Genomic DNA, 139,795 nt, shown 5'->3' with positions numbered 1-139,795 from the left:
TTAACAAGTTAAAGACAAAAAATAACATGCCTGTACTAGTTTTTCTTTAGATAATGAAAAGGAAAGCGGACAAAACGCAAAATTAAAACAACTAAACAAAACAGAAACTAAAACTAAATAAATATATACATATACTAAGAATCACTAGCTGTAAAATTATAGTTTCTGTCTCGAAAATATTTTCCTTAATGTTTTATCCACTGTTACTATCGCGAAACTAATCAACTAATGATACTACGTTGTAGATGTGGGCTAAAAGGGCATAAATAATAATATATATTTCTTAAAAGTTTCCTTTTTGTCACCAAAGGATTTAGATGGATTATTTGGAATTAAGCACAAAGCTACACAATGGGCTATCTATGCTCTGCTCACCACGGGTATCGAAGCCTGGTTTCTAGCAGTGTGAGTCCGCAGGCATACCGCTGTGCCACTGGGGATTTCGCCAAAGGTAAAAATGAAAAGAGAATCTGTCATGTAGAGGCTCAGTAAGGGGCTGAATAAGGCTTAATTGGTCTCCAGGTCCAGGTAATATATTTGGGAAGAATAATAACTCTCGTGCTTCTATCCTGCTAGTTTTACGAATCTTTTTTTTTTTTTACCACAATTTTTGATAATTTCTCTTTTCATGATTTTATATGTATTTCACGATATTCTTTGACGTCAGATGATATAATACGGGAAAGTGTTTTCAATAATTTTATCGTACAACGTCATGAACTAATGACTGACTTAAAGCTTTCACAAATTATTTTAAAATCCAACTCTAGATATGCGAGAAATAAAGAAAACAACAGTGATCTTCGATCAGATTTAATTAAGTTTCGTTCTAAACTTTCTCAATTAAATTTAAAGTTCTATTATACCTGTCTATCTATCTCAGTGGTTCCCTTGAGGGTGCGAGATAGCGTTCCAGGGGGTGTGAGATCCATACTCCTTCAATTTGGATAATATATCGGATGATGAAGAACTGAAGGAAGATCTTATTGAACTGCGCAGAAATCGAGTTCTTGAAATGCAGTTTGAAAGCAAAACTTTGGAACAATATTGGTGTTCGGCAATGGACATGTTTCCGAAACTTTGTGAAAAAACACTAAATGTGCTCATCCCATTCGCGACGACATACTTATGCGAGTTTGGATTTAGTGTCAATCAAGACAAAATCTACAAATCGTTTTGGTGCACAGGCAGACTTGCGGATTGCTATCAGCAACAAAGTGCCACGCTTTGAAAAACTCGTAAGAAATAAACAGGAACAAAAGAGTCATTAAATTTAAATTGGCTTATGAACATTTGAACATTTAAAATTCAGAGAAATTTCATTTCATGCATGGATGAAAATTTATTTTTTTGTAAGCCATGTAGGGTTTATGCAACTTTTAGTTTGTTTTAATATTTTTTTCTTTTCCAAATGTTTCGTTTTTGTTTATATATCATTAAAAACTAATTACAAATATTTGTTTTGGCCACCTTCACCTTTATTCTTAAATAAATAATTACTGTGAGGGATGCGAGAACATATTAAAATGTTTTAGGGTTGCGGGGCATAAAAAATATTGGTAACCACTGATCTATCTGATAATCTAATACCAGGGATGCGTATTGGGAAATTAGTCGTTATTAACAAAACATAATTAATGTTGAAATATATTTTACATGAAGTAGTTTATAAATGGGTTTTCACGTGATTATTTTAAACCAAACAAATTAAAGTTTTTATTAATTTGAATGAGAGAGAATGATGAAAGAAAGACCAGAAAAACTCAAGTTTCAGATACCTAAGACAATATAACCAACTCCTTCAGTGTTGGGTCAAGCGCGGCGCGTTGGTTTACGTGCTGGACTGCGGAACCGAAATTCTGTGTTCACGAACTATTATCACCGACAAACTAAAAAGATAAATAGATCGCGTTTACGTTATGGAGCTAGTTGTAGTAGAGTTATAAAAGTGATGGCCAAATTCCTCTATGGAATTAGTCTATCATTTTGTAAATAGGGATGGCACGCGAAATTCAACAACCAACTTTAGTGACATCTCTAACTTGACTGCATCGCGATTTGTATTTGGTGCGTTCAGAGAGAAGAAACAAAACAACATTATTACACTTTAGAAATTATATCCTCTTACAAAAAGAGGAGTGAAGTGAGGGCATTTTCAAGTTATTTGTTTTTTGTTTTTTTTCACGCAAAGCTAAGGGCTATCTGCGCAAGTCGTCCTTAATTTAACAGTGTAAGACTAGAGGGAGGGCAGCTAGTCATCACCACCCACCGCCAACCCTTGGGCTACTCTTTTACCAACGAATAGTGGGATTGACTGTCACATTTTAACGTCCCCACGGCTGATAGGACGAGCATGTTTGGTGCGACGGGGATTCGAACCCGCCACCCTCAGATTACGGGTCGAATGCCTTAACCACCTGGCCATGCTGGGCCTTTCAAGTTATAAGTAGATAACTACAATTTGAACATTTTATAAAGGTGTTTTTTTTTCTTCCTGTTGTAGAACTTGTTTTTAAACCACTTTCTACTTGGAAATTTCAAGAGCTTTCCTCTTAATGACTAAAATCGCATATTTGATATTGGAATCACAATAAAAAAAACGACATGAAACGCTGGAACCTCGATGAAGTTGAAATTAGTCATAAACTGCAATATAAAGGTAGAGACATCATAGAAATGACACCAGTATACTTAAATAATTATTTATTTGCACGAAACTAGAAAAAAAAAGGCAGGTGTTTAAAATGAAAAGTCAGACTAGACGAGGTTTTACCACTGAGACCTTAGGCATTCCTGGTGTAAAAATAAGAAAAGTAGTGTAGTGGTGAAGCTAGTGACGTTAAAGAAAGAAACTGGGAGAAAAAAGAAAGAGTCATACATATCTTCTTATAAACAAACAGACTGCATTGAAAGACTAACGAGAAGTATGTGTTTGGTGTTCTTGTAATGGTGGATAATTAAACAAAATACTAAGTTTGTAATATGAATACATGTAGGCTTACACAAGGCAACGTTAATCCATACCAGGACCAATTGATAGCTGCTGTTTGTAGCAATGTCAACTCTCATCAATCGATGTAGACCAGTAACAGAGATCGTCACATCGTGGAGTTTTATATGGTTTTAGATGTAAATGATTTGTTATTGTTTTTAGATATGTAAGTGCAAATACGTTTTTTTTTGTTTTTTTTTTAGTAAGACAAAACGTTTGAGGATATTAAGTTTCCTGTCTGATTCAACCCTGTATTAATTGTGATAGTTAAGCCTAAACGTTATCATATCACAATTCCTGTATCGATATAACTGAGTGCAGTATTTATCTTGAAGACTGATTAGCTTTCGTTTCGTTTGGAATGAAAGCTTAATTGTGTTTACAGGCCTAAAACCTACATCGTTATTAAGGTTACGTAACCAAAGAGCTTTGCGCCTAAATTAAACTTCTCTGGTTGCTTTGCGTCATAAAATTAACATAAATAGTGTCTGTGTGCGTGCTAACACTTGGAAGTATGAGAAATGTGAAACTTGCTTAGGTTGCGCCAAAGCACAGCATATATGTGTGTATAAATATGAAAAGCATCATTCATAGCTTCAACTACTAACAGTTTATGTATGAACAATTAAATTTCACGAGTCCGAAAAGTGAAACCTTGTTAAAAAAAAGGACATTACAACAAAACTATTTAATACACACTCATATATATATATATATAAATAGACAAGAATCATATCCAGATTAGGTAAATACGTCTGGCGGTGGTAACTATATTTACGTGTTAAGATTGATAAATGTGCGTTCCCTTGATATGTTGCACGCATACGTTATTTTTGGTTGAGGAAATTAATATTTTATATATGTGAAAACGGCGCGTTTGGGTTGAAAAAAATTTTTACGTAGAGGAGTGAACAACGTTTCGACTTTCTTCGGTCATCGTCAGGTTCACAAAATTAATATTTTATAAAAACTAAAAGGTTTGCTTAATTACAATTCTTATGTTTTAGTTTGCATTTAGAAAACAGTACAAATCAATCACGTTATTAAATATTCAGTGACTTATGCGTTAAACTAAACTTTAATCATTGGAATATATAATACCAACATTAATCGATATATACGACCAGTTCTAACTCGACTGATGCTTTAAATAAAATATACCTTGAAAACGAACTCGATGTATGAAGAACCTTACGCCCTAGTATTATGTGGGAGTAAATCTGAACTTGGTATTGTTTTATATCTTACAAGTAAGGAAGTTGTTTTTTTTATTACTGACATATTTTTTCAGGAAATCTGATAAAAACAAAGAATAACACGAGTTAGTTCATCGAGCTGTTTCTGTTTATCTTTTTTTTTCAGACGTATTGACTGAGCGAGTATATATATGGGTATAACTGATAACACTATGTAACACAAATTTTGTTCCTGAATAGTATGTGCTATTTCTTAATTGCTTATGTTGTAAAAGTATAGAAAATGACTATTATTCCCTTCAAACCTTGCTTTTGGGATCTGGATAATAAAATTTAGAAATTATCTTATTTTCTATGTAAAAACGGGCACATTTGCACATTTTCATTTGCATAAGGGCTGAATAAAACAACATATGAATCAAGATTTACATGTATTTATACTAACGTTATACAAAAATGTTTAGAAGTGAATAGTTTTTCGAGATTTGCGACTGTAATATAAATCATTTTCACGTATCAGCCCCCAAGTATAGTCTCCCATCATGTTTTTATTATACGCTCCAATGTCACAAAAGCAGAATTTGAAGAGAAAAGTAGGTCTTTTCCATTTACTTCAGGCATATACAATTGAGAAATAACACTTTCTGTCCAGGAACAAGAAAAAGTAAAAATTTTGTTACATAGTGTAATCAGAGCTGTAATTACGTGATTACTTCTCCACTTACGCATCAGTGCTAATAAAACCTTATCATAAGTTCACACGTTTTATGATTGGTGTGTTGACGCTAATATTGGACGGGCTCTTTTGGATTTGTTGCTGAAAAGAAGGATGCAAAATCCAGCTCATCAAATGATAACGCAAGTATTTTATTTAATCAACTGCAAGTTCGACGTAAAGAGCCTAATGTTCACCAAACGATTGGCCTAAATTGACAAGCCCACTACTTGATACTTTTCTGGTATGTACTTCTCGTATTTCTTATTTCACCGATAGCAATATAGAAACTGACTAAATCTTATCAATTAACTGCTTAAAAGAATCAGTTCATCCAATATAGCCTAACTCGTTTGTTAGATATGGCTCAACTTTCTTTCTGAACGTTCAAGAAGGGTCTAGTAATTGAGACCACCCACATCTAACTACGTTAAACCTCCTACCGGTTATACAACAACAGAAATACCCAGAAACATCTAGATTATACATCTCGCCACAACAGCACAAAACATTTATGCTTTTATTATATATATATACATAATGTCGTGTACATAAAACAAAACCATAATATCAAGAGCGAAATTCAAAACTAAGACTATCGACAAAATAGGTGTTTAATTATCACTGAACCATCAAAGTAAGGGTTAGTAGTTCTTGTCATCTTGTAATAACCGTCTACAGGTAAAGGCTGAGAGTTTGACAAGTGTAGAGGTTAAGGATGGTTTACAGTAACGGATTTTTACCGTGATGCTGTCTTTAACACATATTTACTGGTTTAGGGGTGACTACGATACTCACAATCTACTGCGGGAAAAAAATGGCAGTTGGTTTAAGGACGTTGTTAGGTCAAGCATCTGGTATCTGAATCAAATTTATTAGATCTTCCATTGTAGCTATCATGCTGCAGGAGATAAATGGCAGTAGGTTTAAGAACGTTGTTATGTCAAGCATTTAGTATATAAATCAAATCTATTTGATCTTCCGTTGTAGCTATCGTGATATTCGTCTAAGTTTTTGGATTTTGTCTGATGGACAGGATATCTCCAACATTACGCATTTTAGAAGTTATTTAAAAATATATATACCTTTTGTATCCAGGTCCAGTTCTTGAAAAAAGACATATTTTGTGTGAAAGGCGGATAAACCCATTCCCAATCTCAGATCTTCCAATATGTAATGCCAATTATTCATTCCGAAATCCATTTCTTGGTAAAATATGGATATTTTTATCGCAGAATCCTATATACGCAGTCTCTAGTACGTCCATTTACCCATTTTATTCTGTATAGGGGACAGTTTGTAAAACCCTAACTTCAAATAAAACGATAAGATCAGAAGTATAAAGATTCGTACTAACCGTTATAACAGAATTAATAGGCATAGCGTGTTAATGATATATGAGGACTGTTTTATACACAAGAGAAAGTCAGGGCCACATTAAGGGGTGTAGTGCCGCTCGCGCTGACAAAGTATGCATTAGTTTGGGACATTTTTTTTAGGCCTTAAGAGTTAATCGAATGATATATTAACTGACATCATCTTGTTATAGAAGATTGCATTGAGCTCTTAACACACATAATCAACAAAGTTTAGTTAATATTTGTTATACTATAATGATAACCAGTATACGTGTACTATTTTGTGATTCCGTTCAACAAGTTTAGGTACATTTCATTGTTTACTTATAAGATAAAACACCATTATTAGTCACTACGGAACATTGGAAGTAGTTCATACAGAAGATAAAAAAATATTCCTGACAATATATGTTTAATTCAAATACAAAAAAAACTTCCAAAAATGACCCTAATTCTGTAAGATACACATTACTGAACAACCTTTAGGTTTGTGTATATATTTGCAAACTAAGATCAACATGGCTGCCATCTGAAAACAGGTGAGGTACAGATGTCTTTAAAACTAATCTACTCTCCAAATACGTAACATTTTTCTTTCAGTAATGAAACATTTTTTCTTCTCTACCTAATAAGTCCATTGTAAACGCTTTATACAAATGTTTTGAAACCCACGATCGTGATTTCAGATGAATCAGCTTTGAATTTGAGATCTTATAACGCTGCAAATAAGGTTTCGATACGAGCAGGGGGCACACAAGAACCCACAGTGTGTAGCTTTGCGCTTACCAATAAATAAACAAGCAAAATTGTGTGACATATCCGGTTAATTCAGAGAAGCCCCAAGAACACCGATAAGATGTTCGAAACTCTAGGTGAATAAACACGAAGAATTAACGAGATCAGGCAGTTGGTTTATGAATCCCTACGAATTTGTTGTAATCTGTTTTCTTTGTAGTTATATTTTTCTGTGATATGTGATAACGAAACTCGAGTAGGAGGCCTTTACATACCTCCATTTTTACTATGTAATAGTTTTTATTTATGAATAATGTGATATATTATTTTAACAAACCTCAGTCTTTGTTTAGTTAAACTTATATTTATTGTATTAATAATGTTTCCTTTTTCTTCAACAGGTTTTCGTGTGATTTTTCTAACTGTATATTAGTAATCGCTCTGATTTTCATATAGAAATTTTGGTATACTATATAAGATTAGAGGCAATCTACTTAAAAATTCACCACTTTTCTTTGCTTAATCTGTAATTATCTGGCAAGAAATAATTTGTGTATCACCCCGGATAATAGACGTTACTTTGTTCGCACCTTACAGGAAGAAGTTTTGAATATAAGCGATGTCGTTTTTGCCATGACGACCAGTCAAGGCTACGCTTTCAAAGGTGAGTTGTTTAGTGTCAACGTATGTATGTGGGCAGGTGTTGGGGTTGCGTAGGCCGCTTAACTACAAAAATATGTAGAAAGTACAACGTATAAACATGGGTGTGAGAAAGCGTATCGCGGAATTTTCAACCGTCAAGTGTAAACAGGTAGTAAAGTTGCTGATTATGTAAGTGGAAATAGGTGTGTTATTTTTATGAATGAAACATAACTCTTTAAAAGCATTATATACATATGGTTTTTATTACATGTTGTGTGTGAATCTATTTTAAGGTTATTTTTGCGACATATTAAAGATATTGTGCTGTATGCAATAATGTTATAGAAGCAAATAATCAAAGTGAGATTTACCAACAGGCTTTAGTCAGAGGATATCTATTGATGCATTAAAATGACAAAAAATAGAAATAAAAGGATATTATATAAAGTTGGGTAAAAATTGCTTAACGTAACAATAAGTAGTTTGTATTCACGGTTGGATTCCAATTTAGTATTAGCTGAGAGATGGCACAAAATAAATATTGCATTAATTATCAAATAATCCTCCAAAAATGGCAACAATTATGACATAAACACGAACAAAGACAATGAGCAAACTCGGTTATTCGCCCATTCTAAAAATTGAAAGAGTGGAACGTGTCTCTTTGCGTTAGGAAACTTAGAGTAATGGCGATACACTATTCATCAGCACAGAAGCTTTTGTACTGCTAAATGCACCAGGAACAACAAATCACACAGAAAAATTGTGGTTTTTATTTACCAACTAATTCCCATGTCTCAAACTTTATCACCTCCTATTACCAGTAGTCAGTATTGGATGTCACCACTGATCCCATTAACACTGTTTAGTCATAAACACGTATAGTATATGTTTATCACAATAATTGGTACTAAAGCAGCAGTATGTGTGTATTAAGATACGAAACGAGTACGTCTGGTTGATTACTGCCATATTGTATTTGGGGGCAGGGGTTGGCCACCCTCCTAAATACACCACTGTATTTGGAACGATATGAACCATCTTCTTTCTACAAAGGCAACCTTGAGAAAAAGAATGGAATTACAGATAACTCCAAATACCTTTTCAACGAATACTTTGATTCCATAACGAAGTTAATCAAATTGTGGAAATATACACGATAGTTTTGGTTTTCCGAAGCATGTAATCCAAGACTAAGTACCACAAATCAACAAACAAATTAGGAAACAGTCTGATGTATATAGTAGCTACAGGTGGGAAATTCCTCACATGTTTTGATGTAGTTTCAGGTGATATATTGAAACTATATATTTTAAGTATTCTCCATAAATTAAAAGGTAAGTTGGACCTTGGATACCACAATAGAGTGTTATGCAAAAATATATTTAATCATTCTCTCAAACACATAAATACGTAATCTGTTTAATTAAATTTTGAGTTCTATACAAGTTGTATTAATATGTATATATACTGAACATATACATATTTTTATTGTTGTGAACATATTAATTTTCAGAAATCCTCTGGTGTACCTTTAAACTTAAGTTATAAAGGTTTACATTCAAGAAGGTCTAGTTATGATTAGAAATTAGTAAAAAATTAGGGCTGAAAAGGCACATGCAGAATATTTTATGTTACACAGCATCCAAGTACGATTAACCTTTTAATATTGGATTTTGTTGTTGGAATGCTGTTATTACATGGAAGTGCACAAAATTATTGAATTGTAACCAGTTCGATTAAACTTGCACAAAATTATATGTATGTTAAGTTGGATGTGTATTTTTTTACTTCTACAATTGCACACACACAGAGACACATATATAACGTATTTATCTGTTTTTCTGAATGTCGTGGTTAAAAAGTTTTAAATTCCCAATCAAGGCATTTCTTAGAAAACAGGATACTTTTAAAGATCGGATGAATTTCAGTAGACGGTCGTTATCTTAATTGAATGTCATATATTTTTTAGTAAAGGATATATTTTAGTATTTCAGTACTGTCCTTCATTAAGAATGTTATCTTTGTAACTAAGTCTACCTTTTATCAGTAGAATTATATTCAAATTTTATAAATTTAGTAGAAATTGTCAGTGATTTAGTAGACTTAGTTACAAAGATATTTATCGTAATTGAAGATAACATTCTTAATGAAGGATATTTTTTACATACAACACTGAGGAAATAAGGGTTTTATATTTGCATATTCGACAAAAGCGCCTTCAGTAGCTCTGGTTATACTACTAAAGTTGAGTGGAAAAAGCATAGATAGCCCATTGTGTTGCTTTGTGCTTAACAACAGACACAGAAGCGACAGAAGTAGGTGTCAGTATCACACAGTTCAGTATACGAAAAGGACATCATAACAACTGAATGTCATATAACTGTGTATTAACTAGTATTAAAAGGCAGTTCTTAAAATGTGGGAAAGACAACGGTCGCCTTCCCTCCAAATGTGATTACCTCTATTAACTGTTGATATTTGACATATTTCAACAGTATGTCAAATGATTTGATCGATTTAAGAGTTCGAACTATTTTTTTATCTAAACTTCAAACATAATTGTGTTCCAACGTTTGAGAGTTTCACGTCTAGTAGTTTTTTTTTTTTTTTTTTTCAGATGACGATTATTCGTGCGATGGACACTGAAACTCTGAATATTTTCAGTTACCTTAGGCAACCTAAATCTTCCTTTCTGTATGTTGCTTGAGGCATGTTGTGCCTAACTGATCAAGACCGTTCTCGAACCGATAGGGAAATAACGGTCGTTTTTTATTACTTTTTTTTTTCAATGTAATAGCTTTCGTAGTTAATTTAAGATATTCTCCATGCATGACGAGGGGAAATTTAACTGAAGGCATGCCTTTCCGTTTCTCACGCGGCATTTAAAAGGATCGACTGTGTAAGGACCCATGTGCATGTTAAAGCTTGCAGTGTAAATCGGAATGTTGTAAAGGTACGCAAGCTTGATCATTTCAAGCTTTAAGAAAGTCTTACTTCGATTAATAAATGCTTTATGTCAATAAACAGAACCACTTTCACCCTGAGGAAGAAAGGCCTACCTTTCGAAAGCGCTTGCGTTATAGGGTTTATTAATTTTGTCTTTTGATCTTTTTCGTTCTTCGTGTGTTCCCAACACTATGAAAGAAAGAGAACTGCTCTATGAATGATTATAAGAATATATTAGCTTTGTTAAATAAACTACAAAATTAAACGGTATATTTAAATTTGTATTCATAAAAAAAGTATCTCTAATCATTATATTATAAATGATAAACTAACGAATACTTTTTTATAATAACGTTAATTTCTGATATTTCTCAACGAAGAATAACTTATGCAGGCACCTGGAGGGGAACACTCAGCAGGAAGTACAGGAACGAAGTCAAGGGTGTTATGTAGTACGTAATATTTACATTGAAGAAGTAAAGATCAGTGAAAATGGAACAAATATTCAGAATTCATTTTAAAATTAGTGTGTGTGATTTATCTTTTTATTTTCTGTGGTTTCTAGAAGGGATAAAACTTCTTCAAGGAATTAATGTAGTGTCAGTTATGTTTGCAAATTTGGATGAATCGAGCAGTTTGAAGGCTAACCAGAAGTATATATATAGTACATATTACATTAGGGCCGACATGGTCAAGCGTGTTGAGGCGTGCGACTTGTAATCTGAGGGTCGCGGGTTCGCATCCCCGTCGAGCCAAACATGCTCGCCCTCCCAGCCGTGGGGACGTTATAGTGTGTCGGTCAATCCTACTATTCGTTAGTAAAAGAGTAGCCCAAGAGTTGACGGTGGGTGGTGATGACTAGCTGCCTTCCCTCTAGTCTTACACTACTAAATTAGGGACGACTAGCACAGATAGCCCTCGAGGAGCTTTGTGCGAAATTCAAAATAAAAAACATATTATATTTCTAAATAACTGTTTTACAATCGACAGAGCTATCCTTAGGTGCACCACACAACTTGTACATTTGAGCAAAAAAAAACCGTTAACTTCCCATCTACTTGCAGGTGGTAGTGAACATCTATTGTGTACTTAGAAACGACTCCTAGTATCTGAGTTCATAGGAGACAGTTGGTAAAATCCCAAATTCAAAGGAAACGATCAGACCAAAAGTATAAAGACTGATACCAACCGTTATAACAGAATTAATGGGCAGAGCGTGTTAATGATTTATGAGGACTGTTTTATATACAAGAGAAAGTCAGGGCCACATTAAGGGGTGTAGTGCCGCTCGTGCTGACAAAGTATACATTACATTTTTGTACTACAGTTATTTATTTCCCCTTCCCTTTTCTTTAGTTCTTTCGCTTTTACACGAAGAAAGAAAAAAAAAGTTTTATTTACAAAGACAGAAGATCTCAACATATTCTAATATGATGAATCTTAATTGGAACTAATGGACATCAGGACCAATGATGTTTCGGACTACAGAAGAGTCTTTCCCCACGATGGCCTGGAATGGCCAGGTGGTTAAGGCAATAGACTCGTAATCCGAGGGTCGCGGGTTTGAATCTCCGTCCCATCAAACATGCTCGCCCTTTCAGCCGTGGGGGGCGTTATAAATGACAGTCAAACCCACTATTCGTTTGTAAAAGAGTAGCCCAAGAGTTGGCGGTGGGTGGTGATGACTAGCTATCTTCCCTCTAGTCTTACACTGCTAAATTAGGGACGGCTAATGCAGATATCCCTCGTGTAGCTAGCTTTGCGCGAAACTCAAACCAAACCAAATTATTGTTCCCCACTATATTTTGGTAGGTGGATGTTTTTCTTTCCCTTAAACCCTCTTCTATTGTATATAAAGACACATCAGTGCCAATCTCGCAAATAGGCAATTGTACAAACAGTTTTATAAAATTTGTTATAAAAATTCCCCAACGGATTTGTGTTCGATTTTAATATTTAATACACATTTTAATGTTTTGATGCTGAAAATGCAAAAAGGGTTAATATCAAGTAAAAGAAAACGTTTAAGTAAAACGGCCTACATTGACCAAGAAAGTTGATCTTTTTCATTTACTTATACTGGTATTAAACATGCTGTATTTTAAAACTTAGCCACTGTGTTGTTTTATTTATGTGTTGGTGCTTAGACCGATGTTTAGCACGGCGGTCTGTGGATCTGCAGTTCCATTGTTCTTGTATCCATTATAGAAGGAGGTTGCGTGTGCGTAATAAGAGTGACAGTCAAATAGGATTAATAAAAAGTTTGCATTATCCTTGAATTATTTGATATACTTCTGTGGATATAACTATTATTTTTAAATTTTCACAAGTTTTTCGGCTATCATAGTTTCATTCAAACGTGCTAGAAGAATTCCAGTCGAGCATTTCGGCGCATTCTCGAGAAGAATTCTAGTAAAGCACCATAACGAAACGATTATAATAATAAATAATATCACAGTGTTTTCAAAATTTGTATAAATAAACAGTTATAAATGTAGGAAAAAATACACGTTACTATGGTCATACATAACACTGCCTTCCTTTGAATTGTGAAGTCTCATTAATAATTTTGAGATATTTTATATTAAAATGTTGTATAAATTGTATAGGAATCAAACCTCTCGGGGGTTCTTCCATTCCATTGTTCTTGAAGTTAGGGGAAGGGGTCTTTTTGTGCTGGACCATTGACATATTTCAAACTATACCGAACTGAGACAGTTTTGTTCGAAAACTTTTGATAGTTTGTCTGGAAAAATCATCAAATAACCAAAAGAATGCTTCTTACCGTGGTATGTTCATCTGAGGACACTTTGAAGTTCGTACCCTATTGTTCATCGATCTGCTTTACCACAGTACAAGAATGGGGGTGGAAAGTATGTGGTTATTTGTTCTTGCTTTTGTAACCTAATATCTTATCATTCTGAAGCCTTGAAATGCCACAAAATCTCTTTTCTTATTGTGACTTCAGTTTCTTTTGACAACGATTATACAGTTTTAGTGGTATCCTTTATATTATGAGGATTAAGAAATTGTTGAAAGTTATCTTGGATGAATCTACAGGGAAGAGTTCTAGTGGTAATACACATTCAGAACTCTACCAAACATGATATATGCAGGACTTTATACCTAATACTTTGATGCATTATAGTTCTTTAGTCAGTCCTCAGGTGAAAGTGACAGTTGGTGGTACCATATCCAGTTGGTCTCATTTTCTAATGTACTATTATATCACTGTATCGTTCTTTATGAAGAAGTGTTGTTACTGTGTTATTGTTATTATTACTTGGCACAAAGTTTTGTTCCTTTTGACGAACAGAATCAATAAAAACTTCGTTCTTGACATGGCATTAAAGTTCCAAGCTGTACTCCGTTAACTAGCTTTCGTTTCAATGGTTCAATTTTTTGGTTTCTTTGGCCAGATAAGTGCCTGCGTTTTTTGTTTTCTTTTAGAGTTCTGTCATTACAGTTATATATTTTTTGTTCGTTTGTTGACTGAGTTAAAGATTAAACTACACTGATAAGCAATAATTTTTCTTCTTTTAATTCTACTGTAACAGTACTTCTTTCGGTTTACAGTTTTGGCAATACACTTTCACAAGTAGGTGTCATTGATTTGAAAATAAACATATATGAACTCTTCAAGTTGTCTGTCCGTACGAACATTCTACCGTATACCTTCTTTATAATTTCTGCATAATTTATTTGAATATTTATTGTAATATCAACAGGCGTATTTGTTTCACTGCTCTACATTTTGCCTATTTCACAATAAATCCGATATTTGTATCCTTAACTGAAACATCCTGAACTTACCTCTAAGGTACTTCAGGTCAACACCATACCTCAAAGAATTTTAATCGTGAATCATGTAAAGCTGATCGTGAGTCATGTAAAGCTGTTTTTGTTGCTTTTTCTTGCACATTCATAACTATGTGAAATATATTTTTACATAACTTATTTGGATTTCTTCTTAAGGTCATAAAATATTTTGAGAAAACTCACTTTGGTCACATGCTTCGGGGAAATATATTTCCTAAGATGCTCTCTCGTTGTATGCGTATTACGTCTGATGTAATGTGACACTTTTATTAATAAGAGTGATCTTCGTTTTTCACTTGTATGAAATATCATGATCATTTTTAAGTTTGTGTAAGTTTACTTTTAAACTTTGTCTTCACAGATAGTGTCGTATGTTTACGTATTATATTTGGCTGAACAACAGTGACTGTTAATTGGATCCTTAACTAATAATCTTATAACACAGTGTTCTTCTGTGAACCTTTATCTTGGGACAGATCTTTTTGTTATAAAGAATAGGACAAATACATTAATTTCAGATTGATTTTGACCACTAATATGAGCTAATTCTTGCTTTTAAATCGAATTTATTAGCATCATGCATGTTTCTTCTGTTTCATTCGTGTGTTATACGAAGGTTATTTTCTTTTCCCCTTTGTTCTGCGGTGGTTTAGCGATAAGTTCGCGGACTTAAGATATTTGATTCCCCATGGTGAAAAAGAGACACATAACCAACTGTGTAGCTTTGCGCTAAAAACCAGTAAACGTTTTATTTTATTTTTTTGACATTGGCTGCATTATCTCGTTTACAGTTTCGAATAAAGAATCTTCGTAAGTTACAAGAATTAAAACCTTATTTTTACTGTCTTTGAAATTGCTTGTATTTTCTACTTTTTCAGTTTCCGTTCTTAGATATTGGTATCTAGTAGACTTGTGTGTTTTGGGTTTTTTTTTCAGCATTTCAAATTTTACCTTGAGAATGACTCTCTTTGGGAGACTACACTGCTCGTTTGCTTAATTAGCTATTCAAGGTTATTTAGGCGTTTATCTGTTTCAAAATCGAAACACCTTTTCAGATGATTAAAGTAGGAGTTCTGTTCTATCAGCATTCTTTATGGATTTCAGTTGAACAGCTTAAATGATATAGAAATGATTGGTGGGTTGGTGTTGAATACATTGTCTGTTGTTGGTGCTATTTGTGGTCGAGTTATTGATCAAACTTTATAATATTTGTAACACGTTCAGCGGGTGTTTCTTTTTACTTGATCACTGATTTGGATGACCCCGTCCCACCAAGCATGTTCCCCTTTTCAGCTGTAGGGACGTCATAATGTGACGATCAATCCCACTATTCGTTGGTAAAAGATTAGCCTAAGAGATGGCGAGGGGTGATGCTGACTAACTACCTTTTTTTTTAGTCTTAAACTGCTAAGTTAGAGACGGCTAGCGCAGATATCCCTCGTGTAGCTTTGCATGAAATTCAAAAACAAACAAACTGATTTGGAACTGGTCTTGATAGGCTCCATTAAAATAATGTTATGTTTTCTATGTAGATCAGGAAGGTGTAAAGGCCTTCATAAATCCCATGTCATATTAAGTGGTCACAGTTGTATAGGGTACTGCTAAATATGGTAATATGATGCTTTCGATCTTGGGAAGACCGATTTTGATGTCGGTAATGTTCTTGTCGATCTCAGTTTTATAGGCGGTGGAGTGCATGGCATGACCTGCTGGTTATGGCACCTGACTCATAACGTGCAGATCGTGATTTCGAATCCCATGACAGAATATGCTCGTCCTTCATAATTTGATGGTGAATTCCATTATTCGATTAGAGTGGCCCAATAGTTGGCGGTTGGTGGTGTTGACTACCTACCTTCGTCGTTGATTGTCTTACAGATCAGGGACAAATACCGTAGATAGCCTTCGAGCAGTTCTGCGTAAAGTTCAACAATATAAACAAATGAACAAACCAAGCGCTTAAGATAAAAACAAGAGCGCAAAGCGAGACAGGGAACTTGCTAGAGGTTGAAAGACAATAGGAAAAAAGAAAAATATAGAGAAATAAAAGAAGGTATGAAACAAAAGAGAGAAAAGTTCAAAGTTCAAAACACTGTTTGTTTGTTTTTTGAATTTCGCGCAAAGCTACTCGAGGGTTATCTGCGCTAGCCGTCCCTAATTTAGCAGTGTAAAACAAGAGGAAGGCAGCTAGTCATCACCACCAACCTCCAACTCTTGGACTACTCTTTTACCAACGGATAGTGGGATTCACCGTCACATTATAACGCCCCAACAGTTGAAAGGGCGAACATATTTGGTGCGACAGGGATTCGAACCAGCAACCCTCAGATTACGAGTCGAAATTCAAAGCAAACCACAGAAAGAAATTTATAGAACTTCAAAAGAAGAACAAGAAAAAGATAACATAAAAAGTTACAGTAACTAGACGGGAAATTAAGAGAGGAGTTTGAAACAGAAATAGTAAGAAATATTTAAAGAAAATATAAGAAGAAAAAATAAATTAATCGATGATTAGATCGATAAAAAAATAAGAGATGCACTGAAGGATTACAACGATAAGATTAAACAAACATATTAACGAAGTACTGAAAGGTTTTAAAGACAAAATAATAAAAATACTGAAAAAGAAGTTATTGAGACAGAATAAATAATTTGGAAAACAAATTACAGAAATCAAAATATTAAACCATCTACACCTCTTTCTGCATCTGCCCAAGAAATTCAACCTAAAACGCAAAGTATGGAAAATCTGTTTTGTCTACATCAATTACCACAGGACTTTCCTGGAATACTACAACCAGTCACAAATAAATGCAGCTCTCTAGAATTCAACTGAATATTTTTTTCAAAAACATCATTCGATTGAAAAAACAATGAACTATGATGGATAGGTACTATGGGTACATCAGGGTCAGTTCAAAATTATTTCCAAAATAAAAGAATGGAATAGTGAAGAATAAGACATTCATCTTGCTCATTTGAAAAAGACCAGGTTTAACGACACTAAGTAACCTTCCAGTTGAAAACCATGGAAACAATCATCACAGCACTGGTAGCTGTATTATTTATTATAGGCTCGGAATTATAGATCAGAAGAAGTCATCCAGAGCAAAGTTCAGGAATAAGGTACAGAGAAAAGAAGAGACATCAGCTGAATTTGCAGAACATTTAGAAAAGCTTGCTCAGTTACATTACCTGTATGCTCCGAGTGAAATGATAGATTCGTTGGCACGTGACCAGTTTATAGATGTCATCACAAACTATTATGTAAAAATTAAGAAAGAAAATTATGTTATTGAGTAATTCATTAAATTAATTAAGTTAGGCTTTTATATTGGGCCGGCATGGCCTAGCGCGTAAGGCGTGCGACTCGTAATCCGAGGATAGCGGGTTCGCGCTCGCGTCGCGCTAAACATGCTCGCCCTCCCAGCCGTGGGGTGTATAATGTGACAGTCAATCCCACTATTTGTTGGTAAAAGTGTAGACCAAGAGTTGGTGGTGGGTGGTGTTGACTAGCTGCCTTCCCTCTAGTCTTACACTGCTAAATTAGGGACGGCTAGCACAGATAGCCCTCGAGTAGCTTTGTGCGAAATTCCCAAACAAACAAAGCTTTTATATTGAAATGTACACAAGAACACAGTACACTTAGTTGAGGAGTTTATTTTGAAAACTGTTGTGAATTTTCGCCTACAATGATGTAGAAAAAGACAATTAAAAGTGATAATTTAAAAAGAAGAACGGATATCATCAAAATTTACATAAACAGTTTGGATAAAAATGCAGATGTTACATTTTTAAGCATACAACTAAACACTAAAAAATAAATAATCTAAAGTGGAAATAGCGTCTTCCAAATTTCTTCAGTCTACAAATCCCTATTTTGACTTCATGTTAACAATACATATTCTCCTTTTAAAATTAACAATTTTCAATTATCTTGTTGTTTGATTTTTTTATGTCCATTTGTGGTGAACAAATTTTAAGCTACATACGTGCATATGCATTCAATTGAAGATTTTTCAGCATTTTTAAGTTGTATTAATGCTTTTTTACCCAACCATTATTTACTGAGGCAGGTGGTTTTGCGCCTGAGGTTTCGTGTGAAGACGCGTTTAAGAAGCGTCGAGCGTAAAGAAAGCTGCTCACAACAACATTGCATATGTTATGTATTTATAGCTACGTAAGTGAACTTTCAATGAAAATAATCAACTTTTAATATAGGTCAAGGACATTCGTAGCGTTTTACAGTATATCTATCTAGGTTATGGTGCAAAATACCAAGCCGGTTTTCCTGTAGACTTGTGAAACATAAATATGTGTAATAATAGTAATAAATACGGAAAATGTCAACACAGGACAAACATCAGTAGAATAACTCACAAGAGTGGTGAAATGTATTATCGTAATCGTTTACTGTTAGAAAGTTCTCTGATATTATGGCAGAAAACCGCGAAAGACAAAGTGCAACAGCGAAGTCGAGAAATTATGATTCCTCGACATGGTATCAAATTAATACTCTATAAGTTGCACAAATTATATTCCAACTAATACACATTAGTAAAACACTGAATTTGTTCAATGAAAGAAAGTGAAGGATTTTGAAAAATTATTCGGGACGAAGTAATGAAGGCGCTTGAATTAATTAAAAAAATTAAAACTACACATTCAGTACCGTATTCATTATTGTCGGTGGGTTAAATCATTCGACTCGTAATCTGAGGGGCGCGAGTTCGAATCCCCGTCGCGCCAAACATGCTCGCCCTTTCAGCCGTGGGGGCGTTATAATGTTACGGTCAATCCCACTATTCGCTGGTAAAAGAGTATCCCAAGAGTTGGCGGTGGGTGGTGATGACTAGTTGCCTTCCCTCTAGTCTTACACTGCTAAATTAGGGACGGCTAGCACAGATAGCCCTCGAGTAGCTTTGTGCGAAATTCCCAAACAAACAAACAAACAAAAGCATCATTACTGTCTTCTTCTACATTTCAGTAAAATATTATTAGCTATTTTTCAGTTGCGGCTTGTAAAACTATAATGAATAATAATAAGGCTGAAGACATTTATAAATGTACACATTGTTTATTTTCATAAAACGAAACGTTTCCAAATTGTATAAAACATAACTTTCAATTTAACAATCGAAAAATCAACTTTTTTGCTCTTACAAATATTTTAGCAGCCTTATCCATTGAGAGAGAACTTAAGCCTTGCAAGTTGTTTCAAGAACAAGTCTGCTTTGTGTTTTTTTTTTTCTTGTGTTCTATTTGAATTCTTGTGAAATTCCTGAATAATCACTATTACGAATCATTATCGTGGTTCATGATAAACTAATCCATTATCGTCAACTGGACAAAATTTACCAAGTAATCCAAAACAACCCGCTTAACGATAAACACTGTACAAAAGTGTTGACGAAGGGCTTTTAAAAATATAAAAACAATCATTTTCAGCAAATACATTTTGCACAGTTCAAAAATATTTGCACAAACTAACAATATATTAGAGCAAAATTTGATTCTGTTTGTTTCTAGTAGAGTGGAACGGTTGGAATTTGGAGTTAGCTACACACGGGTTATCTTCGCTAGGCGTCTCTAATTTAATATTGAAAAACTAGAGGGAAAGTAGCTTGTCATAACCACCCACTACTCACTCTTAGCCAACATTTTTGCCAACGAATAGTGGAATTGACTGTAGTTGTAACACCTTCACGGTCGAAAGGACGAACATGCTTGGTTGCACAGGGATTCGAACACGCGACCCCCAGATTGCGAATCGAGTACCCTAACCACCTGGCCCATTTCTAGAGTTTGTCTTTAGGTTGAAGAATACTAGAATGAGTCGCCTATCGGTAAACTGGTAGTACAAAATATGTATATTACAGAACAACAGAATGTCTTTAAAACCTACAATATAAAGTACGATAAATAAATATATATAGCAGACATTTAATATATTTTCAAGAATAATAAAATCATATAAAAGTAATGAATCTCTGTCTTTTTGTTTTGAAAAAAGAAATTGTGCATCACAGAAAAAAATCTATATTTGTTAGTATTGTAATTTTATTTATAAGTATTCGTTTTATTCTCCAAGGATATTTTTTGGTCTTAAGACCTTGCCGGTCTTTGTTCTGTGAAGATGACGCACATGTTATGTCTGTGGCTCTGTTGCTGTCCGTAATACTACAGCTGATCGTCTAACGCGGTAACCTGCATGACCGGATGTTGGGATGTTGTATTTAGTTTCGCGTCACGTGCGTTGCCATTCATTGGCAAGGGACGTGTCCATGTGGAAGGAAGGGAGGGGAAGATAGAATAGTATGTAACGTTTCGCGCGAGATGGTTTTGGTACATGTGTTAGTTTATGAATGTGAGTGCGTGGTAGTGCAGATCGCGCGGGAACTTGTTTTTGAGTGCGCTGAGTGGTTGTTCAGTGACTGCCTTTGTGTAAGAGGCTCGGCATGTCTACGTTATTTTTATGTTGAATATGTAAGTTAGAGGGGTGTACGTATCAACAAGGTCTGGTTGTGTTTGTTTTCCAAGTCAGTAAAGATTTGGCGCGAATGCCCATGTCGAGAAAATCTTTGATTAATGCATGTCCTGAAGTACAGAGACAGTTTCAAGGAACCCAAAAGGGGTTCGAAACTGAAATTAAAGGAAGGTTGGAGCACGTAAGGAAAGGTAAACATATTTATGATCGTCAACCATGTTTTTATACACGGTGTCTTCCCTGGATCCTAGCCCCCGACAATAATTTGTATGGGTTGGTTGTGGAATGTAATTAAAAGTGCAAAACAACTGTACCGTTAGTTTAGCACAACAGCATTATATTTACATATTTTAGGGACTTTAAACGTTTTTTGGCGTTATATGTTTATAAACTTTTTAATAATGAGTTTTATATATTTTTATAGGTATATCTAAACTCGTTTGCCATATACTTTACTGTCAACCATAAAAAGTTGAAATCGCACGAAATATAAATAGGCAATATCATGAAACTTCTACCCTTTGGTTTTAGTATTTGTATTATAAGTACCTGTGTTATTGTCTGTTTTTTAAATATATCAAATTTGACTGATGAATTTGTGTAGTGAGTTATATGTTGCTTGGATTTGATTTTTGAAACTACATTATCTCCATATGATAAAGATCATTATATAAGAATTAATAGATGATGAGAAAGGTGTTGGTTCATAATTAATAGATAATTAGGAATCATATTGTTAGGTGTAGGATCTTCATTATTAGAAAGCTGTATTTGCATGACTAATAAATGTCTTTTTATGTAGGCTGTTAATTGTTGTGACACTGAAGTTTGTGTTAAGTTTTGTTGGAGTGTTTTGTTTTATGCAGGGGATTACATCTGGAAGGTAAATAAGACATTGAGCAATGTTAACTGGCAACCTCCTTCCCAGAAACTAAGAGATAGGAGTGAAAAATTAAAAGATGTTTACATGTTTATTGTGATTATTTGCCAAGTGTGTTACTATGTAAATATTCGTGCCTTACCAACATTTCACTGTTTGTCATGACACTCATCTAAAAATATGCTATCAGGGTGAGTTGCCATTGCTTATGCTTGTACTCTTTAACTTCATCAAGTGTTCCTTATAAGAAATATGTAGGTTTTGTTTTTTTATATACTTGACCAACTTAATTAAGATCAAATAAACATATTTTGGAAAGTTCCAAATGAATAAAATGGTATATATACAACTGTTTGTAGATAACATAAATGATGGCTATTTTCTGAACACGTATTTGCAATACTTTTTTTTTCTTGTACATCAGTATTATTTCCATAAACCATTGTGTTTGCTTGATATATAGAGAGGACATACTCATCACTGTTTTAATCAACTTTAATAAATTTGTTTTGTTTTTGTCTTTTTTTTTCAGCAATAGCTATGTCCAGTAATTTCAAAAGTGTAGATGCTGTATAATAAAGAGAAGAGAACAGAATATTTTTTATTATTATTTATACATTTAAAATTGTAAATAGGTGGTTGGCATGTTTTATGTTCTAGTTATGACATATCACAACTATACATATTAAGTAATTTCAGTGGCAGTCTTGAGTTCATTTTTGTGCAAGTCAGTTAGTAGGTGACCAGTCATATAATCTGATAAGCATATTTTAGTTGTATATATTCAAGTATGTTCTCAGTTAATGAGATAAAATAATCCCAGTTGATAGTAAAATGTTCCCCACAAGATTTTTGAAAAATTTTGGGACATGAAAGGCAATGGTTTAACTGTATGTCAGTCAAACACAAGCCATTGCAGTGTGTTTACAGGTCCCATGAAATGGAAAAAGTGGACCACTGCTGGTAACCCTACAAGACTACTTCAGAACAAATGTTCCAACAGTGTTTCAACATTTCAGATCAGTAACTGAATGGCAAATAAACACTTAGACAGTCAGAAATAAGAATTGTAAGGTTAGCTTTTATGTCACATAATAAATGGTATGCATTCTTCTCACCATTGTCACAAAACAATAATTTCATTGTAAATTTTTGAGGTATGTCTCTTTCATGCATCATATTGCAACTAGACATAAGACAGGTATAAATTTGAAGAGTGGCTGGGACCCTTATTTTATGGAGAAAAAATGTGTGTATGACAGAAGTGGCTAATGATCCATCATTGTTTGTTTTTTTTTTTGTACCAGGCATACTACAAATTCCTGAGTGCAACTTTTTGTCCATAGACAGTTTTGGTTTCCATAATTCCTAAAAGCTAAAGAATCTTTAATTAATCAAAATTAATAATGAGAAATCATAAATGTGGTGCTCTGATTTTTTGATCATTTTCATAAAATTAATCAATTAAGTGTAATTACAATTAATAAATTATTCTCTGTATGATGCTAATTCATGATTATAGGTAACTTATTATATTGGGCTAATTTTCCACTACTACTTCATACTTATAATCATGAATATTCAGGTGCAGGTAACCAAAACTTTCTTTGACTGACTGATCACATTTGTATTCACCACACTCAACTTCTTAGAAGTGTTTATTAAGTGAATGGACAAGCCATTATGTTAACCAGATTTGAACTGGTGAATCTGTAAGAAATGTCTAAAATACTTGACATCACGTGATATAACTTTGGATGATGTTGGTAATCTAGAAGTATGTGGGATGGAGGACTATTACTATAGCAATTCAGTGATTTGTTCAACTCTTTTACTGTGTGACCTTATTAGTGATCATACTTCATATTAACAAATAACTGTACTGAACTGAAAGTACTATCGTACCAAATTAACTTTTCTGAACACGAGTTCAAGTGGCAGATCACATAACTTGCTACGTGATGATTCTATATCGAAATGAATGAATGAAATTCCATTAATAATATGAATGTAAGCAACATTTGTAATGTTTTAATTTGTGTGTTTGGTAGAGGGCACATTACTATAAAGCTCTAATTTGATGCCAACTTTTGTTCTAACACCTTTAAGCATAGATTAGATATGTATATAAATTCCATGAAGCATCAGATTAGTTGTGATAAGAGTTATCAAGCCATTTTATAAAAGTAAGTGGATTAATTGTATATTAGTCCTTGTCATGGAGCTAAAAAGAAAACTTATGAGATCCAAACTATTTGGATACCAGTAGGATAAACACTATAGGGTGCAGTGTAAAATTAAATAGTATATTACATTTAATATCAAGTTTTAACCACAACTCAAACTTCAGTGATCTCATAGTTAGTTACATCCATAGTCCAAGTACAACTGTTAGAGACTTTTAACGTTGTTTATAAACATAAACTACAAAGTGTAAAAGTTTGTAAGGGTGCACTAAGGAGGAAATAAATTGTTTTATTTTCCTAAACTTGACCGAACATTCAGTTATTTTCACCATGCAATTCAAAAGGACCCATTTAGAAAGAATCTTACAACTCTTGGGACCAGGTGTGGAGATTTATTTTGGTGTAAGTATAATAGAACATGAAACATGTTTGAGATAAAATTCCAGCTTTTGAAGATGATGACCATGTGGTCAAGCTGTGAGATTAAAACATTAGTTGAAATGCTAAAATTATTAAGACAAGGTCAGGAAGAAAGAGATAAAAAAATAGTAGAAGATCAAGAAATATGATGAAGAAAATTAAAAAAAAGAAATAGAAAAATAAAAGGACATGAAAAAGACATTTACAGAAGATTAAAGGAAGTTCTAGAAATGAAGGAGTCAAAAATTCAAAGAACTAGAAGAGTGGGACAGAACATTAGAAAAATATGACAGGAATTTAAAAGAAAGAAACTTACTCTTTGAAAGATGATTAAATTCTAGAGTAAATATGATTGAAGACTAGGTTGGTAAAGTTATAGAGGATGCACACAGCTATGATAACCATTTGAAAGAAATGCAGCAAGATGTCAATAAGGTAATAAGAACATCAGTGATAGAATAAAATATCTGGAAAAGGAATTATTAAATGGAGATATGTAACCAGTCACACCTCTTTCTGCTTTGGTTCAAGAGTTTCCACCTAAAACACCATTTACTACAAAATATGGAATAAGAGAACTTAATTGGTCTACCCCTATTGCTACTATTGTTATATCAGCCTTATGGACTGCTTCAGCCATTACACTATCAAATAAACTTCTAGAATTTAACTGGTCAGTTGAAAATTTATTAATAGACTCTGATGGAAAAGTTCTATAAGGAGTGTACCAGTATCAGTTTTGAAATCATTTCCAGAGTGAATGAGTAGAATAGTAAACAACAAGATTTTAATTGAGCTGTTGATGTTAAAGGTACACCTTTGATAACATTAAGTAACCTTCCAGCTGAAAATTATATTTGCATTGGTAGCTGCCTTATCTAACAGGTTTGGAGTGATATGAAGGAAAGAAAATGTCTTAGCTAAACTTGTAGAAGAATTGAAAATGCTTGCCCTATTATCTTACATGAGCAGTCCATATGAAATAGTGTATCTGTTGCACATGACCAATTCATAGATGTCATAACAGACAAGTGTATGAGGGTTAGGCTAAAGCAAAGTAGGTGTAACTTTTTAAAGCAAGCTCTGCAGTTGGTAGTGTAACTAAAGTCCATCTTAGAGTTATGGAATTGTCATATCAAGTAGTAAAACATCAACTGAGAGTATTAGACAACTATTTACAGAGTGTAGAAAATAGACCATGAGATGGTAGATTTTTCAAGTGTAATTTGAAAGGACATATTGCCAGGAATTGTAGACAAAAGCATGTAAGAAATAACAATAGCTCCAAAGGATATCAGTAACTTTTATACATGTTGGAAAAATGGCCACCACACATGAAGTTGCAAGGAATCAACAACTATTAATACTTCAAGAAAGCAAAGTACCATCACAGGTATCAACAAGATGTTGGGAAACAGGAATGAGCAGAAGTTGTGCGATGAACTTTAACTGAGAATATTGCACCTACTCCAAGTTAGAAAATATCATTGTATGAGGAATACAAGCTATGGGATTATTGATCAAAATCTTGAAATAAGTTGATTGACACTGGTTTTGATTTATTAATGAAAGGTGAGAAACTGCCTCCAAAGATGAAGAAAGAAGAGGGGTTGATTTGAGCAGTAGGTGGAAACAATGTTCTACTAAAAGGAAAGTTATCTTCACTTTGATAGCTTTTCTGCACTTCATTGATTTGTGAGTAATTGATATTAAGGAGGAATGCATATTGGGAACTGACTTCCTGCAGAGGCATGGGTGCTAGGTTAAATTAATTTCAAATAGTTTCACATTATGTCACTAAAATATTTCTGTTTACTACATGGCTATTTATACATCAGAGGTTAAACTTCTAGTGAGAACAGAGAGTTGTCATCATACCACCAAGTAGTGAAATACACATACCAGGAGTTATTAGGAATACACCTACTTTTAATGACTGGGGTATATTAGAACCAGACATTCCAGCATGTCCTGAGAGTTAGGTGGTTCAAAGAGGTTTCATGGATATGTATGAAGAATAAAGCTGTTATACCTGACTTTATCCAGGAAAGACTTAGATCAGCATGTGGTAATATGGAATACTGCTATTATATACTTATAAAACTGGATTTTTTCAAGGTGATATGGTATGGTTAAACAGTTCTCATTGCAAGAGAGAAAAAAAACTTCAAAGTAGGTTTTTTGGAAGGACCATTTATCATATTGAAAAGAATCATTGATGTGGACTATAGAATTCAAATGGATTGGTGGCTCATGTCAAAAGTCACCCATTGCAAGCATATTTGGGAGTATGAATTATATCAATTTGAGAATGGCCAATTTATTAACTCCAGCAACACATTTATGAGCAGAAATTTGGTTTGCTGAGGAACTCAGAGTTTCTGTAAAGACCACTTCCAGAGAACCAACAAGAATGAAACTGTTCGTAGATTCACCAAACAATTTACTTAAACTCTCTCCCAATTCTCGAGCTACAGGATAGCCAGTGGCGATAAGGGTCAAGGGTGTACTATGGAGTTTGGAAAATACACTGTGAAAAATGACTTGGTGAATGGATGTTTCAGTGCATACTTTTCACCTCTTTACTTTATACAATCTTCAGTATTTTGAAGTCACTGAAAATGCAGAAGTTATTTAATTGATTATTGTTACAATATTTCTATGGATTTTGATGTTACAATTAGTATTTAATTAATAGAATGTAACTAAACCTGGGTGTGGCTCACCATGCTTTATAATGTTGCTTAACATCAAATGGCTTTTGTACTGATGTGTTATCATTCTTTATTTTTGATTTTTACTTTGCGTTAAGTGTGAATATGGTATTACATTTGTGGCTTTGACAAATATTTATTTTTAATATTTCATATCAAATACCATAAAAATTCCTTGTACAGACTGTAGACAAGATAATGTGAGACTATTAATTTAAGTAAAACTTTAGCCTAAAACTTTCAATAGGAAAACATTTTAAGATGATTGATGAAACTACAAATAGGATGGTATATGAAATTTTTACAAGTACAGACAGAGATATAGTGTCATTAATGCCTAACAGTTTTATACCACTAAGTGTGCCAGTATTCATGAATTTAGTCTGATAAGCTTTTCTTCTGTAGTTTGTTATTTCAAGCTATCTAGGAAACTGCTGGTTATGGCAACTAGACTGATAGATAAGTGTTCAAAGTGTATTGATGAATGTAAAATGGGATCTTACAGTGGTTTGGGTTGTCTTATTTATTTCTAATTATACTGTGTGACCATATGAGAACTCTTGAGTGTTTGAATGCTAAAGCATTCATGTCCCAACTGATTGATTTTACTTTTGAATTCATTGTCATCCAAATTCTGACTGAATTTCATTAAAACTGTCATATTTTCTAAAGAAAATTATTTATATACTACTATTTGTTTAGATACTGCTGTACTAGGAAACTGACTCTTCTACTAAGTAAAAATCAGAATATGCAAAATAAGTTTCAATACTGAAAAGTGTAAAGCAGTGCACTCAGACAATGGGAGTTTGGAAAATCCTTGATTTTTACATGAGAGAACTGATTGTTGATATAAGGTTAAAGCTTTCAAGAATATTTTAATTATAAATAAAGTATGAAATGGAACTGTGGGTCCTTATACTTTATTAATAACTTTAAAATTTAATTTTCCTTAAAGACACTGATAACTTGGATTTAAGTAAACCTGTGTTTAATATGGGATAGTGCACTGTACTTATACAGCACTAAACCAAGGTTTCCAGTTATCATGTGGCAATAGATTAATTGTGTAACAGGTTATAAGATGCATCAAAAGTAATATTTTGAAAACTTCATGATGGCAACTTTCTTTCAGCTGTTCCAACTCAGTTAATCACTGTGCCCATAACAAGTGTCAGCTCTCCAAGCAAAATGTCACAATTTAAAGCTGAACCGACACCATTGCCAAAAAACATGTCACCAATGGTGAGTTCATTGAGATACATTTTCAGAAACTGCTTTAGTATTCATTCTGTTATGTCACATAGCTGAAGAAACTAGGTTAGTGTTTATATTGTTTAAGTGGCATGTTCACAAAATATCTGAGTAAATTCTTTACAAATTAATCCAATATTTTATCTGATATATTCCTAAGGAAAAAACACTAGTATATTAAATGTTTTACAACAGGTGCACCAACTTTAGTAAAGTTAATGAAAATTGATGCAAAAGAGACAATAAACTACTTTATTCTTATGATATAGTAAGGTTATTTTAGTGAATTATTAATCATGTTTTCTCTTTACTAACACTATATTTTTCATAATTCATATTCTTAATGCATAAGGAGGGACCAGCATGGCTCAGTGACTTCATGTATTGAAGTTGTAGCTGAGTAATTGAGAGTTGTTAGTTAGCTTATATTGTGCTGTTGTGTTTTTGAACATAACAACAACAATTGTTTAGTTTACTTGTTTGTTTGGTGGACACCAACTGTTATCTTGGGGTTGAAACCTTCAGTGGAGTGATATTTTATGGAAAGGGTGGAAGGATGTGTCACCATCCTCATCACTTATGCCAGTTAATTTACAGCTCAGCACTGAATCTTTTGTGCTATTACAGCATGGGAGCAATTTAACATTTTTGAGAATAATACATAACATGAAAAAGAAAACTCAATAGATGTTATAATATATAACATGAAAAAAAAACAACTCAATAGATGCTATAATACATAATAAGAAAAAGAAAACTCAATAGATGTTATAATACATAATAAGAAAAAGAAAACTCAATAGATGTTATAATATATAACATGAAAAAGAAAACTCAATAAATTCTTTGGTTGTTTTGTAGGGTTTTGGAATTGTTCTAAATTTAATGTTTTGACATATTTGATATTATTTATTGTTTTACAAGAAATTTAAGCTGAGTTTAACTGTATTGTTGCAGTACTATATCCAAAAATTAAGAAGTTATGAATTTAATACATTAAACAGTAAAAGTGATAGTACTTTTAATGATTTTTCTTTTTTTAGATTATTGTTGTTGTTTTTTTTCCACTAGTTAGCAGGATGTATGTTTTATCAGATATTACTTAATGTGTTTATAGAGAGGGAGGGAGGATTGTTTATAAATTCCAGGATACCAGATAAGTATAGAGGTAGAACATTATTGATTTCCAAACACATTGAGTTTATGTAGCAAGAAACTTAATCTGATTAAGATGTTACTTTTAGATATATAGGAATAATGTTTGATGCTAATTATTTAAGCATATGGTACAGGGCATTTTTGTTATCACCATTTTTTAATGTTGCTATTTTGAGTACTGTGATAAATAAGGCTGCCAATATGTATTCTAAATTCCTCTACAAATAGGTCTTGTCTGTTTCCTGCCATTCCTACATCTTCTGATGTTTGCTGGCTCAAGTAGCTATCAGTTCCTGAATATGTGTAATGTACATGTTAACAGTTTTAGTCAAATAAATTTCTCGGTGGTCTGAGTTTTGTTCCTTTAATTGTATCATATAATACATGTCTGTGTAATTTTTTTTTTATGATTTAATTTACAGATTGTGTTTCGTAACTAATGCAAAAATTCCAAACTACTGATCCTGACATTTTTGTATGGTTTGTGGTTCTGTCTTATTAGATATGACATATTTCTTGTAAAAATATGAAATACTGTGAAATAAGAAGATAAACACTAAATTGTGTTTACAACAGAAAGATAAGGGAAAACTAGAAATATCTAAAATGCAGTTCACATTGACTAAAAACAAAAATTAAAATGTTATCATAGTTGTGGAAATTCACTTTCACAAAAATTTAACATTTAACTAATTTAAAAGACAAACAACCTGTAAACAAGGTAAAAAGTGTTTCAGGGACTTAAGGAATGTAAACAAGGCATATGCTAAAAAAATACAAATAATATGAAAATCTCATGACCATAACCTTCCATATGCGTGCTATCCACCCTGCTATCCACCCTCTAGGTGACACATCAGATAGATTAATTTGGCTAGTGTAATTGATATTTTGAACTTTAAAGACACAGGCAAATCTGTACGTGATGGGCTAGGTATCCAAACTGTGGTACTTTGTGTGGTGTAAAATGTTGTTCTTTACAAAAAGGGAATTAAAGCATATTTTGGTAATGTCTTAGCTTATTTTGCAGAAGTGCCACAAACTAAATGGTGGTTAAGTGTTCACACACTTAGAGGTAGATTTTCACATGGGTACAAACATTCATCAGTTTTTAAGATAAAGAGCCATGTGATTTAACTGTTTGCTAATCATAAGAAGCAGCAGCAAATAGCTTTGATCAATACTGCCAAATGAAGCTTGAACTACTGGCATGTAGATACAAGGAGTTAGATGTTGAGATGTCACCAAGGTATACAAGGATGCACTGCTCAACTGTTTTATAGAATCATTAGAAAACTGACATTTCAAGGCAATCATTCATTCAAAAGCACACCCACTCAACACTGAAGAACCATTTTAAACAGAAAAGCAAATCCAGTCAAATGTCTCATTACATCAAAATCATATCTTGCACAAAGCAATTGGTAAAATTCCTATTGTAGAGTTTTAATGTGTATGTAATCTATATATATTTTATCAACATAGTTTATTATTAGACTGCAGGTACTAATAAAGTTCTTATTACATTTTGACACAAAGATATAATTTTCAATTTTTTTGCTTAAATTAGTATTGATATGCACATTTTGAACACGAGGTAACGTATAATGCCTCATTACTTTTAAATATACTTTAATCAATGTTTACTTCTCTATTTAATGCCTTCTGGTCATGAATATTGCTTTGGAAAATGATGATCTTATTTAGAGAAGCTCATGTTGGTAAAATGATCTCCATCTTTAAAAGATTCATCAGAAATTTTATTGTACAGACTTATAATTGATATAAACATTATAGATTCAAGTAAAATAGGGCATAATTAATTTTTAGAGGTCGATCAAAATGTTAAAAAAAGGTGTCTTTTCTCATGAATTGGCAATTAAATTGTTTTTTTTTCTTATTTGATTTATTAACAAAGTAACTTTCCAGTATGCTTAAAAATGTGGATAATTCAGGTGTTTGAAAAGGAAGTCAAAAACTTGAAAAAAATTATCCTATTTTTATTTAGGATTTACAATCTGTGCTGCTTAACTATGTTATTTTATATGCAGAAAATGATCTAATTCATTATGTTTGGTAATAAGTTTGACCAAATGCTTTTTTATATAGATAAAATGCATCATTTTATTGTTAACCATCAAGTTTCGAAATTCTAATATGAAGATATTATTCTGTAGTACCACTATCATATATTAAAATTAGTATGTTTGAAGTTTTTTTTTTTACCCTTTATAACCAGAATCTGCTCTGTTTAACTTTGTGGTACAGCAGAAGTTCAGTTTAAATGATTGATTTGGGATAAGCAAGATGTGCTTGGGTGAACTATATGTGTACTTCTATATGCAGATAATACATATCAACAACTATGGGAAGCTGTTAATCTTGTTTTAGTCTTCTTACACAGACAAGCATATGTGGAGCAAGGGTTCTTTGTAAGTGATATCATGGTACCAAACATGAATAATGAATCTAGTTGTTCAGTATATGGTTTATGATACTTTGATATCTCAAGGCATTGAAGTTTATGAAATGAGGTTGATGAATGATTACTCAAGTCATACAGTCAAGCACATACCAGGTATCAGCACATGCTTATGAATCAAAAAACAGCAGCCAAAAAAGACAAATCTAAATGAGAGGTAGAAAAAAAGTTAGGAAGAATTCATAAAGAGAAAAAGACTGTGCTTCATCTTCCAGCATTTTAATCATGTTTTAATAACTCAAATTTGCACAACAGGACCTGAAAACTGAGGACAGCAAGGAAAGTAGAAAAAAGTTAGTAAAGCCAAAAACATCAAGGACAAAGCTGATGTTATATAGTTAAGGTTGACATCTTAAAGCAAACAGAATAGTTTTTGGGCATTATTAGTTTGTATATCAGTCTTTGAGTTTCTGCAAGCTAAACTGCTTCATATCTCATTTGATTGTGTTGGTGCTTTTAGTACGTGTCTTGTTTGTTAAATTATTAAACGTGTTAACATTCTATTTGTTTTTTAAATGCATGTTGGTTATTCAACCAGCTTTCTTGTGATTGACTATAATTATCTTATATGCCATAAAGCATATTCATTGATTAGTTTTATATTTTTGCACTTAATTATCAGTATGTCAGATATGTTTTAAATCATGCAAATGGACAGATTTTTTAGATGAACTAGGTTTTTCATTTTAAATGTATGTTGTGTGCAAGTCAAATTGTTTCAAAGCTTGTTTGATTTTGTTGGTGTTTGTAGCACGTACCTTGATTTTTATTTTGTACTCTGAGCTAATATTCTGTCCACTATTTTTAAATGCAAGTTTATTGATTGTTTGGCTTTGGTTGTGGTGAACTCATATGCAAAAGTTGATTAGTTCAATGTTTTTATGCTTAATTTTTGAGTATTTTAATTGTGTTTTAGAGCTTGCTGATAAACCCATTTTTCATATGAATGAGGTTTCAGACAACAAGTTTATTATTTTTCTCATAACAGGCTGGAAAAGTGTATCATAAACTTAAATGCTGTGATACATTCCAATCTGTCATCTATTTGGTTATGTTTAAAGCATTTAGCTTGTAATTTGTAAATGTGTGGGCTTTATAAATCTAAAAATTCGACATGTAATACTAATATCTTATGTAGTTGTTGTTATGCATTTAATTTTCATGCACTTCTATTAGTCTCTTACTAAAGGAAACAAAAGATATTTTAAGAAATTATTATAAGTCCCATTTTTGTGTCATGGTGGAGATGGTGCAGCTATGAGGGGTAGTTGGAGGCTGCAATAATATATATATATATATATAATCTAAGTTCATTACACACATATATATACTTGCATTATTGTATAATGCGATCAAGAAAAAAATACAGGAAAAACAGGGAAAATACATGGAATTTGAAAACAAAAACTTAGTGCACACCCTGATAATTAGGAATAAAAGCTCAGATATCAGTATATCATACAATTTTGCAAGTTTGGGAAGTTCTGGGAAAAATTAATGCTGGGATGTGGTCACTCTGCTTGTATATATAGCAGTAAAATGCTACAGGTTACAGATGGTAGAAAAAACTTGAGTGGATGACGTGGTGAGTTAGCTAAAGTAAACACAATGTAATTTTTGGAAGTATATGGGACTGAAACTTGTGAGTACTAATTTTAGACTAATTCTTAATTATATGAGCCTTTAATCTGATATCAACACACAAAGTATTTAAAGCTAAATTTAAGATATTTATTTGTATTTACATGGATTTTATTAAATAAATAGGATGATGGTTGGTTTTATTTTCACTAGAAGAATGTTTTTTTTGATAATGTTAAATCTGTAAATTACATAACTTGTTTAATTATATTCAAATATATATACATACAGATATTAAGCACACCTCAGCGCACCAGTGTACATGTTATCAGTGCCAGTCCCAGAACACCTCAACATAACATACCAAACATGATGGAACATGGAGGCCACTGGTCAGGTAAAGACCACCTGAACTATCCCCATCAGACTTTTCTGAGAGGTAACAAGTTAAATATTGAAAGAGTGTATGTCATATATATTTAAAAACATTTTTAAATATATATTTTTCTCTACAAGTGGGTTTTCTTGTCATCACGGATTAATGTACGTCTTAAACAATAGTCTTTCTTATGTAAGACAGTGTGATTTTTATCTGAACGTAATTGGTCATTTAATGCAGTAGCAGGAATGTTGTGTTTGATTGAGGCACTATACAACTTCATCATGTATGATATCCACTAATTTATATTAGAAGTGCTTTGAATGAACATGTTTTTTAAATTTTGAAAATTTTTACACGCTAATTTATATTCATCAGTAATATTTACTCTAAATGTATTGTATTTTGATATATCCATATTTACTTTATCATGAATAAATTAATATTTTATTATTTCATTTTGAGACTGAGTAATTAATTTTTTATCCCTCAGAATGAAATAATTTGTGTTATTACAAACCTACTTGTGTGAAAAAAAGACATTACCATCAAGCAGAGAAATTCACAGTATAATAAAATATAAATAAATCTTAATAATCAGTAATAAATCTTAATAACACAAAAATGGTTGATGATATATTCAAAAGATTTACTTTATGTTTTTAACTTTAGCTAAAAATGTATATTTGAATATGTTGTACATTTTGTATTTATTTATTTATAGTTTTTGCAGACATTACAATATCACTAAAGTTTAGTGTGATTCAAGAGGTTAAAGTGTTAAAAGTATTCTGTTAAAAAGTATGACCAACAACAACAGTCTGACTACAATAAGAAAACTTACAAGTATGTTGGAAAATTAGTTATTTTGTGCCATATCTGCTTGTTTGTTTACAGTTAAACACAAAGCTACACAATGGGCTATCTGTGACATAACTCTGTGCTACTGGAGAGTATGCCATGTCTAATAAAATTAAAATTTTGTAGACATTGTAGGATCTCATACTTAAAGTGAACAATGTTTCTAGTGCCAAATATTCAACTAGCTACACAAAGAAAATAGAAAGATGTTTTAATCAGGGATGGGAAACTGAAAAAAATTCAAGTCAAGTTTTCAATTTTGGTTTGAAATTTGAAAAAAATAACTTAGTTTTGATTCAAGTTTTTTATATTTTTAGATTTGAGATCCATTTTTTCATTTCAAGTTGCTCATATTTCTTTAAAATGGTTATTAATTTCTTCTGTGGCAATACACACTCTTTTGGAAACTTGTGACTTTATTTTATATTTGCATTCATACCTAGTTTTGAAAGTTAACATTTTATCTCTATATATGAGTTTTTTATGTTTAATCTTTATAATTGTCACACTTGGATGACTTAATATTTTTTTCCTTCTTCTTTCCCTTTTATTCTCCCTTTCTGGGGAATAAAGTACTGTGTTTGCCTCCTCCTGTTCACACTTCTTTTTGCTTTTGTTCAATTACAATCTTGAAAAATACACAATTAAGACCGATGTTAATAAAACTAAAGTATTTAATGGAAAACCACTGATTCTTTCTGATACTTTTTTAATTTAATTTTCTTAGTTTATTTAAACACTTTAATTCTTTTTTAATTCGTTGTTTTACAAACATATCACGTTTCAAAATGGAATAGTAAAAAGAGATTTCTAATGCAATTCCTTTACTTATAAAAATTACACGCATTATATAACATAAACTTACAAGTTGAAGTTAGAATGAACAGCTAAGATATTCTCAATGTCTTTTAGGCCATAAATTGTTTTTTGGGGATGTAAGGTCATTCTAAAAGTAAAAAAATAACCTTTCTGCACTAATTTGTTTCATTCGAACAGCATGAACAACTGTAGACAATTTGTACAAGTCCTAATACTTTACCTTCACTACACTCCACCGTGAAATTAGACTGATGTCTTCTGGAACTCTTTTAACATTTACAAAGTCATTCAGAGCCAAAGCAATGGCCTTTATTAGAGTACTCAAGGTTTTTTGCTTTGTTCAATCACTTTAAGCATGTTTTCCAACTTGTTTTCTGATCGTACTGCTTGCCATCTGCTCTTCAGATTCTGAGGGTACTTGATGTTCAAGTTTGGGATTTTTTGCACATAAGTTGTCATTAAGTTTGATCAAATGATTTATAGCTCATTCCTCTTCTGCTTGAGACAACAAACACTAAATCTAGGATCTAGAGGTAATGATGCTAATATTACTTTATCTTTAAAAAGTTCTTTTTCCCTTGCATTCATTGCTTCTATGGTGTTTTGAGCCAGCAGACATTTTATTTTGGATAATGCACCCTCTCTTTTCTCTCATGTCTACCCTGTTGTCTGATGGAGGTATTTCATCTGTCAAGCTTTGTCATTACACCTTATATGCTCATTTCCCAATCTCTGCTTTGGGTAGCTGTTTCTTTCTTGTCAAGGTACTTTCATCTGCCTGTTGTCATCTTTCACTCATTAGTGAGATTGTGACTGCATAAGTTACATTTTAATATATATACCTCTTACTTTTCAGGTGCAAGTCCCTTTTTTTCTTTCTGGATCTCTCTCTGTAGTGAGTGGTGTTTGTTCAGATATACTTAAGCTGGTAAATCTGAACTGTAAAACCATGGTGCATTACACATTAGGATTTCCATGGTCAAATAACACACACTGTTCTGATGAGGTATTCCATAGAGTCACTTGTAGATTTATCCTTGCAATACTTTTGCTTCATTAGTTTGCTCATTCTAGGCTATACTCATGCATTGACTACATGGGTAAAGCAGAGGGGGATAGCTGCTAAACCTTGCCAAGGCTCGTATTAAATAAAACGTGTTACATACTATAATTTATCCTGGACAAGCCACTGATTTATTATATAACATATTATAATTTCATGTAGCAATAAATTTGAATTTAAAAGTTAATTAAATGTTGATATCTATCAAGTTTATGATATTTGCCAACAAGATTGATACACACAATTTTTTTTGTCTTAACACAAACAATACAATTTATAATAACAGCTATTTCAAATAATGATTTATATGCAAAAGTTTTACAAACAATGATGTCTTCTATCTGGTATGGAACTGAATCTTTTATTGACAGTTCATAGAGAGCGACTTAATTCTATGTTGATACATAGGTACACTTCTTTTGATGGGAAAGCTGGCTGACTATATGTGGTTTATAAGCTCACTTTTCAGTGAGGAAAAGATCTAATGTTCGTGTAGAAATGGCTGACTGTATGTGGTTTATAAGCTCACTTTTCATTGAGGAAAAGATCTAATGTTCGTGTAGAAATGGCTGACTATATGTGGTTTATAAGCTCACTTTTCACTGAGGAAAAGATCTAATGTTCGTGTAGAAATGGTAACGTCCCAAGTTAGTTCTCTGAAGTTAAATGGTTTGTAATGTTTGAAATATATAAATGTTCCTGGTCAAATATCTGTAATTTTCCAATTAATAAGTGTTTACCACAATTATAGCTTCTGAGGTTCATAGTATACTGACTGTAGCAAACCAACAATAGTATTAAACTGTTTCTTGGCATGTCAGTGTATAAACTTTTAGGGTGAGGTTCTCAAATGTTCAGTTGGCATCAATGTAAAACATACATTGTTGATTCTTATGTTGGAGAATCTTCTCAAAATTTAGGGAATAGGTGGAACGTTTGTAATACACATTAAAGAATATGAGTTATGTGCACTTATAAATGTAACTTAAACACTGATATTAAAACAGATATCAAATCTGTTACAATTGGTATTGTTCCATTTTCAAAGTAAGGTTTTGTAATCACCTTTTACACTGTCTCAGGTGATGCCATTTTTCTAGTCTTTTCACTGTGCTTTCTCCCTCTTTTTATTATAATGGAGTTTCAGAATTCCTACACCTTTCTAGTTTCAAGCTGCTGGGGTGTGAACCATGAAATAGATATTCACATACACACATGAATGATTGTAAAACCATTCAGTTAAGAGTAGGGTGGTGTTATTTGTTGGTGTAGATGATGAGATATCCTCCACTATGAAACACTGGAGTAATCTATTAAAATTGCAATTTACTTCTTCAATTGGGATCTCTCATTTTCTCCCCTCCTAGATGCTGGTTCCCATTGGCTAGTGTTTGGATTTAGAGCCAAACCAATTACATAGGTCTTCACACACTGAAAATTGGTGTTTCTGATTTCTGCCAAAACTCAAGGTGATGATTTGGTAGAAATTAATAGAGAGAATCACATGTGCCATGAGAGTGTGTCACATTCTTATTGGTAGAGGGTTGTTGTATGATGATTTGGTAGAACTTAATAGAGTCACATGTGCCATGAGAGTGTGTCATGCTGTTATTGGTAGAGGGTTGTTGCATGATGATTTGGTAGAAATTAATAGAGTCACATGTGCCATGAGAGTGTGTCATGCTGTTATTGGTAGAGAGTTGTTGCATGATGATTTGCATGCAAGATTCTTAGATGGGTGGAAGCTTCAGGGCTTGTGGCATGAGAAAACAATTTTTGTCTATATAAGGCAGCACTGAACTAGAATAGTTATTTATTTGAAAAGAAGTAATTACCTATTGAAAATACATTTTCAGTATAGAAAAATCATAACTTCTTGTTTTACAGCAAAAGAAGTAGAAAAGGAGAGAAGAGTGGTAAAGGTCTACGCCACTTTTCCATGAAAGTGTGTGAAAAGGTTCAAAAGAAGGGAACTACTTCATATAATGAAGTGGCCGATGAACTAGTAGCAGAATTTACAGACCCCCAGAGACAACTTTCCCACAGTGATCAGGTGAGGTTTGACTTAATTTATTCTTTTATTTGTTTTTTTAGTCACTGTTTAAATTTGCTGTGCAGTGTTTAAACAAAATTAGTTGCTATATGTCAGTGTGAATGAACTTTTTACATGTTAATATTACAATTTTAAGGAAATCTGTTATTCCATATTAATAAATTTTCAGCTTATTCTATAATTTCAGAAGTTTAAAGTATTAAATTGATATTTGATTTTCTAGTAAAGAGAGAAAGAAGTAGATATTTGTGATAGCTTAATATTTTTGTTTCTTAACATTTTGATTTTTTGCTGTGTATTTCAAGTTAAATGAAATGATAAGTTATCATTTAGTATAGAATAACAAATGTCTGTGTGTAAAAATACCTGTATATGACAATTCACCCTTCTTGTGGCACAGTGGTTTATGTAATTAATCTCTTTAAACTTTGCTAGATACAAGTTGTTGAATGTTTTTAAAAATTTAAAGTCACAGAGTTGAAATTAAGAGTAGTTCTCTTTACATGATTTGTACTTTTTTTCTTCTACCCAAATAGTAAGTTTCTGAACTTTTGTGAATTAATTAAGGAATACTTTGCAGTAAGTCCAGTAGGGGTTTATGGTAGAAAAAGCATTTGTTGGTAACTTATGGCTAAAAATATCAAATATTTCTGGATCTCTTCAAAACGTTTTAGAAGCCTAACATGATGTAAATTGGTCTTAGCTATATTCGAAATGAACACCATTACTGTGATATATAGCTTCCTTCTTCCCTCAAAAACTGGTAATAAATAGAATATGTTGAATTTGCAAAGAACATGCAAATCAAACATGTTTTATCATGTAATATCAAACATGTAATAAAATTACTAATGCTAAGAAGGTAAGTTATTAATTGATTTTAGAAAAAAGTTAAATGAGGAAAGCTTCATTAATATAAGTTACCTGTGTTGTACAAGTAAAGAATTTTTCAGCCACTCCATTATAGGATTATCATTTGTAGACTTTGCAGTATGCACTGGAAACTGAATTTCTAATTAAAATAGAAAAATGTCATTTACTACTAAACGTTATCTGGCTTAATAGCTGTAAAGTTCTTATAATTGGTTTTCTGTAAGGTTTAACATTGAAGTTCTTTAGACAGTCAGTGTTGAAACAGAGCTTAATAAGGAGATGTAACATGTGAAAGTAACAAATAAACATATGTAAACATTGCTTGAATTAGTTGGTTAAACTGATGGTTTTAATGAATAGAGTAAGGTCTAATATGAATAATTGTTCAAGGTAACTAATAAAATATTTGCTGAAATTTGTATTTGTTCAATAAAAAAATGATAATTTCTTAGTTTGTTTTCTGTTAATAATTTGATTTACAAGAGATAGTAGTACACTATCAAACTTAACCCTTTTTTGTGATTTATAGCAAGTATAGTAGTCTGTAAACTGTGTTCTTAAAATAGAAGTTTTAATGATTAGGTATATACCTAGAGCTAAGATTTCTAGTTGGAATATGACCCAGTAATGACTATCAGATTTGACGTATTAATTGAAACTGATGCGAGTTTCATAAGAGTGATGTTTGAACATTAAATAATATGCATTAACATAGTAGTTATATGCTAAAAAGTGTTTATAATTTTTTTTAATTGTTTTCATTTTACTTATATTTGTGAAAAGTTGTACATCTTTGTATTCAGACAACAGTATTATAAATGTACTGTTTGTTTCATAAGTCAAATTTACAATTTCCATCTAGACATATGATCAGAAGAATATTAGAAGAAGAGTTTATGATGCTTTAAATGTTCTGATGGCCATGAACATTATTTCTAAAGAGAAGAAGGAAATCAAATGGCAAGGTTTACCAACAAATTCAACTCAGGAGTGCCAGAACCTAGAGGTAAATTTTTTATAATTGTTATATGACATCTAGTATCAGAAGAATTGTTAAATAAACACTTCAGTAAAAACCACAATTCACAATAACTAGTCTTAATTATGAATGACAGGCAAGCCATAAAAAGCTACTATGATTACTATGTCATAGGTCATCAGATACGTGTCCTTGCTATTAGTGGCGTTTTCAGCCGCTTTAGCCAGTTCAGGATTATTATAAAGTGCAAGTAAAATTTTTATAACAAACTCCTTTTTGAATGTGAAAACATGCACATGTTTTCTGGTTAAATGGGAAATTCTTTTCTGCCTCAACAGTAGAAAAAGATATATTTTCTCCTCCTCTCATCAAAGTTCCTGAGCAAAAACTTCTACACATTTTTTGTTAACACTCTTACGAAAAGTGGGGCCTAATAGGCCCCAGAGCAACTTGAAAGGTTATTAATATTAGGCTAATAATTTTGTATTTAAATGAAATTGCCATTTAAATCCATTAATGAATGGATTAACAAGATTCCCACTGTCCCTATCTACTATCTAGCGAAACCACAGCCAGGGGAACGGGCTTGGAGAAATCAGGACTAGAAACGTCTTTTCGTAGGAGTGTTAATATGATGACCAAAATTATACTGAACAAAAGAGAATCCTCAGTAGCTACAGCACTTGAAATTCTTTTAGGTAAGATGAGAGTAAATTAATCTGTGAGAGATCTTAACTTTTTATGAGAGTCTATATTTTTGTGTACTGGCAAAATGAAGCATAGAACAGAAGTATACCCGATTCAGTTTTATTACTTATCAGGATCTCTACCAGCTTACCCTCAAAATCTAATTATTCCAGGCAGAATTAGCACAAATTAAACTGTGGGATCTTGGTCAGTTATATCAGTTGCAAAGTTTAAATTCAAAATAATTCGATGAAATCCATCAACAGATGATAGAGCTATGAGCCAAATATTTATACTTGATAAAAAAAAAATTCAGAGTCATTCTGTGAGTTGCTATGCAATGACTAAAAAAAAGCAGAACTAGGAGCACAAGGGAGGAGAAGGGTTTTATAATAAGCAATAGAACCAAACACAGAAAAATTCTCTCAGAAACAAATTGATTCCCACAATTCAGAATATTCCTTTCACTGTGAAGATCTGAAGAAAACAATACAAGTAATTTTTAATTCTTATCATCATGGGAAGAAAAAAAAAACATCAAAGTGCTCAACCATTTATTTTGTTGTGGTTAATTTTGTTTCTGAAACAGTCTTACTTCCTCTCATCCTGGACTGCCCTCTAAGCATTGCTAAAATTCTTATAACCCATCAGTTTCATGCCATGTCATAATTTGCTAATTATGTGTCTACCCTTCATCAATTATACTATGCCCTCTATATTAAAACAGCTAACATCCTCTATTATTCTATAACAATCCTCAATTTCTTGATTGGCATTCTAGTGTGTAAACATGTTTTCACTCGTTTTTCATGTGAGTACAAAAATTTGATTTCGATCGATTTCAAATTTATATCAGCTTTGACTTCTTTTATTTGACATTTATTGTTTATATTCATTTGTATTAAAACATTTCTGTTTTTTTTAAATCTGATTTGTTTTTAGGAGTTTGAAGTTTAATAGGATGAAAGATGATTTTCCTGCAACATTGAACAATATTTCTGACATTAGTCCTCAGGTTTCAGAATTGATATGGCCCAGCATGGCTAGGTGGTTAGGGTGTTTGACTTGTAAACTGAGGGTTGTGAGTTCAAATCCCTATCACACAAAGGTGCTCACTCTTTCAGCCATGAGGGCATTTTAATATTATGGTAAATTCCACTATTCATTGGTAAAAGAGAAGCCCAAGAGTTGTAGGTGGGTGATGATGTCCAGCTGCCTTCCCTCTATTCTTACAATGCTAAATTTGGGATGGCTAGTGCAGATAGACCTCATGCAGCTTTCTGCAAAATTAAAAAAAATAAAACAAAAAAAACTTAGGGCTGATGATGTCTGCTGGGGAAGTATCATACTATGGTTGGTGTTTTTTTGACACCATCTCATCCAGAGCTCCATCTTTTCATGAATGCTTTGCTTTAGGAATGGGATGCATATTTTAAAAGTCAGAGCTTAAAATGGACAATAAGGCTTCTGTCCACATCAACATTTTAGGAATTCTTGCTGTTCACAGAGTAATATCTTATGGTTTGTAATTATTGAAAGGCAAAGCTGTAGTGCTTCAAAATTCCAGAAATTCTACAGTGGTGTCTTGTATTTCCCATCATGCAGCGTTTGATCCAGGTCTCTTTGTTTTAAAACCTTTAATCTTTATTCATCCCACTCACATCATATCATCTTACTAGATGGCATTGTTCTGGAGGTGATGAACTTGATGACAGATAAATTGCTATGACCCTACTGGCTTTAAATGATAGAATGGATGTTTCATCAACAGTTCTTTTGTTGGATTTTCTCTCAGTTCAGGACATCAATGGTAATGCATTTGCCACTGTTATAGAACACTCAAATACCAGTATTTTGGTTTCTAATATCTCATTTGTGGGCATTGGCAATAGGTGCATTCAGTCAGGACTAGACTGGATTAGACCTGTATACCTATCCATCCATTAATCTGTTAATGAGAGTCCTAACAATGATTTATTCAATACCTGGTAACATTCTGTTGGTAGCTCCATATTGATCATTTCAACCCTGGGTTTTGCTTCTGCAGTACTTTCAGGAGAGTCAACCTCTTCAATTTTCTTCTTGACCATATCTGTCGAAGCAGTCACCCAATAACATCATACATCTGTCCATCCTAAAGCTCAAACTACACACATGAAGGTTATGCTGTTTTCACACAGCATTGGGATTAATTTCTAAGGTTTCTTTGTACCTGCCTCAGTCTCTAAATTGTCTTACAATGGACATTTATCAAAGGAAATAACACATTTATCAACAGTGTGGTATTGTTATGAGGTTAAAACCATTTCTAAGGTTATCATGTGCCTGTCTCAGTCTCTGCTTCATCCCATGAATGACATTTGTCACTGGAAATAATACATGTATCAACAATGGTGTATTGTGAGAAGGTTGAACCCACTTTGTCTAGATGTGATAACCATAGCTTGGTTTTGATTTTGCTCTTTAAAAAACGTTTTACATCTTACATAATCACCTTTTATAAGGTAGTCTTATTAACTACTTTTCAACCCTTAAAGTGATGGAAATTCTTAGAGTTCCCAGTCTTCCTGTTGTTAAGGGTCCTTCATCCCAAATTACTGTTTCAGTTATGTAACTGGAATGTAAAGGTGGTGTTACTTGCTCTTTCTCAATATCTACTGGATCCCTTAGCCTCACATACCATCCATCACTTTTCCATTAAGGTTTATTTCTTCTTCTTCTTGGCCTGTGAACATATCCAGTCGAAGTTGTTTATATTGCACATGTATAGGATGCTTTATCATTCTACCTGCATCCTTCTATACCCAGACAGGTCCTTCTTACCTAAAACACTGGCAGCCAGAGATGGGAATAAACCCTTTTCACCAATTTATCTGACTACTGTTTCTCACTTCAGTGACCAGTTGGATTCCAATTGTTTGTTATGTTAAAAGAAGGCTTTTAAGTATTATATTGTCTACACTAAAGACTTTAAGAGATGCTAGACAACAGCCTTTTGTGTAGCACCTCTAAAATCATTAGGCTGTTGTCAATAGGTACTAGAGAACAGCCTTTTATTCATTGTGACTCTTCAGTTTCCCTAGATTTATCCCCTGTTACCTTGATGGGGTGGGAATGAAGATTTATTCACATTGCTTTTTTTGGGCTCTCTTTAGGGGCAAAGAGACTTGTGCAAGACACATCTTATCAGATTTATCTCATTTCTACATTTTTAACAGCTTGGTTTAGTTGTCTACTGGAGAACACCATGTGGGCTGGTGCGTGGACTTCCTTTAGTACATTTATCTCACATTACTTGTATGATCTGGCAGTTTTATCTTCTGAGTTTTTTTTTTTACAATTCCATTTAGATGTTGACTAGATTAAAAAGAAGGGTGAGTATTTCCATTAATAACCTTGTCTCTTTTCTTTTTAGAGTCTTTTACTTTTTAACAGGATCCCACTCTGTATCAGGTGTTACCCCTTTTGGATATGCTTTATCAAACTAAAGCCACACTTACAAACAGTAACAAAATATACTTTGTCTGAGTTGTGACAGGATCTGTAGAAATTAGGTATTCCATTAGACCATTTGAAGGCAAACTGGGTGGTCTTACTGTAATTTGCTTGACCACCACTCAGTAAACTGTGTAGGAATCTTGCCCATTCCTGTTGATCAGTGAATTTAATAAACCAGGGTTGGTTTGCTTTTAAAAATTTAGAGAACTTGGTTTACCTATTGCATTGTTACCATGGCATTGTTTCTTGTGAAGAGGGTCCATTGTTTCCTGATAATTTTGAACATAAAATGTTTTCTCCATGGGTTCTTGGTTGAGAAACATTTGTTCCATATCCTCCCCATTACTCCAGATGCAAGTGGACTGTTCCATGCACACATGGTTGGGGAATGAGGATAAGTACTTCTAATTCCAGACTAGATGAGTTCTGTTTCTTCAGGTTGAGTATGGCATACATGATCTTATCATTCAGAATTTGTGGTGTTGCCTGTGGACTTCTTCAGGTTGACAAGAGAGTATGCCCACTTTGGTATTGATTACCCTCTCTTCATGATTCAAGTGGTTTGAAATGCATTATCCTGTAGCTACAGATGCATTCTGTATGGATAATATCTTCACTAGCCCGACCTGCCTTATCAGTGTGGGATTCTAGCTGCAGTGTGAGAGCAAGTGTGTTTTGGATGTTAGCATCTACTTAAACCAAAAAAGTATTTCCAATAATACTTACCTTCTCTCATATGGTCTCCCACCCTTCCTCTTCACTAAGGTCCACTATTAGAGGCTGCAGATTGGGTCAGTCTTGAAGAAAGTGACAACATTATTTGTAGATGCTTAAGTACAGTACTAAGATAAGAGGGCCTACAGACATAGGTAAAGAGTATCACAAAACAATATTACCAAGGGCAATAAGTGTAAAAGAAAAAAGAGAGTAGAGCTGGTGAGAAAAATCAGGTTAATGGTAGATGAGCAAAAATAAAGAAACCCTAGCAGCCAAATAATAGCTGTATTAGAGAGGGTAACTTTAAAACTGGAGATACATTTTTGATTTCAGAAAATATTAACTTTTATTAAAAAATCAGCTTTTTTGTATATAAGAGACTTGTAATACTTACTGTAAGCTCGCCAAAGTTTGTTATAGTACATACAGTTTCACAGCTCCAAGTTTGGACAAATAGACAAACTTGATTCAGATAGGGTTAAACTAAAGATATCTATGGATAAAGTGAAATTATTCTGATTAAATTTTTTTTGTACTATTGTTGCTGTTTTATCTTTATGCTCTCTACAAAAAAAGAAATTAAGTTTCATACAGAAAGAAGTTGCAAGATTGAACTAAATAAAACTAATCTGTATTTGATGTTTTGTTTTATTAATAAATATGATCAGTTATGTCTGCAAGAAAAAAAGGAGAGATGAGGATAAAGAAAAATATGTGTGATAATATACTCTGTTGTATGTTAGATCGAGAAAAAGAAAAGATTAGAAAGGATAAGAGTGAAAAAACAACAGCTGCAAGACCTCATACTTCAGGTAAAGTAAAAATGTATGTTTTGCTTTCTTTAATATGTGTATGATATCCAATATTAAGATTAATGTTTCACCAGTGAAATGGTTAAATGTTTCAAATAGTAACAAAGCAGTGTATCTATTTTTTAATTTGTTTTAAAGGCAGTACAATTATCATTCTTATATGTTCCTTTTCAAATTATTATTTAACATCATGAAATGCAAGTAGGTAGTTGATTTTAAACTTTACATGGAGATGGTTCCATAAAATTAAATATTTATGAAGACTATATTTTTGAAATTTGATCATTTTGCTGATAATTGATATTGACTCCATTAATAGCTTTAATAACATAGTCAGCTTTTCCTTTCTTATTCATTTTAATAAAATTTTTAAACAGATTGTATTCATGTTTCTAGCAAATTTCTTTCAAGAACTTAGTGGAACGCAATAAGAATATGGAGAAAAACCTTAATATTCCAGCTCCTAACACCACTATCCAGTTACCTTTTATTATTGTTAATACAAATAAAAGCACAGTGATTGATTGCAGCATATCCAATGATAAGTAAGTAGCAAATCATTAGCTCTAAAATCCATTGATATTTTTGTTATGTTCATATGCTATTTTCTATATAAAAACTTATGAATTCCTCCATAAACAATATTTAAAAATTTTGATATTACAAAAATCAGAAGTTTTTTCATTACAGTGTAGCAAAGTTTTACATCACAAGTATACTTGTAACATACAAGTTTAGAAAATACAGTTTATAACTTGCTAAAACATGACTTTATCTTTAATACCGGTATTATAGTCAGAAGACACCTACAAAGTGGCATTACATGAGCCCTCATGTGATATAAGTAGCATATAAATGTAATGCAAATAATAATAATGGCAAATTAATTTTTTTAATACCTAACAATTTCTTCCTTTTCTTCTCAATCCATTTCAGCAGATTATGGTTTTGAGGCTTTGTCTGTCAACTAAGATTACACCACCAGTACCTCACCTTAATTTTGGTTGTAGTGGCTTTTCAAACAAGTTTTTATATTTTTCTTAAACTGTGATTAAGTTTACACATTTTCAAGCCAATAAGTATTAAGTGTAGAATTTTTTAAGCCCTTTGAGAAGATTGATTTCAGTAAATATTTGTTTAATGAACTATATTCTAAAATTAACATTCCTTGTGAAATCAATAGTGAACATCATAAGTGGTATTTTATTTTAATGAATTTTTCTTTGCACTGAGTAGTTTTAATATGTATTTTTAAACTATACACTACTTGATCAGAGATTTAAATGTTAACTCTCTTGTTGTTGTCAAAGATGTATCATCATCAATAAGAACATGAAAAAATATCAGAATAAACTAGGGAGTTTTGTGAAACCTTAATATTTAAATTTACAACATTATTAAAGAGATTTTACTCTTGGAATTTCAAATTTCTGCAGCTTTTGTCAGATTTTAAAAATTAATCTCACACTTTGTAGCAGCCTAATACATAATTGATTTTAGTACTTGGGCAGTTTTTCTCTCTATCTCTCTCTACTCCATCTCAACATCAGCCCAAATAGTTGAAAACTTCTGGCTTGAAGATTTACCTCAAAGTACTAAGTTAAGGTCTACTAACTGGAAGCTCAAGAAGCTACAGAGTTTACTTCTCTCCTGAACTTGAACAAAGTTCATCATATAATTAGAGATGGAAAACAAATTCAATTTTGTAGAAACATAATATAGTAAAAAACTATACATAAAGGGGATTGTTTGAATATGTATTAAACAGATAAAAGTAGTGAATACTTTATTACTAAATTCTTATTTCCTTAGTGTGCACCATCTCCATAAAATAAACTAAGTACTATAATATGAAAAGCCCCAAAATTACGTTTACATGAAGTGAAATCAATCAAATCAATCAGTGGTGCATAGTACTGTGATTTCAGATTGTTGAGAGTTAACATTCATTGCCATTGTCTATTCTCGTAATGACAAAATAACTGACATGTTCCTTAAAGTAAAAGAAATTAGTTGAATGCATATTCATTGGATATCAATTATATCTAGTATGTTTGGAATGCTGTTGGAAGACAGGTTGCAAGATATCATTTGACTCCAGATAATAAAGTTATTTTGAAAGTGACTTTCAAAAGAGAGGTTGAGGCTGTCTGAAGACTTTAACACACCCTGAAATTGAGTATTCAGCATTGATACCAAACTGTTTGTGCTCATATTGAAACAAAATGATAGGAATTGTAAAAATGTTAAGCCACTACTATAAAGTACTTGTTTACAAACATTGGTTAAAGAAACAACCATCACATGGATCTTCATGTGAATCATTTATGTAATAATGAACTGAGAGAATGATTGATATGTGATTTTGCAAAAGTAATTTTGCTTTATCTTTGTTAAATTATTATGAATCATTCTGATTATTTAATTGTTTAGCAGCATATGCTTTAGGCATGAGATCTTATTCTTGTGACATTTGCTATGTATACAGATGTAATATTTTTCTTTCAAGACTATACCTCACTTTAGCAGTTTGAGATCACTCTTGTTTCTTTCTATGTTTCTATGATTGTTGATTAATGATTAAATAAAGTGAAAATACATACATTTTTCTCTCAATATTTACTGAGTTTATCGTGTAGGGTTTATATTTATATGTGTGTCTTTTATGAAAGGTGATCCCTGAATTTTAGGCCCCTTGATGTGGATTCCTGTACGTGGTGAGGGGACCTCCCAGAGAAGGTTCTGTACTTTCAGTTTACCTCCTCTGGGGTCTAAACATCCACCTGCATGTTTGCCATGTGTGGTGACCCGTGAAGGGGAGGAGAGGATCCTGGTGGTTGAGGGTCCAACTCCAACACACCACTTTAGCCTTAAATTCCTATAGATGGGTGGTCCTCCAAGATCAATCAGCTTGTCCATTTGGGCCAGGGTCAACTGAGTGCCAGCATAGGACGTCCTCAGTGGGTGTAGTGGGCATTATTTATTATGTCAAATACTGGTGTTTGGATATAGTGCTCACAAAACCCTGGCATCGCTGCATTCACATTATATGGCACTGTAATGCATCCTTTGTAGAGCTCCATGGTTGGTGGGGTCAGTGGGCACTGAAAAATTCTTTTTTTATTATGGATACCTCTCAAATAAAAAAATAAACAAGCATGACAGCATAGGGAATAATCTGACTACTGGCAAATGACCGTGCATTGATGACTCTGTACTGTCAAACTTGCAACTTGAATCTATCCCGCAATTTTTAATTATACATTTTTTAACTGAAAAACATTTACTGTAGATGTCTCCATTTTTTATTCAGAAGGGTTTAGAAGGGCTTCCTGGCTCTCCTAAATCAGTAAAAAAAATTATGGTCTGGGGACATTTTAATGGAAACAGCTTCATCACAACGTTTCAAACTTTTCTCGAAATTGAAGGCTATTGGGGATATACCCATTGAGGTTACTCCTCATTCTTATTTGAATTCATTCAGAGGAGTTTTAGTTGAGAGGGATTTAAAGATCATTCCAGAGTCACAGATCGTCGCAGGTTTCACCAGCCAAGGTGTTAGAGCCGTGCACTTTTACTCATAGAGACGGGATTATAGAGCTAACAAATATTCTAATATTAACATTTAAACATCACCTCCTCCTACCATAATCAATGCAAGATATCTAAATTGTTAGGTATGGCCTTATATTCCATTGTTTTCATTGTCAACTATATGGTCAATCAAAAACATCTTGCAGTGGTTCCTTGACATGTGCCTGTTGTGCTAGTAAAAACCTTGATGCTTTTGAATGCCAACTAGAACTGCATTGTATTAACTGTAATGGTCCAGATCCTTCCTATTTTACTTCTTGCCTTAAATGGGTAGAAGAGAAAGAAGTGGAACATCTAAAGACAGTTCACAATATTACTTACCCACAGGCTCAGAAATTACTATTCCCAATTCCATCTTGGACTTATGCTGCTGTAATCCATTCCACTTCTACACTAGAAGCCATATTCTCCTTCAAAATAAATAAAAGTGGCCATGCTAATCCGATGGAACTGTCAAGGTTTTCAGTCAAATGGCAATACATCAGTTGGACCTAATGATATACATTATGAGATGCTACACCACCTTTCTCCTGGCTGTCTTTAACCGGATATGGCAGGAGAATGTCTTTCCTGATGCTTGGTGCCAAGCTCTTGTACTTCCTATTCTTAAACCTGGGAAGGATCCAAAGTTTCTTTTGAATTATTGTCCCATTGCTTTGACAAGTTGTCTCAGTAAGACCTCAGAGAGGATAATTAATGCTCGTTTTGTTTGGTTTCTTGAATCAAACAACCTTCTTTCACTCACTCAGTGTGGGTTCCAAAAACAATGCTCCATGATAGACCACTTAATTTGCCTTGAAACATCAGTCAGAGAAGCCTTTTTGAAATGACAACATCTTGTTTCTATTTTTTTTTATTTAGGGAAAGCTTATGATACAACATGGAGATATGACATCTTGTGAGACCTCCACTCATACGGATTGCATGGCAATTTCCACTTTTTATTAAGCATTTTTTAATGAACTGCAGATTCCAGGTCTGTGTGAGCTCAACACTTTCCCATTTTTTCCCACAGGAACTTGGAGCCCCTCAGGGCTGTGTTCTGAGTGTCACACTTTTCATTATAAAGATTAATGCCATCAGTGAACAGCTACCCCTTACAGTTACAAATGGTCTTTTTATTGATGACTTTCACATGTCAGTCACCAAACATGAGGTTTATTGAGCAAAGCTACAAACTGCAATCAGTCATATACTTAAGTGGACCAGAGCAAATGGTTTTCAACTCTCTATCTCTAAAACTGTTTGTGTACATTTCTGCTGCCAACGGGATATTCATCCAGACCCAGGACTTTGTATTAATGATGTTGTACTTCCTGTCGTCCCTGAGGCAAAGTACTTAGGTCTCATATTTGACTGTAAATTAAACTTTATTTCCCATATCAAGCAACTTTGTGTCAAATGTATAAGAGCACTGAACATCCTCCTCCTTGTTCTTTCCTCCACCTCTTGGGGAGTGGATTGATACTTCATGCTTAAACTTTATTGTGCCCTTATCTGATCCAAACTTGACTATGGGTTTATGGTTCTTCCAGAACCTAAGCACTGAAAATGCTGGATCCTATTCATCATCAGGGGCTTCACTTTTGCACTGGGACATTTCATACTTCTCCAGTCCAAAGTTTGTATGTGGAGTCTCATGAACCTCCTCTGTATATTTGCCATTTGCAACTCTCTTATGTATGCTTCCAAACTTCGCTCTTTACCACAGCATCCTACTTGGGGTTGTGTTTTCCATCCTCAGTGGGCCACACTTTTTTATAATAGAAAATCTGCCTTTGTTCCTTTTAGCCTTCATATCCAGGCACAATCAGAAAAATTGAATCTATCTTTGAATAGCATAGCAGTATCAACAGATTGGCCTTTTCCACAATGGCTAATTACTGTCCCCAACTGTGACCTATCTTTGAGTCATCTGAGGAAGGCTGGTACTTCTGATTGGAAATATTGCTCTTTATTTGCTGAACATCTTTCAAACAATCCATTCATTCCCATATATACAGATGATTCAAAATCAGATAACTCTGTAGGTTCTGCAATGGTTTGTTACAGTTTGGTTGTAGCACACAGATTCCCTCTACAGTTCCTGTGTTCACTGCCAAATTGTATGCCATTTCTCTTGCCCTGAATCATATTGAAACTATGCAATATACGAATTGTGCAATCTATACTGATTCACTTAGCTGTCTATTGGCCATGACATCATTCCATGTTAGTTACCATCCTATTATCAGTATCCAAAACAAACTGCACCATCTCTCTCTATCATCTATCTTTGTCCAGTTTTATTGGATACCAGGTCATATTGGTATTTGTGGGAATAAGCTAGCTGACAGAGCAGCAAAGTCCATCTGCTTTGGCTCTGTCACCATTGTACCTGTTCCATACATGGATTATGGTGTAGTTATGAAAACCCGACTATACACCAGTTGGAAGTAGACCTGGAGTGAGCAACGAAATAATATGCTTTTTCAAATCAAGCCTTGTTTAGCTCTTTGCCCATCTTGTTTCTGTAAAGATCAAAGGTAGGAAGTTGTTTTGGGTAGGCTATGCATTGATCAGTTTTTTAATTCACCACTTCATTTTATCTGGTACTAATGCACCAATGTGTGGTCTATGTGGCACTCAGATCACAATCATATATTTTATTATAATGCCATCGTTACAACCAAGAACGACGATGCCATTTTAAACATATTTTTAAGATAGGTTTGCCCTTCACATTAGCCAATCTCATAGGTGATACTGGCTGCCTTACTTATGTTTTTACATTTTTAAGAGCCATTGGTCATTTTAACTTAATTTTAAGGTTTTTATTGGACTATATACTGTTTTAGCATGATTTATTTTACACATTTTAATTTTATTTTGACTTGAACCCAGAACTGGAAAGGCCAACTTCAGGTGACTGACAGCAAGTTTGAACTTAATGCTTCAGTCGTCCTGGCAGGTCTTAATTTTACATATTTTTACCTTAATTTCCATATACTATTAAAGTATACTTCATATTGTTTAGCACAGATAGCCTAGTAGTTTCATTGTTTATTCCTGTCTGCTGTTGTTAGATGGTCATAGCAGAATATAATACCTATAACATTTAAGTTGAAAGAAGAAACGAGTTCTCACTAAAACCATTTTGTGCATAAATTATTACAAACTGCATGTTGAATTGAAATTTAATTTTTTAAAAGGGACACACAAAATATTAACTGTTTGCAGAACTCAAGCACTTCAATTTTGTTTCTGTTGTATGAAATATGAATATTAATAAATGTTGATGCTTCACTTGTGATTTACTTTCCATTTTTCTACTAAAGTAGTTATAAACCTGATTTTTGACTTTGTTCTAACACTTTTGCACAGTACTGTCTGTTATTAATTATACAGTTGCATTCTATTAGTATACCACTAAGCAAGCTTCATGCTCTGTAGATAAATTGTTTAATACTTTCATTTTAATGTGAAGGAAACTCAAAAATAAACAGTTTATTTTAAAATACTTTGAAATATATATAGACCAACAATGTATAATAAGGTTAAAAAAATAACTAACAAAAAGACAATAACTATGTTTTGGTAGAAGTTTGAAAATAGAGTAAAACCCAAAATTACTTTACCAGGAGTTTTTGTAAATATATGTTTACTTATTTATTTGATTCACAGTCTCTTAAAGAAAATAAATGCATAAACAGATGTATACAAAACCACTTCAGAAAAATAAGTTGTTAAAATTACCAAATGGTGATAACTTTTTGTTTAGGAATAATGATAAGAATTTCATTGAAAATCTCAAACACTAAAACAGTTTGAGAACAATAATTAAATAACAAATAACTTTTGTAAAGTTATATGTTGTATGCTTTCTAGGTCTGTTGATGAAAATAATGCTTTGTACAGTGAAGTTATTTAACAAGTCATTTAACAGTGACATTTCTCTTTACAGGACAGAATACCTTTTTAATTTTGATGATACTTTTGAAATTCATGATGATATAGAAGTTCTCAAAAGAATGGAACTGGCATATAATCTAGATAAGGGTATTTGTAATATTGAAGACCTGGAGAAAGCTCGAAAATTGGTGCCAAAGGCTTTGGAGTCGTATGTCATACGTAAGTTCTTTGTCATTACTGTAGTAGTAACTTCTGATACGGTACCTACTTTTGATTCAGTTATTTTACTTAGCAACAATGTAAGTACAAAAAATGATTACAAGGAAAACTACAGTTAACAAAAAAAATTACAAAATTTATCTTATCATTTAAGAGTTATCTGTATGCAGTGTCTAGAAAAATACCACTTGTTCAATATATCCTTACATTAACAAAAAACAAACGAAATGCATCATAGGCACAAGGAGGAAGAAAAACTAAGGCAAATTGTTAATGGTTTAAAGATAAAATTCTCAATGATACTGCCTTATAAAATGTGTCATTCAAACTAGAATATTTGATAAAAATAGTGTGTATATTATGCATGTAATAGAGAGCAAGAAGGACATTAGAACTATAATACTGAGACTGTTTTTCTAGCATATTATGCCTTGGACATTGCTGTTAGCATCACATTGACTGAAACTATAATACCAGAAAGATTTATATTAAAAAATATGGAAAATAAAAGAATCCATTACTTATAATTGCTGCTCACAATGGAAGGTCAAAAGTTTGATACACATGATGTGCTACTTGACATGCTCTGAAGTTTGGGTTTTGGTTTGATTAGAATTGTGATAGTTTATCCTGCTATTTTATTAAAAGTAACTATATTATAGGTTAAGGGTGTTACTGATTCTTTGCTCTTCATTTGGTCAACACTTTACAATTAGGGATAGTTGTGCCTGAATTTTGAGAGTCTCTTACTTGGACATTTAACTCATGTGTAGTATAATGTGTTATTCGTGTTGAAATTTCTAATCTTTTCTGTTGGTCTCAGAAATGTTTGTGTGTTTTTAGCATAGTATAAAATGTTCATACTTACGTTGACATGTAATTTGTTTTTCTGTATTTGACCCTGAATTTGTAACTTAATCAAGCCATAATCTTTACCTGAAAATGACCTAGAAAAGTCAAAACATTGTTCTCTCATTATCAATAAAAGTGATAATACCTATACCAGCCGTTCTGAGATACACTTCTTCAAGTGGGTTTCTCATCATCAACAAGTCATAAACCCTAAAATGTGGGTAGAAAGTTTTGCATCATCAGATCTGGTAGTACTAATATTTCACTTTTGATTGTTGTATTATTTAGGGATGGGCCTAGAGAGACCATAACCATCACAACTAAAACTTTGAAACCAATTGTCATATATGACTTGTTTTAAAAAATGATTTAATAGAGGAAACTACAGATAAGTTGCAATAACATCTAAATCAAGATCTTCAAGATTGAAGACAGTGGATTCTTTTGCTTTCAAAAAAGCAACAGCAGAAAGAGTTTTCTTCTTTTCAGTTCTAGTTTTCTTTGAATTCCTGACTGCTTTTCCATAATTGTCTTTCAGTGGCTATCCCATCATGGAATCATCCACACTGACTGCACTTGAAACAACTTTTTACTCTGCAGTTGCAAGTAATAGGAGACACAAGATTCTATGCTAACTTTCCATGATTATCTGAGAAAAACAAAATGTTTTTAATGTTTTGATGATAAATGTATATGTAAAAATAGTCCAAAAGTATTTTGTAAGTTAACTGTTGGTAATACCAAATATTGTGTGACAAGAATGAATGATATTTTAAAGATAATCACATCATTGTTACTAACATATATATTTTTCATAGGATATTATTTAATAAGAAACTTTCAAACAATGCCTGCAAGTGGCATAGTAGTATTTCTGCAGATTTACAATGCTAGAAACTGGGTTTCAGTACTTGTGGTGGGCAGAGCACAGGTAGACCATTGTGTAGTTTTATGTTAATTCCAAACAATTTTCTGAGCAAAAGATACTAATTTGTGATTTGAGTTTATATCAGAGATGGAAAGATCATGTGAGAATAGGTTAAAACTTTTGAACTTGTTTTTGTTGAGAAAAATAAAAGTTAAAAGAGTATCTGATTAATGTGTGTTTAAGGTTGTTAAGGAAATTATTGATGCATCATTGTTTTTTATATCTAATGGTGAGAATGATAAGATTTTGGGACACAAATATAAATTTTAGCAGGGAAGAAATCTTAAGTTAAGGAAGCTTTATTTTTCAAACAGGATAGTTGGCCTCTAGAATATGTAGCTTTAGAAGTCATGGATATATAGTTAGCTTCTGTGGGTTTGAGGGAAAGCTTGATAAATATTTGAATGATAAAAGCTGGCTTTCTGTTTCTGTTTTTTCCACTGTTTAATTTAATCAGTTGAAAGTATATGTTAGATGGACTAAAAGGTCCCTTATTATCCCCTAATGCACAGTTTAATGTTTTGTTAATACTAAGCTGATATTCACAGTTAAAACAGAAAAGAATACTTCATTTAGTTTCATCATTTCATAGAATCTGAATATCTTTTGTTGTTGCAGAAATGTATAGAGGAAATGAAGATTTGCTAGCTGGTATGGATGTAGATGAAGGACTTCATATTGAAAGAACTTGGTAAGTTGTTTTAAATTTACATAAATGGAAAATAATTTCAAAGTGAAAAAAATTACTAGTAATATTTTTTTAATACTGCTATGTATTAAAAATGTTAGTAAGAAAAACTTCCCCTATTTAATAAGTAGCATTTTTGAGTTTCATATGTTTTGTATCAGGCATACAAAAGGAAAGTCACAGTTAACTCATAATAACAGTAGCCCACAATAACCAAGTGAGATGTAAAAGTTTTTTAGTAATCAGTTAATAAAATTAGTTTAATAATAAATGATGTTATGCGAGTTAGGTATCAGTTCTATTTCTCAATAAATACTGAGATACACAAACACTGTAGATTTAATAATATACATTAAAGACTAATATCTAGTATACATAAAATGACATATATCCAGTTTTAATGTCAATTTTTTTTGTGCTAGCACACGGAGTGAGGTATCCAATTCTTCTGATCTTACTGACATAGAGGTTGCTATGGCAACGGCAACAGCACAAGGGCTTTCTAGACAATCTAGCATTGGATCTCCTTTGGATTTTCCATCTCGTCCAAATACCAGCACTCCCTCTGAAGACTATTCAGGTAGTGACTCAGAATCTTCCAGTCCAGGGGACAGAAAATAACTTTATAGATTATTACTGCTACATACTCTACCGAAGTGCCCAACTTATCCTAAGTGGCTCATAAAATGTCACCTTGTACATATTTCATAACAAACGTATCTTTGTGGTATATATATATATAATATATATCTGTGAAGTTTAAATTGAAAGACAAAACTATGCCACAATTATAGCTAACTGTTTGGACCACCTCCCCTTTTTGTTTTTTCTTCTGTCAACATGTAAGTACCACATTATTGAACAATCAGATAGTAGTCCTAAACCACTGGATACTATGTATGTTTATCTTGGAAGATGACAATGGGAGACTGTGTGATTTATGTCTGGATTTCCAAAGGTTGCAAAAGAAAATGTGTCTCAGATATCTTCTTAAACACCTATGACAAAAGCATGCATGAAAAAAATCGTGCTTAAAGGCTTATTTTAATACATGTACATTTAAAGATATGTGACAATAATTAGTAATTTTGAATAGTTAATGTGTTACGCTTCATATATTTGAATTTTTTTATATTTTTGTTAAACATAACAACCTATGATACCAGCAATATCTTATATAAAGGTTTTGTTAAATGCCACATGTGGATTAAATGCATTATTCAGGTCAGTGTCTCATTTTCAGAAAGCTGTAAATACATGTTTTTTGTCAGTAAATATAATGTAATTTTAAGATGTTGGTTTAGGTATCCTTGCATCCATGTTTTAAAATATTTATTATTAACTGGAATTTTGGGTAATGTGATTTTGCTTTTTATAATTTTATATTGTGAACTGTAAAATGTTAGTAGAATTATTAGGTTTCTCTCTATATATAACTATATATTTAGAGAAGGTTTTAATTCCAAGAAAAAAATCTGCATAATATTCCATGTAAAAGTTAAGTAAGTCCAATAAGTTATGGTCTCTAGTTTCTGCTTTTATGTTTTATGATTTTTTTTATAATTGTATGCAATGCAAATGGTATTAGTAGTACAGTTATGAGTAAAATTGAGTTATTATATCTATATAAAATAATTTTTAATTTTAGAAATTTCTGATAGATTTTTGTGATCATTTATTTTTTATATTTTATCATAAAACACTGAAATAAAATGTTTAAAAAGATATCCATAATGGCAATACAATAAATTTTCAGTTTTAAGTTCTGTTCACTTAAATACTTTTTAAGCTGTTATTGATTAAAGTTCATATTATTTTGATTCAGTCCATTGATAAAGTAAAGTAATTAAGTGGTGGCCAGTAATACAAAAACCACTGAATTGATTGTGCGAGTTTTTAGCAGGTCCGAGATAAAACAAAAAACTATTTCATATTTCATATTTGAAATACCTTGATCCAAGTACAAGCTGCAGAACCTTCTAGTAATAAATTATGAATACCCTTTCTTTCTGCATGAAAATGATCTGAACTTATTGTATTTTGTAGTGTCTGATTAATTATTTACTTCAAAGTAACATTAGATTTTCAAGTAACATATTTTTTTAATTTATAAATTAGGGTTGAACAGTAAAGAAAGTGTTTTATATTTATTATTTAAAAAATGTTATCTTAAAGTTTCCTGATTTCAAGAGACTGCTATGTATGGTAAAAATCCTACCTGTCAAAACTTAACTGGGAGGACAAACTCAGCCAAAGTTTTTTTAGTGTTTAACTCTTAACTGGTGTTGCTTTAAGGGGCAAATTTGGAAGCTATTGATGACCATCTTGTTTCTGAAATGTGACAGAAAACAGGCAGTTGATGGTTGAAGTTATGCTAACCTAGAGCATGGATTATTGTATAACAAGTGTTTTGGTTTGGTTAGTAGTTAAATATAATTGTTCTAAATTGAAATGGTTTTAAACACAATTTAAAGTACCTGGTTTGTGCAATAACCAAGTAAGGGTTGATCACCTTTACATAAAGCAGAACTGAAATAGTATTCAAGGTGTTCTGATATCAGAAGCGATATGAATGTTGTTTGACTGGAAATGATGTACACATTTTGAGATGATGGTTTATATTTCTTTACTTGTCAAATTTTGTCTGGATATTGTTAACACTCGAAATCAATTTATAGTTAAATCTGATTGACTCAGTGTGCATACTGAAGTGGTTATAATTTACATGATTGAGTGAATACCATGGAATGGTAAACTTGTTTGGCATAATGGTAAAAAAATAGTGGTCCAAAAGAAAATGTATATAAATTTGTATAATGCCATATTGTAGAAAAAGTTCATTATTATGATTTAATAATACTATACATATATTAATATTGAGACTTGGATAATCCTTTGATTAACCAGAGTTGTCAAAGAAGCATATATTAATGACTAAACCAAAGCTATTTTGTTCAATAACTCTCACAGTATTGTGATTCTCCACAGGTCATATTTGATAATAAGTGGTAGGTAAGTTTTAACTTTATCTAAAACTTGTACTTTTGCATGAAAGGCTTTCCCTTAAAAATGTAGTAAAAACAATCTTGTGAGCTAAATGTATGCAACAGGTAGTACAAAAAAAAATGAAACAACCTAGTCAGTAACAGACATTATAACACAGAAAACAGTTATTGCTGTTTGGGTACCTCATACTGTAAATAGTTTTAGTATATTTTTGTAGTAGTTGCTTCTGTTTGCAAATATTTTTTTTAAAAACAATTTACACTAAATGCCTGCTCTGTCTTAAACCTAGAGATAAATGAACAATTTTATTTTCAGTTTTGTATGGAAAAATAATCAATTGCATGTACCTTATATAACTAATGTAAGTAAGTTTGGCATAAATTTTATGGGTTTTTTTTGGAAAAATTTACAGATATCCTGTAAATATCCTGGACTTAAAACCTGTACTTACCTAGAGCATTTGTATCTGTCTGACGATTTTTGTGGCATTATAGATAAGAATAAGTACATTGCAGGTGTCTTATTTTCACATTTGTTCTGTCTGGGTTTGATTTTAAAAAGTTGTATTGTGAAACTAAAGCATCAAGAATGGAACACTGAACAGATTTTTGTTATTATTGCTTTTGTGTTGGAGATTTAATGTATACATAATGTTATACTACAGATAAGACTCCTGATCCAGTTCCTTTCACTTGAAATTTCTTTGTTTCAATAAAATTCAGAAATATGAATATAACTAACCCTAGCTATAGAGTTTCAGGACTTGGTATCAAACAATTTAACTGAAATCAGAGTCTGGAGGTATAGCCAAATTTATGTTCTTTTCTTTCATAACAAATTTTTGATATAGGAAATAGAAAAAAAATAATTGTAGTTTTTACATAAATTGTTTCATTAAATATCATTTAACTGTATAAAGGATGAATATTTTTGTGAACTACTGTGGTATGCAGTGTTGTATTTCTTTTTTTTTGCTAAAGATTTGGTGACAAAGTAGGTGTTTTTTCCTTAATACACAGTTTGTTTCTTCTTGTTGATTGTGCTAATCTTCCATTTTAATTTGTTGTAATTCCTTTGTTTATACAAATATTTGTGAATTATTTTTACTGCATATTTGCTACATAGGTTTTAAATACAGAAAATGATCAACTTTAATATAGTAATCTATCTATATCTATCTATCTATATTAGTCTATCTAATAGTACATCATTGTACATTAAAGGTGTGATAGTGTTGTTAATTGCACTGTTTTGAGATTAAAGTGTATGTAATTTTGGATTATTACCTTTTAATCTTTCACAATTATTTCACCAAGACAATCTGTAATACAGAGCATGGATGATGTTTTAGCATAATGATGCTTTATTAGTTGTAAGACTTGTAGTGAGTGTTGATTTTTTCACCTGTGGTTGAAGATTACAATGTGGAAGAAACATACAAGTTGTTACAGTTTGGAATAAAACAGAAGAATGTTAGCCAACTGCCACCACAGTTTTGTGGAAACTTCTGTGATGACCTCAAAAACCAGCTGTACTGAATATTTTGGATTTTATAAACATTATAAAATATTACCTTATTGACCTGTGATGCACAGAAATGGTGGGTTGATGTACATGGTGTAACTACAGTAAGCATTGTGAATCATTTATTTTTAGAGACTTCTTATTCTCCATGTTAGTTTTTACATGGAATTCTTTTTAGACACTGTTGTAACCATCTCCCTCTTGTACATAATACCATGTATCCAATTTACATTGCTATTAAATAAGACTGCAGTGTCGCATTGAATTTAAGCACTGCAGTAGCAAATGTGAAGTCTGTGGTTGGTAGGATATTTCATGTATATTGGTTTTTCATTTAGTAATTACATAAATTGTTTGTGCCTGTTTTGTATCCTGAGAGACCCATAGAATTATTATCATTGAAATAATCATTGGAGTTGAACTTGTTGTTCAGTAGTAGTATGTTCTGTATATAGGATATTTCGATTCTTTTTGTATTCAGTGTTTATGTAATAGATAAAAAATATATGAAATTAAAATATTAAAATAGTTTATTAATATAAAATTTTTGTAACTTTGTAGAGTTTGTCCAATTGTTCAAATACAGTATGATGTTCAAGAAATTAAATTGATATTGTGAGCATAATATTTAATTAACTATATTTGAAGGTCATGATAAATTAATAATTTACAAAAACAACTCATAAAAGAATTTGTTACTTAAATTTATGCCTATTGATCTAAATATCAAGAATTATGATTTTGTTTTGGCTTACAATTAATGTTTAAGAATGAAAATTTAATTGGAGTTAAAATTTAAGCTGTTTCATTTTAACTTCTAATTTCACCATGTTTTAGAAAATATTCGAAGCTAATAATACTGAAATAGTCTATTTAAATAATTACTTTAATTATAATAATAAATTATAATACAGTTTTATAATTCAAAATTCAAATGAAATGCTCCACAATTGAGTAGTAAACAAACAATTATTTAATTTAATAAAATTTCGATATATAAGGCATTTAGGGGCAGATTTAAGAGAAAAAAAAAAGAAAAGAAAGAGGAAATATGGGTCCAGTCACATAAAGCTAAATTCACCCCTTGAGATACTGAAAAAAAGCTGTTACAAGACTGAACATAAAGTGTACAGTAGAAAATACAACAGAAAGTACCATTAAATTGACTAAAAATTAAGCACTTCAAATGGCAACTGATATGAAACAGGAAAAAGCTGTAAAGGTCATAGTGGATATCAAGTCTTTGGACAATAAATAATAAAAAATGTAGTACCTCTTCTGTATAGACTGCTGAAAAGTAATTTGTGTTGAAATAGGTGTTTCCCACTCTTTCAGTAATTGAGTGCTTTGTGTTGCTCAATTTGGACTTAAAAGACTTAGCTAAGTAGAGTTGAAAAATACAGCATTAAAAAAATTGAATTGTACGTTAAATACCACGTGGTCTATGTAATTTTAGACTTTATATATTTCAATAAATTCTTCTGTATTTAGATTGCTTTGCCACATTATTCAAGTCTATAGTGGTGACTCATTAACTATAAGGTCTGTTGGAAAGTAAACAGTAGGTTTGCAGACTTACAATGACAAAATGAGGAAATTTGATTCTCTATGTTGGGTGAAGTGCAGCTAAATCGTTGTGCAGTTTTGCTGTAAAAAAAACAATTACATAGAAAAGGGAAACCTGAAATGAAAGCTCTAGAAATATTTTGTTATTGCTCAAGGTTTTTTTTTAACATTTGTGATTATCAGAGGAATGCTAAAAGATAAAACTGCAGTGGAAACTGCAGAATGAGCCATCATAAAAGAGCTCAACTGAAGTCAACTATTTTTTGTGGTTATAAGTATACTACAATCATATTGTGAAATTGAATTTGAAAACGTATTATTTGAAAAAGTATGAAACTTGTACTACTTTACCCATTTTATTAATAATTTTTATTTCCTTAATAAAACAGTAATTGTGTGGCATAAGGATATATAAGAGTTGGGGAATTTTCTAAACAAAAATATATTTCCCCCGTTGACACATCACATCAAGATGAAGTTATTACACAACTATGAAATACTGGAAGTGGTAGAAAAAAAGATACTTTGGACAAGGCACATTACTTCCACTCACATACACAATTGTTGTTTAGTGCTGCCCTCTATTTGCAAAACGTTTTTCGCATTCCAGAGGCGTTTTGTTCCCACAAATGGTTTAAATCATTCTCACATGCAAACTATCGTGTGACAAGTCTCCACTAGTAGAAGTGCCACATGACTTTGTATTATTCTGCTTAACTATCATTACTCCTTTTGCAGTACTCGTGTTTGAACATTAAGTTTATGTTCTCTTCAAGTAGTTTTGTATTGATTTACTCTCATGGAATTTACTATTTATATTTCTACTGAGTTACAGAAGTTTATCATCACACCAAACGTGCTTGCCTTTCAGCTGTGGGGGGCATTGTAATATTACGGTCAATCCCACTGTTCATTGGTAAAAGAGTAGCCCAAAAGTTGGCGATGAGTGGTAATGACTAGCTGCCTTCCCACTAGTCTTACACTGCTAAATTAAGAATGGCTATTGCAGATAGCCCTCAAACAGCTTTGCATGAAATTTAAAACAAACCAAACCCATAAAAACTTGTTTACAATTTTTACTTAGTTTTATCAACACGGTTGTGTTTAGTTATTCACTCTGAATTGAAGGTGAAATCTTCTACCAACACATTTACACAGGTTTCAGGTGGGGGATTTTGACAAGGAAGCATTTGACAGTTTTTCTACCTCCACCTAAATCTTCTGTGTCTTCTTAAATTCATAATGCATGATCAACTAAGACTCATGTGGCTTTTTTAGATATGATTTCACAGTCATTTTCTGTTTTATCTCTCTCCATGATTTGTTGCATGATATTCTTTCTTCTCAGTATTTTGAGTTTCCTCTCCTCTTGGTATTGGGATTCATGCTGAGCATTTTGAATCTCACTTATGTAAGGGTGCTAGCATGCCTTGCTCTCTGCGAGCTTTCCATCAGTTTGTTTTTGTCTTCAATAAGGATGATTTTCCATTCCTTAATTCTTAGTACCTAGAATCAATTCTACCTGTTTGGTAGCTGGACCCTGACTATTCTATGCCCAGTTTTCTCTCCTTTATCTTATCCTCACATCTATCCTATGGTACTTGTCAACCATCTTCTGCCTCTTGAAGGGATCCACCATGATCCTCAGTGTTTTTCATTGGATAAATCTGCCCTAAGTATATCCAGGTTAACACATTTGACAATTTTAGCCTTTTCGTTTTGTGGATTTTTTTTGATGAAAGATGCAGTATTGTCCCAAATTTGTTATGCCACATACTTATATACTTAATGCTTCATATTATGGTATTTGTAGACATTTTGGCGACTTTGGAATTCATAGTGGAATCAATGAGACAACAATCGACTACTTTCTAGTTGGTTGGTCATTTATCTTGCTTTCTGCCTCTGTCATATCATACTCTTTTCCATTTCTCATCCTTTTACCCATTCCTTACTCCAGGGAATCTTCCTGATATTGTTTTATTGATGATTACCCTGTGTGTTGTGGCCTGATGGGGAATTATTTATCCAAGTTTGCTCCCCTGTTGAGAGAGTTTCCTAGAATCTCTGGGTTCTTCAGATTTTGTATAAGGAACTTGTCATCAGCTTCCTCGCCCCTTCCTATTATCCTGGATCTCCATTTCTTTTCTGTTGTCTCAAAATCCTACCACATAGCATCTGCATAAGGTGGTTTGGAATTCTTTTCCTCAGAATGCCACCAAACCTGTCTAGGGTTTTATTTTAAGCTGTTAACTGTACCTAAGAGAAACCAGAAATTGGCTGCCTGTAATCACCTTGTCCCACCTAACTCACTTCTTGCTTTATCATGAAATCGTTTCTCACTCTCAGGTGGGCTTTTTATTCAAGCTTATGGATGACCAAAGTAGAATGCTTATCTACATATTAATGTTGAAACACTCTCTTTGATTTCTTCATCACAGAGTGGTTTATAAAATTCCATTCTCCCTTTTCAGCTTGCTTTGGCACTGTGTCTTTTCTCAAATAGTCAAAGCTTTTCCTTGATGCATGCATCTCGAGGGTTGAGCTTACACCATTACACGAAAGACTGGCTACTGTTAGTTCTTGGATGCTTTTTTACACTCATCTTAATCAGGCCCAATCTTCTGCTTTTGAGCTCCATTCAATGGCGCTAACTATCACATCAATAACACCGTATTTAATGTTCTGACTTTTTACACCTTCAGTTAAAATTTGAGCCTAGTTACATTTTAAGGTTATTACTGAGTGAGAAAATATTGCTATACTGCATATGTTTGTCATATTACATGGAAGAGGGCACAGCTTATAATTCGTGAACATGGAAGCACAGTGCTGGTCCCAAAATTATTTTATCAATAATTTCAAACCATGCATCTGTATAAGATTATTAGATAACAGGAAACTCTTAAGAAATGGAATTCACACTTACAAATCACAAATGCCTGCCCATTCACAAGATACTTATGGTGAAAACTGTAAATGAAATGACAAGACAGAACATAAAGTACAGGAAAAATAAGTGTTAACTGCTTAGAAGAAACGTCTATATATATAAAATCCCGCAATTATCATTTACGAAATTAGGAAGAAAAAGAGACAAACTTCTAAAATAAACTTACTCAAAGAAGAAGTCGTCAATGTATATAAAGCTAAATCCCCTAGAAATTGTCAAATAAAAAAGAACACGCCTAGAAACGTAAACACGTGTTTAAATGAATGCACAGGAACAATACTGACATTAAAGTTTTTGAGTTTATTGTGCTAATTCTAATTAGTTTTGTGTCCTTTTTTGTATATTTTACTCCATCTTTGTATTTATATATGACTTTTTTACTATACTCTTAGAATGCTGAAAAATTATTCATTGTTTATTTTTGGTTTGAATTTTGCACAAAGCTACTCAAGGGCTATCTGCGCTAGCCGTCCCTAACTTAGCAGTGTAAGATTAGAGGGAAGACAGCTAGTCATCACCATCCATCACCAATTCTTGGACTACTCGTTTACCTATGAATAGTGGAATTGACTGTCACATTATAATGCCCCCATGACTGAAAGGGCGAGCATGTTTGGTGCGACTAGGAATCAAATGCCTTAACCCACCGGGCCAAAATTATTTATAATATTTACTGAACTCATAGTTTCGTGTTAATACATATTAGTAGTCAGTTGAAATTTTGATTAATTTGGTTTATGTTGTCTAGAACCAAAAAGAGGTTCATGACTTAAATTTGCCTGAACAATACAAAAACATTATAATCATAAATTATATTCCATTTCACCATGCAAACTGTGTAGTTATATGTTTAATTAGAAACAAACATTTATTGATAGAGATATTTCAATATTTCTTTAAACTAACAGACAATTTTCGTAGAACTACCTTTAGTAGGAAAATGTTATTACAAATTGAAACTAAATAATCTCATTTGCATTTTATTTTGAAACTGTCATTGGTTCTCAATCTGATTAGAACTAATAATAAATGATGTCACATTTCATATTTTTTAAAATTAATGAGTAAAACGATTTTTTAAAGTTAGTGGCAAATGTTTTATATTTAGCAAGAGAAAAAAATGTGCTTTTGCATTTTTGCTACAATATGGCTGATAAGATTTATTCTGATTATGTGGGTTGCCAGTTTTCACATTAAAACTCAGTATTAGAGTAAAAAGGTTCTACACAAATAATAATTTAACTCTTATTCAAGTATAGCTTTGGACATAAAACTAATACTGCTGAGCTATGTAGTACAATGAGAACTATTCAAGTCTATTATGAATAATAATGATTTAAAATGCTGTGTGTAAAAATGAGATAATATTCAGAATATAAATACTTTTACTTCTTGAAAATTTACATTAAACATGAAGAATTCATGTAAAAATCAAACCTCAAGAAATACGAATTTGATTTCATATTAATTCTATTGTTCCAAGGAAATTGTATAAAAATATAGCATAATTTTAAAATTAGTTTAACATTTTCCATGGATTCAAAATACATTTTTAATGTGACAATTTTTTGGGCTCTGTTATGTTTCACTTCAATAACAATCACAATTTCTTACATATATTAATTTAGTCAATTGTCATTTATTAAATGCTTCTGTCGTTATTTCACATTTTAAGTTGAAAAAATGTAATCTAATTATAAAGTTATGGTAAATTTCTAAAACTTTGACAGGGACTACTTCTGTCTACTAGTATTGCAAACCAGAAATTCTTCTTGGAAAGATGATATTGTTTAACAGTGGTTTTGTTGATATGCACCAGTGACTCAAAGGAAAAGTCTGTAGGATATCCATGGTGGATAGAGCATATATAATTCATTGTATGGCTTTGTACTTAACAATAATTAAATCATACTAATTTTTGATATATACATACTTAAAGTTGTAGATTTTTGAACTGAACATTGAAAGTGTCATTGATTTCATCCTATAAAAGTTCCCAATGAAAATAAGAGAGTTTTAAGGCATTATCTGAAATTCAGATTATTTTACATCTAACGTCAGAAAATGTTTGCCCAAGTAAGTCTTCCCAGGAAGTTTACAATTGGATAAGATGACTCTCTCTTATTTTTCAATTGCTTGGATTCATCGTAAATCATTTGATCGAGTAGAAGTAGATGTTCCCTTCTTTCACGAAGCTTTTTAACCCAACAGCCTGTAAGGTTGAAAAGTATGTTTTAATTTCTATGATTTAAAGATTTAGGGATATTTTTATTAATGTTAATAAATATTAAACATGGTAACCTTCCTTGGATAATTGTTACTTGTACCTTTCAAAGCAATGAAAATATCATATTGTAAAATTTCTTTAAAAAGTGTAAGTAGCTTTGTCAGTGATAAATGCTAAAGTGGAAAAGATACTGCAAGAATAGGATCCAATTACTTGTTGGATAGGTATAAATAGAAATACATAGTATTCAATATAGGTTAGAATATATCAATCATAAGTACTCTGGAAGATACATCAAACATACAAAAGCATCACTTTTAATTTTGAAGTATCTGAAGGAAAAATAGATCTTACAAGTGAGAGAAACACTTGAATAACTATTGACATTCAATAACAATGTGTCTGAATAGAATGAAATGTTACATATAAACTTATGTATTTGCAAAAAAGAAAAAAAGTCAATTTATGAAAAATCATGATAATTTTATATACACAAAGCAATAAAAGAAGGAGCTTGTAGTATTTAATTAAATTTAATAAGATAGGAAAGTTACAAAGTATTATCAAAAAGGTGGATATTTAGATCTTACCAGCAAGCTCTTGGACAGTGGTCTGGCCTCCATATTCTTTTGGAAGTATTGTAGCAGGGAAGTGCAGTTGAAGAGATTCTACACTCCAGTGGACAACCATCTAGATACAGAATAATTGTCTTTATACAACAGATATTAGTTCATCACTAAACTAAACGTGGTTGCATAATTAATATTAAATTTTAGTTACTTATCTGATGAATAGAACTTATAATTTTCAATAATGGATACAGAATATCCCTCTAAAGGACAAGTAACCTTCCTAAAATTAATAAACATTTGAGTTATTTCTAGATTACCATAGTTATTCAAAGGTATAATGTAATCATGAAAATTGTTAATAAATGATAAAAAGCAAGTATTAACAATTAACATATTGGCTCAGTTCCTACAACATTCACCTGCAATTAGGTAGTTCTCATGTTCACATTCAAGCTGAAGAAATATGAATAAAACCAAATTACCACAATAAAAATTTTCTTTTAAACCTTTATCTTTTCTCTCAAGTCATTCTTATAAGTATAAGAATAATTTACATATCATTGCTAAGAATAATTATGCTACATTTATCCCTATGACATTAGGAAGAATATTAAAATCTAGCATTTATATGGCATTCTTATTTTTTGAAGATTTAAACATATATCACACTAAATGTAAGTAAATAATAAACATAAATTTTGAAAAACTGAATTTTACAGAAATAAAGAATGCCTGGTGAGAAACAGTACTAATGATGTGAAGTTTTCTATTCTATGTTGTTAATGGCATACTTAATAATGTATGTAAACGAATTAAATGTTTAACTGAATGTTGCTCTATCTACAGATAGATTTATATATAGGTGCCAGCTGTTGGTTTATCTCTCTTTACTATAAAGGACAACAGCCCTCTCAAGTCAAAGTATTTAACTTAATATGAATGTTGGTAAACATGGCATCAATCTAACATATAAATCATTATTTATTTATTATGTATATTAATTGATTATTAATTTATTTTCATTTCATTAAGATACACAAACAAAGCCTGTAATAAATGTTATTTTATTAATAATAATTAAAGCAAGTTGGTTAAGAAAATTACAATGTTATTTTTCACCTTGGTGTTTTATTTTAAAATGAAAAGTTATAGTTTAAAAACAATAAAAAATGCCTCCTAATGGATACTCTTGATTCAATATACAATTACAAGCTTCAAAACTATTTTCCATATTGTTGGAAAAGTTCTCATTCATTAAGTATTCATTAGTTCGTTATTCATTACAAAATATCAGAAACAAAAGCCAAGAAAAATAACATACCCTTTTCTGAATTTTTTTGCTGAGTAAACTCTTGAATAGTTCATAAATAAAAAGAAGGTATGTTGGCATGTTAAGCCAGTGGATCTTTTTATGATGTATTGGCATTGCTTTCTGAAATGCATATATAACATATTTCAATTCTATGTATATCTACATGAACACAGGTCAATGATATTTAGTTAATAATTTTATGGAGTATGCATCAGATCCAAACCATAAATATAATAAAAACATATCCATCATAAAAATATTTTTCTCTCAAATTAATCTTAAGTTGATTTTTATTATAATTTAGCTTCAGTGGATAGCAGAGAACCAACTTATTTTATGGATGGTGTAAGTTTAATATTCATATCTGTATAGAGAGAATAGACTTGCAGGTAAGGATATCATCTTGCTTTCAATAATATTCAGATAGTGATCTCAAATGATATGGTTGAGAGTTCGATGCTTCCAAAAATTGATCTGAAATGAAGGTGTACGAATATTATTTTTAATATTTAATAGTTTAAATAAATGATGGTTAAAAACTTTTCATACACAGTAGCAAAGATGGCATTAACAATTGTTTACTTGATAGTTTCATGTTCACTTGAAGAATTATATAACTAGATGGAGCTGGTAAGATTTTTCAGTGTGGGCCAGTTTGCCTTTAGAAACGTTTCCACTAGTTTTTGCAATGTAGATTCTTATTAAACTTCAACTTAGTATTCTGAAATGAATTTTTAATTATTCAGTGAAATTTAATTTTCCTATATTATAACACTACACACCTTCGATAAAATTTCACGCTTTCTTTCTGAACCTGTTTATATCACATAATTACTACTAAGAATTTTATGAGTACTATAAACAACTGAAACCTGAGATTTAACATTCTAGGAAAATGCGGCAAGCTATGAGAAAACTGTCTAAGAGAGGGATACAAGCTCATGACTTATTTTATCCACTTTCCGTATTTGGAGAATGAGTTCCAAGGTTTATATGCTAATAACGTACCTCGTTTGTTCTTACCTTCTTCCTGTATTCATGACGTCATGTACAATGCAAATGGCCAACTTACGTATAATAATATTACAAATTGTCACATTATTACTATTATTATACATCAGCATATAAATACATATCTGAAAGGTAGTTGGCATATTGTAGGGTGCAGCACAACAATATACTCACCATTTTTCTATGGTTATGAAACAGGATATGCTTATACGAGTAGGGCTTAAATGTCTCTTGAGGTATATGTTATTCCAAGCATAGTGTTTATCCTAACAACTTCTCCTTAGTAACTAATAACTTTATTTAAAACATAAGTGAAAAACAACATATAATCAGGAATATACAGACAAAAACAGAGGAATAACTACGGCTGGAAAACATTTTAATATTCATACGTATACAATACTTTGCCAAAGCATCAGGGCAAGAGAATATTTTGTTATTATTTTCATTTTGTGGGTCTAATTCTTCTATGCCATTACAGAATGCAAATTTCATCAATGAACCATGTTTACATCTGAATGAACCAGGATGAGAATACTTCTCATTCTTCAGAATTCCCATATATTTGTACCAGGGACATGCCATAAGGGTTCTGTTTGAATGACTATACTAATCAATATATACATAAAAACGGCTGGTATGGGTTGAGAATTTTTTTTATGTAGAGGAGCGAACAACGTTTTGACCTTCTTTGGTCATCGTCAGGTTTACAAAGAAAGAAAGAGGTAAGTGACCGATAGCTGACCACATGTTTGAAGGAGGTTATACAACAACTCAAGCCTAAAATAAACCAATACAAAGGAATACATTTATACCCATATTAATAAATATAATCAAACATCTAAGCACGCCCTCTACATTCCTACACTCAATTACACAGCCCCCTTCAAATATGTGGTCAGCTATCGGTCAGTTACCTCTTTCTTTCTTTGTGAACCTGACGATGACCAAAGAAGGTCAAAACGTCGTTCGCTCCTCTACGTAAAAATATTTCTCAACCCATACCAGCCATTTTTATGTATATATTTTTCTCTACAAGTTGGTTTTCTCGTCATCACGGACTATACTGATCAATTTAGGATTTTAAATAACTCTCACATTGACCAATGCAGTATCTTAGTTATATAGAAAAAAGCTAGCAAAACAATAACACATGGCACTGGTATAATTCAGAAGAAATCAATTTAAATACCATCAGATATTGATCTGTCAGGGTATACCCAGTTTTTGCATATTATTGGTAAAAGATTCTACTACCAAGAAGATTATGACCCGAAACACTCATCCAACCTGTGAAGAAATTACTTAACTAAGAAAGAATCTGTTGGAATCGTTCACATAATGCAATAGTCCCTACAGATTCCTGATCTCAATCCAATTGAGCATACCTGGGATTTTGATAGATCAAAAGCTTAACAAATCAAAAGTTGCTTTAAAATAAATTTAATGGGAGTGTATTACAGACGTTTGGAGTAAATTCCAAAAGGACAGTTTGATTACATGTGTTGCAACAATGTGTGAAAGATTGTCTGCTGTTATTAAAGCAAAAGGGGCACACAAAATACTAACTGTTTACTGAACTGAAGCACTTCCACTGTGTTTTTGTTGTATTAAATATGTAGATTAATAAAATTTTTATGTTCAACCTATGATTTATCTTACATTGCTTTATGAAAGGAGCCTGAAATCTAATTTTTAATCTTGTGCTAACACTTTTACACAGTACTGTATTTCACAAATCCAATAATTATATCATAGCTTGCGAAAAACCTTCCATTCTGATTATCTACTTCATGAAAATACATGAAATATATTTCGTTGAAACAGACATGGTATGAAATTACAACTCTTCGAGTACAATTTCTTACCTGTAAAGAGTTGTGTCGTTAAAACATGTGAGTCAGTATTCTTTTAAATATTGAACCTATACAAAACAGTGCTTTAAAAACTTTGAATAATTAGGTTAGTCATAATCTACTCCAACTTTAATGCAATACAGTAAATGCCTTCACTATGACAAAGTGAGGCTGCAGTAGTGGGAACAAAGAGTTTTTCTGTGCTACCCTCATGCGGCATTCGAACTAAGGTACCTCCTTCGATGTGTCAAGACAGACAGAATGACAGAGAAAACTGCAGTTTGAACCTGAAATAGTTTGTTTTGTTTACGACAAAGCTACCATGGTTATCTGCCACTGAGCCTAATTTTGAACTATTGATCAGAGGGAGTACTCATCGCTAACTCTTGGAAAACTTTACCAATGGCTAGTGGGATTGACTACTACATTATCACTCTTCCGTGAGCAATAGAATGAGCATATTTATCTCCCTGTTTCGATTTCGCCATCCATCTGCATATTGAATGTCCAGTGCCCTAGCTACTTGGCCATGACAAAAGTAAGAGGAAATTATTCTTCTATTATCTCAAATCAAATCTGTTCATTTTGCTTATATATTTTAATAGGATATTTTATGACTGAAATAAAAGCATCACTATGTTTTAATCTTGATTAACACAACAGTTTTAAAGTTAATGTTTATTAAAAAACTGACACCCACAGCTTTCACATGGGTGAAACATAATGAACGTTTACAAATCACATTCAAACTACATTTTACCGAAGTTGACAAGAGCTAGCAAATGTTGAACGTACTTCCCCTGCTGATAGAAGTCGTTGGGTTTCTTTTAAGCCAACAAATGTAAAGTGGCCTAAGGAGAAATCAGTCTGGTCAAATATGTAAGTAAACCCTTTTCTTTGATTCTCCTCATCTTCCAGAAGTGTTTCAAATGTTATCGTAAATGCCCTGAATAGGTCTCTTGGAGAATGACGTTTTGGGTCAAGCTTTCCTGTTAAAAAGAAAAGGCTAATTAAAGTAGTTCAAAGTATACGTGATATTAGAAATATATACTAACATTCGTACGGTTGCAATATGCAAGTGTACTAGATTTTCGTGTATATATGTTTAAAGTAGAACTTTGGTCAAAGAAGTTGTTATATACCTTTCGTTCTAGTTACCTGTTGTTCAGAGTCATTCCACCATGGTATCACGGGCACTTTGTGTTGTGTGAAAGATAGCTGTAAAGTGGAATATGCTGAGCTGAATCAGATAGCAATTTACCTTTCGTGCGTACGCTTATAGTTTAATTATGTTTTATATTAAATCCTGTTTCACTCTATTTTGCATGGTGTCTAGTCTCTTTTCATAAGTATAAACGTAGTCTAAACTAAGAGAATTCAGTTTAGGTCCGTGATACATTTTCTGTTCGGCCTCGCGTTCAACCTGAGAATACCTCAGTCATAAGAGCTAATCTGAAATTGTTGAAACATTCGACTGGTTCAGTTATTATTCTTTTGTAAATACTAAAAATAAGATGCAATATTACTTGAGATTTTAGTGGAAGTTCTTATGACTTTTTCTTTTTTTTGAAAACAAATGATAGTAAGTTGTTTTTTAATATACTTAATGATTGGGGGGCCGGCGGTTAAGGTACTCGACTCGTAATCTAAGGATTGCGGGTTCGAATCCCCGTCACACTAAACATGCTAGCCCTTTTAGCAGTGGGGGCATTATAAATGACGGTTAATCCCACTATTCACTGGTAAAATAGTAGCCCAAGAGTTGGCGGTGGGTGGTGATGACTAGCTGTCTTCCCTATAGTCTTACACTGCTAAATTAGGGACGGTTAGCGCAGATACCTGTCGTGTAGCTTTGCGCGAAATTAAAAAACAAACAAACTTAATGAGTGTAGGTTTTCCCATACGATAGCTTTACAATTACAATAAATACACAAACACTAGTGTGTTCGTATTAATAGAAGGTGTCGGTTTATAGCGCATTTGTTTTTAAAATGAGTTAGACAAAATTAGGTTCTTGGTTAACAAAACAGTTAAGAACAATAAACTCACCTGCAATACTAAAAATTATAGTGCTGCCATCTTTGTCTTTTTCCGGAAGTGGAAATACGAAACTGGAACGACAAAAAGTAAAAAAAAGTAAAAAACAAATCTTGCGGTGAAAAACACCTATTACCTTTTGGACGTAAGTAGCTTATTTAAAATTCTGTTAATTTTATGAGTGTTATGAGACAATAGTATGAGAACGTCCTGTCCAGAAAAAGAAAACTTATATGTTTTAAAATTAGGGTAAGGTTGCTGACACTATGCACAAAATTAAAAGCGTGTATATAATCTACGAAAGGAAATACTTAAGCTTTCAAAAATTCAAACTTTTTACAAATTCAAACGGCGTTAAATAAATCAATAAATATAGTTTGTTATGTTTACTTCCATGTCCATTAAAACAAACAAAAACTGCAAAGAATTGGCTTGTGATTTATCGAAACGACTTGAAAGATTTCGTGTCGCCTGCACCATCACAAGAATTATTGATATTTTAAAACAGAAAACCATTTGCCAAGGAATTTTCTAATCTAGGTAACCATTTGAGGTCAGTGTTGTATAACACTTCGACCAACCTTATTCTATCAATACGCTCCATTTACTAACTGTGTTAGAAGTAATTAACGTAGCTTCTATGTACCCATTAGACAAGAGGTCAAACAGGCTTGGATCTTCAATATCTAGGCCCTGGTAACAATGAGGAAAGTTGGTCCGAACCTTGAGATACCGCTCTAGAACTTCCTTAGCTTGATGAATACTGTAATTTCGGTAATGCAGAAAACGTCGCAGGAATGACTGATCTGTACAAGTTTTAAAATTATTAAGATATATCAACACGTAAATTATCATCATTCAATGGGTGTCATTTAATACTTTACACATCTCATTACACACTATTAGTTTGTTTGTTTGTTTTTTGAATTTCGCACAAAACTACTCGAGGGCTATCTGTGCTAGCCGTCCCTAATTCAGCAGCGTAAGACTAGAGGGAAGGGAGCTAGTCATCACCACCCACCGCCAACTCTTGGGCTACTCTTTTACCAACGAATAGTGGGATTGACCGTCACATTATAACAGCCCCACGGCTGGGAGGGCGAGCATGTTTGGCGCGACTCGGGCGCGAACCCGCGACCCTCAGATTACGAAGCGCACGCCTTAACGCGCTAGGCCATGCCAGGCCAACACACTATTAGAAAATTAACCTTTAAACAAGAAAGTTACAACTCATCTATTTGAATTTTACAACTATATATGAAATATATATCGTAATTGAAGTATTCTATTTATTGGATATACGAAAACCAAAACTGTGTAGAACCGCATCTGAAAATGCACAAATGCTATAGTAGATTCACAAAGACATCACGTAATAAACTGAAGAAGAGTTGACAAGAGACTTTTAAATAATTTTATTACAGATACTACGTGGACGATAAATTCGTTATTTTAAATCAGAAAAATATGTTGATAAAATTGATGTTATTTGGCTAATAAACAACGAAATTAATTTTCTTACGGACAAGTACAATGTTTAAGCTTGTTAGGCTTAAGTACGTAATACACGTTTTGAAAGCTTCATATAAATAACTTAACATTAAGTTTTGTTAAAAGTATAAATGATGGACATAAGTCACTGTAAGAATTAAGATAATTTTAAAATGGAATGAATTAATCTTTTAGCCTCATTTCACAAAAAATAAGAAGGCCGTTTGTGATCTCTCTTTATGTTTAGCTTTAAATTGAGATACGAACGATTTCATCTGTAATACGGTACGGAAGGTCAAAGCATCACGATAATCAGCAGTAGAATGAGTAGACATGGAGACTTTGAAATCAGCTACAGGCATAATAATGTACTCGGTTTGCCGTACAATATCTACTGAGGTGGTTCTAAACGGTTTCTGAAAACCTCTGTGTGGCATTTGGAAACTTCCATGCTTCTCGTGTTTGGCTGTTAAGCTTGTGAATCACTGGCTGGTTTCACTCTTCTTTCCATTTCTAATCACTTTTTGCATCCCCAACGTTAAAAGAATGTGAGAAATGCCACTTTTAGCCGAAAAAAAAGTCTAAAAATTTTTACCAAATTATGGAAACTCAGATTAGGTAGTTTTTTTTTTAAACAAAAATATCTGTCACTACCTCATGAGGGACTTCTTAATTCGTTCATTTATCTATAATTGGTCTAGCGTGGCGTAATGGTTAGGTGCGCTCAACTTGCAGCCTACTTATTCCGGGTTCGAATCTCATTATTGAATATAGTTACCCTTCCAGCCATGAGGACTTTATAACCTGAAAATCAATTACACATTTCATTGATGAAGGGCAACCCAAGAGCTGGCGGTGGTGTTGAGTAGCTGCCTTCCCTCTGCTCTATCACTTCTAAATTGTGGACGGCTAGTATAGACAGTCCACCAGTAGCGCTATGCGAAATTTAACAATACAAACAAACAGACTTATGTAACTTGAATTAATCACTCTTAGTTTTGTTACTTTCAGATGAGAATAAAAAAATTGCATGTCAGGTACGGACCAAACAACAACAAAAAACAGCTGAATTTGTGTACAGATTAAAATATTAAAGTTTTATATGATCTAGCTACCTCTGTTTATGACGAACAAAATATAATCCACACTATTTCTCTGCAATGTTTGGTAAATATATTAACCTATTTTATTTTTGAAATACAACCAATACTAATATGTTGTATTTCCGAACTCAATATAATACAGCTTTTTTACAGGGAACTTACCAATTCTAGGGTTAATGAAATAGGGTTGACTGACCGTCCATTCTCGTAATTCCTCTTGTAAAGACTCTAAAGCTTCTTTCTCCTTTCTTTCCAAAAGATTGTGTTCAGCTTCCATTGCTTCCATCATGCTCTTTCACTAAACTCGTTTGTCCTACTTCCTGGTCTTCTCACTAATCTGTGTGATTGAGCTACTTGTTGACATAATTAAATGTACTTAGAATAAAGACTGTAATAATAAAATTACACAGAGAAAAACACAAGTGAGAAAAATATAGAATTTATCAGCTTTTTAACCAGGATAACCATGATGCCACGCGATTACTTTAAATAAACAATATACTTAATATATCGTGAATTATGACAGTGATAATATGAAATTATTATTTCAAGTGATACATAATTGGTTCTTGAAAACGTAAATTAATTGCCATCAAAACTGTTTGTTTGTTTGTTTTTTGGAATTTCGCACAAAGCTACTCGAGGGCTATCTGTGCTAGCCGTCCCTAATTCAGCAGCGTAAGACTAGAGGGAAGGCAGCTAGTCATCACCACCCACCGCCAACTCTTGGGCTACTCTTTTACCAACGAATAGTGGGATTGACCGTCACATTATACGCCCCCACGGCTGGGAGGGCGAGCATGTTTAGCGCGACGCGTGCGCGAACCCGCGACCCTCGGATTACAAGTCGCACGCCTTACGCGCTTGGCCATGCCAGGCCATCATCAAAACTGTAATATTCGTCATTACATTTAGCCATACTTACATATCAGTTACGACCCGTAAAACATTTGCGGCAGTTTCATTCACTCACCAGGATTTTCCTTATTTAGTCACTCCACCCATTGGCATAGAGGCATATTTACATGAAGGTAAATTTAGCTAATTATACAGAAACGTCTCAATGCGTGTTCACGAAGTGATGATAATATGGTCTTGAACTAACTCAATATGCACATTTTATATCTAAATAAGTGGAGAAAACACATAGCAGTTGTTTTTAGAATAATATTCATTTTTTATGAAATTACACGTAGGTTATGTGCTGTTTGTGTGAAATGCTTTGGAAAAAAAACCCAAAAAACAAACAAACAAACAACGACCTAAAGTTGAAATCATAGGCAGTCGCCTCGTTATGAAAATGACACTGTGCTGTTGTATAGGATACTCGTTGCATTAAAACGTTTGAAGAAACAGGTAAAGTGATTTTGAATGAAAGAGCCAATATGCAAATCCGGACTCCTTGAGATAAAGGTCTTTCTAAAAATACGAAATTTGTAGCCGCTGATAAAGAGATTTGCAAGAAAATTTCTGGACAGACAGATGCAAGTGTATTATTTATATAGGTTATTGTAAAAAAAACAACAAAAAAACTATTACTTAATGATCTCTCTTCTACATTTTGCTGTTAACATGTGTTGTTTTTTGATCGCAAATTCTTTTTCCAATAGTTAGCTTATATTTCATCATTCCATTGTAACTTCTGTAGAACTAGCACCTGAGAAAGGTTCATGAACTGAAAATTTGTGCTTTGTTTTAATATCAAGTAAATAAATAAATAAAAATCGTTTTTAGATTTTTAGAATGCAGATTATTAAATTTATATTATATGGCATACTGTACTCTCAGAAAGCACTATATAAATTAAAAGAAATTCTAGAGCATGTTTCAGCCAGTGTTGCTTAATCATATTCTTGCATTCTTGTTTTCTTGATTACTGTAATTTAAAAACAAACTTCTGGTGATCCTCTAATAAAAGGCGTATGTGTGGTTTTCTTGTATAAAATCCACATCAGGCTATCTGCTGAGCCCACCGAGTGGAATCGAAACTCTGATTTTAGCGTTGTAAATCCGTAGACTTAGCACTGTACTAGCGGGGGGCACTAAAGTCGTAACCCTCAATGTAAAGTTAAATACAAAACTTTTTTTTATCTTTCCTCAAATACGATTTTGTTCCTTTAGTCAGCATCGAAAAACTTTATTTGTTATTTTGAATTTCGCGCAAAGCTACTCAAGGACTATCTGCGCTAGCCGTCCCTAATTTAGTAGTGTAAGACTACAGGGAAGGTAACTAGTCAGCACCACCCAGTAATCTAGAAGAACTGTAAAATAATTTATTAATATCTGTTTATTTCTATGTTGCGAATATCCTGTACACCTACCAGACATCTAGTCGATATCTTACAGCTGAATTGCAAAGATCGAATGGATATATACAGTCAGATGAAAAAGTTAGGACACTCTATGAAAGCCTATGTATTTTTGTTACATTTTTGGATATATAGATATTTAATCTCAATTTTAACAATGCTGAGAGACTATAGGAATATAACTAAACAATTAAAACTAAAGAAAAGACTTTTCAAGATATTTTGTAAATGTAATTCTAAAAAAAATGTATATTCTAACTGAGGAAAAAGATAAGACACCCCCACATTTATTCCCACTTAAAATGGCTCAACTCACACACAGGTGTATCACACCAGGTGCACATGATTAGAAGATCGTTACTCAGCATTTTAAATGAGACTTGCTCTATTTAAACCTCATACATTTAGTTTAGTGTGCTCCCGACTGTTGAAGTGAGAGTGAGCACCATGGCGAGAGCAAAAGAGCTGTCTGAGGCCTTTAGAAAGAAAATTGTAGCAGCTTATGAGTCTGGTAACGGATTTGAAAAGATCCCAAAAGATTTTGAAATCAGCCATTCCACTGTCCGAAAAATAGTCAACAAGTGGAGGGCTTTCAAAACAATTGCCAACATGCCCAGGTCTGGTCGTCCAAGCAAGTTCACCCCGAGAGCAGACCGCAAGATGCTAAAAGAGGTTTCCAAACACCCTAACATGTCATCACGGGACCTACAGCAGGCTCTGGCTACTGTTGATGTGAAAGTGCATGCCTCTACAATCAGAAAGAGACTGCACAACTTTAACTTGCATGGGAGGTGTGCAAGTAGGAAACCTTTGCTCTCTAAGAGAAACATCAAGGTCAGACTGAAGTTTGCCAGAGAGAATGTAGACAAAGACCAGGGCTTCTGGAATAATGTTCTTCGAACAGACGAGTCCAAAACTGAATTATTTGGACACCAGAACAGAAGACATATTTGGCATAAGCCAAATACAGCATTCCAGGAAAAGAATCTCATACCAACTGTGAAGCACGGAGGTGAAAGTGTCATGGCTTGGGACTGCTTTGCTGCAGCAGGACCTGGACAGCTCACAATCATAGAATCCACCATGATACTGTGTATCAGAGGGTGCTTGAGGATCATGTGAGACCATCTGTACGAAAATTAAAGCTGAAGCGGAACTGTACCCTGCAACACGACAATAACCCAAAACATACCAGTAAATCCACCAAGGACTGGCTTAAAACTAAGAAATGGAGAGTCCTGGAATGGCCGAGTCAAAGCCCAAATCTTAATCCCATTGAGATGCTGTGGGGTGACTTGAAACGGGCTGTACATGCAAAAAACCCCTCTAACATCTCGCAGCTGAAAGAATTTTGCATTGAGGAGTGGGGCAAACTTTCTTCAGACCGATGTTATAGACTGGTAGGTGGTTACAAGAAGCGTCTCACTGCAGTTATTTCAGCCAAAGGGGGTAACACTAGCTATTAGGGGGTAGGGTGTCCTAACTTTTTCCTCAGTTAGAATATGCATTTTTGTGGAATTACATTTTCAGAAGATCTTGAAAAGTATTTTCCTCAGTTTTAATTGTTTAGTTATATTCCTATAATCTCTTAGTATTGTTGCAATTGAGATTTAATATCTATATATCCAAAAATGCTACACAAATACATAGGCTTTCATAGGGTGTCCTAACTTTTACATGACTGTATGCTGTATGAAAGGCATACTACGTATTTGACAGTTATGTTACCTTTTTAGAAAATATAGTAAATGTAGTCTCTTTGAAACTAAGATATAAGACCAAATATATTAAATACATGTACAGTTGACTGTTAAGTTACCAAGACTTAATATATCTAAAAAACACCATGCACTCTGCTTGACTCCTGACACATTAATGCCCGGTAGAATGTACTTTATGCATACACTACCAAATTCGAAACACTTAGAAAATATTAATTCTCTAGAGAGCTAAAGAACAAATAATGTCCAGTGTTTCTAAGTTAACCAGGTCTAATACGTTTAGAGACTTACAATATACGTGATAACTAAGTTAACAAGGTCCAACGCGCAGTGTACATGACAACTAAATAAACAAGATTCGATACCTGTACATACAATGTATGCGAGAACCAAGGTAAAAAGACCCAACACATTTACAGACATACAGTCTAAGTGGCAACTAACGCAACAAGGCCTATTACATTTACAGATATACAGTCTATGTGACAACTAACGCAACAAGGCCTATTACATTTACAGATATACAGTCTATGTGACAACTAAGGTAACAAGGTATAATACATTTATAGACATATAGTAAACATGACAACTGAGAAAGTATCTACATGAAAATTTTGGCAACAAGACCAATTATATTTACAGATATATAGTTTAAGTAACAATTAGGTTAACAAAACCCAGTACATTTACACATATACAGTCTATGTCACAACTAAAACAACAATATCTAATACATTTACATAGAAACGGTCTGTATAAAAACTAAGTTAGCAAGATTCAATACTTTACAAACGTACAGTCTATGCGAGAATTTGACAACGCTCAATTCATTCATAGCAGACACTGTATACTTGACGGCTAACAACCTACAATGCTTATCGTTTGTTTGTTTTGAATTTCGCGCAAAGCTACTCGAGGGCTATCTGTACTAGCCTTCCCTAATTTTGCAGTGTAAGACTAGAGGGAAGGCAGCTAGTCATCACCACCCACCGCCAACTCTTGTACCAAAGAATTGTGGGATTGACCGTAACGTTATAACGCCCCCACAGCTGAAATGGTGAGCATGTTTGGCGCGACTGGGATTCGAACCCGCGACTCTCGGATTACGAGTAGAACGCCTTAACACGCTTGGCCGGGCCTACAATGGTTGTAGCAGACCTACATAACCTATTAAACAGCTAATTTATCAATGTGCAGTAAATGTATTGTCACATTCATAAAGCTAAAATGTTCTTATTTTGTGGTCTATTTTTATAGACGAATAAATGTAAGGTTACTAGGTGTTTTGATATAACACTGATGTTAATAAAATATTAGCAGCCGTGCTTTACTAGCATTCTCAGGAGATGGACAAGTGTAATATTTCTAACAGAATTGATAATATTTTGCGTTTCGTTTGTATAATATTTCCCAAACCACCGAGGGTACTATGAGATGTCTACTATTAGCAATGCGTTAGGGGTATCTTAGTAAGTAACGTGCCTGTACTAAGGATTCGAGAGTACCTTGTTTATGTTCCGTTGTTGTAGAAACTCACCCCACACATTGTTTATGCTATAAAAGTGTTATAAATCCTTATATTCTATTAGGCAAAAGTGATTCGAGAGTTGCCGGTGGGTGTTGTTAACCAAATATTTTTGGTTATTAGCATAATAGTCCTTCGTGTAGCGTGGCGAAAAAAAATCTGAAAAACTCTATTAGGATTACAATTCCAGCGGATGGGTAAATTTTTACATTTTTACTGAGACTTCATGAATATGAGTGAATATTTTCGTGAATCTTTGAATTACATTTTCAAAATTTCGGTAATACACTTGGATGATTAGTGCATTTTATTAACACTACTGAATGCATGGCCATGTATTACATCAACTTAAGTAGAAAATATTCTATGAATGAGGGAGATAAAACCTAAATCTGAACGTCCCATATCATCTCAACCTTTTTCAAAGATACAGCCCAGAACAGTGAGTTTTAAACAAATCGAGAGAACTAAGTTTTATAATAAAGAAACTTCCACACTCACACACACATAAGCTGACCTTTTCTTTATTTTGGTTCAATTATGTGTAACATTTATGATTAGTTTTAAAATTAAAACTACCAACGAAATTAAATTGTTTGTTTTCTGTTTTTTGAATTTCGCGCAAAGCTACTCCCGGGTTATCTGCGCTAGCCGTCCATAATTTAGCAGTGTAAGACTAGAGGGAAGGCAGTTGGTCATCACCACCCACCGCCAACTCTTGGGCTACTCTTTTACCAACGAATAGTGGGATTGACCGTCAAATTATAACGCCCCCACGGCTGAAAGGGCGAGCATGTTTGGTGCGACCGGGATTCGGACTCTCGACCCTCAGATTACGAGTCGCACGCCTTAACACGCTTGGCCATGCCGGGCCTTTTAGAGAAAAGCCACATCAGGCCACCGATGGGAATCGAACCCCTCATTTTAGCATTGTAAATCCGGAAACACGAAATTAAAAGCGGTAAATTTGTCTAAACTTTTCTTACAAATGTATGAGAATGCAATAACTATCATAACAACGGCTTCTAGACTTTTATAATTTCTGTATCTTAGTGGTAAGACTTAATTTTGGTGTTCATTCCCTGCTATGTGTACAGCGAAGATGACCTATTGTGCAACCTTGTGTATAAAAGAAACAAATAAAAAACTTAAAACGCACAAGAGGTTCGGCCAACATTGTTCAGTTATACTAAACTGGGGTAGTGTATAATTAAATTGATGTAATATGTATTTTACTCGTTGTTGCTGTTTAATCGCAACCCTATTTGTGCTTCATCTATTGCGAGGAATTGAACACTAGTTTTAGTGTTGTAAATTCGTAAACACACCACAGATGAAGTGGGTGACATATATTTTGTAAACGTAAATACGTCTAAGAATTTCTTAAGGTTTTAGAAGATAGATTTAATCCAGGATTTTAGAAATAACCTGGCGTTTAGGGCGATGCATGATCCAACTATTTTATTCGCCTGTCTGTCTGTATAACCACCTATCTTTCTATCTGTAATGAAGCAATGATCATTTAGATTTGAAATAACGTTTTCAAACTTTCACTACGTATCAGTATATTCTGCTTTTAGTATTATAATGTTTTCAAACTTTGACTACTTGTTACTATATCCTACTGTTAGTATTATAACTTTTTCAAACTTTCACTTCTTATTACTATATTCTTCTGTTAGTATTATAATGTTTTCAAACTTTGACTACTTATTACTATATTTTCTGCTAGTATTATAACATTTTGAAACTTTCGCTATTTATTGTTAGTTATATTAAGTATGAATATACTTACAGTTTACAGAAATGGTGTATTAAAAGACAGCGAAACTTTATTGTTTTCACTTATCTCACAACTATACAAACGTATACCAGTTTATACGTGGCTAGTAGTGACGACTGACTACACATGAAGCTCCAACAATCTTGCTCGGTGAATCGTACGTTTAGGTAGTTCCTAGGAATACCCTACACAACTCAAAAGTAGTTCGTCCTACTTAGTAAAAGTTACTTGACTTGTATTACTATAGTAGTATGTATTAGATGCTTTAAGAACCTATTTAGGTCATTGAACCGTGGCATTTAATACACAGCATACGTTTATCCCTTGGCAGTAGTATGTACAGTAAGGTTAAAATGAATCACGTCAGAACTGTATAAACACACATTGAAACTGATAGAAACATTAAAAATTTAATTCACATAAACAAATAGATAATTAAAATACAATAAATCAACAAATATTTACGTAGACATGCAAGAGGTAAAACATACTCATTCTTAATTACGCATGTCCTCGTTGTGGTAAATAACTCTGTTAACACTGTGAACGAGGTGCTTAATTTGCAACGATTTACTAATAATTGAATATTTGTGTATGCTACGTTATCGAATATCTGTGGATATGACTGTGTATACTGACTACATAAGTGCAATACGATTCAGATGGTAAAATGTGCAGTTAGCGCTGGGTAGTTGAACGTGGAAATTATGCAGATTATGGTAAAACAAGAGTAGCAACTAAAAACTTAGCGATAACGATAATCGACTTAGTACGTAATGACAACTTAAGTTAATTTCGAATAAAAATTGTACTTGTGCAATGGACACAACTGTACAATAAACAATAAGACAACTTATAACTGAGGTTGATAATTTATTTTTATACCCACCTTTCTACCCTCTCAAAATAGACGAATGTTTGAGAATATTTTATTGTCTGATTAGATTTAGGACCAAGCCTTTTTACACTGTTAACTATTTATTTAGTTAAAATTATGAACACTGACCTAGTTGTGTTGATTAAAGATGATATGGTTTGTAACAGCAACTCTCAGCTACACATCGTGAATAATTTGTTATTCAACATGAACAATGAATGATTTCTGATAGAATTATACTCTGGAATTGGATTTTATCAAGTTCGAGATTTTTCGTCGTTGTGTAAAACGATTTAACCATTTTAAATGATTGCAAGGCTTTTATCATTCGATCCACTAAGCTTTAAGTATGTTAAATTAAATCTGATGTTTATTCTGAACTGAACGTTAGTAACAAATTACACAGTGACTAGTCCATTGGTCCGGCGTGGCCAGGTGGTTAAGGCACTCGACTCTTAAACTGAGGGTCGCGGGTTCGAATTCCCGTCACAACAAACATGCTCGTCCTTTCAGCCGTGGAGGCGTTATAATGTGACAGTCAATCCCACTATTCATTGGTAAAAGAATAGCCCAAGAGTTGGCGGTGGGTGGTGATGACTAGCTGCTTTCTCTCTAGTCTTACACTGCTAAATGGAGAGAAAGCTAGCGCAGATAGTCCTCGTGTAGCTTTGCGCGAAATTCAAAACAAACCAAACTAGTCCATCCTAGAGTAAAGAAAATACAATGATAAAACTGGGGTTCGATTTCTCTCAGGTACAGAGCGCAAATAGCTCACTGTGTGGCTTTGGGCTTAAAAAAACATCATAAAGTAAGTGATAGGGTGAATATCGAATGCGAGATTATGTTTATGCTTTAAGATGTAAATCATAACATTTTAGCTTAAGGTGTAAGTTTACTTTATATATATGTGTATTTTCAAACTCGATTCCAATCTTCACTTTATCGCTCAATAGGTTCAAATACAAGATAAAAGTTTTCTGTGTTTTCAAATTATAGTGAAACATTTATAACTTTATTGTTGATTTTGGAAAATAGCAGAAATATATGAACCAAATAAGTGCTGCAATTATTTTTACAATAAGCAATTTAAAATAGAATTGCGTTTAATTAGGTTTTTTTTTAGTTACTGTTATTCTTTTACATGATAAAGCGTTCCAGGTACCAGTACCCTACACATTTCTGAAGATGTTTGAGTACAGGTTTATCTTTAACAATCTTCTGAAGATATACATATTATATTACATTTTCGTGTAAGTAGAACTATGTTTAAAATGTTAAACCTGCTACAGATGAAACTCTGTATATTTCAGGATCTTTATAAAACGTTTGATTAGCTACTTTTGTCAGAATGACACCCTAAATAAAACAACAGCAGGGGATAAAAATATCTTATCTAAAATTCAATATTAATAAAAGATATGTTCTGATAAACATAATGAGACACACACATAAAAGTACAGCATAAAACGGTTGTTTTAACTGTTCTGTAAAGACACTGACGAATCAGTACAAGGTAAGTTTGTTAACCACACACATGTAATTACAAAGATTAAAAATTCGAAGAGAGCAACAAGAACGAAATTCTTCACAATTGGAGATTTCAACAACGAGCTTATTTTTATGAGCTTAGAAAAGTAAGGAAAAATTCGTAAGTGTGAAAATGTCTAGTTTTATTGTACGATATTTAGATAAAGTTACTGGAAAGTTGCAGCGACATTAATGGTAAAGGCAACGAACTAACTTTCTTTCTTAGAACGGCTATTAATATCCATACCAGCCGTTCTAAGACATATTTTTATTTCAAGTGAGTTTTTCGTCATCAAAAATAATCTTCTTTCACTCTCAAGCCACTATATTTTACTTTCAGCAGCTCGGTCAACCACACCGACCTATTTAATCCAAAGCGAATGTAGTATAGGTGCCCAGTTTGCCTGTATACGTTTCCATTACAAGTATAATAAAACCAGGTAATAGAGCAAGCAGTTTATAACCAGTGGAAGAAAACTGGTATAGCGAATTTATTGAAGTATGGAACAGATGGCCTTGGGCCATCAATTTACTGGTTTGTTTGTTTTGGAATTTCGCACAAAGTTACTCCGGGGCTATCTGTGTTAGCCGTCCCTAATTTAACAGTGTAAAACTAGAAGGAAAGCAGTTAGTCATCACCACCCACCGTCAACTCTTGAGCTACTCTTTTATCAACGAATAGTGGGATTGATGGTCACATTATAACGCCCCCAGGTCTGAAAGGGCGAGCATATTTGGTGCGACGGGGATGCGAACCCGCGACCCTCAGATTACTAGTCGCACGCCTTAACACGCTTGGCCATGCCGGGCCTCAATTTACTGCTGACTGTGAGTGCTAATCTATGCTAAAATATATAATTACAAATCATTCCTTTGTAATAAATGCTCACACAAAAGACTGAATTAATTGTTTTTTAGTAATTTATCCTTACTGCTTTCAATCTTTTTGTAATTTTTTTGTTGCAAAGTACATTAAAAATTAGAAATATATTTTGTAACACGAGTTAGATGAGAATTAGTGATATCAGATAACGTATCAATGATTAGCATTCATAGTATGAAAAACAAGGACACATAACTTTTGATCATGACTAAACAATTTTGTTGTAATAAAACTAGTTATTTGTTGTTTGCTACACAGTACCTCTTATCGGGGGATCACTGCTTTTACTTTCACAATACAGCACTTGTTCTACCATCTTTTAAACAGAGCTTAAATTTTTAGATTTATTTAAAACGTAGATCAATCATGTAAAATTAGCTCTAATTCTTACGACTATAAATGTAACCAACACGACGCGTCAAAAGACAGTATATATTATTGGTTTGCTATAGTGGGTATACCATAAATCTTGGGGCCCGGCATGGCCAAGCGTGTTAAGGCGTGCGACTCGTAATCTGAGGGTCGCGGGTTCGCATCCCCGTCGCGACAAACATGCTCGCCCTTTCAGCCGTGGGGGCGTTATAATGTGACGGTCAATCCCACTATTCGTTGATAAAAGAGTAGCCCAAGAGTTGGCGGTGGGTGGTGATGACTAGTTGCCTTTCCCCTAGTCTTACATCGCTAAATTAAGGATGGCTAGCAGAGATAGCCCTCGAGTAGCTTTGTGCGAAATTCAAAAAAACAAACAAAACAAACAAACCATAAATCTTGGAAACTATAATTGTGGTTAACACTTGCTGACCAGGTACATTTATAGATTTTGAACGTTACAAGCCATTTAATTTAGTTGATTGACATTGAACGTTAGTGTTATTACAAAAACGTTATATAACTTCATTGGTGAAAAATTTGATGTATGACCGGTGAAGAAAGAAGAGTAAAGAGTTAATTAAATAATTTGTTTCTATAACAACTTGAAGTTAATTCGTTCCTCGTGAACCCTCAATGATATACCAAGAAAGTTCCAGATAAAATAAAAAACCCAATACTACTATATACATTTTGTATATAGATCATTATTTGTAGTAATCATTATTGTAAGTTGTGTTATTCTTTGTATATTAAAATATATTTGTATTAATAAAGAAAGAAACTATGTGCATCAATCTTATTGCCGAGTATCATAAACTAGATACATATCAACATTTATTTAACTTCTAAAACTAAATTACGATTTGAACCAGTTTTAGGCTATTTGTGATTGTAATACGTAATATAATATATTGATGGCCCGTCCAGAATCTGAATCACAGACAAAATTTGATCTGAATTCAAATTTAAATCATAATTCAATTTATATTTATCAATGCCAACAACGTTTGATCATGTCTGATTTCATCATTAAGATTTTCTTAAATTACCCTCCTTCAAACAACTAGATAGATATAATAAAAGTGAATTGGTCCAAATTACTAAAGTATTCGAAATAGAGGGTAAGAAATGAATGAGAAAAAAGTAACTAAAAAGTGTATTATTGAAATACCAGTCGATGATGATTTGTTGTTTTGGGAAGCAATAGAGAAATACTCTAGTGTCTCTGCTGGTCAACTGGAGCTGAGTGATATAGAGAAGTTAGAGATCCAGCTAAAACTCAAACAAATAAAATGGTGAATAATCTCTTATTGAAGCCGAAAAAGAGAAAGAACAAGTTCGTTTCGAAGATGAAAGACAAAATAAAAGTCTCGAAGCCGAAAAAGCTCACATTAAATCCGGAAAAGAAATGAAGCTCAAGGAATTGGAAATTAGACTCAACTCCAAACAACCAGGACAAAATGACAACTTCGAATTTAATTCTTATGTTAAAATATTATGTTAACCATTTAGTGAAAATAAAGTTAATAAATATTTCCAACATTTTAAGAATGTTGCCCAAACCATGGAATAGCCCATCAAAAAATGGTCATTATTATTATATAGTGTTTTAACTGGAAAAGCATAAGAAGCTTATGCTGTTCTCTCTCTTGAAGATTGTACTTCTTAAAGCACATGAGTTAGTACTCGATGCTTATCGCTGAAAAGCTTCGAGGTTGTTACAAGGTAGGTAGTCAAACTTATATGGAATTCACCCACAAAAAAAGATGTTGATTTTGATCGATGATGTAATTATATGCACATTGGCAACAGTTTCGATAAACTAAGACAATTATTTATAATTGAAGAATTTAAACGTTGTGCTTGTGACGACCTGAAAACATAAATGAATGAAAAGAAAGTTGATACACTACAGGAAGCAGCTGCTCTTTCTTCTAGTTTGTAATCTTCTGAGAATAAGTATAAAACTTCATCAAATAATCAATGTCTGTTTACCATTTTTGTAAAAAAAAATATGTTTTTATTATGTCCTATTATTGGTGTTTGGAAAAGAAAATCAAGCAAGACCCAATGTGTTCATATCCATTTATGGATGTAGTCTCACCAGATCACCTGATGATGTTTATTTGATCACTGATATAAAGGCTGGTGTAGTCAAGGAGGAATTTAGTTATTTTGTTTTGCTGGTTTTGTGTCTTTTGTATCTAACGGGAATCATGCGAATAACTGTTCTACTGACAATTCTTTGGAAAGTGACAATAATGGACGTAAGGGAACTGGTTCACCTGGTGAAGTTCAAATTGCTAGAAGTAAAATGATTGTCGAGCAAGAAAATGATCTGCAGATCTTTTCACTATTTAAATATGCCCTCCCTAAAGATGAACTGAACAAAGTTCCAAACGGTTATTTTCTCAAAAATGGTGTGTTCATTAGTAAATGGAGACTAGTTTATCACATTATTGTTCAGAAATCGCATCATTTTGAAATATTGAACTTGCCAATGAACTCCCAATGGGAAGTCATTTAGATGTCAACAAGATGTGTGACAAAATTATGAGACATCTCTTTTGGCCAAAAATTGGGCAAGATATTTCTCAGTTTTGTAAAACTTGTCATTCCTGTCAGTTGGTCAGAAAACCTAATCAGAAAATGCCTGTTGGTTTTTTGAAACCTGTTCCAGCTTTCAAAGATTCATTTAAGCTATTTCCTTTCCTTGCTGTCAAAGACAACGTTGGTGAACATTACTTTATAACCTCCTTCTAACGTCTATATGACTCTTCTCCTCTTTATAAGAATTTGCCATATATATTCCTACATCATCTTTTTCTAACCCATGTGTAACCCAAAGTTTGTCTTCTGTACCCCAGTGTAGTGTAGTTCTAATTAACAATGTCATGAGTAGGCCCAGCATGACCAGGTGGGTTAAGGCGTTCGACTCGTAAACTGAGGGTCGCGGGTTCGAATTCCCGTCGCACCAAAGATGCTTGCCATTTCGTTATAATGTGGCGGTCAATCCCACTATTCGTTGGTAAAAAGAGTAGCCCAAGAGTTGGTGGTGGGTGGTGGTAACTAGCTGTCTTCCCTCTAGTCTTACACTACTAAATTAGGGACGGCTAGCACAGATAGCCCTCGAGTACCTTTGTGCGAAATTCAGAAAATAAACAAAACAATGTCATGTAGAGCATTGTTAAGCTTGACAGTTAATTTGTTCCTTATAGCTATATATTTGACATTTTAATGTCATTTTGCAACCGTTTTTTATGCATCTTTTTTGCGTAAATCTGACACAAAGTGAACTTTTCTGACAATATATAGATATTTCTAATATGGTGAAGTTATATTGGTTCTTATAATTTCTTTTTAAATTTTAAATGTTTGTTCATATTCACAGAGAGTATGTCGTTTTCCGTTTTTCACTATTTGTCCTGCATGGGTATACTTATTTTCCTTCATTTCTGTTTTCTAACCTATTCATTGTTATTTTTTAATAAATCTTTTTATTTCTGAAGCCTACCTAAATGAGTTTGTTCCATTAGAAGTTTCGTCAGCATTTCAATAATATTTAATTGCTGAATAATATTATTTTTGAATAAATGTACTTCACAAATACGATTTCTATTTTGCTTTAATGACGCTCACTTCAAAATATCTCAAGCTAATTCTCTACTGAGACGTGTATAGAAAAATGGTTTTGGTGAATGATAAAAAGAAACAATAAGTTATCACTATATAAGACTATGCAACACAAATTTTGTTCCTGGATAGTATGTGTTATTTCTTAATTGCTTATATTGTAAAAGTACAAAAAAATGGCCATTATTCCCTTCAAACTTTGCTTTTGTGACCTGGATAATGAAATTTAGAAATTATCCTATTTTCTGTGTAAAAACGGGCACATTTGCACATTTTCATTTACACATGGTCTGAATAAAACAACATATGAATCAAGATTTACATGCATTTATAATTAAGTTATATAAAAATGAATAAAACTGTTTAGAGGTGAGTAGCTTCTCGAGATTTGCATGGCCAAGCGTGTTAAGGCGTTCGACTCGTAATCTGAGGGTCGCGGGTTTGCAACCCCGTCGCGCCAAATATGCTCGCCCTTTCAGTCGTGGGGCCGTTATAACGTGACGGTCAATCTCACTATTCGTTGATAAAAGAGTAGCCCAAGAGTTGGCGGTGGGTGGTGATGACTAGCTGCCTTCCCTCTAGTCTTACACTGCTAAATTAGGGATGGCTAGCACAGATAGCCCTCGAGTAGCTTTGTGCGAAATTCAAAAACAAACAAACAATCGAGATTTGCGACTGTAATGTAAATTACTTTCACGCATCAGCCCCCAATTATAGTCTCCTATGATGTTTTCGTTATACGCTCCCAGGTCACAAAAGCAAAGTTTGAAGAGAAAAATAGGTCTTTTCCTATTACTTTAGGCATAATCAATTGGGAAATAACGCTTTTTGCCCAGGAACATGAAAAAAGTAAAACAAATTATTACATAGTGTTATTTATCTATGAAACGAATACAATTGTGCACTGACCAATGATTCTTCTGCCATGTCTCTTATTGTAAGTAACTATGTACTGTATCTTTGTGTACACAAGAAGTTAGGGTGAGGGAGGTGAGAGGTCATAAGGTGAGTGAAGTTCGAAGGATATAACTGCTGCTCAATAGAAAAATGGTAGTGGCAGAAGATTATTTAATTTACAAATTATGCTGAAACTTTTGGTTACATAACAGTTACGTGATAAACAATACAGGTATCTTAACATGTCATCATCATCTGTATTAGATACGCATACAACTGTTATTTGTATTTTTTTATTGATTTGGTACAACAACAAAATTGTTCTTTACGAATATTTCACTTTATTCAGCTTTTATTTATAAATTTATTTGTATTAAAAAGACAGACGGTATTTCTACAGATGAACACTGTTACTATACTTTTGTGGGATTACATACAGATTTTAACTTGTTTCAATTTATGTTTATAGTTTTCATTTATACATTTAACAGTATTACATGTGTTTCTCTATGAAGATAGTGTTACAAACACATTTAACATCCTGCTAAAAAGTTTTATCACACATATTCTTTTGTTTTTATAAATATTGAACGACATATCTTGTAAATACAATTGTTTTTTGATAATTTGGTGCACAATTAACATGATTTAGTAAAGTTTTGCTTCTGTATATTATTTGCTCAACATACTTTTTACAACTATAATCTTGAAAAGGATACTTATTTAACTCTATAAGGTTTTACATTAATAGTTATGTTTAACTGTCACAATTCTTACCCTTCTGTAAATATTTTTCACAGATATTTGACCACAGCTTGTTTCTTGCTGACTTGGAACTTTATGCATAAGGTTATATGTGTAAAAAACGGCTGGTATGTGTAGAGAAAGCACTGTGTAGTGGAGACAACAACGTTTCGACCTTCTTCGGTCATCGTCAGGTTCACAAAGAAAGAAAGAGGTAACTGACCGATAGCTGACTACATGTTTGAAGGCGGTTGTGTAATTGAGTATAGGAATGTAGAGGGCGTGCTTAGATGTTTGATTATATTTATTAATATTGGTATAAAGGTGTTCTTTATACTGGTTTATTTTGGGCTTGAGTTGTTGTATAAGTAAGGCTTCTTTAATTTTGCGCTTGTTTATGTTTATTTCTTTATTTAGTATTTGGGTGTTTTCTATGGTTGTGTTCTGTTTATTTGATTTGCAGTGTTCGAAAACGTGTGAAGGTGACTTTTTATGTTCTTTGAATCTGGTTTCCATTTTTCTACTTGTCGTGGCAGTTATCACATTGTATTTTATAAATAATGTTGGTGTGGTGTTTGTCAGTGTAGTTTTTACATAGTATAGACCTTAGTTTTGTGACTGGTTTTTGAATAAATTTGGCATCAACTGGAATGTCATATTATGTTACTAGTTTTTGCCAAATGTTGGTTGTTTTTCTTCTGATGTCAGGAATATATGGTATCCAGCAGTATATGGTTTCGTGATTTTTTAAATCGTGGGATATATTTACTTTTGTTAGTTGATTTTGCTTTTTGTCTAGGTGTGTGCGTATAATGTTTTCTGCGATTTGTGGAGGAAGTATTTTCTTATTTTGTCTAATTTGTCATTAATTTTATCTGGTGAGCATCGTTTTATGGCTGTGTTTATTTGGTTTCTTAGTATATTGAGTTTCTGTTTTGCTTCATGTGCTGAGTCCCAAAGAATGCATAACACATTTTTCTACAAAAGCAAAGCTTTCTTATCATTTGTATTCATCCAAAAACATTATTCATTTGCCAGTGGACACACGGTTGACCAATATAAATATAAAATTGAACATCAGATTAAATAAAAATAATATATTATACATGTTAATTTTTATAAGAGCTAGGTCTGTAAACGCACCATAATGCTACATTATTTTAGTTTATGAGTGGGAAGTTGTTTTGATTTGAAAACTAACTACCTGGATTTGTAGCATTCTAGCTTACACGAAATAGTAGAAGACAGTTCACAAACAGCTTTTATTCAAATGTTTTGATAAATGAAAAATGTTGACCTTCATAGTTTGATTAATCAATAACAAAAAGTTCAAAGTAATATGTTAAATAACTGTGAATAAACTTTTTCAGTAAAAATTTATTACAGAATATGAAAATAATCTCCAAATGACAACTTTAGATTTTGTTTTTAGATTTTAGAGCAGACATTAATATATATTAAAATGTTAAAACGGTTTTAACTCTAATAAAGTGACTTTCTAAATGGTTGCTCAGTAATCACAGAAAATATTTAATTTACAAATATTTTATCTTTTACACATTTCTTAATCTTACGCCCTTCATACATGAGGGAAAGACATTTTAAATAACATATTTAATCAAAGTATTTAACACAAGTTTTGTAAAGATTATGATTGGTGTATGATGCTTAAGTTATGAAAAATAATGGTTATAATACGTTTTGCATTTAGTAGCATCTTATTTTTTGGGGAGACTCCATATTGTTGACTTCCATTTACACATATGAGATATTTTGAATATCAGGGAGTATTGTCGACATTGATTTCCCTCCAGAAGTCGTGGCCTAAATATAACATTCTTATGGATACCAAACTACGAAAAAAACAACAAAAAAACTTGAGTTCTGAAATTTCTGCACTAGAGGTTAGAATTAAAAACAACGTAGTATTGTGGAAAAAAATACATTGTGTTAGCTGGTGCACAATCTATACGTTGATTTTTATAAAGTCTTTACACACATAAATTGATTTAATGTTACATCATGTTATATTTAAATAAATAAATTTTAATTGAAAACTGAGCATCATTTGTGTTGTTACAGAACACAAATACATAAAAGTTGTTTGTTTATATTCTGCAATAATCAACTGTTACAGGTTATAATTCAAATGAGTTTCACGTTTGTATTTTGGAATAACAGTGTTAATTCTAAACACGTGTTGGCTTGCTCTGAATTTTGCGAAAAACTACCGGAGGGCTGTCTGCGCTAGCATTGCCCAGTTTAGAAGTGAGAGCCAAGAAAGAAAGCATCTAGTCAACACCACCCACGATCAGCACGTGGACCAATCTTTTACAAATGAATAGTGAGATTGACCGATTAATTATATCATTGTCATGACTAAAAGGGAGAGCATGTTCAGTGACGGGGATTTTAACCCGCAAACCGCAAATTACGAGTCAAGCGCTTTAACAATCAGTCAATGCCAAGCTCTGAACTTAAGCTACAGTAAATATTGTATTTCATTGTGATTTTCTCTGTGTTGTTAATTTTATAAAAAAAATATTTTTTTTTCAATTAAATTGGTTATATTTTAATAACAAATATTATATTGTAACACTAGTAAAACAACTTACCTTCTATTCAAGCCCTAGAATGAAAGTTAGTAAGGATACATTTTCCTAATATTAGTTTATGATTACAAAATAATGTCGTAAGACTTCCAATAAGAAAACTAGAGAAACATCAGAAAATCGTTTAAGAGTTGGCGGTGGGGCTGGCTAGATGCATTCCCTTTGTTCTATCACTTCTAAATTAGGGTAACTTAGGGATGGATCGAATAGATGGCCCTCGAGGAACTCTGAGTGAAATTGAGCGGCAAGTCACTAATGTTTCATCAGTAAGTCTGAGGAAGTATAACGTGAACAGATTGGATTTTGATACCCATGCTTATCAGAGCATAAATAGCCCATTGTGTAGCTTTGTACTTAAAAACAAAAAACAAACAAAGATTTAATAAAAACTACAAAGACCAATATTCAACTACATCTGTACACATTGTTATGTATTCCTAAAAACTTTGGTTTAACGTAATTTAACTTATGCTATTACTAAACCTTTATAGAAGGTCAGCTAAGATCGATTGATAAACACGTGTCTAATGGATCTAATTGTATCAAAGCCGAATATTCTTTAAAAATACACCCTATTTATTGACTCCCAGTGACACAGTAAAACTGGGTTTCGATACCCGTAGTGGGCAGAGCACAGATACCTGTCGTTGCTTTGTGTATAATAATAAAACAATTTTTTTGTTATTTCTAGTTATTCCTTAAGAAGAAAGATACATAATGAGCTAACTGTGCCATACCCACCATAGGTATCGAAACATGACTTTTATTGTTATAAGTCTTCTGGCTTACTGCTATGCCACTGTGGGTAAAACGTACACATTATAAACTATTTATTCATCTTTATTTTACAAAGTTACAGTTATTATCTTCAAATATTGGTCAGCAGTACGATAAAAAATAGAATGTTCTTAGTCATAATTACTTTCATAAAATATATTTTAAATACATTCTGCTTTTCATGTAACAAAATCAATCAGGTTTGGACAAAAACTTTGCTTACTGATTAACATTTCAAGTATTTAATGGTACAGAACACAAGTGACCTTTCATAACAATGCTGTCTTATGTAGTTTCTGACAGTGGATCTCCTGTTTCTGAGATGTCAGGATTCGTTATTGGTAACTCCATGCTAAATCCACGTTTTTCTAAAGGCGTAGTTTCTGCTGGCTCGCTAGCATTTTCAGACCTGTTCGCAGGATCGTAGGTGGTATGGTTCCCAGGCACTCCATGTGGTACTTGATTCTTTGGTTTGTGTATGTTGTGACTGGACACGTTCTTTGATTTTTCGGTAGACTGGAAGTGTTCAGAAATAAAAGCACAAATAAACAACGTTATTTTAAACAAATACATAATCATTCACAGCAACGAAAACTTTATTTATAAACTGAAATTTCCTACTCACTATAAGCACATTTATGTTAAAGTATAAATCTTGGTTTGTTTCTACTGTTCTTTAGAAATATATTTTATTACTGAGTGTTATCTCGACTGAGATGTTTACAAGTGTTAAGGTAATTACGAATAATGAAAATTAAATACAAGTTAAGTCTATTCAATTTCGATATTTTTGACAGTTCATAGTGTTGCTATAATGAATAATATTAAACTGCTTTAAGTTTGAGTTTCACAAATACTACTGATATGTCCAGAAATTTAACATTTAGCTTTAAGGACAAATTTAAAGACATCATAAACTACTTAAAAAGGTAAAATAGATAATCGTAGTTTATTTGATGTGCACATTTTGGTTTGTAATGAATTATTCAGCAAAACTTAACTTACAAAGTAAGGGTTTGAGGCACTACTTGTTCGTCTCTTTATTTCTTTCTTCAAGTGCTTCCTTGTGTTTCCATTGACTAAGCACAATATTACGAAAATAGCTAAACCCTGTTAAAGAAAAAAAAAAAAGAGAATAGTATTCAACAGAAGAATAAGCTGAAACAGAAACGTTGCTAGGCGCTGGCATACGGGACTTGTGCTCCGAATGCTTAGTTGGTGTTTTGAGAAACCAGAATAGAGAACCATGATTTATACCATGGTAAACGCCGATAATGGACCCTAGCCCCGAATTTTTTTAAGAACCTCGCGATGTCTCTGAAGTTAAAATATATTATAGGTCTATGTTCATACTCAAGTGAACAATCTCATAGAATTTAACAAATTAAGCTTAATCGGGTTTATTTAAAGTCAAGAATAAATCAAGAACATTATACTAAACATACTTATATTCACTTCTTCCCTTAGTTACTGATAACTATTGTATAATTATTATTTAACATCGTTTTATGTATTTTGTTCCCTGTTGACGGAAATAATTCGCCCCTAACTGCAAAATTTTATTAGAATAAAACCCATTACTTATGCGTGCAAAATGACTCATTCGATACTGAAAATAATGTTATTGTTTTACTTCATACAAACTTTTAATGTAACACCAAACTTGAAGAAAAATTATCAGTAAACTTTTGACTATCAGTCTTTAGTTTATAGCTGTTTGTTTATGCTACATAATAGCCATCAGACGTTTAAAAAATAAATTACGTAAGTGGGAGTGCAAAGTCTGATAATTAATTGTTAAAACTGTTCATGTTTCTCAGTGTGGTATTTCAGCTTTTTAAATTTAATGTTTAATTGTTTTAGTTTAAACCAGTAAATCCTGGCAGAGATATTAACTATTTCGATACAAAAAATCTGACATTTTGGATTTTCATTAATAAAAACAGACATACATTTAAACAGACAGAAACTGCAGCAAAATGAAAAGACGATTTTGCTAAAGTTAGGTTAATTGTAAGGATAAGAAAAAAATTACAATTTTTATACTAAAGAGCAAATACTATAGTACTTACAACACAATTCATCAATTATAAAATATTAAGTAATTAGATAAATGAGTGTATTGAAGTCTTTAAAAGAAATATGTAAATTACAGTAAAATGTCAGATCTGATTTTACCTGTAGAGAATTAAGCATAGTGAAGATATAAGATGCTACTAGAGCACCCTTTCCAACTTGCAGGAAACCAACAATCCAAGTAAGACCTAACAAAGGTGTTATAGCAAAAGAGCCTCTTATCCACTTTCTAGAAAGGAACACAAAACATAATTGATTATAGTAATATGAACGCATTTACTACTAAAGTCAAGAAAAGTATATATCTGAAGATACATTACTGCGTAAAAATAGGTATTTGCTTCCCAACTTCGTAAAAACATTTCGTAATGTTCTTTCTTTTGAAAGGGGTTTAATAACGTAGCCTAAATAAAGTACAGTATCAAACAACTCGTATCTTAAAGACGAGCTCAATAAACAATTTTAATATCCTCTTATCATGTTCAAACCAAACATACATGCACAAGGTTTCTAAAGCCTACATGCACACGAATGCAAATGTTGTGGATAACATTTTTGCATGTTCTACTTTAATCCAGTTACATAATTCTAATTTCGTAACAAAGAGAACCAAATTAAGGACGTAACAATGCGATCACGAAGCTCTGAAGAACTGTCATGTTTTGAATTCTAGCTTGTGGAAACACAAGTTCGCAGATCGTTGGTTTTATCTGTAGTGGTTAGGTAAAACGAAATGTTACAGAAAACTCGTCAAAGTTTTAGACTGTTTTCCTATTATGAATTCTTTTGTTTTGTTTTCTATTAAGCACAAAGCTACACAATGGGCTATCTGTGCTCCACCCACCACGGGCGTCGAAACCCAAATTTTAGCGGTGTGAATATGCAGACATACCGTTGTACCACTGAAGGACTTTATGCATTCCAGTCGACGGACGTTTTTGTCAGTGCACATGTTTGTCTGAGTATGCAGAGCACGTAGAAATGATCAGTTGTCCATAAGTGTCAGTTCTTATGCCAAATCGTATTACAGCTATTTGGTAATTTTAGCAAGACTGATTTCAGTGTTTGTAATCAAAAACTATATTAAGAAAATGTAGTCAGAATTAATACATTAATTTTAGTAAAACACAATGTTCTTTTATTTTTTTAAGTACAATTTGTAAATAGTGTTATGGCAAGTAGATAACAATGTTAGGCCTAATCTGAATCATATGTCGCGCTCAACTACAACAATCTTTGAGCTTGATGAAATTAGTTGAATTTTTTTATAACGATATTCTATTTCTTTTATTATAATAACAAGCGCATGTTATGGATGCTAATCAGATTCAGTACTTTCAATGAAATATATTAAACAGGGAGTTGGGATCAGTACGTGTTTGAAAGGGGATCACATGATCAGTTACGTGGGGAGTAATTTCAGATCTTGCATACTTTTATTACATCTAATAATCTATGAGTAAAAGCAAAGAAGAATGCGGAATAAAATGTCATCCACATTGTATTTGCTATATTCATTGTCAGAGAGGTCTTTCGCAGGTTCGTTAAACCGGCTGGGATACAATATGTTTGTGTGGTTTGTTTTGAATTACGCGCACAGCTATACAAGGATTATCCGCGATAGTCGTCCTTAATTTAGCAGTGTAAGATTAGAGGAAATGGGCTATTCTTTTACCAACGAAAAGTATTATTAATAGTCACATTATAATGTCCCCGCGGCGGAGAGTACGGGCATGTTTGGTGTGACGAATTCACGACCCTCAGTTACTGAGTCGAGTGCCTTAACCACTTGACCATGCTGGGCGGGGTATACAACAAACACAGTTTATTAATATTATCATAGCATATGAATAACTGTGTGGTGTAAACTAGATTAAACTCATGAGGTGTAATCCGCGTTAGGGATTAATAAAACAACTTTATTTGTTTATTTTAACACCAATTATTTATCGCTAAATATTTATTTTTACTACAATAATGAGAAGAACCGTAGAATCAGAAAACTAGTTTTATTGTTGATAGCAATTTTTTCAACGTCGGCCTTTGATAAATGATCCTTTCTAACGCAGTGAAATAGTTTAAATTTTGTAGTCATTTAAATTAAAATATTTATTTAACAATATATACATAAGTCTGTGGACAAATTTCTATAAACATTTTAAATTTTCAGTTGTGACTATAAAGGCCAATAGGAAACGTTTTTAGCGAATTGAAATTTATCGTTGTATTTTATGACGATGAAAAATATTTTGTTATCGGTTGTGACAAACACATCTTTAGTCTCCTGCATTTTACAATGATGAAAATGTAGTTCATGTTTCGTCATGACAGATATTTGTTGTTGACTGTGTTATTTTACTATGGTAAAGATATATATGGTATGTTCGAGAACGAGATTCATACCAGCTATCCTCCAATTGAGAGTTGAGTGACTTAACTATTAGGCTTTGTTTGTTTGTTTGTTTTGGAATTTCGCACAAAGCAATTCGAGGGCTATCTGTGCTAGCCGTCCCTAATTTAGCAGTGTAAGACTAGACGGAAGGCAGCTAGTCATCACCACCCACCGCCAACTCTTGGGCTACTCTTTTACCAACGAATAGTGGGATTGACCGTCACATTATAACGCCCCCACGGCTGGGAGGGCGAGCATGTTTTGGCACGACTCAGGCGCGAACCCGCGACCTTCAGATTACGAAGCGCACGCCTTAACGCGCTAGGCCATGCCAGGCCTAACTATTAGGCCTTATTAGGCCCATGTTATTAAAACGCTCCAGATATCATTATGATTAGGTTCACATATTATTAAGCTTATATCCTAGTTCAAAGGTTGTCGTCCGCCCTTTACAAATTCTTGTCTTTTTCAGTATAATATAGAATTCTTTATCTGAAGAAAACTTGCATACCACCTTATTCGTGGTGTATTTTAATAAGTGCTACTATTTGATAAGTCATTAAACATTTGTAACATTTAAATGTTAGGGATTTCAGTAAAAGAGAAGGATTTCCTTCAGAACTAGTTTTTAAAAAGGCAAAACAAGAATCCTCCCTCTTCTCACAAATAATAACTTTTAGTTTTAACTATCATTCTAAAAGTTATTTCATAATTTTATAATTAAATGTTTACCGTATTTTATCAGCTTTGCTGTCCTTGTTGGTTTTACCATTTTTCGTTATCTTCCTGAAGGCAATAATAAAAATCACAAAGTTTGTCTGAAAAACAAACATAACAAGATGCGTGTTTTCAATAAATATGCCCAATAAACTGCAATGTAAATACCTTAGAAATTTATTTCACTGTAATTTCAATATATTACACTCTTTGTATGCGCATTCACTCTCAAATTCTAATATCGTGCTTTAAAAAAATAAAACATAAAAAACCGTAAGACATATTTTCAGTTTGGTAGTTCGTTATCTAGGATTTTATTTTTGAAATACAGAAGAACTAAGATTTAATATACTTTTCGCCATTGCTTAATTAATTAATTTTTGTATGGAATCCAATTCATAAGTATTCTTTAGACCAAATTCTATAGACGGTTTTGATAAACCTGTTTAATCCAAGAATACATGTGTTTGAAATAAATACATAAGAAATATAACATAACTACTAAAATAATCAACTCATAGGAATTATATGCGCAAAACAGAACCGATAGAGTATATGAAATGAGGTAGACTTGTAAATTTTGAGAAAACAAAAACGAGTCATCTGTAACAAAAGTAGCATTTTAAATCTTATTAACTAATGTAACACTTATTTATTTGCAGCACGAATATATGCCATGACCAATGAAAGAATTAAATATTACAGAATTTAGCAAGAATGTACAAATATTAACCTTCCAACAAGAAATGACAAATCACCAAATCAAACAAACCTAATAATAAGGATACACATCATGAATACAGACAATAATCTGTCAGCAAAAAATATCATAAATAACGAAGTTTGAAGACGGTTTGAACGGGTAATGAATAAGTTCTTTATACAAATTTAACACAGAAAAATGTGCAACATTTCGACAAGATTTTGTTATCATCAAGGTACCTGATATTTACTCATTATCCATTCAAGACATCTTGAAACTCTGTTGCCTCAACGTGGTTTTCTCGTCATCAAATATCACTGACTCTATAAACAGTTTACTGGTGTAAACCAAGCAATTAGAAATGATGATCTAATAATTAAGCATTGCAACAGATAAATATTATGCAAGCAATGAAATGTTTGCAATTGTAAAACAATAAAAATGTATGCCAGCACAAGTAGAATTGATTTAAAGATATGAATAAATCGAGAAATAAATGACGTAGGTGATACAAAAACTTACCAATAAGATAAAAGCTGCAGGTCCAGCAAAGCTCCAAATAACTCCACTTTCTGGACTCAGCCAGCAGCTGAAATAAACATATAGTGATACATTGAAGATTATATTAAACTTATTTAAGAACTTAACAAAATTACTGGACTTCAGATAATTCAGATTTTTAAAACACTAATTGATTAGTTAATTACTTTTTTTTTAGTTTTAAATCAGTTTCAACCAACATTTTATAATGTGGCTCTCAATCCTACTATTCGTTGGTAAAAGAGTAACCCAAGAGTTGGTGGTGAGTGGTGATGACTAGCTGCCTTCTCTCTAGCCTTACACTGCTAAATTAGGGACGGCTAGCTCAGGTTGCCCTCGTGTAGCTTTACGCGAAATTCAAAACAAACAAGCAATCATTGACTATACTATTATCAGTTAATATTCCTTTATGATAGAAATACTATCAAAGTCATTACGTTAACGGGCAGCCGACTCGAATTAAAGGAATTTCATATATGTGAAAAACACTATAAAATAGTGGTTCAGAGCTTTTATCATAAAACTGGTACAGACAGAGGCATTTCAACGAACTGCCTTGATTATAAAATTTCGACACGTTTTTAATCGTATTGTTGATTTTTTTATCATATAAACTTCCTGTTAAACTTCTTAAAAATACAGAATAGTTCTAAGGTTGTAACAACCCAGCTTATAAGTGTTACTAGTGTAAAAACAAAGTTTGTGTGTGAAAAATAATCTGAAATTGCCTACTTTCTGTTTGTTTGTTTTGAAATTTCGCACAAAGCTACTCGAAGGCTATCTATGCTAGCCGTTCCTAATTTAGCAGTATAAGACTAGAGGGAAGGCAGCTAGTCATCATCACCCACCGCCAAATCTTGGGCTACTCTTTTACCAACAAATAGTGGGATTGACCGTCACATTATAACGCCCCCACGGCTGAAAGGGCGAGCATGTTTGGCGCGACAGGGATGCGAACCCGTGACCCTCAGATTACGAGTCGCATGACTTAACAAGCTTGGCCATGCCGGGCCTTCTACTTTCTGTAAAGATTGCTAAGATCAAAGTAACTCAAAACGTTCTCTGAATTGGAGCTCAAGTTCTCCATTTATCTCTAATAGGCTAGATAACCTAGCTGTGAATAATAATTATTACTTAGCCTTTGAAAGTTCGTTACTCTTTATATATCTAATGTTGGATCAGCAGTAAGCTAACAGACTCACAACGTTAAAATGAGGGTTGGATTCCACGTGGCAAACACACCACGTAAACCAGTGTTTAGCTTTATACTAAAAATCAACATTGATATCTTTGTATGTTGTAATTACAAACTACATTCGTACAAATAACCAAAATATAAGAAATTAAGACAACAGGAAAGTAAATCTGTGAATATAATAGTCTATTGTTTTGTGTTCATTACAATACTTTTAAAGCTTTAATATTCTTATCGTGTATTGTTAAATTGAGAGATAGCACGTTCTAGCTGAACAATATTTGGCTTAATTTATGACTAACACTAAATCATTTTCGTTTTGTTTTAAACTAACTCATTAAGAGTGTTTTTTTTTATTTTTAAATGATACGAAACAAGAAATGATTTAGTTGATATTGTCGTCTTTTAAGTAAATTTTTATAAATTCTTCAAAAGCTAAATTGATTTATACCTTTGCTTAAAACAGTGACTCCGATAACACGTGTCACACAAAAACTTAAAGTATCATTAACTTTGTAATTAATTGCATTAATTACCTCCTGGAGTCACATGCGTGTTTTACGTGGAAGATTAGCAACTTAATTCTGCAGAAGTTATTCCAGGAAAAGGCTAAATAATGTGAAATTGTGAATGGAACAAAACATTCATATATGTATGCTGAATGAACAGATTGAGAATTTTGTTTCTAATTTTCCAGGGTGGGAAAGTATCCCCCCCCCCACAGACGTCATTATTTGGTACTTAATACTAGTTAAACTATAAGACAGTAATATGTATTTATATATTAAAGCATTTAAGTTGCACCCACGAAACTGTAGTGGCACACAACCTTTGCACATAAAACCGTAATTGCTCTAGTTAACGATTAATCTGACCAATGAAGCTTTCTAATGTTGTTAACTCATACGATTAAGAGACATGAGGGGTGAAAATGACTTGCTACGAATTGTTACCGTTTTGCTTGGTAATTAGGTTTGTGAACTCATAGTGATTGGTTAAGCAAAGAGAGATAAAAAACTATCTTCTACTTACACAGTTTCTTTAGTTGCATATATTCAATATGGAAAAAGATGAACGCTGTATTTTCAACGAGTTTAACGACGTTCGTATCGTTTAATTAAAGACTGTGAACAGAACGTATCTAGTTTACTTGCGACTTTGAACTTAATTAAATAGTACTATAATTTCAGATATACTGCAATTAGAAGTAAGGCATTAAAACAGTACGTTACTAGTATCTACTCTTATTACTTTTGTATGTAACAATGTTTATTTAGTCTAAATGAGAGCTAACGTCTGGTAAATGATTGCTATCAGTGAAAGGGTTAAGAAATACTGTTTTATATGTTTTGGAACTACCTGACAGGCAATTCTAGTAATGTGGATAATAACATTGAAAATATAGCCTGGGTAGAAAAATATTTATGTAATGAAAGTAAAAAGATAGCCAAGACAGAATACATTGGGCTACATATACTAGGTTTCGCGAACGTGGAATCCAGGAACATACCATTCAGAAAAGTTGATGACAACTTTATAAAACGAATAATCAAGTTACTGTGATAATAAATGACTGTCTGGAATTCTTGTAAATCGAGTCAATTAGTTAGGACTATTACAATCATATCAGATGTGGTGAACAAACTGGTCATCGAATTGAATATGGATCATACAGTATCACCTCTGATAACAACAAATAGAAACATCCTGATTATCTTAACTTTATTTTTCATGTATTTTCTATTCTCTAGCAGTATGATAAGTGACAGAGGGCTTGAACACTCGGCAAAACGTGATCCGATGAACAATCTGTAGGCCCGGCATGGCCAGGTGGGTTAAGGCGTGCGACTCGTAATCTGAGGATCGCGGGTTCGCATTCTCGTCGTACCAAACATTCTCGCCTTTTTAGCCGTGAGGGCGTTATAATGTTACAATCAATCTCACTATTGGTTGATAAAAGAGTAATTCAAGAGTTGGCGGTGGGTGGTGACGACTAGCTGCCTTCCCTCTAGTCTTACGCTACTAAATCAGGAACGGCTAATATAGATAGCCCTCGAGTAGCTTTGCGCAAAATTCAAAAACAAACAAACAGATAAAACAATTTGTACATGTGCTAGTTTATTTGGTTACGTACAGAACGGCCGAAGAGAATACAGAAGGTAAAAAACTTGGATAAATTATATTTTTAACTGAAAGATGCTAGTCTCAATTCGATCCAAAATTGCAGTGGTAAATAAGTCACGAACAGTAATATTATCAACTGATGCAAATTTATTCAAGATTAAGCTACAATAGATTCTTCGTTTTTGAAATTCACAGATCATATGAGACAAACATACGTAGATTAGAGTAGATAGTGCTATCGCTTGATTACAGATAATTCTTGTACATTATAAACTGATGTACTTACTTATTCGCCGTTCTGTAACCTTGAGGTTTAAACGCAGCTGTTATTCCCAGTATTATTAACGGAATACCTGCAGAAGAGCAAAAACAATGAAATAACACAATATTATGTGAGATTAATAGTATTCAAAACGTCACATCAGTAATCCAGCCTTGATCGTTACAAAACAACGAGAACTGGATTAGTTAAACCCAGTTTAATACTCTTAACAAACTTTGTCATTTGAAACAAAAATTAAATGAAATATTTCACTGACGAAAGAGACAAAATATCTTTGTTCAAAATAATAAAAGTTGTGTAATTTTGAGGATAAATAAAAACCTAGATATTTCTATGACTGATTATGAGAGTAAAGTGAAACAAAACAAAACGTGAAATGTTTTTTAAATTTTCGTCAAATTAAATAATTTCTCGAAACATCTTAAACTAAATCTAACCAGCTTCGGTTCCATCAGCCAATCTACTGTAAGTATCATTAGTATTAATACAATTGCTACATAAATATTTGATAAATGTTGGTAGAAATAAGAGTTTGTGTCATCTTTCAAGAATCTTCTATCTGACTCTCATAGTTTATAAAGGCTACAGAATTTTTATCTCAATTCACTTCTCGTTTAACACTGTTAATTAAACAGTGCATATTTTATATATTAGAACACCTACTGTTAGTTGACTACCCACTTTATGCACGAAGTAGTTTGTTATATTAATGTAAAGATAAAATCCACAATTTTGTTTTGAATGTATGTCTCAATAGCTAAAAACTCAGTATTATCGTCGGTATAGAGAAAACTGAACCACAAACGTACAAGTATCGTAATAAAGACGTAATGATTTATACATATATATATATATATATTCTGTTTACAGTTTGTCAGTTGTTTTTTGTTATTCTAACACTTCACTAACTGAACTATAAATACTGACTGTACAGCTATTTTCCCAAAGTACTTTTCTTATCAGCAAAGACGTAACTTTTACCATTGCAAATATATCTTATTATGTTTACACGCTCTCCTGAGATTAAGACCAATAGGTCTTACATCTGTGAAAAATGAACATTTTACTCTGTTGAGTAAAAAAATGTACGTTTTAAGATGTTCGACATCTAATTCGGTGCTTTCCTTTGAAGACCATAAAGAGTAAATTATATTTAATAGTTAAAAAACCTGGCCCGGCATGGCTAGGTGGGTTAGGCGTTCGACTCCTAATCGAAGGGGCGTGAGTTCGAATCCACGTCGCACCAAACATGCTCACCCTTTCAGCCATGGGGACGTTATAATATTACGGTCAATCCCATTCGTTGGTAAAAGAGGAGACCAAGGGTTGGCGGTGGGTGGTGATGACTAGCTGCCTTCTCTCTAGTTTTACATTGCGAAATTAAGGACGGCTAACGCAGATAGCCCTTGAGTAGCTTTGCGCGAAATTCAAAACAAACAAAACAAATAATAAACTCTTGATCTAATTAAGCTTAAGCTCAGGAACAAATAAATAACTTACCGTAACCTACTAAGTAGTATCGTATTTTGTAGCTTCGCTGAGTTTCAAATATAATAACTATCAACAAATATATGTAAACTCCTTCCAGCATCATCCACACAAACGATGCCAAAAAGAAATAGTGCATAAATCCCGCGATGACAGAACACATCACCTGGCAAAGTTATCAGAAATAAGTACTGAAAAAACTAATAAAAAACAAAAAACTGAAATGCATTTAACAAAATCAAATAGGATTAATAGTAAAGAGCAACTAGGGTTCTAAAGGGTTTTATCACCTAGAAAGGAGATTTTGTATTTATCCATACAAGCCAGCTAGAGTTTAATAAGGTCTGAATAAATCACTTCGTATCGCTTAGTTAAAGTATTAAAATCACATAATATTGTTTTCGTGTAATAACGATGTTCGTCAGTCTGTGATAGTGTGAGAGCGAAATGTTGTCCAGACCTAAAGAAGTTCCAATGAAACAGTCCTCGGTGAGAGAGCTGTAAGTCTACGGATTTGCAGCTTTAAAATCCAAGGCTCGATTCTCCACGGTAGATATATAAGATAACGCACATCCACATTCCACACAAACAACTCTCGTCTTGAAACTATGTAACTGAATGAAGATTATTAAAACTAAATTTATCTTTAAAACAACCGAAAAAAGTAGTAAAAAAAAAGAAAGATATTTCATGAGACGTCATTAAATAATAGTTAAAACCAGAGATCTCAATTTGGTGATGCTCAGCTTCGTAAGTTATCCAACTCCATATTTATGTAAAGAAACAAATAATAATAATCAGACCTAGTCTAATATGTAACCATAAATCCTCAATATTAACTAGTTTTACTAAGTACTTGTGTCAAACATAAAACTTACGCTAGTGTAAAAAAAATTTAGAAACCACGTATATACATATAAATTAAATAACAGGACAAACTGCAGATTCTTTAAACTCTTTTTCTGAAACAATAAGGTAAATGAAAGGGTTTTCTGAAGCGATTGATACTAGGTATTATAATATATAAGGAAGCTTATTATAATACCAAATATAATTATCACAAAAAGTAAAGTGTCTTTGATCTACAGGTTTTACCAAGTCAGGTCTGAATATCGCCAAGTGTTAATCTTGGATGAAGAAAATATAGACATTCGATAGCAATTGTAAACACTGAAGGTTTATTTGAATAAAGTCATGGTCAGAATGAAGGCTGTTTGTATATTATAGTTTTACGGACGAACTTCATTACTTCATTATTATTATTTGAAAATGGTATTTAAGACCCTAGACATTATAGGTTTCATTGTTTCATCTACGAGAAGAGTGAAACACTTAGTTCACAAGAGAATTTCTTATTTCTTGGTAACTGGTTTTTATTCTTTCTTTGTTTTACCACGCTGAACGAGTAATAACAGTTTCAAATATGTAAAGTAGAGTCTTGAATGTTTATATTGACTTTAATTTTAACTTCTAATTTACTTTCACACCTGTAACTTATAAATAAATCTTTTCCCCTTCTCTCTCTTTATATATATTTATATCTATCTATCCACAGATATAGAATTACTTTCACAGAATTTCTTAGAATACATGTAAATACATATACAAAAGCGCAAATACATTTATTGTTCTTTTCAAAAATCTTGTCTTGTGACAGTTAGGAAAGAAACATATATAGAGGAGATGTTTACCATGTTCTGGGTTTTGTCTATACCAAACACCAGGAGAAGTTCGCCGATCATTAAACAGATGCACAAATTGAGATGAATCGTGTTCCTCAATCCCCAGAGAGATCTAATTAAAATGACATGAAATGTGTATGGTTTGGTTTGGTTTGAATTTCGTACAAAGCTACTCGAGGACTATCTGCGCTAGCCGTTCCTAATTTAGTTGTGTAAGACTAGAGGGAAGGCAGCTAGTCATCAGTACCACCGCCAACTCTAGGGCTACTATTTTACCAACGAATAGTGGGATTGACCGTCACATTATAATGCTCCCTACGGATGCTATCCTCAGATTACTATTGTTATCACATACACGTTTCGGCCCGGCATGGCCAGGTGGTTAAGGCGTTCGACTCGTAATCTGAGTGTCGCGGGTTCGAATCCCCGTCACACCAAACATGCTTGCCCTTTCACTGACTTATATTTTACAATCATATTAAAATATAAAATCAAATATATATATAAGCTTAGTCTATGTACACTTGTCTCGTCAATATTCATGAATATGATAATATTTTAAATATAAATGTTAACGAAGTAAAACTCGAGACAAATTAAATTTAATTTTTGTTGCTATTTTCAATCTAAAATTCGGGTAAATTATTTCTTTTTTTTAAAAAGAAATTCTAATGACAGAATCGTGTGGCGTTTAACGAATTTGTCTCATCAGCAAGTTTCTCCACAGTCAATGGTAATTTTCTACAGCTGCCTTAGCTATGCTGACATCATAATCAAGCCACAGAATCTCGATTTCATACTAAATATTGGACAAGTATTAATGATCTAAATATATAGAGGTGTTTAATAAGGAATAAAATTATGTTTTCTTACAAATTCAACCATATCAAATTACAACAAACAAACATAAGTTGATGTTGGAGGTACGAGTAAACAAACATTACTTTTCTACTGTGAAAAACAGTAACAGAAGATATTGTTAGCAACCAACGGTCATTGGTTCATTCACACATATACCATGCTCGCCCTTTCAGCCTGGGGTCGTTATAATGCTACAATCAATCCCACTGTTCGTTGGTAAAAGAGTAGCCCAAGAGTTAGCAGTGGGTGGTGATGACTAGCTGTATTCCCTGTAGTCTTACACTGATAAATTAGGGACGGCTTGCGCAGATAGCCCTCGTGCAGCTTTTCGCGAAATTCAAAACAAACAAACAAACAAACGAACAATCAACGTTGAAGAAAGAAATTTTAGTTTGTATGTGAATACTATTCAAGTAATAATAAAATTTACATTGTTAATATTTATGTGGTATAATTAAAGTACCTAATACATGTAAAGGTGATAATGCATAATCCTAAACAAATAATGGAAATTGTGCAACATATCACAGAAATAATCTTCAAGGCCCTGTGACTATCCGCTTGTACACGTTTTTGAATATCCATCAAAACAGCAAAGCTAGTCAGGTGATCACAGACACAAAGAGTATGAGTTTTGTTGGTGTGAGACACGTGGCAACCTCTGTCGTCCCAGTAACCGCTGGAAGGAAAATAAAGATGGAAACAATATATATAAAATTTATACATTAATCTATACAATGAAAAATATTCAAAAACCATTTTTCTAAACTTCTGAGAAGATGAAACAGAATATGCTTCGTAAAGGAACATTAGTGTTCTAGTGGAATACTTAAAAACTACTACGCCAGAATATCTAAACAAATGACATTTTTGTAAGTTTTATCATTCTAGTTCGTAACTTTTGGTTTAGATCATTTTGTTCATTTAATCTTAGTAGTAATATTATATTATATATTTCCCACTTCAAAACCATATGTAGTTGAATACCTATAAATAAGAAATGTGAAATCACATCATTTGAAATAAAAAACACACATCATATGCAGCATTTGCAGTTAGCTCAAACATTACCACCTAATTATTCAATTAAATAGCATAGCTTCGTTTAAATCACCCATTTTTATGTAGATATGTATCAATGTAGAGATTCTATAAAGAGCGGGTATTCTTAAATTATCACAATCTGCGTGCATGTTTGTACTCGTAACAGTTCACTTTTTCATGGAATTATGAAATCTCTTCTTCTATCAGGAAGAATATAGCCATTCATTTCAACACCAACTGAAAACTTAATTTTCACAATTATCAGATCATATTACTCCAGTTACTTAGACGAAATATAGCTGAGAAATAGATCAGCTTTGACTTATGGTGATATAATAGATTGGACTGATCACTGTTATATATTCTCATTAAGTTTTGTTACATTTAGACGAACTTTTTAAGATTCGAATAATATAGAATAGAGCCTACTTAATGCCGGGTTTATTTACTGTTGAAAATACAGGGACTTTATCTGGAGAATTCACGTTCAATTTGGTTTGAATTTAGAAATACTCATGAAGATGTCAGGACTTAGGTTTCATTTGTAATGCTAAAATTAACATGTCAAGATTTTCGCGTTATGATTCTTGCAACATTAAAAACAGAGAACACAGTTTATACGTCGTTATTCTATTACAGTTTACTTTATTGGTTGAAACAATCATACTGATATTTCTAAGATGTTATATTAACTTACTTAATTTACCTGTGATTGAAACAAATACACACAGATTTGAATGTCATGGTTGTGACTTTTTATTTGTTCTAGCTGTAATTGAAAAAAAGAAAAGATCGAAATATCCTCCTATTAGGTTCTGTATAACATATTTTATCTATGACCGAAGCTTCGCTATAGCTAATACTATTTTATTCTCAGTTGCAAAGTTCGTAAAGTAATTTACCCTTCATCTGAATTCCAGAATGTGCACTGTGGTGATTCGGCGTCGACTTGATCATGTTCTAGTAATAATTTAACTCCAGTTGGTATTAGAATTTGACCTGGAGTTTCCTTTAGACTGACACTGACAATTGGCGAGTTCAAGGCTGTTCTGTTTGTAATATTCAGGTTTGTTCTATTTAAAAAGTGGTAGAAGAGAACAGCTGATTACAAATTCTGTCAAACGAATGGTTGAAATGGTTTCCGAAAACACGGGTTTGCAATGGTTTTATTGTCTTGAAATGTTTACATGTTCAACAGTAATTCATCTACACTGAATCCGAAAATGACATTCATTTATTTTCACCACGAACATAATTTTCACAAAACGTCATAGCGCAATACATAAAAGAAATGATCAAAACATGTATTTATGAGACTAAAATATGTAAATTTCACACACAAAAAATTAGGACGAATGAGAATACATATTCGTTTGACATCAGTTTCTTCGCAATTTATAAAAATTCTTACATGATAGAAAAAAAAGAATATAATATTCACAATCTGTATAGCTGAATTATATAAAATCCGTTATTAAATGCAAAACAGCTTTTATTAACTTGAAATTCGCAAACCCATATAATCTTAGATTAATATATATATATATTTTATTTTAGAAACTGTTGAACTTTCACTAAATAATACACTATAAGGTCCTGTAACTAACTAACCTTCTTAATAAATAAACATGCATTTTAAAATGCATCAAAATTTGAAAAACAAACAAACAAATAATAACTTAATACAAATAATTACATCTTGTATTGCGTAAGAGCAAGGACAAGATAAGGAAATAATGTTACACACATAAGTTAGATATAATCAACATAAGTCATGTCTGATAGCCTAACAATGGGATAAAAGTTACCAATAACCAATAGAATAAAAAAGAATAAATGTGATTGGATAGTTTTAAAATGTGTTGGTTTTTCATTATGTTTATGATATCAAATACGTTTTATAGTATTTCCATCTCCAAGTATCTCCATCTGTTTGTTTATTTCTTTTGAATTTCCACGCAAAGCCACATGAGGGCAATCTGCGCTAGTCGTTTCTAATTTAGCTGTGTAATACTAGAGGGAAGGCGACTAGTCACCACCACCCACAACCAGGTCTTGGGATACTCTTTTTACCAGCGAATAGAGGGACTGATCGTCACATTATAACGCTCTCACGGCTAAAAGGGTGAGCGCTTTAACCACCTGCTCATGCCGGGCCCGCATTTTCATCTAACCACAATGACGCATTTATGGAAGTATTATTACTCTCTCTACTTTGTCCAATTTGCTGAAACTTCACGTACAATTGGAGAGGAAAAAAACCTATAGTCATCACCGTTCAGGAACCAACATTATAGTATTAATGCTTTGAATTACAAGGACTAAAGTAATCAGTGTTTCAAAAACACTGTTGATGAGATTTATATCATAAGTTACAAACACTAAAGTGATCATCGTTCAGAAAACACTGATGAGATTAACATCCTGAATTACAAGGAATAAAGTAGTCACCATTCGGAAAGCACTGTCAACGAGATTGACAGCTTCGCAGCTTTTGGTATTTAAACCGTAGCTTTTATAGAATTGTACTCTGTAGCGTTTTAGAAAATATTTTGTCTTTCATTGTTCAATGCAATTTTTGTACTTTGTTAAAAGGCAGTAAATGTGAGAAGAACCAAAATAACTTGGGGGTCTCACGTGCAAGCAGTTTACGTTGCCTATAACACTGCCTACATGGTTAGAGGGATGACAACGTATAATGATGGTCATTTTTGGAAATATTTCTTAGGTTAATATTAAAATAGAAATTTCATCTTTGATTATATATAAAATAAATATGTTTAAATATATGAAAAGCTAACTTTTTAAAATTTCAAAGGTATAAATATTATGAATGTCAAAGTCACACCAGTCTGTTGTTCCAAGAAGGTATTTTCCATTCAGATGATCGAGTAAATTACAATGCTGCCTCTAGTCTGTTGGTCAACCGACAATAAATATCTACAACATTTATAAATTGTTGGTTGATATTTTTATGAGAATTTGAGTAATATGCTGGTTGTAAATACCGTGTATGTCTAATAAATACGAAAGAGGAAAATTGTTAGAATATCTTTTACTGGTACAAGTTGTATTTTTAATTTTTATCATTCAGAAACAGACTATTCGGTTACATATATACTCCAAATGTAGTTGTTCTTAAGTGCCTAGGGATATTTTTTTTATCAAATATAACATTGTTTCATTTTAAAGAAACTGAATACATACCTGAAATTTTTTTCAACAATTAGAATCTGTTTGACATTTTTGTTGTACTCGACAAATACCACGTTCGTTTCATTTGTTCTTTCTAAGTACTCCTCAAAGCCACTAGGTAGCGTAACTTGAGTTCGATATTTCTGAGAAAGTGTAACTTTACCAAGTATTAAATTTTTATGTTGGAAGTGGCCTCGTGGACGTCGTAAAACTTGTAAAGCTATTGAAAATAAAATTTGAATATTTATTTTTTCATAATGAGATAAGTTGTTGGGTAATATTTAAAGGTAAAAGGGATGTACCAGAAATAGACAAGTATAACAGATAACCTATAAATATATATAGTATTATAAATACTATTTTATATATGTCATCACCACAGTTTTAGCAGTTACGTCAAGAGCGTAAAATGTTTACGCATCCGATCGAATGAAATGTACTTCTTAAAAGTTTATAAAAATATATGATAACAAATATATTGTTTGTTGGATTGTATTTAAACACAAATGACCATCTGTGCCCACCAACGGTGTCGAAACCAGGTTTCTAGTATTATAAGTCCGCAGACACACCACAGTGCCACTGGGTGGCAACACATATCTAGTCATAAACTTGTACATTCAAATATGTTATTTACTCTGAATGCACTTATATACTCTAGGAAAGTTTTGTTTGATTTCTCTTATCACACACGATAAAACGGATTTGATATTCCTGTTCACATTAACCTGCTCTATAAAGTTTCCGTATTGCAAGAAACACATGCAACATACCTCTCATTATATCTTATCATCTTATCTATTAGACTTTTGAACTCGATTTTTCGAAAAATTACATGTATTTTTTTTATTAATCAGAGGTCGCTCTTTACCTCACAGTGTGGTATTTATCGCTCTGAAAAGGTTTCTTATGTTCTGCGCATTAAATTTAGATTATTCCTCAAAAGAAGATTCCAAAGTTAGTGCTCTTAGTGACAAATAAAGCGCTTTATTTCTTCAATTTTCAGTTTTACAACAAACTCATATTATATTCCGACAGGCCACAGTTCATAACAGTCAATAATACACTTGACTTACTCGCTAACTTCTATCTCATATGTGGTACTTTCACATATTTCCGCTTCTTCGTCAAAACACAAACTGAATCTTAATAATAATGAACTAGCTGTCTAACTGGTTGACAACAACAGATGAGCCGATTATAAAAGTAGCTACCTTAATAATCAATCAATCAATCATGTACTTTAACCGCCCCCCAGTGGCACAGCGGTATGTCTGCGGATTTACAACGCTGCAATCCGAGTTTCGATACCCGTGTTGGGCAGAGCACAGATAACCCACTGTGTAGCTTTATGGTAACACTTGAATAGATGTTTGTTTGTTTGCAGTTAAGAAAATAAAAATAAGAAATTGTTTCTTAAACACTCTAAAAAGCTTTCCTCTAGCGAAATAACAGTATTAGCTTTTAAATTATAAAAAATAGTTTATAGCAGTAATAATTTGATTTTAATTTTAATTTTTTCATTAAGATGGTGTTATGTAATCAGAACTCCAAAATTGTTAATCGTAATATTTTTGATCATATAGAAGCACTACCACAACTTTTCTTTTTGTAACAAACAGTTTTAGGTTCGTTTGTATTTGAATTTCGCACAAAACTACCCGAGAGCTATCTGCGCTAGCCGTCCTTAATTTAGCAGTGCAAGACTAGAGGAAAGACAACTAGTCCTCACCATCCACCGCCAACTCTTGGGCTACTCTTTTACCAACGAATAGTGGGATTGACCATTACGTTATAACACCCCCATGACTGAAAGGGCGAGCATATTTGGTGGGATGGGAGATCGAACCTATGATAATCAGGTTGCAAGCCAAACACCCTAACTACCTGATAACGCTTTTCGTAATGATTAATAAAAACATCAGACAAGTCATCGTCATGTAAGGTATTCGTTGTGTCTCTGCTTGGTATAATGAAATAACGTAGTCGATTACATTTGTTTGTTTATAATTAAGCACAAAGCTACACAAAAGGCTATCTATGCTCTGCCAACCCGGTTCTAGTGTTGTAAGTATGCAGACATATCGCTGTGTTACTGGAGGGTCGCAAAGCAAGTAAAATAATTAAACACTTCCTAAAATGCGTATCAGTGTGGAAGCATGTTAAGAAATAATACTTCCTAAGCAACAATTCAATATAACAATATATTTACAATTGGCCCCCAGTGGAAAAATATTAAATTTTCCGATTTACAACGTTAAATTCAGACATTCGATTCTCCTCAGGGGAGACAGCAGATAACCAGATGTGGCTTTGTTCTAAGAAAACAAATGCATTTACAATCACACTTATTAAAAATATCAATCGGTCTGTATCGTGTCTCAAGTAAAACGTTGATTATAGCTGTTTATTTTATGGTACTGGTATTATTTGGTTCAAAAAGCAAGTCACATGTTTTTCTTACCTATATTATCCTTAACAATGGACTTGCTTTCACTGGTCGTTAGGAATGGTGTTAAGATGTATCCAGCTTTCTCAACAGTAGTCAAGAACTTAGTAGCTGCTAGAGTCTTCTGTTTTCATTCATTTGAGAAACGAAAAGAAAATCGAAAAAACAAGCTTTATTATTCATTCTTAAACAGGTTTTGTACATAAACCAATTAAAGAAAAACAAAAACTAGCATTTTGACTCATTCAATAAGTTGTGATACGATTTAAACCGAAAATAATGTTTAAAAGAAAGAAGATAATATGAAACACAGTTTTTATTTTCGAATTAAAATGGTATTTATACAATGCAGTCCAAATCACATGCTACCAGCTCCCGTTTAATAACTGTACATAAACACAAGTCAAACAACAACTACATTAAAAATAGAAGCTAGTTACATGATATATAAATGTTGGTGTTATTTGATATAACACTGATTACTCGAATATCAGTTATTCCTTTTTTTTTTAGAAACTAAAAGTATAAAATAGTCTAGGTGTGTTTTTACGACAATTAAACACAATTGTTTTCCTTATAATGTTTTCCATTTAAGTGTGTTATGTGCTCGACATCGTAAAACATCCATATTAATGGGTGTGGAAAGTGAGAGAAAATAAACTTACATTTGATGTATTATTCCATGCATTACCCATATCTAACAAGTCACTAGAGATCTCTATGACTTTATCTGTGACTGAAATAGCTGTTATCTTTTTATCAATGCTGGTCAAGTTCTTTGTCTGTTCTTCGAACAACGCTTTGGTTTTATTCAGGATGTCAACCACAGTTAAAAGATCACCTTCCAAATTAATGCCTGTTTTTTCAAGAACTGAATTGATTTCGTCTAATGATTCTTCCACGTTCTCATTCTTAAACTGAAAATAGAAGAAACAAAGAATACAAACAAATGTCTAACTGTTCTTATACAGTTCCATATGTTTTAATTTCACTTGAATCTTTCTAAAGAGACTGGAAGAAACGTGTATAATATACCTATTCTTATTGGTGACCGAGAAACACATTTTATAGTCATATTTATATAAAATAACAGAAATATAAAGTAGGTGTGTGTGTTTTTCTTATAATAAAGCCACATTGGGCTACCTGCCGAGTCTACCGAGGGGAAATCGAACCTTCTGATTTTAGCGTTGTAAATCCGTAGACTTACTGCTGTACCAGAGAGATATATAAGAAATAACTAGCATCTGACTGAAAGTCCAGAAATTCATTAGTTTGTGGCCAAGTGTGGTTGTAGAATATTTCCAAAATAGTTTTCGTAGTGTGAATTAAAAATTGTAAGTACTTTTTATTCAATTATAAGAATTCAAACACAAGGAAAGTTCACTGTACACTTACATTATATCGATTACTGTAGTTAATAAGTGAAAGAATAACATAGTTTTTATTCTTGTAACTGAAACCCATCTTGTAGGTAAGTTAAGAGTTTTAACTCGGTTAAATCAATATAAAAACGTAGAAAATATAAGTAAAGTTCTTTGTGGACTTCAGGCTTATTACCACCAAAAACAAAAATAAAAAAACAATCTTATCACTTGTGTTTGTAGTTAAGCACAAAGCTACATAACGGGCAATCTTTGTTTTACCCATCATGGGTACCGAAATCCGATTTCTAGCAATGTAAGTCTGCAGATATTTTGCTGTGCCACTGGGGGGCTTACTCAGTGTCATATTTCTTCAACAGGGGGAAGCTGTACTACTTTTAACGTTATATAAAGTAACAAAACAGGCCCAAATGAAAAACTTATATCTAAAACATGAATTTAATCTCACAGTATTCTAGGCTTACTAACAAATATTTACAAGAAATTCGTTTGACCTTAAGCACATACGATGGGCTATCTGTGTTTTGCCCACCACGTGTATCGAAGCCTGGTTTCTAGCGCTGTGAGTCTGCAAACTTACCGTTGTGCTACTGGTAGGGAGCATTTGCAACAAATAATTAGAACTTCAAAAGTTCGTACTTTATTCAAGTATGAAGATTTGGGTAAAAGTTTAATAGTTGATAGTGAAACGTTTTCGATGCTGTATAAAAATTTCTAAGACTAACACTGAAGTACCTACCTCTTCCCAAATCTGACTTATTTCGACGGTTTTACAGTGACTGAAATCCGGATATTTTGTAGTACGCTGTCCGCTCTGTTCATCACAGCACCATCTAGCTGTTCCTGATAAGGATATGAAAAATAATAACATTATTCTCATTGTCCATAACAGAGGTCCCCCCTCCAGTGGCACAGTGGTATGTCTGCGGACTTACACACTAAAAACCAGGTTTCGATACCAGTGAGCAGAGCACAGATAGTCCATTGTGTAGCTTTGTGCTTAATTCTAAACAAACTATAACAGAGTACGTTTGCTTTAATCATATCACTGAGAATTTATGCAATCAAAAATGTTTTTTGACCTTTTGAGAGAAACAGTTATTGCTTATATATGAAAGAGAAATATAATAAATTGAAGACTGAACAAAGAGTAGTAAATATATGCACGTGTGTTTGTATCCCCAAGCAACTTATTAAGAAAAAATCATATTCTTCCTATAATATAATTTTCCTTTTCTCAAAGAATCCATAACATTATGAATAACACAAGTTGACAGTTTGCTAAACAAAGTCTCAGAAACCATTACATAATAAAAAGCAATAATAACTCAATACAGTTTCAGAAAATCATAAAATTGACACACAAGAATCACATACGTCGAAACGTTATGATATAGTCATAATAACTATTTGCTTGTTGCTAAGCATGGGCAACAAAACCCGATTTATTTACGTTATAAACCCATAGACTTATAATTGAATTGTACTGTTCATATAAATGTGTGTTTTTCTTATAGCAAAGTCACATCGGGCTATCTGCTGTGTCCACCGAGGGGGATTGAGCCCCTAATTTTAGCGCTGTAAATCCGTAGACCTAACGCTGTCCTTGCGGAGAAATATTCGTATAACAAAAGCATCATTAACAAAAACTTGCATCTAAAGGCCGGATATGTTTCCATGCTGCTGATGGTACTATCATACCGAAATTGTCTGTAAAAATAGAAAACAAAATGAGACAGGATCAGAAACCGCAACTTCACTAGAGAAGCAGGATCACTAATTATATTCTGCGCCTCATATGTCGGTCATTTCATTATTTTTAACGACAAGACTCTTAGGTTAGGAAAATTGTCTCAGTAGGCTTAGATTTCCTTTATTTACCAGAGTCCTGCCGGAAGTGGTATAATCGGTAACGTGTACAAACTTAAGTTCAGGGATTTGCAAATCCATTACTGCGTAAACATACTTTGCACTTTGGGGTCGTAGGTGGATTGCATGAGTTGCAGTCAAGTTCCACTATCTAAGAAGACAAAAGAAGTTTAAAAAATGGCGGTGGGTGCTGTTTACTAATAGCGTCCCCTATAATTAATCGTTTTAAAATTATGGACGAATCAAGCTTGATGTGTTTTGCTCGAAAATTCGAAAACAAACGGATTGCTTATTGCTATATTTTTTGGCGGAAGTACCAATCAATTGTAATTGGTTGAACTGTAGAAACTTTAGGATAAATGAAGTTTGTTTGTTTGTTTAGAATTAAGCTACACAATGGGCTATCTGTATTCTGCTCACCACGGGTATCGAAACCTGGTTTTTAGTCTGTAAGTCCGCAGACATATCACTGTGCCACTGAGAGGCAGGATAAATGAAAACCAAAGAAAGCGGAGAATAAATACGGTCTTGGACAAAGTGTTTGCATATTTTTTAACAAATAAGATAATTATTATTAAGACACTTAGCACTATTAAACTGAGAAATGTATGTTATATTATACAAATATATATATAAAAGTTGAATAATGAGACAGGTTCTATGGATGCCATTAACGATTTATTAGAACAGCGAACGATTTTATCAGATACATGTAAAAAGATATGTAGTTTAGCATTTTACTTATGATAACAAAACCTTACCAAAACACACATATAAAAATATAATATTACGTTATCATTAGTAGTACCTGTAACCTTATAGCAGTTTGTATTAAACATTGAGTACTTGGTTGGGTCTTCTCGTATTATAATAATCACTGCAAGACGACATGGCATGTTATCAATGAGGTTATTGATGTAATACACAGTTATTTTATTCCAACAAATTTGGATACTTTAATTTGTCAATGGCAGTCTTGTAATGTCCGCCTAGTCAGGATAATCCTGTATAGCACAAAGTGTGGACAGTGAGAATGTCATTTTAAAACGCAAATTTATTGTCAAATCTTGCTTTAGCGTATGGCAGAAATATTATCTCTATGTGATGTCTGTAGGAGATGCTATTGACAGTTCCCTGAAAAATATAAAGAACATTTTTCACATTATGATGAATAGCTACCCAAACATCTACTGTACCACCTCATGTGTTTTTCCTGTAGGAAAGACAGCCTTTCTTTATCTATTTTCTAGGTAAACGAGAAGCGGGAATCATACAACCAGCTGTAATATGCCAGAAACAGTACTCATCTGAAAAAAAAAAAAATTATATGTGGCCAGTGCTACATAACATGTTGACAGTGGTGAATTCTTGTTAATAACAGTTTTCAGATAGCCTTTTAACAAAATAATCATGTTTGGTCAGTCTTCTATTCACTGTTTTTCTGGATACCCTGGAATGAATGTGTCTATGAGATTCTTTTCGTCAAGTGTTGCTAGTTTTCTTTCAACTTTAACGTGTTAAAACACGTTCATCTCAAGCAGTAGTTTTTTAGCGTCTTCCAGTGGGATTTTTTAGAACAAAGTTTTCTGTAGTCCGTGAACCTTTCAGGATTCTGGATAAACTACACTTCTGGTAACTTCTGTTTGATTCATACCATTTCTGGAAAGTTGAACAAATTGACACCTTCTAAGTTCTGGCAATTAACGAGACATGACTCTACACTAAGTACAAAGAAGTTGTCTGAAGAAAGTCTTGATGTGTTTCGAAAAAGAGCATATAAAAAATACACCCTTTTACACAATACAGGTGTGTATATGTATGTTTTAACGAACAATTAAAATAACCTACAAAGACCAAAATAGCAACTCGTAGATGTTTGTCTGATAATATTCTACATTTTCTGTTACTTCTCTGACATTTATTCAATAATTAATCCATGTTTGTAGACAGTGACATCAATATGGAACAATGTGCAAACATGTTGGCAAAGAATGTAATTTTAGTTGTTCCTATAAATGACTTTTTAATTTAACTTGGTTTCTATTAATGTTAACGGATTAAATACATTGATTAAATTAAAGTGTTTTTTCTCTTATTTTGAAGAACTGTAAGCATATTGTTTATTTATAGAAAAATAATTTAAAATGGAAATATTGTTATAGTTGTGACGAACTTATGGAATAAAGAAATTTGGTAAAATAGTCGTACAGATGTATGACGTAAAGTGGATATTCTCTAACTGCTTTCTTGAACTGATTTAATTTTAATAAGATTCATTGGGAAGGTTTTTGTGGTAATTTTGCTATTCATAGCTTGCCTTTATTAATATGTATAAATATATTTCTAATACTCCCTGCAAAGAGGAAATTTTTTTTTTTTATTATCCTCTAAACAAGAGAACAGTGTTTGGTTTTGATTTTGGAATATTTTAAATACATTTCGAATTAAAAGATGAACAGATTCCTCTTTAGGCCATTATTAGGATATTAACATTGAAATTTATTTAACTTTATAAATTTTAATGATATTGGGGACGTTTCTCTTTTTCATTCCAAATAAAAATGTGTTTCTTTGTTTCTATTTTTTGTGAGGAGAACTAGTTCAGACTGGAATTAGTGATTATTGTTTCCTTCAAGCATAATGGGTCATTACACATTACAACTTCATCGTGGTAGGCTTTCTTTTATTGATAACTCAGTAGATATTGTTCCAAACCGTGAACCGAGAGTCTGTTAGTACAATTTCCAACTATGAGTGTGTCATAAGTGTGATGGTCAAATCTCATAGTTCGACCATACAAGAGTAGAACAAGAGATAACAGCTCGAGCTCTTGACCTCTATTTCTTAATTACAGAGGGGTATGTGCAGATTGTTTTATGCAACTTTACATACACAAAACCAACAACATATAAAATAAACTTGTTAATTACTTAGCAACCAGTAACACTGTTGATTTTGACTAATTTTCTGGCCGTTAGAATACTACACGTTACGGGTTTTTTAGTATTTTGGGCTTAATATATCAGAAAGGAATGTGGTATACATATTTTTGGTCTTAAAATATGTTGCAAATTTTATAAACATGGAAATACACCAACATTGTGCTTTTGATGAATTACACCAATTATTTAATAAAAATCATAACAAAATTGAAAAAATTGTCCCAGTATTCATTTCTTTTCATATCTCTAAGAAGTCTCTCTTGTAAATAACGCATTTATAGATTTTTGATAACTTTTCTACTCATCCCAAACCATAACTTTATATTTACAAAGTGGCTACTACTACGGAAAATATAATTATCAATGCCATTTTTCTCAACTAATTTTCAATTGACTTCAGTGCTTTTATTTTTCCACACCCGTTTATTATGTCACACATCACAATATATGAAATGTACAATTATTAAAGATAATAAGGTTTGTAAGTAGCTACAAGGAATCTTTCGATAAAGATAACAAAATATTTATATTAATGTTGAGCAAATAAGGTATTTAAAACAGGGCACGGCATGGCCAGGTGGTTAAGGCACTCGACTCGTAATCCGAGGATCGCGGGTTCGAATCCCCTTCACACCAAACATGCTTGCCTTTTCCTCTCTAAGAGCGTTATAATGTGACGGTCAAGCCCACTATTCCTTAATAAAGGAGTCACCCAAGAGTTGGCGGTGGGTAGTGATGACTAGTTGCTTTCCCTCTAGTCTTACACTACAAAATTAGGGACAGCTAGCACAGATAGCCCTGGAGTAGCTTTGTGCGAAATTCAAAAACAAAATTCAAAAAACACAAAGAGACCCACAAATTATGTGTTTATTTTATAGTTTCTTTACATGTTCTTTCAGTTGCTAAAGAAATGTTTTCGCCTTCGATTATACCTGGTTGGAAGCTACAGGAATTTTCTTTATAACACGATATCAGGCAATTTAGTTAGGTTTAGCGACGACAGGAAAATACTGCAATGACTCAAATCCTTATTTCCAATTGTATTATTACAGGCAGTGGCGTATTTAGGTAGACGTTATAGGGAGCTCAGCCCCAGGGCCCACAGTCTTAATGGAGACCCATTGATAATTTTATTCTATGTAAAATTACATATGATGTAAGGCCCACAAAAATTATTAACCCCTGGACCCATACAACCTTAAATTCGCTACTGAATAAAGGTATTATATTCAATCATCTTGCGTGTATAAAAGAACTTAATGTTCATTGAAAATAACAAACATTTATTAGATTTTAGTTGATCTCTAACTAAAATGTTGTTAATCAAGATATATTTATCTAGCTAGATGTAAGGTAATGACGAAGCCAATGTGAAAATTATTTGTATTTCCTACTTATGGCAAAACTATTAAGGCGTTCGTCATTTTAAACCACTAACATGAAACACCCTAACATCCCTTATCCTCTGGAAGAGCATGACGTCACTCTAATAACGTACCCAGAGCTTAAATTGCGGGGAATATTTTTTATATATAGATCCATCTCGTGCCCATTTTGAAAGGTTATCACTAAATATTTATTAGTTTTTGCTGTGTTTTATTGTTTATAACCGGTAGTGGTGACTGGTGCAATTGCAAAAATAAAATATGAAAGAAATATCTTATAACATCGTACTGATTCATATAAATAAATTAGATCTTTATGATGTACACATAAAAAAATAATTCTTATATTAAAAGACGTATTTCTACTATCCTTGAAAGCAGTGTCTCAAAACAAAATGTTTGAAACTTAACAAACTAAAAAGGGTAAAAATAAATTAAAGTCGAAACTGTTTGTCATGTGCTTAGCGTAAATGAAATTTTGCTTGAGTATTTTCACTATAAAATGGGAAATAATCAACGATATCACACATCCTTTCGGTCATAATGGGAATAATTATCTGATGAAAACTGTCATTTTCTAATCTTTCGTTGTTCATGAAATAAAAGATTGTTTTTGTATTTGATACGTTTTAATATCGGTTACTTGTGTATATATATATATATATATTTATATGAGTTTATTTCTAGTTTTTTGCAGTTGAATATTGTAATTCATTATTTTCTAATGTTCCAATGAAAGATATAATTTAGATTTGGGCCCAGCATGGCCAAGGCATGCGACTCGTAATCTGAGGGTCGCGGGTTCGCATCTCCGTCGCGCCAAACATACTCGCCCTTTCAGCCCACTATTCATTGGTAAAAGAGTAGCCCAAGAGTTGGCGGTGGGTGGTGATGACTAGCTGCCTTCCCTCTAGTCTTACACTGCTAAATTAGGGACGGCTAGCACAGATAGCCCTCTTGTAGCTTTGTGCGAAATTCAAAAACAAACAAATTTAGCTTTGTACTAATCTATTGAAGGTATTTCATAATGATTGCGTACACTACGTTAAGTCACATATTCTCATAAATTCTCAACTTTTTAGTTATTTTTTTAGTTTAATGTTTCAACTAAATACAGGTCTTGAATGGATTCTCTACGAATGTGAATTTAACTTTTTCACGTAACGACAACCTTGAAGTGCCTCAGTGGTGAGGAGCTATTTTGAAGTGTATAGGAAGCAGATGAGAAAGCGAATTTTAGGCTTTTGATTTTGTTAGTATTTTGCATGATATATGTAAAATTCATGTAAAATTTATTAATCATATATATGGAAAACACCGTGAAGCAAAATGTAACTTATGTGATAAAATATTATAAAACCATCACTTGACTTATAGTTGTAAACCAGCTTAAAACAGTTTTGCCAGACATTTCAGTATAGATCAATTGGAAGAATATACACTTTTTATTATTATCATTGAGTGGTTCAATGATAAGACTGAGGTCTTACAAATATTGAGTTTAAAAACAGACAAACGAACAGATACTAACATTGTTTCTATGTTTCTAAACGTAAACATTTATTAAGTTTCTATCTGTGTTTATTTGTTGTTTAATTTTTTACTTTATTTAGCTGAATTAATACAACAAGAAGTATTTTATAGCGAAAAGTGTGAGAGTGCATCTAGTTAATGTGTATGAAACAAAGATTATAGAAATATTATGTTTTGATTTTTAGTGTTCGAAAATGTCGGTAATTTCGAAAATGTTGGTAATTTCATTGATACGTTTATTTGTAATTATCAAATTCCTCAAAGTAAAAAATTACATACATATAGTTATATAACACACACGCTTTCTTCTCACTCACCTTTATATAGACACTTAACGCACTGGATTTTTTTTTTTCTAATTCAACATTATATTTTAGAAAGTTACTTAAAGTAACAAAATTTTTCGTAACCCAGTTTTACATTTATATAGGTATTTAACGCACACGTAGCTTTACGCGAAATTCAAAACAAATAAAATTAATACGTACATTCTTTGTTCTTATTTAATATTATGTTTTTCTTTATAGTTATTGCCCTGTAGGTTTTCGACGTTAGACATTGTAACGATATTTTACGGTTTGTACAGCAGATAGTTCATTGAAACGGTTTTTCTTCCAACTGAGGCCTGGCATGGCCTAGCGCGTAAGGCGTGCGACTCGTAATCCGAGGGTCGCGGGTTCGCGCTCGCGTCGCACCAAACATGCTCGCCCTCCCAGCCGTGGGGGCGTTATAATGTGACGGTCAATCCCACTATTCGTTGGTAAAAGAGTAGCCCAAGAGTTGGCGGTGGGTGGTGATGACTAGTTGTCTTTCCTCTAGTCTTGCACTGCTAAATTAAGGACGGCTAGCACAGATAGCCCTCGAGTACCTTTGTGCGAAATTCCAAAACAAACAAACAAACAAACAATTCTTCCAACTGAGTATTATTTTCTTACAGTTTATTAACGCACTGGATATTTTTTTTTTGTAACTCACCGTTCCTCTGATGTAGTTTTGAGCTCAAAGTGTTTGGCATTGGTTTCCAATAACAAATACATTTGTCTTATTTGTTAAGAATTTATCTTTCTATCTAAAAACCCAAGCACAAAATCATGTGATCATATTATTTGGTATTTCGTCATATTCATATATTTATATATTTTTAGTTTTTGTACGTTATTACTTTATGTTTCACATCTTACATTCAAGGCCCTGAGAAACCAGAACAACATCAAGAAGAAAGACATTTAGAGAGTGCAATCCCTGTTTCGCAAATATTTTCAACTATAGTAGTAACCAGCCTAAAATATAAATTAAAGAACTCATCACCATGAAAAATGTAAGCCTAGGTACAAAGGTATTTTTTCCCTCTCTACTTGTTCTCGAACTTTTACTAATTTTAATCCAAATTTGTTCCCATTATAGTAAAGAGGGATAACTTTATTACAACTAATCCCGGATTAAGGCATGGGCTTATCGGGCTGAATCCCAGGGCCTCACACTAATTAGGGGACCTCAAGCTATGACTATGAATGTATTGCACATAGAGGGTATGTCTTGAGAGAGCCTCTATATGTTGAAAAGCCTAGGGCCAATAAAATCTTTTATCCGGCTTTGGTTATAACCCTGATATTTAAGATACATTCACTAAAACTTAATCAGTTGGTCCTTGAGGAATATTTAACCTGTTGTACCCACACGTGGCCAAAGTTAGAGGAAATTGTTTTTTAGTTATAGTATTTACACACACACAGAGGAGTGAAACAGTATGTTACGGAGATAAACATCACAGACATTGTGGCTAAACTAGCAAAGTATGCAAATATCACATAAATCAGCCAAATTAGCCCTGTGTTGTTACACTAAGTATATTTTATTGCAGGCTAAAAGAGTTAGAATACAACAAGGCCCCTTCACTTGCCTAAACAACGAGTTATATAAATTATTTAAATAAGTTTTCAATCATATTTTACACAAGTTAGGGCAGATATTGTTGTGGATTGTTTAAGAGAACAAGCGGGTTTTTAAGTAGTAAAATTAATCTGTGTTTTAAATCAATATAACGTAGCCTAACCAATTATAATAATTTGAAAAACATCAGTAAAAAAAACTCAGCTCAGTTATAAATCCACGTTAGTCATAGTGGTAACATTTATCTATAGTGCAGAGTTTATATTGTAATTATTAGCCTGCTTTAAGTTGTATCTTCTACATTGAACAACATACAATATACAATATAAGGTGGATTGTTCAACAAACTTACTTTAATGGACTATAAGACAAATTGACACTACCGTTGACAAACATAGTAAATCCCTTTATTCTCCATTAACTTAAACTAATAAATGTAAGAATGTAGGATCACAGGCTAGACTGATTAATTACAATGAAAAATAAACAGAAAAACTTATCACGTACCTTTTGTTGGGTCTGGACAAGACTGTTCAGTGCATTTACCACTTTCTTCCCTTGGCCAGTGTAAATTTTTACTTGTTATAGCTTTACAGAAAACAGGAGGCTTGGTAAAAATCTCGGAAAATGTCGAAGCATTTGACTCTAGAAAAACATTTTATTTAGTTGATTTCTGTTTGCAATAATTATTCTAAATAAAGATTTTTTTTTGTTTAGTGTTATATATGCATAGTTTCAAACTCTGACAAAACTGTTAAGCTTTAAAGTTATGTGTATTTCTCGTAGAAGTTGGATTAAGACGTAAACAAATAATGTGCCATATAATATAAAGTATTATACATTCTAATAAAGAAATATATTCAGTTTGGACGTTTGGTTTCTCAGAATGCTTAAACATCATCACTTGAAATATTTAGTTTAGTTTTATATTTTTCAGTGTCTGAAAACAATGTTACAACTGATTTGAAATTAATTTGGTCTCTTTATTAACTAGTGACGTTTTATGTATAACTTGACACTTTCTTATGAGTTTCACTAAGGCCAGAAAAGCGATTCGGCCAAGCAAGTGGTCTCTTTTTTAAATATAAGGAAATATTTTTATTTGTACTGGCGGTCGGTCAGAATCACTTCTACCAGTTCCCAAAACAATATGACAAAATATTTTAGAAAAGAACAAAAGAAAAACCCTTTGGTTGAAGGATGATTAAGGGGCAAGAATTCAACGTTATAGGAGCTGTTTTAGGCCTATTTCTTTCAATACCATCTCTAAACATACCATTAAGGTTACACAATGACCAACTAATTTTTTTCAAAATCTAAACATGTAATTGTAGTTTACTTGATATATTTAGATGTGATACGATGACTCCAAGTGATATCCTCGTTAATTTCCAAAACAAAGAGTGAAAATAAAGATTTATTTCTCTCCGACTTGCCTAAAGTACTTATTAATTGTAATGAACTCAAAATAGGAATTTGAATTCTGGGAAAATAGTGCTGACACTATTTCGAGCCTTATTTGTTTACTGTCCCTAGTTTTAGACTTGAAAATATAATATTTGCATTTTGATTCATCTTTTATCTGTACTTTTTGATGATCCCTGTTCTCCTTTTAAAATTATCAGTTTTTACTAATCTTGTTTATTACGAGTTTCTACCCATTTATAGAGAATAAACGTTGAGCTACATACGTCCATATGCGTTGAGTTGAATGTTAAATGCTTTTTACGATAGTCTACTACTGCATTCGCTTTTCCATTACCCAACCACTACACTTAATTCGTTCCAAATAAAAAAGTAGAACAAAAAATAAACACATTTACTAACATGTAATCATAACAAACAAAATCTAAAGTTGTTCTCAAAGGACATTTTTGAAGCCAAATATTATATTATCAGAGATTTAATTAGCAGCTTTCAGCAGTATTGTAGTGTAATGCAACAAAAGACGAGTAGCAATAAAGCAGTCTCATCAGAACGGAATACGCTTCTTCTAACATGATATAACACAGATTAATGCAATGTAAACAGACTTAATAACAATCTTACCTTTTTTAGTTCTATATGATGCATAAGTGTTTTTCAACAACCTGTTATTAACAAGCGTTTGCTCGAATCAAGCGACACAAATGATGCATGCGAAATATACAACAATGACATATTTAGCTTAAGTTTCCAATTATTGTCAACTTTAACACCAGTGATTTAGAGATGGCTACAATGGATGAGGAAAAAGTGCCCACTTCTGGAGAATGTTTTTAATTTCTTGTATCTATTATTAGGTAACAGAAAAATATGTAACACTATATGTGTTTATTACGCACATGACAAGATCTGTTCAAGTATAATCTCAAATCCTGATAGTAACGGTGGATTTCATAAATACTTAAACTTTTCATGATTTTAATTACATTTTCTCATAAAAAGTGTTGTGCACTTGGTGTAGTTTCTTAGATCTTATTCCAATTAGTCTACAAAATGATCAAACAAGTTTCTCTGCAATAATCGAACGTAAAAATGAAAGTCAAAACAACACAAACCAGTTTCAAAAGTTAATATTTAGTCAGCATTCCCTTGCATTTCAGTACTGCTTCACATCAACGCGGCATGCTTTCATTGAGTTTGTGTTGATGTTCTTGGGTGATTGACTGCCATCCTTCTTTGACAACTTCAAAGAGTTCATCTTCTATGTTTGGCTTGCGATCTTTTGTTAATCGGTTTAACTTGGCCCATTAATTTTCAATCGCATCGATATCAGGTTATTGACCTGGCCATTCCATAACATCAATTATTTTATTTCTAAGATATTTTTAAGGACTCCACAATAGCAAAAAAAAGGAAAGTTTAAAACTCCTGGATGAGATAGTTTTTCCTCAAGAGTTTTGAAGGAGACTAAAGATTGGATATGTGAACCACTTACTATTATTTTTTGTCAGTCCTTGAATAGTGAGCAGGTACCAGGGGATTGAAAGTTACCGACTGTGATTTCTTTTTCTCAATGGAGGTGATAAAAATTGTCCAAGTAATTATAGATCAATTAGTCTTACATCAGTCGTGGGAAAATTATTTGAAAGTCTGTTAAAAATGCTTTGTAAATTTGTTTGATAAATTTAGAATTTTATTGGATAGTCAACATGCTTTCATTAAACAAAAATCTCATCTTAGAAATAATTTGACATTCTTTGAAAAAGTTACTGTTTATTAGATGAAGATAAGGGTATAGGTTTAGTGTATCTAGATTTTCAGAAAGCTTTTCACAAGGTACTACATACTACATAAAAGGCTTGTAAAAATATATCTATAGTTGTGAGGTGTAAGTTATTTAACTGGATAAAAGAGTGGTTGGATGAAAAAAAACAGAAGGTTGTTAGAAATGAAGTTCAGTCAAACTGGATTAATGTCACAAGTGTGGTACTTCAGGACTTAGTCTTAAAACCTTTAATCTTTTTGATTCACAACAATGACATACATAAGAGAATGGTCAATAAATCACTTAAATTTATTGATGATATTAAGGTCCTAGGTGTTGCTGGCTATGAAAAGGATGCTCCTGATTTCTTGTGAAATATCTTGTGAATAAGTGGCTAACTAGTTTAAAGTATATATCTATTGACCTTATAACTGACAGCTATACAGCTGAGCATTACCCAAGATTAATATAAATGAATCATACGTTAAGCACGTTTTATCTTTAAACATTTTAGGTATTACATCAATCTAATCCTTCAATGCTAATCACAATAGTGTATTGCCTCCTTAATGGGCAAGAAATATTTTAAAATGTGTTATATAACATTTCTTAGAACTAGTATCATAACAAAAGAGTTTTATGAGTCTGTCAATAATTTTATAACTTTTTACCAGTAAACACTATTATGAAAACTAAATTCAAATGAGAATTTTGGAAAATAATTTGAACACCGCCACGTAGTATTTTATAAACACCCATGAAATACTTTTAAACAATGCCGCTTATTTAAGATATAAACATAATGCTTCATGCCATCTTGTTGTGTCTATGTTATTTTAAGTCACAAAACAATATTGGTTATAAGTCTTAAAGAAATAGTCACCCAAAGTATACAACTACAGCAGGATCGACATAGCCAGGAGGTTAAGGCGCTCGACTCCTAATCTGAGGGTCACGGGTTTGAATCCTTGTCACCCCCAAATATGCTCGCCCCTTCAGTCGTGGGGCGTTATAATGTGACGGTCAATCCCACTATTCATTACTAAAAGAGTAGCTCAGGAGTTGGCGGTGGGTGCTGATGACTAGCTGCTTTCCCTCTAGTTTTACACTGCTAATTAGTGACGGCTAGCCCTCCTGTAGTTTTGCACGAAATTCAAAAACAAACAAAACATAACTACAGCAAAGTTAAAGAAGCCAGTCTTTCAGATTGATATTACAAGTGGATTTATTTTGCATGTTTTAAGTATATTTATCATACTGAAAACGGTGTGCGTATCTTGGAACCAAAAATTTGTATTTAAGTTTTAGTTGTTTATGGTCCTTTTAAATCAGGTTATCTGTAGTTCTACAACTGGTTCGGTACTTTTGGAAGGACCTAGTTATAACGCAGTCTCACGATATGGATTCCATGTACCACATTATAACCAGACCTCAGTGTATTTAGTTTACCATTATTTTGATTGGTTAATACGAATTTCGTTCCTTAGTTTCAGTCGAAATCAACTTATATTATTTCTTATAAATAGTACAAATCTCAATTATTTTTGAGTAAACGATTATTTCGATATCTTACTTTTAAACATCAACTTACACCATTTTGAAATGAAAATTATACATACATGTTTTAATATTGTACGCCATTGAGAAACGTACCTTTATCTTGACAAATAAAAGGAGCAGGTTCCTTACATGAAACTAAATATTCGCCTCCTTCTGGTCCAAGTATGAAACTAAGGCATTCTTTAGGTTCACTAAAATATGAAAGTTCCATTAAATACAATATTTACAAGCAGATCAATCTTTTGAAGTTAAACATATATAAATATCTACTCTTTGAACCAGTGAAATGAGGAATATTGTTTTTACCATGAAAATACAAAATCTATGAAATAATGAATAAGATTATTGACCAGTATTTAATTTATCACATTGTTTTGTAAAGTGTCAACTTTTCTTTGTTTTTGCTCTGGTGGTTAATATGTTTATTTATTTATTTTACCCTGCACATTCCTTGTTCAGAATCCAAATCCTGTTATTGGTCGGATAAATTTTCGAAATGTTGATCATAACCTGTGCACTCTCTATCGAACGAGTACAGAGAAGTTGTTTGTTGTACTCTCGGCAGGTGTTCACAGCATCATTCCATGAAGTTACTTGGGTGAAGACAGAGTAGCATTTTAAGTCCTTTCCACTCAGAGCGCAAAATAAACTACCTGCAAACATTTGTATGAAAAATAATCAAATTTTAGAATGTTTACTCCAAGAATTGACACATTTGAGTGGTATTGAATTATTCTTGAATTACAATTACTATTAGGCTGAATTATTTTGTCTTTTTTTTTACCTGAATAATAACTTGATGTGTTTGTTCTTCGGACTAAAAAAAATTAATCTAGAAAATTCAAATACTTCTCATAGTGTAAAAATGTTGTAAATTATAGAACCACTTATTTATAACATGAGTATATTGTTTCACAGAATGTAATAGTAAAGTGTTTAATGCATACTTAAAACTAACCGAATAAGTAAGAAACACGCTAATTAACAAATAGAAGGGACTTGTATGTTAACAGGTAGTTCGAATAGCAGTCGAAGTTAGATTTATCAGCTTTTTCTTTTAAGAAAAAAATGCACAACATTATTTCAATTGCAGGCATAATGTTAGTATAACCCTCGAAGAAGCAGATGGGAAATTCGGATTGATAAAATGTTTCCTCAGACATAGTTCGTTTTAAATTTCTCGGCAGCAACAGCATAGCCCTCCAATGCTCATCATATACCAAAGTGACTCATAGAGGAAAAAATGACAAGTGGATGACTACAAAAAATGGCATCTCAATGTCAGAAAAGTCGCTTTAGTTTGATCTTGCAACTTAATAACATCAAATGTAATAATGAACAAATACACCTCGGCCGTCACTAGTTTTTATTTCTCGCTCCACTTTCCTTACTTCTATATTCAACTGTTTTGCTTACGTGTGGTGGTAACAGTCACTAACATCAACTGTTTTAGTTGGTATTTTTTTTTAAATCACGGAGTCAGAAGGACCTGCATAGACAACTCGTTAGCGTAGATTATTTTACTTATGAATATTCAACGGTCACCATCAGAATTGGGTAAAATGAGCAGACTTGCTTGAAGAAATTCACAAGAAAATTTTTTCTGTGGAACTATGTACTGTTACCCATTAACTCTATAAAGTTTTTCTCGATCTTGCACAATTCATGCAGTTATCAGAAGGCCAAACTGTGATACAATGATTATTAGCTTCTTTGTATGTGCCTTTATTGGGACATCACATTCAGGATTTTTCTCACATGCTAAACTGGCATGAAAGTGGCTTGTAATTGTTTTCTCTGCGTGGACATTTACCATTCTTGCATCCTGGGACTGAAAACCAATGATGCTGCTGCTAAAGTATTGAAAACAACAGGTTAATGTCTAGATGTGAATAAGGAACCAGAAGGAAATTGGTGGTGTACCTGTTAGATTTCTGAACGAAACTGAATTAAACTTTTACTATATACATTTTTAGATGCATATATAAAAAACAATACATACTGTAAAGAGTAGTAAATTATTTTTGTCTTCGATGTGTTTGAGAATTTCTGGTGGTATTCTAGTATTTCACGAGGAGCATCACTGCTGTCATAAACTAGAACTTTTGCCAAATTCTACCATATGTAGGCCGTATTTAATAGATTTTAGTGAAAATACAATACATTTAGGAACTTTTGTTGTATTTTATTACAAAAGCTAACTATTCTTCTGCTTATTAGTAAAATCAAACAATAAAACAAATAAGGTAATGAGTTGAAGAACGATATAACTGTCACAGTAAGTTTTGTTTAGAAAAAAACAAAGTAATGTATATTGTTTGTTATGATGCTAACAGAAACCCTTCTGGGAGTTACCAATAAAAGTAGCAAGACATATGCACCGTTGTTTAATAATATAAACTGTCATTGCATAAAGAAAGATGTATTCTTTAGAATGCTTAGTACATTACCTTTAGTTTGATTAAGCCTTCTCCTAGATCCTTTTAAAATAATTTTCAGCGAAACAAGTAGGAACTTCGACGACAGGCTATGATATTAAATGATCATAATACGCTCCAAATAATTGAAATTTAATTAAGAACAAAACGATTCCCAGTTTACGATTAAAAAAGAAGTTATAAAAATAATATTAATATTGACATAAAATCTAAATTAATTACATAAATAATATCAGTGTTAATTTAATAGGTAGATGAGTGGTATTAAACTAGGAAATTAAAAATAAACTCGTTGTTTATCTAGGTCATCATAGAAAAATAGAAATGAGTGTTGGAGGATATCTCAAATTAAAAATATTTGGCATCTGCACACAACCATATATGATTTGAATCCATTGAAACCTAGCCGTTAGTGTGACTAAACCATGCATATTCTGGAAAATGTTACAAATATTTAGAATATTTAATAAAGTATTTGATAATTGAAACATTCGAACCTTAATATTCATTTACGTAAATTGCAGTTAAAATTCCGTAGTTTAATTTCAGTTTCTTTTGAAGAATTAGAAGCTTATTTTCTCACTCATAACATTGGCTTTAGCGATTACTTTGAAATAACTGGGAGATGGGACTACATCAAATTCAGATAAACATAACAGGGAGATGGGACCACATCAAATTTAGATGAACATAACTGGGAGATGGGACCACATCAAATTCAGATGAACATAACTGGGAGATGGGACCACATCAAATTCAGATGAACATAACAGGAACCAAAACACATTCACACCTGAAGTGAATATGATGTTGTCCACCAATATTTCAAAAGTAATCGGTAACGCTGGAAACAAGATTCTTAATTCTCTAGAAAGCTGTCAAAATTAAACAGTCAGCAAAGCGCTACTGAACTCTTACTTACAATTTATGTCACTGAATGTTATTTGAACTTTCGTACTATATTGTGTAATTTTAACTCCATTTTTTTTTAAAAAACAGGTTTATACATTGGGCTGAGTACGCTGTACTTATTATAAATATCAAAATCTGATGTTTAGTATCATAAGTACTCAGACTTAGTTATGAGCTACTGGAGCTACTCTCTGCTAAAACTGTAGTTACATATATAAACTAAAGCTACGTGTTTTTCAAAAATTCAACAAATATAATATAAAAGGTTCTTTATTCAAAAAACTCAATACGCCCCACGGTAAGTCAGCGGTAGGCCTGAAGGCTTTTAATGCTGAGAATTGGAGTTCACCGCCTATGATGGGTACAGCATAGGTGGCTGATTGTGTAGTTTGCCCATAAAAACAAAGTGATTTTAAACCAACACAATAAAAACAAAGAAAAACGTATTAAAATGATGTGATCTTTCTTCATTAACTTACGTGGGAAATGAAAATATAAATATGCTATATTGGAGAAAGGTTTGATATCAAAGTAACTGCTCGTAAGTATTTCTATTTCTTATTGCGTATATATATATATATTTCTTACGCATTGATATAATTCTATTATACAGTGAGTTTCTTAAGACATGAAATCACAATCCTCCCATTTAGTACTTTTAAGAGAAATCACCCCTAAAAAGAGATGCTGACATTTTTCTTTGTTTTTTCTCCCTAAGTTAAACCAGTTTTTTAAGCTATTTACTCTGATAAGGTGCCCTAATTGTCGCCGAAACATATCACTAAAAATATTAATTTAAAATGGTGCGTATGTTGAAAATAAGTTGTAGTCACTTGTACACAAAGATACGATGCCTATTACTCTAGCACTTTCGAAAGGTGGACTTTTTTTATTCAAAGCAAACTGTTTGCCCCTTAAAAAGAAAGGTTCACGTTATGCAAGCGCTTAGGTTGTAGGGTATTGTATCTTAGTGTTACATTGATTTCGTGAATCTACAGGTCTTTCTAATATTATCAACATGGTCATTTGTAAGTGTCACACCTTGAACAGTATCACAGACTTAAGGAATGTCGAGTTTTAGCATCCATATCAATTAAACCTAACTGCACCAGCAATGATTTTCCGGTTTCACTATTTGATCCTGTGTTTATTCTCAGTCAATGGTGTCTTTAACATCGGTCAGAAAAGTTGTCGAATGTGGTTTATATAAGAGAACATAAATACGCGTTTCCAGTTTAATTCAAATATATACAGCTGTAGAATCTAAATTTTACAGCTGCATATATTTGAATTAAACTGGAAACGCGTATATTAACTTTTGTTCAAGTATCTTAGTTACTTTTCGTCTTTATAATAATATGTGGTTTAAACTTCACTTATTTCATTGAGATTTTACAAACTAGATCCACGATGTTTTTATTAATTGCTGTTTATAACTACCTGTTTGGTTAATTAATTATTAAATAATCATAAGTAAAAAAATTGGAAAAGTGTCAAGCATCCAAGCAGATGAGAGCAGTAATTGTTCGGAACTTAAAGTTTTAAGGTCGTAAAGAGAAGATAGATTAACCGATGTGAGCTAATATGTTGCTAGTTTCTATTCAAAAAATCTAATTGAAACTGTGTACTTGATCTAATATAAATACATGCATACACTAAACAGCAAGAATACGTTCTTTCTATGTTAAAAACAAAGTTGTCAGTGTATTTCGTATATAGTGTAAAAAAATACAAAAATATTTTGTGATTCAAAGTGTATCACAGAAATAGGCCTAAGGAGGTGAACTTAGATTTTACTTGTGTCAGTGTTATTGATAAAATGATTAATTATCTTTATAAGTTATAAAACTATACGTCTCGAAAAAGCTGATAAATAATAAAAAGTAAATTTCAATACAAGTTATGAAATAATAAAACAATGTGGTTAAAACGTTCAGTACTATAAGTTAATAGAAGATATAGACGAGTCAATTACGAAAGATTGTGGTCATTTATAAAATAAAACTTTTACCCTGACAAGAGCTTTCAAGAACATTACAATCAGTGATTCCTTAGTTATTGCTCAGAGGTTTGAATAACTTCTAGTTTACGTTCACTTACAGTTTGTTTTTCGGCGGTGACGGTGCGAAGGTAACGTAAACAAAACATGTTTTCAATTCTAGATGTTTCAGTTCTCCAGAACTCGTGAATACCATGACTTACCTTGACTTCGTACAGTTGATATATAAAGCAATGTAATTGAAATTGCAAAGATATTTTGGACTTTTCTTGGAAACCAGTACATTCTTTTTTTTAAAATAAAAAACCAGGAATTTAAAATTTCTAATAAAGCAAGATGATATTTCTGTACAAAACCCGGCGAAACGACTCAAGAAAGAAACATTAAATTATGACGACCCGTTCTGAAAAGTTTCACATGAAACTCGAGCACTGTATTTATTCACTACGAGTATTTATTTAAAATAACTGGAAAACATGTGGCTCCACGACTGCACAAGTTTACCTGATGTAACATGGACTTTATTAAAGCTGTTATTTTTGAGATAACTTATCATTAGAAAGATAACAACATGTATGGCCCATTTAAAAAGCAAGTTTCGCTATCATAGGGGTCTGACTGTACTTATCACTTTTCTACTCTCACTGAAGAATACATATGACATCATTTTGAGTGGTGCCCATCTCAGTTAACTTGTTTCTAGCTAAAGGCAGACAGAGTATTAATTCACAGAACTCACAACTTCTACAATGATGCGCTTGAGATAATAAATTTCCGTTGTAGATACTGTAAGATTCAATAAATAAAACATTTAAAGCACATGTATTGGGATAGTTTTAAACATTGTGAAATGGTTGAAAACGTAATTTACTTATGTTTATGTTTATTCGTAATCTGTTATTTTCCTATAAGAAAGAGTTAACAACAACCAAACTTACAGTTGCAACTTACCAAATATATGTTAAATGTTTAAGGTGTTGGAACTTGTAAGGATAAAGCTCCTTATCACTCCTAGTTGTCAATATCACAGTAATTTATATGTATTATGTAGGTGTGTTATTTATACTTTATACACACTAATGCAGTTTCAAACGCTGCATGGTCAGTTGTATTGTTTTGTATATTAATTTCTCCCTCTCTACTG

The 139,795-nt window shown here is 32.6% G+C and overlaps 3 protein-coding genes and 1 long non-coding RNA gene across 15 annotated transcripts; 2 read left to right on the top strand and 2 right to left on the bottom strand.

Moving 5' to 3' along the window:
- The first annotated feature begins 4,023 nt into the window (after nt 1–4,023).
- LOC143245974 (uncharacterized) lies at nt 4,024–11,081 on the top strand. The gene is made up of 3 exons (XR_013025710.1): nt 4,024–5,147; nt 7,594–7,660; nt 10,259–11,081. It is a non-coding gene; the product is annotated as an uncharacterized LOC143245974 (long non-coding RNA).
- Nucleotides 11,082–20,684: 9,603 nt separating this feature from the next.
- Nucleotides 20,685–61,555, top strand: LOC143245904 (transcription factor Dp-2-like). 2 transcript variants are annotated; one of them, XM_076492159.1, is made up of 10 exons: nt 20,685–21,084; nt 28,229–28,338; nt 33,860–34,007; nt 38,578–38,743; nt 40,479–40,622; nt 46,241–46,309; nt 46,706–46,854; nt 53,847–54,013; nt 56,412–56,484; nt 56,904–61,555. In XM_076492159.1, the coding sequence occupies exons 4-10, from the start codon at nt 38,630–38,632 to the stop codon at nt 57,100–57,102; spliced, it is 915 nt and encodes a 304-aa protein (XP_076348274.1). In that variant the 5' UTR covers nt 20,685–21,084; nt 28,229–28,338; nt 33,860–34,007; nt 38,578–38,629; the 3' UTR covers nt 57,103–61,555. The 2 variants fall into 2 exon arrangements, with proteins under 2 accessions (XP_076348274.1, XP_076348281.1); XM_076492166.1 differs by lacking the exon at nt 28,229–28,338.
- On the bottom strand, nt 55,212–94,953 carry LOC143245917 (alpha-tocopherol transfer protein-like). Of its 8 annotated transcripts, none has more exons than XM_076492219.1 (8): nt 84,490–84,860; nt 77,302–77,489; nt 75,192–75,351; nt 74,558–74,619; nt 73,304–73,497; nt 69,651–69,761; nt 68,348–68,447; nt 55,212–55,514 (listed from the first exon to the last, which is right to left on the bottom strand). In XM_076492219.1, exons 2-8 carry the CDS (start codon nt 77,426–77,428, stop codon nt 55,492–55,494), a joined length of 777 nt encoding a protein of 258 aa, XP_076348334.1. In that variant the 5' UTR covers nt 77,429–77,489; nt 84,490–84,860; the 3' UTR covers nt 55,212–55,491. The 8 variants fall into 8 exon arrangements, with proteins under 8 accessions (XP_076348334.1, XP_076348320.1, XP_076348312.1 ...); XM_076492197.1 differs by lacking the exons at nt 55,212–55,514; nt 84,490–84,860 and adding exons at nt 66,898–67,742; nt 93,444–94,953; XM_076492192.1 differs by lacking the exons at nt 55,212–55,514; nt 84,490–84,860 and adding exons at nt 66,898–67,742; nt 93,444–94,953 and having other exon boundaries at nt 77,302–77,476.
- Nucleotides 94,954–95,931: 978 nt separating this feature from the next.
- Nucleotides 95,932–139,156, bottom strand: LOC143245875 (adhesion G protein-coupled receptor L2-like). Of its 4 annotated transcripts, none has more exons than XM_076492131.1 (19): nt 138,753–139,156; nt 135,753–135,829; nt 133,742–133,955; nt 133,396–133,493; nt 129,060–129,197; nt 119,673–119,776; nt 118,214–118,465; nt 117,564–117,672; nt 115,112–115,319; nt 112,807–112,977; nt 111,324–111,539; nt 110,009–110,111; nt 108,330–108,483; nt 106,833–106,899; nt 103,210–103,276; nt 102,000–102,085; nt 98,978–99,104; nt 97,805–97,909; nt 95,932–97,315 (listed from the first exon to the last, which is right to left on the bottom strand). In XM_076492131.1, the coding sequence occupies exons 1-19, from the start codon at nt 138,845–138,847 to the stop codon at nt 97,085–97,087; spliced, it is 2,622 nt and encodes an 873-aa protein (XP_076348246.1). In that variant the 5' UTR covers nt 138,848–139,156; the 3' UTR covers nt 95,932–97,084. The 4 variants fall into 4 exon arrangements, with proteins under 4 accessions (XP_076348246.1, XP_076348260.1, XP_076348253.1 ...); XM_076492145.1 differs by having other exon boundaries at nt 138,855–139,156; XM_076492138.1 differs by lacking the exon at nt 135,753–135,829 and having other exon boundaries at nt 138,855–139,156.
- Nucleotides 139,157–139,795: the final 639 nt, after the last annotated feature.

This window comes from Tachypleus tridentatus, chromosome 1 (assembly GCF_004210375.1).
Source record: "Tachypleus tridentatus isolate NWPU-2018 chromosome 1, ASM421037v1, whole genome shotgun sequence".
NCBI classification, from domain to species: domain Eukaryota; kingdom Metazoa; phylum Arthropoda; class Merostomata; order Xiphosura; family Limulidae; genus Tachypleus; species Tachypleus tridentatus.
The sequence above is the reverse complement of the archived record's forward strand: the minus strand, read 5'-3'. Positions and strand labels throughout refer to the sequence as shown.

Bases quoted from the DNA above. Each gene is read 5' to 3' on its own strand.
- LOC143245904 (XM_076492166.1), top strand. From the start codon at position 38,630: ATGAAAGTGTGTGAAAAGGTTCAAAAGAAGGGAACTACTTCATATAAT. The intron at 40,623-46,240 runs GTAAATTTTTTA...GTTGTATGTTAG, and splicing joins AGGAGTGCCAGAACCTAGAG to ATCGAGAAAAAGAAAAGATT. The intron at 56,485-56,903 runs GTAAGTTGTTTT...TTTTTGTGCTAG, and splicing joins CTTCATATTGAAAGAACTTG to CACACGGAGTGAGGTATCCA.
- LOC143245917 (XM_076492197.1), bottom strand. From the start codon at position 77,428: ATGATGGAAGCAATGGAAGCTGAACACAATCTTTTGGAAAGAAAGGAG. The intron at 75,352-77,301 runs GTAAGTTCCCTG...AAACTTGTACAG, and splicing joins TTTCATTAACCCTAGAATTG to ATCAGTCATTCCTGCGACGT. The intron at 73,498-74,557 runs GTGAGTTTATTG...TCTTTTTAACAG, and splicing joins TATAATTTTTAGTATTGCAG to GAAAGCTTGACCCAAAACGT.
- LOC143245875 (XM_076492131.1), bottom strand. From the start codon at position 138,847: ATGGTATTCACGAGTTCTGGAGAACTGAAACATCTAGAATTGAAAACA. The intron at 133,494-133,741 runs GTAAAATAAATA...TTCATATTTTAG, and splicing joins CTGAACAAGGAATGTGCAGG to TGAACCTAAAGAATGCCTTA. The intron at 102,086-103,209 runs GTAAGTTTTTGT...TTTGTTTTTCAG, and splicing joins CTGCAGCTTTTATCTTATTG to ACAAACTTTGTGATTTTTAT.